This window comes from Peromyscus eremicus, chromosome 7 (assembly GCF_949786415.1).
Source record: "Peromyscus eremicus chromosome 7, PerEre_H2_v1, whole genome shotgun sequence".
Classification (NCBI taxonomy): Eukaryota; Metazoa; Chordata; class Mammalia; order Rodentia; family Cricetidae; genus Peromyscus; species Peromyscus eremicus.
In genome coordinates, this window is record NC_081422.1 from 16145753 (window position 1) to 16289931 (window position 144179).

The 144179-nt window shown below is 41.1% G+C and overlaps 4 protein-coding genes and 1 long non-coding RNA gene across 17 annotated transcripts in view; 1 reads left to right on the forward strand and 4 right to left on the reverse strand.

Moving 5' to 3' along the window:
- Positions 1-17464: 17464 nt before the first annotated feature.
- On the reverse strand, positions 17465-40343 carry LOC131914749 (zinc finger protein 26-like). The gene is made up of 5 exons (XM_059267376.1): positions 40140-40343; positions 24694-24779; positions 23188-23314; positions 20814-20902; positions 17465-20612 (listed from the first exon to the last, which is right to left on the reverse strand). The coding sequence occupies exons 2-5, from the start codon at positions 24694-24696 to the stop codon at positions 19131-19133; spliced, it is 1701 nt and encodes a 566-aa protein (XP_059123359.1). The 5' UTR covers positions 24697-24779; positions 40140-40343; the 3' UTR covers positions 17465-19130.
- Positions 40344-48906: 8563 nt separating this feature from the next.
- On the reverse strand, positions 48907-73129 carry LOC131914750 (zinc finger protein 26). 5 transcript variants are annotated; one of them, XM_059267377.1, is made up of 11 exons: positions 72943-73129; positions 72547-72624; positions 59370-59503; positions 58846-58937; positions 58157-58265; positions 56441-56521; positions 55136-55221; positions 54280-54406; positions 52686-52769; positions 52081-52163; positions 48907-51289 (listed from the first exon to the last, which is right to left on the reverse strand). In XM_059267377.1, the coding sequence occupies exons 3-11, from the start codon at positions 59392-59394 to the stop codon at positions 49013-49015; spliced, it is 2964 nt and encodes a 987-aa protein (XP_059123360.1). In that variant the 5' UTR covers positions 59395-59503; positions 72547-72624; positions 72943-73129; the 3' UTR covers positions 48907-49012. The 5 variants fall into 5 exon arrangements, with proteins under 5 accessions (XP_059123360.1, XP_059123362.1, XP_059123364.1 ...); XM_059267379.1 differs by lacking the exons at positions 72547-72624; positions 72943-73129 and adding an exon at positions 72655-72769; XM_059267381.1 differs by lacking the exons at positions 54280-54406; positions 55136-55221; positions 56441-56521; ... (3 more) ...; positions 72547-72624; positions 72943-73129 and adding an exon at positions 54132-54230.
- Positions 73130-92495: 19366 nt separating this feature from the next.
- LOC131914752 (zinc finger protein 426) lies at positions 92496-128153 on the reverse strand. Of its 6 annotated transcripts, XM_059267389.1 has the most exons (10): positions 127865-128152; positions 127538-127607; positions 123859-123976; positions 121695-121824; positions 103207-103330; positions 101348-101430; positions 99103-99229; positions 97103-97183; positions 95579-95661; positions 92496-94953 (listed from the first exon to the last, which is right to left on the reverse strand). In XM_059267389.1, exons 5-10 carry the CDS (start codon positions 103229-103231, stop codon positions 93694-93696), a joined length of 1659 nt encoding a protein of 552 aa, XP_059123372.1. In that variant the 5' UTR covers positions 103232-103330; positions 121695-121824; positions 123859-123976; positions 127538-127607; positions 127865-128152; the 3' UTR covers positions 92496-93693. The 6 variants fall into 6 exon arrangements, with proteins under 6 accessions (XP_059123372.1, XP_059123373.1, XP_059123368.1 ...); XM_059267390.1 differs by lacking the exon at positions 123859-123976 and having other exon boundaries at positions 92496-94950; positions 127865-128153; XM_059267385.1 differs by lacking the exon at positions 123859-123976.
- Positions 109312-118098, forward strand: LOC131914754 (uncharacterized). Of its 3 annotated transcripts, none has more exons than XR_009380186.1 (2): positions 109312-109421; positions 114901-118098. It is a non-coding gene; the product is annotated as an uncharacterized LOC131914754 (long non-coding RNA). The 3 variants fall into 3 exon arrangements; XR_009380184.1 differs by having other exon boundaries at positions 109313-109421; positions 113824-118098; XR_009380185.1 differs by having other exon boundaries at positions 109313-109421; positions 114649-118098.
- A 1622-nt stretch (positions 128154-129775) lies between the features above and the next one.
- LOC131914751 (zinc finger protein OZF-like) overlaps positions 129776-144179 on the reverse strand; it is a 32211-nt gene continuing 17807 nt past the window's right edge. Inside the window, exons 3-9 of one of the 2 annotated variants that reach the window (XM_059267383.1) lie at positions 144069-144179; positions 142617-142771; positions 141868-141956; positions 140698-140824; positions 136890-136970; positions 135643-135722; positions 129776-135225 (exon numbers count right to left, since the gene is read on the reverse strand). The exon at positions 144069-144179 is cut by the window's right edge and continues 50 nt beyond it. In XM_059267383.1, coding sequence (XP_059123366.1) covers positions 133813-135225; positions 135643-135722; positions 136890-136970; positions 140698-140824; positions 141868-141956; positions 142617-142641 — 1815 coding nt within the window. In that variant the 5' untranslated portion in view covers positions 142642-142771; positions 144069-144179 and the 3' untranslated portion in view covers positions 129776-133812. The remainder of the gene's footprint in view (positions 135226-135642; positions 135723-136889; positions 136971-140697; positions 140825-141867; positions 141957-142616; positions 142772-144068) is intronic. The other variant, XM_059267384.1, reaches the window with a different exon arrangement.

Consider the following 144179-nt stretch of genomic DNA (forward strand, 5'->3'; position numbering starts at 1 on the left):
AAAATGGGCAACAGAGCTAAACAGAGAATTCTCAAGAGAAGAAGCTCAAATGGCCAAAAGACATTTAAGGAAATGTTCAACATCCTTAGCCATCAGGGAAATGTAAATCAAAATGACTCTGAGATACCATCTTACACCTACCAGAATGACTAAAATAAAAAATACAGATGACAGCTTATGTTGGAGAGGATGTAAAGAAAGGGGAACACTCCTCCACTGCTGGTGGGAATGCAATCTTTTATAGCCACTCTGGAAATCAGTATGGCAGTATTTCAGAAAATTAGGAATCCACCTACCTCAAGACCCAGCAATACCACTCCTGGGCATATACCCGAAAGTTACTCAACCATACCACTAGGACATTTGCTCAACCATGTTCATAGCAGCATTATTTGTAATAGCCAGAACCTGGAAACAACCTAGATGCCCTTCAACCTAGATGCCCTTCAACAGAAGAATGGATAAAGAAAATGTGGTACATATACACAACAGAGTATTATGCAGCAGTAAAAAAACAATGTCATCATGAAATTTGTAGGTGAATGGATGGAACTAGAAAAATCATCCTGAGTGAGGTAACCCAGACCCAGAAAGACAAACATGGTATTTACTCACTCATAAGTGAATGTTAGAAGCAAATCAAAGGATAACTGGGCTATAATCCACAACCCCAGAGAAGCTAGGTAAAGAGAAGGACACTAAGAGGGACACACATGGATCACTCCAAGAAGGGAAAAGGGTTAAGATCTCCTGGGCAAACTGAGAGGGGGAATAGAGGGAATGAGATGGGAGGTGGGAACATGGGGGATAGACAAGGAGGAAGAGCAATGAAAGAGAGATCTTGACAGAGTGTACCATTAAGGGGGTAGGGAGAAATCTGCAGCTAGGGAAATCCCCAGGAACTCCTAAGCTTGTCCCCAGCTAAGACTCATAGCAATGGTGGGAGGATTCTTGAACTAACCTTCCCTTGCACTCAGATTGGTGTCTACCCTAATTGTCATCATAGAACCTACATCCAGGGACTTATGGAAGCAGATGCAGAGACCCACAGTCAAGCACTTGGCCAAGATCCTGAGAGCAAGGGGGGTCAGATGGGAAAAAACACAGAAATAGCTAAACCAAGCTAATGGGAGCTCATGGACTCTGGACTGACAGCTGGAGAGCCTGCTTGGGACCAAACTAGACCCTCTGAATATGGGTGAAAGTTGTGTGGCTTAATGTTGCAATGGGACCAGGACTTACCCTGGGTACACAAACTGGGTTTTTAGACCCCATTCCCTATGGTGCAATGCCTTACTCAGCCTTGATGCAGGAGGGAGAGCTAGGTCTAGCCTCAACATGGTATAACAGCCTGTGTTGACCACCCAAGGGAGGCCTTACTCTCTATGAGAAGGGGATGGGGGTATGGATGGGGGTAGATAGGGAAGCGGGAGAAGAGGAGGGAGGGGGGAACAGGTTGGTATGTAAAAGGAAAGAAAATCTTTTTTAATAAAAAAAGAAAGAAAACAAAAAGCAAATTATGTTCTTCAACATACAATGGCAAAGAATATACATTACCATTTCAAAATGGAGAAAAGAAGGCATAGTGAGAAAATACTGGACCAAAGCAAGACCAAAACCCAGAAGTGCAAACTCCAAATTCTGTATCGGTATGTCTGACATCAAAGCATTTAGATGGATAGATCTTTGGATCGCCTATTCCTTCCAGCTTTGTTGACTGCAACACACCCTGCCTGCAGCTCTCCTTAGTATACATACCATGGCTCTGGTATCTCTAGCATCTTTGGATTTCTAATGTGGTCCAGGCTTCACTTTCTTTTTTTTTTTTTTTAAATAGAATAGATTCTTCTCTCATACAATACATTTCTACCAGTTTCCCCTCCCTCCACTTCTCCCTGGCCCCATCCATTCCCCCTTTGTCTCCTTTTGGAAAAGAGCAAGCCTCTAAGAGACAATACCCAGACATGACAAAACAAAATACAATAAGACAAGGCAAAAGCCCTCATACTGAGGCTGGACAAGGCAACCCAACAGGAAGAAAAGAGTCCAAAGGAAAGGCAAAAGAGTCAGACACACTGGTTGCCACAGTTAGGAGTCCCACACAAACACCAAGCTAACAGCCACTACATATAGACAGAGGACCTGATGCAGACCCCTGCAGGCCCTAAGCTTGCCTCTTCAGTCTCTATGAGCCCACATGTGCACTGCTTGGTTGATTCACTGGGCCATGTCCCCCTGTTGTCCTCCATCCCCTCTGACTCCAACAATCTTTCTGCCCCTTCGTCTGAGGATTTTCCCAAGCTCCAAGGAGAGGGACCAGATGGATAACAATTTAGACACACTCTCTGTGTAATGTCTGGCTGTGGTCTCTGCATCCATTCTCATCTGCTGCTGGAGGAAGCTTCTCTGATAATGTCATTAATTTTTTTAAGACCAGTCATGTTTGGTTCTACCCTAGGTTTCTAGACTTTCTAATCTCCAGTTTGTAGCCATTCAAGCTGTATCAGGCATGGGCTCCCTCTCATGAACTGGGCCTCAAGTTAAATCAGACATTGGTTGGCCACTCCCACAAGTTCTGTACCACTATTGTCCTAGTATATTTTGCAGGCAGGACAGATTGTAGGTCAAAGATTTTGTGGCTGAGTTGGTGTCCACCTTTCTCAGAGTACCTTTCCACACCAAAGAGACTACATCATAGGGTTCACAAGGCTCCATGCAGGCACCAATTCAATCTTTCCACATTCAGTGAGCTGTGTGGATATTGTCCTCAGCAATGGGGACTCCACTGTCAGTTTGTGGAGAGCTATCCTCTGTACTGGCATCATCCGGGGTTGTTTGTGGATCTCCACAGGACCCATTTGGCCAACAACTCAACTAAATGCAACCAAGCCCCCACTGGGAAACTAATTTTGGGAGTTAATCTTGTATCCAGCCACCTCACTGTGTTTATCAACTATAGGAGCCCTCTGCTGTGGACTTTTTAGGGTTACTTATGTATACTATCATATCATCATATCATCTACAAATAAAGACACTTGGACTTATTCCTTTCCAATTTGTATCCCCTTGGTCTCCTTCAGTTGTCTTATTGCTCTACCTAAAACTTCAAGTACTATATTTAATAGATATGGAGAGAGTAGACAACCTTGTCTTGTGTAGTTGGAATTTTCTTTGGGCTACCAACTAGCTCCAAAATAAAGACACAGAGACATTAATTATGAATACTCGGCCTTAGCTTAGGCTTGTCTCACCAGCTCTTTTAACTTCATTTAATCTGTTTCTATTCATCTATGTTTTAGCCTCGGGGCTTTTTACCTTTCTTTCATTCTGTATGTCCTACTTTCCTGCTTTCTCCATGTCTAGATGGCTAGACCCTGGCATCTCCCTACAGCCTTTTTTTCTTTCTTCCTTGGGCCTAAATCCTAAAATGATAAAAAATTAGAACTTTTTTTTTATCATGAAGAGGTGTTGGATTCTGTCAAAGGCCTATTCTGCATCTGCAATGAGCATGTGTATGGTGATATTTTATTTGTACTGAAATGTGATTTTATTTGTATGTTAATAAATAAAGTTGCCTGGGGGTCAGAGCTAGTAGTAAGCCATAGAGGAGCTGGGCATTCATGGTGCACGCCTTTAATCCCAGCACTTGGTAGGCAGAGCTAGGTAGATCTCTGTGTGGTCAAGGATATAGCCAGCATTGGAGACACATGCCTTTAATCTCAATACCAACCATAGAAGACCTGGAGGCCTGTACAGACAGGCAATGACGAGGCGGTCATGTGGTTGGGTTTACAACCAATGAGAAGGCAGAACAGAAAGTCTATATAAAGGCAAACACACAGGAAGTAGGTCTCTCTTGGCTGAAGAGGATCACTGAAGCAGGAAGGGTAAGGCTCTTAGCTCTGACCTCTTGGGCCTTTATCTTTACATTGGCTCTGTGTTTCTTATTTAATAAGACGGTTACTTCTACACATGTGTTTTTTTTTTCTTTCAGTTTGTTTAAATGGTGGGTTAAATTTATTGATTTTTTTTTATATTGAATCATCCCTGCATCTCTGGAATGAAGTCTACCTGATTATGGTAGATGATCTTTTTGATGTGTTCATTGATTTGTTTTGCAGTAGACTATTGAATATTTTTGGATCTATGTTCATAAGGAAAATTGGTAATTCTCTTTCTTTGTTGAGTATTTATGTGGTTTAGCAATGAGAGTAACTGTGGCCTCATAAAAAGAATTGGGTAACATTTCTTATATTTCTATTTTATGGGGTAATTTGAGTAGTATTGGCATTAATTCTTCTTTATAAGTCTGTTAGAATTCTATGCTAAAACCATCTTGCCCTGGGCTTTTTTTTTGAGACTTAATGATGGCTTCTATTTCACTAGGGGTTATGAGTCTGTTTAAATTAGTTATCTGATCCTGATTTAACTTTGATAAGTAATGCCTATTGTCTTGTTGGGGTTTCTATTGCTGTGAAGAGACACCATGACCATGGTAATTCTTATAAAGGTAAACATTTAATTGGAGGTGGCTTACAACTTCAGAGATTTAATCCATTATTCTCATGGTAAGAAGCATGGGTGGATACAGGCCAACATGGTACTGGAGAAGGAGCTAAGAATTCCACATCTTGGTCAGCAGGCAGCAGAATTGGGACTGTGTACCACACTGGGCATAGCTTGAGCATTTAAGACATCAAAGCCTACTCCCACAGTGACACACTTCCTGCAACAAGACCACAACTACTCCAACAAGGCCACATCTCCTAATAGTGCCACTCCCTATGGGCCAAGCATTCAAACACATGAGTCTATGGGGGCCATATCTATTCAAACCACCACATTCCATTCCCTGGCCTCAATAGGCTTATAGACATAACAATGCAAAATGCACTTAGTCCAACTTCAAAAGTTCCCATAGTCTATCACAGTCTCCTTCTGCTACCTGCAGATCAAGATATAGAACTCTTAGCTCCTTCTCCAGCACCATGTCTGGAGACATGCACACTGTCATACTTCTCACCATGATGATAATTAACTAAACCTCTGAAACTGTAAGCTTGCCCCAATTAATTGTTTTCCTTTATAAGGAGCTGCCACAGTCATGGTGTCTCTTTGTAGCAACAGAAACCCTAGCTAAGATACCTACTGAGAAAATTATCCATTTCTTTTATATTTTCTAATTTTGTAGAGTACAAGTTTTTAAAGTATGTTCTTATGATTCCCTGGATTTCCTCAGTGTCTGTTGTTATGTCCCCCCTTTCATTTTTTATTTTGTTAATTTGAATATTCTCTTTTAGTTAGTTTAGATAAGAGTTTATCCACCTTGTTGATTTTCTCAAAGAACTAACTTTTTGTTTTATTGATTCTTTGTTTTTGTCTCTGTTTCTGTTTTATTGATATCAGCCCTTAGTTTGATTTGGGGGGGGGGTTGAGGCAGGGTTTCTCTGTGTAACTTTGGAGTTGGCCCTGGATCTCCCTCTGTAGACCAGGCTGGACTCAAACTCACAGAGATCCTCCTGCCTCTGCCTCCCAAGTGCTGGGATTAAAGGCATGTGCCACCACTGCCCAGCTTCAGTTTGATTATTTATTGCCATCTACTCCTCTTCAGTGTGCTTACCTTTTGTTCTAGAGCTTTCAGGCATCCTGTTAAGTTGCTAGTATGACATTTCTCAAATTTTTTATGTAAGCACTCTTAGTGTTATGAACATTCCTCTTAGCACCACTTTCATTGTGTCTCATAAGTTTGGGTATGCTGTGTACGCACTTTCACTCAATGATAGAAGTCTTTAATTTTTTTATTTCTATCTTGACCCATTTCTCATTAAGTAGATAGTTGTTCAGTTTCCATGAGTTTTTAAGCTTTCTGTTGTTTCTGTTGTTGATATCCAGCTTTAATCTGTGGTGGTCTGATAAGATTCAGGTAATTATTTTAGTTTTATAGTATCTGTTGAGTCTTGCTTTGTGACCAAGTATGTGGTCAGTTTTGGAGTTCCATGAGGCACTGAGGAGGTATATTCTTTTGTGTGTGAGTAAAATATTCTGTAAATATGTTAGATCTACTTGGTTTATTTTGTCTGTTAGCTCCAGTATTTCTGTTTACTATCTCTGTGTGAGGGTCAGTTGTGATTTAAGCTGTAGTGTGTTTCTTTTTATAAAAGTGGGTACCCTTATGTTTGGAGCACAGATGTTAAGAATTGAGATGTCAAGTTGATGGATTTTTCCTTCGATGAGTATGAATGTCCTTCCCCATCTCTTTTGGTTAGTTTTGGTTTGAAGTCTACTTTGTTAGATATTATAATGGCAATACCAACTTGGTTCTTAGGTCCATTTGCATGGAATATGAACTGAGATAATGTCTATCCTTGATGTTGAGACATGTTTCTTAGATGCAGCAGGATGGAACCTAGTTTCACATCCATTCTGTTAGTTTGTGTCTTTTTTTTTTGGTTTTTTTTTTTTGAGACAGGGTTTCTCTGTGTAGCTTTGTGCCTTTCCTGGAACTCACTCTGTAGACCAGGCTGGCCTCGAACTCACAGAGATTCACCTGCCTCTGCCTCCCGAGTGCTGGGATTAAAGGCATGCGCCACCACCACCCAGTTTGTGTCTTTTTTTTCTTTCTTTTTTTTTTATTTAATACAGAATGCCATTTATTGAAAGAAGGAGGAGGTCTTAAATACAGGCTTACAGCACAATGGGAGAACCCCGGAGGGCAGAAGTTTGCTACCAATGTTTTACAATCTTGCATCTAAACTGTTAACGCCCATTATTCAGGATACACAGACAAGGGTCTTCCCTTAAGCATTCAGGAGGGTGGAACCCAGCAGGGAATTAGCATAGGGAGGATATCAAGGTCAAAGTAAGCAAGCAAGGCAACAGTTACCCAAAATGGGGGCCAGGGACCTACAGGTCCCTCTTTTACTAAAAAATGAGCTTCTGACTTAGGTTGCATGGGACGTCAGCAGGTCACCTTACCCATCATGGAGCTGCCTGCCCAGGCCACACAGGTGCTCTGTCTTAGGTTGGTGAGCGCCCCCCAGGTATTACCTGTTTCTGAATACTCACTATCATACAGGCTCAATCATATGAGCTGCCTGTTTTTTCTTTATGGTTTTTAGTTGTTCTTTTGCAGAGCTGCCAGCTTAAGTCATGCTGGGATCAAGAAAAATGGGCCTTGGCAGTTTGTGTTCCTGGAGCTGTATCCATGCCAGTGGATGTCCACATGCTCTAGAAGAGAATTTGACATTGCTGCTGCCGTTGTTGTTATAGCAGTGGCAGCCACCACTGCTACTGTTTCTGGGATTACCACTTCAAAATTGCTTACTACAGCTAGCACAGTGGAGACTCTAACAGCAAAAGTAGCTACCACAGTTAATTAATCTTTCATTCTATTGGGCATGATAAATTTAATTCAATAGTTATATACATTTCGATTGGCTTTGAAAATTATAAATTTATAAACTCAAGTTCCATTGGCTTTTGGGATACCATCTTACAAGGACTCCAATTTGCAGTAAGGCTCGTTAAGGAAGGGAATGGCTCAGTTGCCTTTAGCCTACTGGCTATGGGTGAGTTAGGAATTCTGTTGGTCTTTTCTGTGTTGAACACACAGATTTCAAGCCTAGCACTACTTTGAGATCTTTGAAAGCAGTAAATTCTGCAGTTCACACATGATTGAGCCTGTATGATAATGAGTATTTAGTTTGTGTCTTTATATTGGGGAAATAAGTCCATTAATGATCAATGTTTGTTGATTCTTGTTATTTTGTTGGTGGTAGTGGTGGTGGTGGTGGTGAGTGTGGTGTGTGGGTGTATGTGTGCATACATAGTTCCCTTCTTTTTTGATTGGTGTGAGATTATTTATTTCCTATGTTTTCATGGGTGTAGTCAACCTCTTTAGGTTGAAGTTTTCCTTCTAGCACCTTCTCTGGGCTGGATTTGTAGACAGATATTATTTAAATTTGACTTTATCATGGAATGTCTTCTCTTCAACCATGGTGACTGAAAGTTTTGCTGGGTAGAGCAATCTAGGCTGTCATCTGTAATCTTGTAGTCAGAAGTTTTTCTGTGTCCTGCCCAGTCCACAGCCGCTCAGAACCAAATAAACACACAGAGGCTTATATTATTTACAAACTGTATGGCCATGGCTCAAGCATTTTGCCAGCTAGCTCTTATATCTTAAATTAGCCCAAAACTATTGATCTATGTATTGCCACATGTTCCGTGGCTTTACCTGAATCCCATTACATGTTGCTCCTTGGGCAGCTCACTGGCATCTCCTCTCCTTCTTCCTGTCTCTCTCTTTAAATTTCCCATCTGCCTCTAAGCTGTTTTGGCCAAACAGCTTTATTTATCCACCAATCAGAGCAACACATATTCACAGTATACAAAAGACATCTACAGCACTTCCTCTTTTCTTTTTTTCACAAAGGAAAGTTTTAACTTTAACATAGTTGCTGTGGGATATTCTGTATGTCAAGTGTGTTGCTGATTGGTCAATAAATAAATCACTGATTAGCCAGTGGCCAGGCAGGAAGTATAGGCAGGACAAGGAGGAGAATAAAGCTGGGAAGTGGAAGGCTGAGTCAGAGAGACACTGCCAGCCGCCACGATGACAAACAGCATGTGAAGATGCCAGTAAGCCACGAGCCATGTGGCAAGGTATAGATTTATAGAAATGGATTAATTTAAGCTGTAAGAACAGTTAGCAAGAAGCCTGCCACGGCCATACAGTTTGTAACCAATATAAGTCTCTGTGTTTACTTTGTCGGGTCTGAGCAGCCATGGGACTGGCAGGTGAGAGAGATTTGTCCTGACTGTGGGCCAGGCAGAAAAACTCTAGCTACACGTAGTAAAATTACATATAATAGAACAATTACCAAGCAAGTATTACAGTTGCAATATCTAGTCTATTTGCATTTGGCAAATTCAGAGAAAATAATCTATTATCTATCCTATTTTGGTGAGTCCAAAATGTACCTGATTCACTTTCTATCCTAACTTATATTCCTAACAGAGAACTATCATATAATGTCTTTCAAATCTATACACTTTACACTTCCTTAGTGAGTTTCTTTTCTGAAATTTCTTAACAAGGAAAACTGTAACTACAACTATCTAATCTTCATCTCCGTCAGAGACCCAAGAAGGAAATAATATTACCTAGTAAAACAGGAAGTGCAAACAAGCGACTTTCAAAAACAAATGTGAGTTGACAGAAACAGCCACCTGCCTGGACAGTCACCCAAGGTTTCTCTGCACGTTGGGGCATTATCTTCAGCTTATAGGCTTAGCATATCTGATAGACTCATTTGTGAAGTAGAGTGTACACAAGGCCTACAGTTCAACCTCACATTCAGTGTGAGTATTCCATGTACCAGATAAACTTGAATTCTGCCAGTGTCCTGTCATGATTCAGGATTTTAAACACTGGAAATTGCTGGTATTTTTGGAATTCAGCTGCCTATTCTTCTCAGCTTGTGGGTGGCTTCATCTCCTTTAATAAATGCCAGTCTACCATTGAGAGGTCAGACTCTGTCAGCCTAGTTACTCCTTCAAGAATAACTATTTCAGCTACTATTCCACTGCACACCAGAAGCCATCGGTCCATTGCCTGTTCAGCTGCCTTCAAAGAAAGGGGCACTGTACCTTTTCTGGATTGCAAAGCCACTTCAGCAATGGTGCCATGTTGTCCTGGCCTCAGAGGACACCTGTTGCTAAAGCTGCAACCACACTTGTCTTGGCAAGGATTGGTAGTTCTTTGTTTTGTGTCCCATTTGTCCATTTTGGATAGCATACTGTCAGCAGTTGATAGGAGGGCATTTTGTTGCCCAGTGGCTAACTTTTGCCACAATGGAAGTAAAACTCCATATGTGGTTTTCTTCAATACCCATATATTCTCTGAAGTAGATTGGTGCTGCCAGGAGCTGACATGTCTCATAGTCATAACAAAAAGAAAAAAATTCTAAGCTATTAAAACATTTTAAATGCCATATTCTATAGATTTCTGAAGGGTTTGAAGATGACCTGTCTATCTAAAATATATCTCTGCTTGACCTTGAAAACATATCTAATATGACTAGAAGTTCGATTGTAATGTCTAACTATTGACTTTTATTTCTCTATATCCTAATAGTTGATAATAATAACTTTCAAGGATTAGCAAATTGCATTATATTGTTAAATGAACTGTATAAGTACAATGTCCTGAACAAGATTAGGAATATATGTACAGCATTTTCTACCAATATCAATCTCAATATATATAAGTTGTATACAATACATAAAAATCCAATCCAATGTAAAATATTTAAAACTAGTAATTGTCTTTTAAAAGTAGATTCAATAATCTACCTTTTTATCTATGTCATACCTATATCCTCTCTTTTCTCTTTTCAGAGTAGATTCAATAATCTACCCTTTATTCTATCATTTCTATATATCTTTTTTTAGTAGACTCAACAATCTACCTCTTATCTATATCCTTTCTTTTTTTTCAAACAAGAACCTTAAATCTAATCTCCTTTGTTTAGCCCTTTTCCTGACCATTAACAACAACAACTTGTAACCAACCCTCCTAAACAATGACAACTATCCCAAACCTGAAACCCATTGAAAGACTAAAAACCACCCACCCAACCTGACCTCTTGGGAATGTGGGCATTGTGTTCTTAAAATTGCTTCCTGCTGTTTGTGGGCAAAGGCATCTTTAGGGGATCCTGAAAAGAAAATTTGGGGGTTAAATGTCAAGTTACGGGAGAGGTGGCTATATCATTTGTTGTCCAGTCTCTGCATAATGTCAAAGTGCAGGGATTATCTCAAGTCCTTGTTTGAGTAGTCTGTAAAGCTGGATCATCATAGCTAGCCATCTTGAAATTGTTCTGAGCAGTTTGTAGTTCAAAGCTGATCTTTTGGTGATGTTTGTCAGCTTAGTTAACACAGAAAAACTTCTGACTACAAATGGCACCAAAACATGAGACCTAAAACCTAAGAAAGCTTAAAAAAAAAAAAAGATTTTAAAATGGAGCTAAAAACAGCTCCCTAGTTGTTTCTCTCAAGCCAGCCGTGAGCTACAGTATGGCAGGTTTGCAGTGGCATGTGGCCTTGAGTGCAGCATGGCAGATTCCCACCGCAGTACACAGCGGGTGTCTCCAAGCCACACAGTGCACTGCATCCTGACAGATTTAGCTTTTGCTAGTACAGAAAGTTAAAAAAAAAAAAAAAGAGGTTTCTGGGCTACATGCTGCTGGATGGAAGCATAGACCCACTGCTTCCCACAGTCAGTGGTGAGCCTGGTTCCCAGAGCTGGCTATAAATGTAGTTCTGCTATGTTAGAAAGCTGAGATGGGCAGAGCCAGCAGCCAAAGCTGCCATTTCAGTCCTAGTAATGCTGCAGTTTAAAGCAATAGATTCACAATAAGGCAGATTCAGATGAAATAAGACTTTAAATGGTTTACAGTACAGTACAGTGTAAAAATGTACATAGCCTTGGAAGAGAGAGGAAAAGGATAATAGACAGTTATATAAAGAAATCGTTTTAAAAAACAAAGTCTTTAAAGAGACAGTAAAGGTAATATAAAAAAATAAGCCACATAAAGATGGATATTACACAGAGAATCTGGATTGTGTTGTCCTTGATATTTTTAACTGCAGAAAGACATTTGATTGTAAAGGCTGCTAAATTAAGCCTCTGTGTGTGTGTGTGTGTGTGTGTGTGTGTGTGTGTGTTATCTTGACTTCAAAATTTGGACCTAAGGATATGTTGCTTTGGAAAGGAGGCTTTGCATTTGTTCCCACAGGAAGCAAGATGCTATAGATTTATTCCAGATTAAGATACATCGGGTTTGACCAGCCAAGACCCCCTGTAAGGTCTCCATGGCCCAGATGATCCAACATCTAGAATGGTTTCAAGGCAACTGGCTCAGACGATGCAGCCTCACAGACTACTCCAGTCAGGACTTGACCATAATTCTTCATTTTCTCAGGATCCCCATAAGAATACAGCACCCACTATCAGCAGGAAGTAGCCTAGAAAATTACACCCACATTCCCAAAAACTGGATTATGAATGTTTGTTTTTGTTTAAGTTGTTGGTTACAAATTGTTATTGGTCATAGTCAATATCTTTCTAAAAGAAAAAGGGGGATAGGATAAAAGGGTGGAATGTTGAACCTACTTTTAAAGAGCAACTTGTTTAAAATGTTTTACATTGGTATAGATTTTAGTTTATTGATACAAATTTAGAGTTGTTTTTGTTATACTATCTGTATATTTCTACTCTTGTTTAAGGTATTATGTTAATGTAACTCATTTAAATTGTAATGGATAATTAAAAAATACAGATTAATAGTCTTCTATGATAGTCAAACTTATAGTCATGTTAAGTTCTAGGTATACATAGATATAATTCAGTTAGGTAGATAGTCTTCAAATACTTCAAAGGCCTACAGAATATGGCATTTAAAATGTTTTAAAAACATAGACTTTCTAGACAGTGAGACACACCTGCTCCTGGCAGCACCAATTTACTTCAAAGAGAGAAATGGGCATTGAAGATACTCCATATGGAGTTTATCTTCTTCTTGGCAAAAATAGCCATTTGGGCAAGAAACTGTTCTTGCCTGGACTGCTTGACAAAATGTTGCATCAATTGGACATGAAGGACCCATAGGAAGGTGACCACTGAACTTTGCAAGGCAAAATGGTCCTTCAGGTTCCTGCTTCACAGAAGAAACTGCCAGACATTCTACAGGACACAGAGAAAAATGACTGAGAGACTAGGCCTATGGGCTGAAGATAGATGCCCCAAAACTGCAGAGGAACTTTGGATGACTGTCCAGGCAGGCAGCTGTCTCTGTCATTCTAGATTTTTGGAAGTTGCTTACAATGCACTTCCTGTTTACTTAGGTAATATTATATCCTTCTGGGGTCTTTGATGTAGTTGAAGACTAGATAGTTATAATTTTCTTTGGTTATGATAAAAGATAAATTAGATATGAAACTTTAGACTCACAGATATAGAATAGAATATTTTCTTTAATTTTGCCAAATACAAATAGACTAGATATTGTAACTGTAATTCTTGCTTGATAATTGTTCTATTATATGTAATTTTACTATGTTAAAGTTTAAAACCTTCCTTTTTGAAAAAAAGAAAAGAAAGAAAAAGAGATGTGCTGAGGATGTCTTTTGTATGCTGTGAATATGTGTTGCTCTGATTGGTTGATAAATAAAGCCGTTTGGCCTATGGCAAGACAGCTTAGAGGCAGGTGGGAAATTCAAAGAGAGAGACAGAAAGGAGAAAGAGATGCCAGAGAGCTGCCCAAGGAGCAACATGTAATGGGACACATGTGGCGATGCATAGATCAATAGTTATGGGCTAATTTAAGATATAAGAGCTAGCTAGCAAAAGGCTTGAGCCATGGCCATGCAGTTATAATTAATATAAGCCTCTGTGTGTTTACTTGAGGATGTGTGTGGGAGAGATTTGTTCCAACCACCAGCAGGCCAGGACACAGGAAATCTTCCAACTACATAGTCTTATAGAGTCTGCAGCACACCTGTCCAGGCCCTTCTGCCTTATACAGTCTCCATTGAGAGGTCAGCTGTAATTCTAATAGCTCTGCTTTATATGTTACTTAGTCTTTTCCCCTTTTAATATTCTTTCTTTGTTCCTTTCATGGTGAACAATGATAAGAAGTGTAAGCCAAATAAACCCATTCCTCCCCAAGGTAACTTAGTCACAGTGATTATCATAGTAATAGTAACTCTAAGACAATAACCCTCAAAAAACTCATTGTTTCACCCAGTTAGACTTGGTAGAATTATTTTTTTAGTCTTTCATTGGTACCCCACCTAAAGTGAATAGACATTTATTTCTGTCTACCCAAGAAAAGTTAAACATAATTAGCATACAAACATGTACCTATAAAACCTAATATGATTTGGAGAGGGGTAGTTACATGGCTGTGATGGGTGATAAGACATGCAATTGAGGCTGGTGCATATAAAAGTGGAGTTTTCATGAGGTCAATACTGATAATGGCTATATTTCCTCATGTGCTATGGAATGGTATACCTTGCTGTAGAATATGAAATAAGTGGTTGTATGCTCCCTGTGATGGGTGATGAAATATGCAACCAAGGCTAAGCCATCTGAGAGTCAAGTATTCTTACGGGGAATCCTAGGGTAACCACTTTCTTCTATATGACATAGGAGGGCATGCCCTCTTGAAAAGAGTACAGGATGCCCTCTCCCCAAATGGCTAATCTATAAAAAAATATAATACTATCTCTGAATATAACACATATGGGACAGAACTGTAAGCAGGATGTAGTGGCAGCTGCATGATCTTTGCAGTAGACAACAGAGCTGTTTTGCAGAAAGAATTTGCCCTTCTAAAGTAGGAATTACAATGAGAAAAAACATGGGTGCTATCCTCTGCATTAGGCTGTGATCTGGCAGGAAGAGTAGAAAACATAGAGATGGAAGCATTGGCTTACTGATTTTTACAGCTAGAAAAAAAATGGAAAAGAAACAATATCCAAGTTTGAGCTATGTTAAAGCATCATTCTCAGAATCCTAAAACTTGAAACACATTGAGAAAAAAATCAACCCATGAGCGGGAATGAAACACAAGTGGCAGAAGATATACCTCAAAAATCCATGATTCAGCATGCAGACAGCACCCAGCACAGGGAACTGTTATCACAAAATATTCGGCATCTGAACTGCTTGAAGTGGAGAAAGATTTATTTAAATAAGAAATGAAGGAGCTGCTCATATCCTGGCCATTAAGGCTACGAGATATGGGAGCCAAGGAGGATCAGTCTGAATAACACGAGAAACTGAGTTACATAACTAAGCATCATCTTTGAGACAAAGGCTGCATAACCTAGAGGCAATGAGAAGGAAATCAGAGGATAGATTGGTCAATACAGGCCTTCAGGGGCACTTGGTTATTGCCTGTTGAAGTTCCCACAAATATCTAGGACTGTAAGACAGTAGGATTGGCATTGCTGGGGAGATTCGAATGTCAAAGATAGTGTGTGATACCTATTCACCAAGTTAGATAGGACCATGTTCATTGGAGAATAAAGGAAGACTTGATTCAGAAGGGACCTGGGATTGAAGCTTTAAAGGCTTTACTAGTCCCAAGTGAAATGTAATCTTTACAGGGTCTTGTGAGGAGGCTCTGGCAGAGCTAGATATTCACACCAGCATGTAGTTTATGAAGTGCTAACAAAATCAAAAGGGGAGGAGAGAAGGGCAAAACAGACAAAGAGGTCTGTCCAGGTTATTCAAAGGCAAAGGTGTAGCTAGAGTTTTCCTGCCTGGCCCACCTCAGGACAAATCTCTCTCACCTGCCAGACCCACAGCCGCTCAGATCCGACCAAGTAAACACAGAGACTTATATTGGTTACAAACTGTATGGCCGTGGCAGGCTTCTTACTAACTGTTCTTACAGCTTAAATTAATCCATTTCTATAAATCTATACCTTGCCACGTGGCTTGTGGCTTACCGGTACTTTACATCTTCCTTGTCCTGACGGCGGCTGGCAGTGTCTCTCTCACTCAGCTTTATTCTCCTTGTCCTGCCTATACTTCCTGCCTAGCCAATGGCCAATCAGTGTTTTATTTATTGACCAATAAGCAACACATTTGCCATACAGAACATCCCACAGCACAAAGGTAGCAAGATTTGTGTCAAGGAGTTCCTAGAGAGAAAAGGCAAATGCTGTGCTACTGAGTTAGAGTTATGACTGGCCCAACGTGGGTGCTGGGAACCAAACTCAGTTTCTGGAGTATTTTACAAACCAAGAGTTTACCACAGTTATAACTCATAAAGCAATGCTGGGAAAAAAATTAAGCATGTTCTAGGGGTGGGCAGTTATTCCCAGTGTATTGAGTACATTTTTCTCTGTAAGAATATATACTAGAGTTATAGATTGTTCACTCATCCAAGGCTCCCTTCAGGAAGCAGATACAACCAAGGAAAGGCAAGGGCCATGAGGCTGGCCTAGGACCTGCAAGCACAGGAAGCTGACTCCAGTGGCAAGCCCAGCAGGCTAGAGCATGGCCCTGCTGCCTCTTGGTTCTGGGCCTGACTTAACAGTTCATGCTTGTTCCACTAAGACTATCATATTCTAAAGCAATCCCAGTGAACCTAACGTATTGCTCTCTCAAGTAAACATGACAGAAGTGATGGGATCTTTCATGGTGCACTGGACATTGCAAATGTATTTGGTATTTCCTTAACCATCCAAGCTCAACTGGCACTTATTTAGAGTACACAGTAGTAGGCCTTCAGAGATCTTGCCATCTTAAAAAAAAAAAAAAAAAAAAAAAAAAAAAAAAAAAAAAAAAAGTTTCCTTACACATTGCCAAACCTTTTGGAAAAGCATCAAAAAGTACGGTAAAATTAGGTTAAGACTTTCAACAAAACACCATGTGCAAATGAAAAGAGCCACTCCAATAAAGCACAAGAGTGCTGAGTGAATAATCCCAGTGCCAAGGATGAGCTACTTTAGGAGTTGATGGCCAGTGAATCATTTGAATCCCCACAAGCCATTAAGATCTATGGCTGTTGGTTGTGTGCCAAAATTAGATAATTTCCTACTGCTGAAGACCAATACATGCTCTGACTGCAGAACATGGAGAAATCAGGCTACAATGGAGCTGGGATATCTTTTCCTGGTGTCTGGCTTTCATAGTATCAGCGATAGTACAGGCTGCTGGAAAACTTTAACAACAGTCCTAGAGATATGAACTCTGAGTATTTTACTACTAACACGTCAGGGGATGTGTGCACAAGGGAATCAATAGTGGCGTGACTACTGTGAGCATTATCAACTGCTTCATAATTGGATTTAAGGCTACTGCACACCGATGAGGGAAGCTTCATTTTTGCAGAGGGCAATGGTTACTATGGAGAATCCTAACTAGTCAAGCTGCCAAGAGTGACTGTTAGAGTGGCCTAGTGGACCAATGCTCAGCTGTAAACAGACGAAAATAACCCAGAATCTATACATCACCCCCAAAGTTCAGACAACATTGTATAAGGGCAGATGCAAAGAACGTAAGAGCTAGATGAAAGGTTGTGCATCTGTTTTCTCCCTTTCTTTTTAGAGGGAGGAAAGATACATAAAACTCAAGAAGCTAGTGAAACAAGATTCAGGAAGTTCAGAAAGCTACAAGATTCCCAAGGACACTTTATAAAGATTATAATAACAAACTACTACTACGTAGAGACTCTCCAATGGATACTGCCTGAAGAATGAGCAGGGAGGTTCAAGAATGCAGCGTTCATGAATCATCACCAATTCCAGGGGGGGCTCCACAGTGGCACAACTGCCTTTGAATCACCCATGCTCCTGAAAGTAACCCCGTCTAAGTCACTATTCTACTGCTATGAAGAGACATCATAACCAAGACAAGTCTTATAAAAAGTATTTAATTGGGGGCTGGCTTACATTTTCAGAGGTCAGTCCCTTATCATCATGGCAGGCAGTATGGCAGTATGATGACAGACATGGTGTTGGAGAAGTAGCTGAGACTTCTATATCTTGATCCATAGGCAGAGTGAAACTGGGTCTGGCACAGGCTTTTGAAATCTCGAAGCCTACCCCAACACATCCTCCAACAAGGCCACACCTTCAAATCCTTCTCAAATGATGCCACTCACTGGTGACTAAGCATTCAAATATATGCACCTATGGGGCCATTCTTATTCAAACCACCAGAAACCCCTAACCCTTGTTCCTGTAAGTAACCCCCAAAAGTTCAGTGGCTCATCAAGCTCTATTTGGATGGAATAGTTTCTTTGATCTGTGATCAGTGCCCTACCTGGGGTGAATAGCTGTTTATTTCAATTGCCCCCAAAAACTAATACAACACAAATGATTAGTACACATACACTGAGGTATTCAAAACATTGAAAGTACACCTATAAGGACACCTAAAATCCATGGCTGTGTGAGCACACAAGATTTCAGAACATATAGAAGCATTTGCCATAATCCATACACATAATTTGTCTTCTGTGTGAATCACATTTAGCAAAGGCAGTGAAATACATTTTTTTAGTTCTAGTATTTCTTTTCTTAAAGTTATTCTCTACTGTGAGATCACAGGTGAACATTAAATTACTTAGCAGGCACATAACTGCTACACATATCACATATCAATAGTGCTTTGCTCTATTGCAGTTGTTCACATACTAAGCAAAGCCTGAGATGATAATCAAGTTTCCATGTTACACTGTATAGTCTCCTACTTGACAGACTGTGAGTAGACTCCAGTTACTTTTCCAAGTTCACTACATTCATAGATCTTCTTGAGTGTGAGGCCCCCGTGTATTTTAGGATTCATTTTTAATTATGTGTATATCTGTGTATGAGGCACATGCAAATGCAAGTGCCCACAGAGGCCAGAGCCAGATCTCCCTAGAGCTGGAGTTACAGATGGTTATGAGTGGCCCAACGTGGGTGATGGGAACCAAACTCAAGAAGAGCAGTCCATCTGTTAAGCTATTTCTAGGACAACTGACTACCTGTGCTGAGCTTAATAATGTGAATACAAAAATGTGCACACTTCTTAATGCACTTTCCTCATTCTTTACATGAGTTTCACTCTGTGATTATTTATATTCCATATGATCAGAAGAATAAGTGAAGCCTTTTGCATATTCTTTCCATTTAGAGTGTATATCCACTGAAGTATGAACAGTAGAAGCTTTCTCAATTCCTAATAATCATGGGGTTTCTCTACAGTATGTGTTCTTAACTGTTTACTAATGGCCAAGTGCTCAGTAAAGGCTTTCCCACGGTTCTTATATACATAGTACAGGTCACAGTCAAAGAGTTTCTCTCCTATGTGACTTCTTAGATGTTAAAGATGTGAGGAAAGAAGTGAAGGCATTCTGACATTCTCTGAATTCATATGGCTTTTCCCCAATGTGAGTTAGTACAAGTGTAGTAAAGCCAGTGTGGCCACCAAAGGCTTTTCCACACTCTTTACATTGATATAATTTTAGTCCAGTGTTAATTCAGAAGTGCATCTTAAGGCTGCAAATTTCTAAAAAATTTTGTACATATCTGATATTCAAAAGGCGTCTCACCAGTATGAGTTTTCATATGTTAAGTGAGTTAAGAAAAGCTGGTGAATGCTCTCCCACATTGCTAATACAGATAGGGTTTCTCTCCAGCGTATGTTCTCTTATGTGTCTGTGAAGGTATGAGCACTCACTGAAGGCTTTCCCACAATCCTTACATTCATAGGGTTTCTCTCCAATGTGAGTTTTCATGTGTCTACAAAGGTAGGAGGAACGTGTAAATGCTTTACCACACACTGTACACTCAAATGGCTTCTCTCCGGTGTGAGTTCTCAGATGTGCAGTAAGATATGAGGAAGACGCAAAGGCCTTTCCACACTGATAGCATTCAAAGGGCTTCTCTCCTGTGTGACTTCGTACATGTTCAATAAGGCCTGCGGATGTACTGAAGGCTTTCCCACACTCCTTACACTCATATGGCTTCTCCCCAGTGTGAGTCAATACATGTGTGGTAAAGCTAGTCCGTCCACTGAAGGCTTTCCCACAGTCCTTACATTGAAATGGTTTTATTCCAGTGTGAATTTGGAAGTGCTTCTTAAGGCATGAGGAATTCCTAAATGATTTTGTACACACCTGACATTCAAAGGGTTTCTCATCAGTGTGAATTTTCATATGTTCAGTTAGTTGATAAAAGCTAGTAAATGCCTTCTCACATTCCTTACAATCATAAGGCTTCTCCCCAGTGTGTGTTAGGGAATGTTTATTAAGGCACGAGCGCACAGCAAAGGTTTTTCCACACTCCTTACAGTTATAGGGCTTCTCTCCAGTGTGAGTTCGCATGTGAATTCGAAGGTAGGAGGAACGTGTAAACGCTTTCTCACAGACTGTACACTCAAAGGGCTTCTCTCCAGTATGAGTTCTCAAATGCGCAGTAAGATAGGATGAAGAAGCAAAAGACTTTCCACATTGGTTACATTTAAAAGGTTTCTCTCCTGTGTGACTTCTCATGTGCTCAGTAAGTCCTGAGCATTTACCAAACACTTTCCCACACTCTGTGCACTCATATGACTTCTGCCTTTTATGACTTTGTACATGTGTAGTAAGGCCTGAGTGTGCCGTAGAGGCTTTTCCACATTCCTTATCTTCATAGCATTTCTCCAAAACAGAACAATTTGTGGACTGAGTAAAAGCTTTCTTACTTTGCTCCCATTCACGGAGATTTTCTTTACTGTGGGCTTTGCTGTGTGCCTTAAGTTGCAACTGATTAACAAGGGATTCGCCAAAATCACTGGATTCAAAGGAATTGTCCTGAATGCATGTCCTCTGGTAAGCAATGCTTGGCGTCCGAGCAAAGGCTTCTTCACATCGAATCAACACAGAAAGTTTCTCTTCAGCAGAGGTTTTCTTGACTAAAAGAAGTAAGTCTTTCCTATGCCAATTATATTCAGAAATCTTTTCTGTATTACAAATATTCATATATGTCTGAAGGCATGGGTGTTCACTGAAGAATTTTCCAACCCTCTTAGAATCAAAGAGCTTCCCTCCATTGTGGCTTCCTGCCTGTTGAAAAAGAGATGAATGAGTACTAAAAATTTTTTCAGACTTATGTAGGACATTCTTGGGGTAACCCTAAAGCACAAAGCTTCATGCTAGGAAACAGGTCCCTGTGGGCAAAGACTACTTCTCTCAAAGATATTTTGTTCATGCATAGAAATATCACAGAATTCCAAATATTCTCTGACTTTGGAAACAAAAAAATACCTTTGTTAATCTTGCCAGTTGTGTCTCATTTGATATATCTGACCAAAAACTGTCCAGCTGAAGTTCTGTCTCAAGTTCCATTTTCCTTTCTGAAATAAAACATTAAAAAAATACACATACAAACATTTATACAACAAAATGGGATGTTAAGTATTTATTCTGATATTAAACATGCTAAATTAACAAAGCAAAGATAGAATTAAACATATTGATTATATAATCAAATTCAACTATATAATGCTATAATTTGACAGTCATAAGGATCTAGGGTCAAAATACAATTAACAATTTTTTTCTTTTTACATTTATTTACTTAATGTGTATGTGCACAAGCATGTGTGCATACATGCATACATGGCATGGCACAAGGTTGGAGATTAGAAAAAAAATTACTAGAGATGCTGAAAATATCTCAAAACCTGAAGTCCAAGGACTTCAGTGTTCAGATTTAAGTTGGTCTTTTGGTTTTTACATTTATTTGTTTATTTTGTATGCATTTGTGTGTGTGCATGTGTACACATAAATATAGGCTTGCACCATGTGGGTTCAGGGAATCAAACTCAGGTAGTCAAATTTGGTAGCAAGTTTCCTTACCTGCTGAGGCATCTCATCAACTCTCTTTTAAAGTTTTTTCATCAGTGGCATTGAGAATGGATTTGCTCAAAATAAAATGTATTATATATGAAAAAAAATTTCCTGTGGCTGGAGAGAAGGCTTAGCAGTTAAGAGCGCAAAACCTAGGTTCAATTCCCAGCACGTACATGGCCGCTCAAAACTCTCTGTAACTCCAGTCCCAGGGCTCCACAGGCACTGCACACCTGGTGCACAGATATATATGTAAGCAAAACATTCATGCAAATAAAATAAAAATTTAAAAAAAAAACATTTTCTGAAAAAGCTTCCTAGTACTTCAAAACAATGCTGAACTTGTCGATAAGAAATCATTTTAACCCATGCTCAACCTGGAGACTGCCTTGTTCCACTGTAGTCAACAAATTTACTTCCTTCCTCCAACCAAGAGATCAGGCTGGGTTTGACAAGCTGAACTCCTATACATGGGAAATGATATATCAATGACAGAGGCTGACAAAAGAGATAACAAAGCTTCCCATGAAAGAGAAATTATATTTCTAATGAAACATGAGAATTATTATCTTTTTTGAGATAGGGTCTCAGGTGGCCCAGACAGGCCTTGAACTCACTATGTAGCCAAGGACAACCTTGAATACCTGATCCATGCCTCTATCTCCCAAGTACTGAAATTATAGACATGCAACACCATGTTTAGTTTTATGCAGTACTGGGAACTGAACCTTTTGTGTATGTTAGACAATTACTCTACAAATACTGCTACATCCCCAGCCCCTAGAACTGTTTTTATAAAGATTTATTTTTATTTTATGTATGTTAATATTTGCCTACATGTATGTATGTATACCATATGTATGCAGATTCCCAAGGAGGCCAGAAGAGGGTGTCAGATCTTCTGAGATTAGAGTTACAGATAGTTATGAGTTGCCATGTGGATGCCAGGAACTGAACCTGGGCCCTCTACAAAATAGCAAGTGCTCTTAAACACCTAGTCATCTCTCCAACTCCTAGAATTAGTTTTGAATAGTTCAAAATGCAAATACTCATTATTTGGGCTATATTTGACTCCTGATATCACATTCAGCCCTAAACATATAGTAAAGCCAGGCAACTGTGGCAAACACCTTTAATCCCAGCACTCAGGCTGTTCAAGGACAGTCTAGTCTACAGAGCCCCAGGACATCTGGGACTACACAGAGAAACCCTGTCTTGGAGAAAAAAATAGATATAAACATTACCAAGATTTCTTCAAATTGGATGTAACAGAAATGGAGAAAGATCTTCAATATCATGGGAAATGACTATACCAATAGTTGTTTAGTTTTTTGTTTGTTTTGATTGTGTTGAGACACTGTCTTGCTATGCAGCCCTGGCTGGCCTTGTACTTGTTATATAGGTCAGGTGGCCTTGAGTTTGTAGCAGTCCTCCTGCCTCAACCTCCTGCATGCTGGGGTTATAAGGTGCATCATCATGCTCAGCAAGTTGTTACCATTAAGAGTGAAACATTCACATGGGAAAATAGTGAAAACAGGAAGACAAATGAAGATTTTTCTGATGTAGTATATCAAAGATAGAGTATAAAGTTGTACATTTCTAAGGAAATGAGAGTGATGCTACTAACTCTAAAACCACATTTTTGACAACTGCCAATAACAGATTAAAATGTTCTAGAGTAATAACAACGTCTCTATTGTTTCCCATTATATTCACAGTTACATCATCAATCTTGAAAAAAACGTACTTTTCTTCCTTAAAAGGATACAGGAGATAATGACGGTCTTACCTACTGTGGTCACGTTCTGGTAGTTCTCCAGCATCACATCTCTGTAGAGGTTTCTCTGAAATCCATCCAATAAGTTCCACTCTTCTTTGGTAAAGTACACAGCCACATCTTCAAAGGTCACTGAGTCCTAAACCATCACACGCATGCCAATTTGAGCAAAGTGACATCACTTATGTTCACTGGAGAAATGCAAAGGTTACCCACATGACTATAAAGGAGTCTGTCTCCCATATTCTATGCCAGAGTTCAATGATACCAAGACATCTCTATTCACACTCATTCTGAGGACCTCATATAATCAATCATCTGATTTTTGGAACCACTTACTCACAAAGTTATACTTCTACAACTTACACAGGGAGCTCTTCACAGCCTGTTGATCTATACTGTAAATACTCATAAGCACAATACAAAGACTTGATAAATATGGGACAAGCGATGGCTTATCAGTTAAGAATACTTGTTGCTCTTACAGAGGACCTGGATTTGGTTCCTAGAATACACACTGTAGTTCACAACTATTTGTAACTCAAGAGGATTCACCTTTCTCTTCTGACTTCCATGGGCAGCAGGCATATATATGGTATACATGCATATATACAGGCAAAACACTCATACACATAAAATTAAAATCTATAAAGAAAATTTGTTAATGATGTATGAATGCATTCTTGGAGAAAGATATCTGCATCTTCCTTATCATCTGCTATAACACTAAGAAAAATAAATTAGGCTATCAGTACCAGGAAAGTTAAGACTAGCGTGGTTACTAAAACACTAAGGTAATCTCTTTAAGGGTAATCTCTCACCAATGTGAGACACACCCTCCCAGGAAAATCCAACCAGGGACTTAGTTTTGAGATGTTCTTTGATGTCATTGTTGTTCTGATGAGCTCTGGGGACAGTTTTACTCACAAGGAAATGTGTTCTCTGTTGATCTAATTATCACACCTTTTGGAAAGATACTAATAAAATCAATTTTATTTTTAGATAACCTCTATATTTTTCATTATTATAGTACCTCTTCAGAAACATCACTCCATCTTGTATGAATTTCATTTCTCAAGTAACTTTCCACGTCTCAATTTTCTACACTGGAATTCTTTAGTCTTCTGTGAATGTACAAAATAAAAACTATCCTAGTGCTTCATGTCATTAATCCCAGTGCTCAGGAGGCAGAGGCAGGTGGATCTCTGAGTTCGAGGCCAGCCTGGTCTACAGAGCGAATTCCAGGACAGCCAGGGCTACACAGAGAAATCCTGTCTTGAAAATATATATCCTAGATATCCTAGTGGTTCACATCTTTACAGCACTTGGAAGGGAGAGACAGAGATCTGCGAGTTCAAAGCCAATCTTGGCTATATAGCAAGTTCCAGACTAGCTAGGGTTACATACTGAAACCCTAGAATAAGCAAAAGGAAAGAAAATTTAAAAAGAAAGGAACATTAGGAGCTGACAGTGTAGCTCAATGACAACACACAGAAAGAGATCCTTTGTTAAACTTACCATTTGTATGTCTCGGGAAATACGTCCTCAGCAAATCCTGTTGATATCTTAGATGTTTGGGATTGTTTCTAAAATATTTTCCTGTTCTGAAATTTTACAAACAAAAAACAAATTTCAGTTTCAGGACAGAAAAGGTAAAGAAATTAAAAATCAGTGAGAGGTAAAAAAAATTGTAGTCCTATTTGCAGTTGTTTTCAAAATAAATATAAACACAGTGAGGGCAAAGAGATGGCTCAGTAGGTAAAGGTGCTCACTGTAAAACCTGATGCCGGAGTTTGGATACCCAAGACCCACATTATAGGAGACCAGACTTCTGAAAGCTGTCTTCTAACTTACCCTTATACGGTGGCATGCATGTACACATCTCCCCCCCCCCCCCCGCCTCTCTTCACACACACACACACACACACACACACACACACACACACACACTCACTCACGCTTCCAACTACACTGAACTTATCAGTGACCAGTTCTGCCCTCTCATTCTGTTCTTTCTATTGTTTTTTAATATATTTAGTCCTGGGAATGGAATTCAGGTCATTTGGATATCCTTACCCACTTATCCATCCCACTAGCCCTCCAATTATTTTATTCCCAAAATATCAGACTGGATTAAACTTTGAAGTCTGATAGAGAAAATGTAAGTCTTATAACACCATGCTCTGGCATTAGACTACTTGGTGATTTTAAAACAGCAGCGAGCCAGGCACGGTGGCTCACACTTGTAATCCAAGCACATTGGAGGCAGAAGCAAAAGGACTGTACCTGATGCCTGACTGGTCAATAGAGCAAGCTCCAGGGCCACATAAGAGACGCTCTCAATTTAAATAAACAAACAAACCAGGAGCCCTGGCCCCTCTAATGTATGCTGTAATCTTAGGTGTACAAAAAGCTGAGGTAAGATTACTTGACCTCTGGAGCTCAGGGTTACACAAGACACTGTCTCAAGGAAAAAGCATAGGGGCAAAAAGAAGGAGGAAAATATAATTTCACTTTTATTTAATTTTGAATCAATTAGCAACATAGCATGGGTTTACTCAATCTCTGACTCAAATTACATCAGGTGCTCTCAGGCTGATAGGGAGTGGCACTATTAGAAGGTGTGGCCTTGTTAAGTAAGGGAAATGTGTAACTAAGGGTGGGCTTTGAGTTTTTAGAAGCTCAAACCAGGCCCAGTGATGCTCCCTTCCTGCTGCCTCCTGATCTGGACTTAGAACAATCAGCTATCCCTCCAGCACCATGACTGCCTGCATGCATTCATGTAACCCACCATGACCATAATGAACTAAACCTCTGAAGTGTAAGTCAGCCCCAATCAAATGCTTTCCTTTCTAAGAGTTGCTGTGGTCATGGTGTCTCTTTACAGCAATAAAACACGAACTAGGACAGTGGGTATGGCAGCTGACCTGTAATCCCAATGGGTAGAAGCAACAGAGACAGAGAGTCCTCAAGAGCAAGCTCGTTAACTATACTAGCAGAAAAGGCAAGCTCCAGGTTCAGCAAGAGACCTTGCCTCAATATATAAGGTGCAGAGCAATTGAGGAAGATGCCCAACATCAACCTTGGGTCTCCACACACACACGCACACTTTTGCAACCATACACACATGTGCCCCCTCACATACAAATAGGTACATGTGCACATACATCACACATACATATACAATTATTAACTAAAGTAAGATTTTTGAGGCCATGTCTAGCTGTGTATACTTTTAATCCCAGCACTCTAGAGGCAGAAGCAAGCAGATCTCTGTGAGTTTGAGGCCAGCATGATCTACACAGAAAGTTACTGACTAGTCAGGGATAAATAGTGAGACCCTGGAAGGACTAGGGAGACCAGTCATAATGACAAGCACCTGTAACCCTAGCTACTAAGAACTGCACTAGGATCACTAGGAAGAAAATAGGAAGGAAGGAACAAAGGATAGGAATGACTGTTGCTATAGAGCTTGCAGAGGACCAGCTGATGAAGTCTTTGTGCTTTGTGATGATTTGAATAGGTATGGCCCCCATAGACTCATGTGTTTGAATGCTTGGTCCAATGGGCGGTGGCACTATTAGGAGGTGTGGCTTTGTTGGAGGAAATATGTCACTGTGGAGGTGAGCTTTGAGGTCTTATATGCTCAAACTATGCTCAGTGTGGTATAGTTTCCTTCTGCTGCGTGTGGATCAAGATGTAGAACTCTCAGCTCCTTCTCCAGCACATCTGCCTGCAAGCCACCATGTCGCACCATGATGATAATGAACTGTAAGCCAGCCCCAATTTTTAATGTTTTCCTTTATAGGAGTTGCTGTGGTCATAGGGGTCTCTTCACAGTAATAGAAACCCTAACTAAGATATGCTCGTATGAAGATTTCCATCATCTGACCTCTCAGGAGCTACTAGAGTTCTTGAGTGGACTAGTAACAAAAGACTTTGTTACTTGGGGGAAAAATGAGATTTTTCCATTTAATACTGCCTCTCAGACTCTCTGTAAAGGAAAACCAGGGCTTATTCCCAGAATCCCATGGAGGATTTTCAGATTGACCTATAAAGCACATGCCAGACACTAGGTTGCTGGTGACCAATGACCTTCCAGGGTGTTACTTATAGGTATGGCAAGCTGCAGAGGACAATGCAGCTGAGAACCCTCCCCCGGCTCAGAGCAGCAGGTCCTTGTCCTGGGAGAATTGGTTTCAGGCTCCATTGATTCAATGGAAGGAAGTCAGGTAAGTGTGGCAGGCTCTCTGCGAGGTGACTTCAACTGCAGCCCTGTCAGCACTCCTGAGACTCAGCTGTTGTATCTGCTGCAAGTGCTTCAGATTCTGTGTTAAAAAGTCTGGATGAGCTGGACAGTGATGGTGCACACCTTTAATCCCAGCACCTGGGAGGCAAAGGCAGGCAGATCTCTGAGCTTGAGGCCAGCCTGGTCTAGAGCGTGAGTTCTAGAATATCCAGACCAACACAGAGAAACTCTGCCTCAAAAAACCAAAACAAACAAACCAAAACTTCTGGATGAAATGCCCAAAGATTGCTGTGGCTCTGGCAGCCCAGATGTCTCTCTGTTCTGTGGTACATGGCAACTGCCTGGAGGGAATATTCAGACATTTAAGGACACTTAATTATATACATCTGCTTACCATTCTGACCAATATCTATCCTTAAAACTGAAGAAGCACACAGACCTTCATCTCCATACAGTGTGGAAATGAAATAATGAGTTCTTTTGGAGAAAGTGAATACAAAACATAAGATGAAATTTTCACTTTTAAGTAGTTTATGTAGCAAATAACTTGCTCCACACTGTGACATCAGGCTGGAGAGATGGCTCAGTGGTTGAGAGCACTGGCTGCTCTCCCACATGGACCTGGGTTCAATCCCCAGCACCCACATGGAGGCTCACACTTGTCTGTAACTCCAGTTCCAGGAGACCCAATGCCCTCACACAAACATACATGCGGGTCAAACATCAATGCACGTAAAATCTTTTAAAACTTTAAAAAAAAAATACTGTGACATCAAGAGAAGTATCAAATAATGTAGAATGCAGTGGAAAAACCAGTATGCTAACCAAGCAGCCTGAGACAAAAACTAAAACTTAACTGGGCACAGTTACACAAGCCTGTATGTCATTCCAGCACTGGGAAGTAGAAGCAGGAGGGTCAAGAGTTTGAGGCCAGCCTGGCTACACAGCAAGACCCTGTCTCCAAAAATGAGAAAGTGGCATCAAGATGGCTCAGCAGGTAAAGGTACTTGCTGCCAAGTCTGACAGTCTAAATTAAATCTCTAGAACCCATGAGAGAGAGAGAGAACTGAGTCCTGCAAACAGTCCTCTCACCTCCACATATGCACCATGGCACATGCACATGCATACAATAATAAATCAAGTGATATTTAAAAAGAAAAACTAAAACTTTATTCTCCTTGAAGTTATGTTTTTGTTCCATTTTATATGAAGAGGTGGCCTTTCATGTTTTCCCATTTCCACTGTAAGCTAGCGACATCTGCAGCATAATCTTTAACTCCAGGTTTGGCACATTGCTTGATGTCAACAGAATATACTTCAGGAGAAACATGACTGGTTCATGAACTCGGTGCTTGTTACTTGTCAGGGACAAGGATAGAATCTCTAGTTAGTGGAAAAATACAGACCCCCATAAGACAGGGAACTAGATCATATTACAGTCAGGTTGCCTAGCAACAGGACATTGAGGCAGAGCCCTTGACCCTTTCACCCTGTAAACATCCTATGCAAACATCCTTAGCTTGCCCCACCTTATGCAGATGACAGCTTCTTGCTCCCCCCACCCTGCAGAAACTATATAAACCCTCTTGGAGAAAAATAAAGTTGCACCTTGATCAGAATCCAGACTTGGTGTGTTTCCTTGTATCTCCTGTCCCTATCATTCCATCCTTAGGGTGGTCGAGAACCCGTTGAAGCCCTGCAGGTGGGGCAAACTGGCGCCCAACGTGGGGCTCGAACCCACGACCCTGAGATTAAGAGTCTCATGCTCTATATTGCTCAATTTGAAGAGGGAATTTCTGCCCTCCAGTCATCCCTTTCCTCCCTAGCTGAGGTAGTTTTACAGAACAGGAGAGGCCTGGATCTCCTCTTTCTACAACAGGGTGGCCTTTGTACTGGGCTCAAAGAGAAATGCTGCTTCTTTACAGACCACACCAAGATAGTCAGGGACAGTATGGAAGGTTAGAAAAGGACTAGAAAGAAAAAAAAAAAAAAGAGAGAGAGAAAGAGAGAGAGAGAGAAAAGGAGAATAAGAGCTTGGGTGGTTCTAGAATTGTTTTTCCAACTTCCCTTAGCTAACAACCCTTTTTCCCTCCCTCCTAGGACCTGTTGTAGGCCTGCTCCTGGTCCTTGCCTTTGGGCCATGGGCACTTTCCTGGCTCACTTGGTTCATCCGAAGCCAAATAACAGACCTGCCAGCCAGGCAGATCCAGGTTCATTACCACTGCTTTGATATGCAGGACTCCAGGGTTGAAATTTCCCCCGACAGAGATGCCCCACACAGACCCCTTCACTCGGGGGAGGCTGCACCTGTGTGTGGGAAAAAGGCTCACTCAAGGCATGATTGGAGTGCAGCTGGGACTGCACAGGCTGGGGACCATGGTACCCCAAAATCCCGAGAGCCTGGATTATATGCCCTGTTGCATAGCGGTTGTGCAGTAACAGCCTTGCGCTTACCCATTTCTGCTCCCTCAAAAAACTGCACGGTCCATTGATTCCTGCACTATGGGGACGCCTGTGGTGCTTGAGTCTGGAGAGACATTCCCTCTCGGACCTTTTTTCACAACCTTTAGAGGGATAGGGCCTCTGTAATCCTCCATGCAAAGCCTCTTTCAGAGTCCTCCTTTTAGACCATTCGAACCTGGTTTATGTTGGCCCTTAGATTTATTACTAAAAAGGGGGAGTTACTTTTCACTGATGGTGTAACCGACACCAGCAGTGTGCTCATTCTCTCCATTTCCTCTATTTGTTCTCCACCAAATAACAAAAGAACCACAGTTTCAGAACAACTGCAATGACTCATTACCTCCCATTGGCAATAGTTCATAAGATAAATCAGAAAGACATTAAAGTGATCTGGCAGTTCAAAAATGTAGGAAAAGGAAAGAACAGGTAGGAAGGGAGAAGAAAAGAAGGAGGGAAAGAGGGAGTGAGGGAGGAAGGTCAGTTCTTCACTATAGGACCATTAGTCAGCTTTGTTAATGCCTCTTAGAATCTTTGAACCATGTGATGAGGCCAATAGGCATGTCTAGGAATTCTAATACAAGAAACTGTCAGTACTGACCTGCTACTCACCACCTAAACAACAAATGAATGGCAAATTATGGAGGCTCTCATGGAAACAGAAGATATCAGACCCTGAGCCTATTACCTTCCATAAGGAAAAAACATCTAAACTTGACAAGAAATTGAGAGACAAACTTGGATCCTCTGATATATTACACCTCAAGTTAGGCAGGGGCTTATCTGCCCTGTCACTTGACATTGTCAAGTTGCTGAAGAAAACCACCCCTACCCTAGAACATTTAACTACCTAGAACACCAGTTGTCCCTTAAGATTAATTGAGTGACTAATGGGAATGCACAGACTATACAAACGGCACTGCCGACCATCATGTAATGGAGTATAACGGGACTCTGTTCTTTCCATTCCAGAGAGATATTCAGTGGTTAAAAGCACTCACTGCTGGTTGTAGGCCAGCAGGCAAGGATATCCACAACGAAGGACAGGACCCAAAACAATAAAACATTTGACCAAAGGTCAAGCACTCACCGTACTGCTTGGTGTTCTGTCAAGAGAATGTCTCAACTTTGGATTTATGAGTTACTGGACAATTACTTTAAAACTCTCCTTCAAGCCCTGTGAGATGGCATATGCCTATAATCTCAGCACTTGAGAGACAGGGGTAAGCAAATCACTATGAGTTTGAAGTCAAGCTGATCTATATAGTAAGTTCCAGGCCAGCCAGGGCTATATAGTGAGACTCTGTCTTGAAACAATAAAATTAAACAAAACAAACATATACTCTTCAGGGGGTGGGGAGAGATATTCAGTGGTTAAAAGCACTCACTGCTGGTTGTAGGCCAGCAGGCAAGACTCCTGCATGCAGGCCTGACTACCAGCAACCCCCATCGGACCCTGTAATCTACAAGACCCACTCCATTCCCAAACCCACCCATTCCCCAACACCTCAGCTGCTCCCTGAGACACAGACTCTGCCAGTTCCAATTGGACCAAGAGGTGAGTAACTATTGTCACAGTCGATCACCCCAAACTCTAGGCCCTAGGCCCAGGAGAACAACCCAAGCTCCCTTACCCCCACCCATTGCAGTCTCAGTTGCAGGCCAGCAGGCAAGGCTCCTGTGGGTAAGCCTGACTACCACCACCCCACATTGGACCCTGGAATCTACAAGCCCCAACCTGTTCCCCAAACCCACCCTCCCCTGGAGATCTCAGCAGCTCCCTGAGATACAAACACTGCCAGTGCCATATGGACCAAAAGCGACTCCCTAAGACACAGACACCATTTGCACAGACTGGAAGAAGAAACGGGTAGATGTCAGTGCACGAATACATTCAATAACATAAAGAGCAATATGGCACCACCAGAACCTAGCGGTTCTACTACAACAAGACCTGAACATCCCAACCTAGAAGAAGCAGAAGAAAACGACCCTAAAAATGACTTTATGGAGATAAGAGAGGCTTTTAAAGAGGAAATGAAAAATTCCCTTAAAGAAATGGAAGAAAAGACAAACAAAAAAAAATGGTAGAAATCAATAAATCCCTTAAAGAAAGTCAAGAAAACACAATCAAACAGGTGAAGGAAACAGTTCAAGACCTGAAAACTGAAATAGAGGCAATAATGAAGACACAAACTGAAGGAATGCTGGAATGGGAAAATCTGAGTAAACGAACAGGAACTACAGATTTAAATAATACCTATCCACAAATCCATACCCTACAGAAATCACTAGAAGAAAAAATCCAACCTAAGGAAGTTGGATGCACCCACAAAACACAGGCAATAGATAAGGACATAGCAGTAAATCCCAAAGAAGGGAAATACATACACACTACCACCAAAAAATAACAGGAGTTAGTAATCACTGGTTATTAATATCCCTTAACATCAATGGACTCACCTATAAAAAGACACAGGCTAACAGAATGGAGATGAAAACAGTATCCATCCTTCTGTTGCATATAGGAAACACACCTCAACTTCAAAGACAGACACTATCTCAGAGTAAAGGGTTGGGAAAAGACTTTTCAACAAATGGACTTAAGAAGCAAGCTGGTGTAGCTATCCTAATATCTAACAAAATAGACTTCAACCTAAAATTAATCAAAAGAGATGGAGATGGACATTTCATATTCATCACAGGAAAAATCCATCAAGATCAAGTCTTAATTCTGAACATCTATGCGCCAAATACAAGGGCACTCACATATATAAAAGAAACATTACTAAAGCTTGAATCACACATCAAACCCGACACACTAATTGTGGGAGACTTCAACACCCCACACTCACCAATAAACAGATCTGCCAGACAAAAACTTAACAGAGAAATAAGGGAACTAACAGAGATTATGACTCAAATGGACTTAATAGACATCTACAGAACTTTCCACCCAGACACAAAAGAATATACCTTCTTTTCAGCACCCATGAATCCTTTAAAATTGACCACATTCTTGGTCACAGACCAATCTCAACAAATACAAAAAAAAAAAAAAATTGGAATAACCTCCTGTATTTTATCAGACCACCATGGCTTAAAGTTAGATTTCAACAACAACAAAAATTACAGAATGCCTAAAAGATCATGGAAACTGAATAATGCTCAATTGAATCACCATTGGATCAAGGAAGAAATAAGAAAGAAATTAAAGATTTCCTAGAATTCAATGAAAATGAATGCACAACATACCCAAACTTATAGGACACTATGAAAGCAGTGCTAAGAGGTAAGTTCATAGCTCTAAATGCCTACAAAAGGAAGTTGAAGAAATCTCACACTAGTGACTTAACAGCACACCTGAAAGCTCTAGAACAAAAAGAAGCAAAACTCACTCAGGAGGAGTAGATGCCAGAAAATAACCAAAGGACTGAAATCAATAAAACAGAAACAAAAGAATACAAAAAATCAATCAAAAAAAGAGTTGGTTCTTCAAGAAAATTAAAAAGATAGACAAACCCTTATCCAAACTAACAAAAAGACAGAGAGAATATCCAAATTAACAAAATCAGAAGCAAAATGGGAGACACAACAATAGACAAGGAAGAAATCCAGAGAATCATCAGGTCATACTTCAAAACCTGTACTCCACAAAATCGGAAAATCTAAAAGAAATGGAGCCGGGCGGTGGTAGCGCATGCCTTTAATCCCAGCACTCGGGAGGCAGAGGCAGATGGATCTCTGTGAGTTCGAGGCCAGCCTGGTCTACAAAGAGAGTTCCAGGAAAGGCTCAAAGCTACACAGAGAAACCCTGTCTTGGGAAAAAAAAAAAAAAAAAAAACAACTAAAAGAAATGGACAATTTTCTGGATAAGTACCACACACTAAAATTAAATCAAGATCAGATAAACAATTTAAATAGACCTATAATACCTATGAAAATAGAAGCATTCATTAAAAATCTCACAAACACAAAAAGCCCAGGGCCTGATGGTTTCAGTGCAGAATTCTACCAGAATTTCAAAGAAGTGCTAATACCAATACTCCTCAAACTGTCCGACACAATAGAAACAGAAGGAACATTGCCAAACTTTTTCTATGAGGCTACAGTTACCTTGATACCCAAACCACTAAAAGATATAAAAAAGAAAGAATTACAAACCAAGCTCCCTCATGAACATTAGTGCAAAAAATACTCAATAAAATACTGGCAAACATAATCCAAGAACACATCAAAAAAATCATCCACCATGATGAAGTAGGCTTCATCCCAGAGATGCAGGGATGGCTCAACATATGAAAATCTGTCAATGTAATACATCATATAAACAAACTGAAAGAAAAAAAATATATGATCATCTCATTAGATGCTGAAAAAGCCTTTGACAAAATCCAACACCCCTTCATGATAAAGGTCTTGGAGAGATCAGGAATACAAGAAACGTACCTAAACATAATAAAGGTAATTTTCAGCAAGTCAAAAGCCATCAAATTAAATGGAGAGAAACTCAAAGCGATTCCACTAAAATCAGGAACAAGACAAGGCTGTCCACTCTCCCCATATCTATTCAATATAGTACTTGAAGTTCTAGCTCGAGTAATAAGACCACAAAAGGAGATCAAGGAGATACAAATTGGAAAGGAAGAAGTCAAACTTTCTCTATTTGCAGATGATACGATAATATATATAAGTGACCCCAAAAATTCTACCAGGAAACTCCTACAGCTGATAAACTCCTTCAGTAATGTGGCAGGATACAAGATTAACTAAAAAAAAAAAAAAAAAAAAAAAAAAAAAGTAGCCCTCCTATATACAAATGATAAACAGGATGAGAAAGAAACATCACCCTTTACAATAGCCACAAATAATATAAAATATCTTGGGGTAACAAAGAAGTGAAAGACCTGTATGACAAGAACTTCAAGTCCTTGAAAAAAGAAATTGAAGAAGATATCAGAAAATGGAAAGATCTCCCATGCTCATGGATAGGTAGGATTAACATAGTAAAAATGGCAATCTTACCAAAAGCAATCTACAGATTCAATGCAATCCCCATCAAAATCCCAACACAATTCTTCACAGACCTCGCAAGAACAATACTCAACTTCATATTTAAAAAAAACAAAAACAAAACAAAACCTAGGATAGCTAAAACAACCCATTACAATAAAGCAACTTCTGGGAGGCACCACCATCCCTAACTTCAAGCTCTACTATAGAGCTATAGTAATAAAAACAGCTTGGTATTGGCATAAAAACCAACACGTGGACCAATGGAATCAAACTGAAGACCCTGACATTAATCCACACACCTATGAACACCTGATTTTTGACAAAGAAGTCAAAACTGTACACTGGAAAAAAGAAAACATCTTTAACAAATGGTGCTGGCATAACTGGATGTCAACATGTAGAAGATTGCAAAAAGATCCATATCTATCACTATACACAAAACTCAAGTCTAAGTAGATCAAAGACTTCAACATAAATCTAGCTAGCTACATTGAACCTGATAGAAGAGAGATTAGGAAGTAGTCTAGAATTCATTAGCACAGGAGACCACTTCCTAAATATAACACCAGTAACACAGACACTGAGAGCAACAATTAATAAATGGGACCTCCTGAAACTAAGAAGCTTCTGTAAGGCAAAGGACATGGTAAATAAGACCAAACAACAGCCTACAGAATGGGAAAGGATCTTCACCAACCCCACATCTGACAGAAGGCTGATCTCCTAAATATACAAAAAACTCAAGAAACTAGATATCAAAATATCAAACAATCCAATTAAAAAATGGACTACAGAGGTAAACAGAGAATTCTCAAAAGAAGAATCTCAAATGGCTAAAAGACATTTAAGGAATTGCTCAACATCCTTAGTCATCAGGGAAATGCAAATCAAAACAACTTTGATACTCTATCTTACACCTGTCAGAATTGATAAGATCAAAAACACTGATGACAGCTTATGTTGGAGAGAATGCGGAGTAAGGGGAACACTCCTCCACTGTTGGAGTACAATCTTGTACAGCCACTTTGGAAATCAGTATGGTGACTTCTCAGAAAATTGGGAATCGATCTACCTCAAGACCCAGCCATACCACTCTTGGGCATATACCCAAGGAATGCTCAATCATACCACAAGGACACCTGCTCAACTATGTTCATAGCATCATTATTCTTAATAGCCAGAACCTGGAAACAACCCAAATGCCCTGGAGTATTACTCAGCAGTAAAAAACAATGACATCATGAAATTTGCAGGCAAATGGATGGAACTAGATAATATTATCATGAGTAAGGTAACCCAGACTCAGAAAGACAAACATGGTATGTACTCACTCATACCATCTAGTGGATACTACATGTAAAGCAAAGGATAACCAGACTACAACCCACAGCTCCAGAAAAGCTAGGAAACAAGGAAGACCCTAAGAGGGATGATGCATGGATCATATTGGGAAGGGGAAACAGATGAGATCTCCATGAGTAAACTGGGGATGATGGGGGCAACAGAGGGGAGGGAATGGGGGGTGAGAACATGAGGGAACAAGATGGTCGAGCTGAGGAAGGGATGGAGTGGGAGAGCAATGAAAGATATCTTGATAGAGGGAGACATTATGGGGTAAGGGAGAAACCTGGTGCTGGGGAAATTCCCAGGAATCCGTAAGGATGACCCTAGATTAGACTACTAGCAATAGGGCAGAAGGTGCTTGATCTGACTTACCTCATTAATCAGATTGGCGAATATCCTGTCATCATAGAGCCTTCATCCAATAACTGATGGAAGCAGATGCAGAGATCCACAGCCAAGTACCAGGCTGAACTCCAGGAGTCCAGTCAAAGAGAGGGAAAAGGGATTCTATGAGCAAGGGGGCGGGAGGTCAAGATTTTGATGGGAAAATCTATAGAGACAACTGTATAAAGCTCACAGGGACTCACAAATTTTAGACAGACAGCTGTGGAGCCTATATGGGACTGGACTAGGCCCTCTACATAAGCAAGACAGTTGTGTAGCTTGGTCTGTTTAAGGGGTCCCTGGCAGTGGGATTAGGATCTATCCCTGTGCATGAGCTGGCTTTCTGGAGCCCAATACCTACGGTAGGATGCCTTGCTCACCCTTGATGCAGAGGGAAGGGGCTTAGTCCTGCCTCAACTGAATGTACCAGGCTTTGTTGACTCCCCATGGAAGGCCTTACACTTATGGAGGAAGGGATGGGGGGATGAGTGGGGGGATGCTGGGCAGAGGGGGAGGAGGGATGAGAGGGGGATCTGTGGTTGGTACGTAAAACAAATTAAAAAATTTAAAAAAAAAAAAAAAGAGCACTCAATGCTCTTATAAAGCATCCAGCTTCAGTTCTGCAAGTGGGTCACAGCTGACTGTAATATTGGTCCAGGGGTGCCGGGCGGTGGTGGTACACACCTTTAATCCCAGCACTCGGGAGGCAGAGACAGGTGGATCTCTGTGAGTTCGAGGCCAGCCTGGTCTACAAAGTGAGTTCCAGGAAAGACACAAAGCTACACAGAGAAACCCTGTCTCGAAAAAAACCAAAAAAAAAAAAAATATTGGTCCAGGGGCTTTAAGGCTCTCTTGTTTCCTTCTCTAGCACACACACACACACACACACACACACACACACACACACACACCCTCTTGGAACGTTCTTGACAGATAACAAAAATATAAAGGAAAATCCATGTCTATTTATACAAAACAAGTCCTTGTCAGAATATTTCTTGTTTCTGTTACTCACAGTGAGCTTAACGCTCAGCTAAGGATTCTAATTACTTAATTTCCTATCCGTGGAAAATTTACATTCTTGCTCTGTTGTTTTCTCCTGATTTACATCAATTGAATACCTTTTATTGGCTCTGCCAGTTACCTGATTGAAGAATATTTTTTTGCTTTTTTCCCCCCACACACAGAAAATGACTCAAGTATCAAACAGAGTAATCCCTGGTTCATTTGTCTCTCTTCATAAACATAAGCTGCAATTCCTGAAGACTTTTATCATCTCATCTCTTTTCTTATTTATATATTTTTAAGTTTTTTAAAATTTATATTATTTTATGTGTATGACTGTTTTGCCTGACTGTATGTATGTGCACATGTGTGGCCTGGTGCCTCAGGAGTTCAGAGGAGGGTGTTAGAGCCCCTAAACTGGAGTTAAGGATGACTGTAACCCACCATGTGGATTCTGGGAACCAAACCCAGATTCCCTGCAAGAGCAACAACTGCTCCTAATACCAAGCCACCTCCCTAGCCCCTCCTACTTATATTTTTGTTGTCAATTTAAACATTCCTTTTTCTTGTGTTCACTACTTACATCCTAAAGCAGAAAATAATACTGTCCTCTACTTCTATAATCCTAATTAAATTGTAATAATAAATGCATCCTCTTAGTTAGATGGTTTAGTAAGAAACAAAGAAGAAAGTATACTTGGGGTAGGGGGCTGAAGAAATGTCTCAGTGGTTAAAAGCAATGGCTGCTCTTCCAGAGGACCTGAATTCAGTTCCTAGCACCCACATACCGGCTCACAGCCATCTTCAACTCCAGGTCCAGGGAATCCAATACCCTCTTCTGGACGAAGAATAGTTCTAGGTTGGGAGTGGAGAAATGACTCAATAGTTAAGAGCACTGGAGGAGACGGCTCAGTGGTTAAGAGCACTGGCTGCTCTTCCAGAGGACCCAGGTTAGACTCCCAGCACCCACAGAGCAACTCACAAACCATCTGCAACTCTAGTTCCAGGGGATAGGATGTCCTTTAATGGTCTCCAAGGGCACTGCACTTACATGGTGCACAGACAGACATTCTGGTCAAAAAATAAACACCCATACACACAAAATAATATATATATTTTTTAAAGAGCATTGGCTGCTCTTGTAGAGGACCCAGTTCAATTCCTAGCACCCACACTGGTGACTGGTGGCTCACAGCTCTCTGTAACTCTGGTTCCCAAGGATTCAGCTTCCTCTGGCCAGTACTGCACATCTATGGTACACACACATACATACATACATACATACATACATACATGCATACATACATGCAGGCAAAACAGACATAAATATAACATAAAAGTGTCTTCAAAGAAAAAAATAGCTCCAGGTAGAAATTTGTCTCCATGCTTTAAGCAACCAGATACAGGAAAAACAAAAAATAGAGGAACCAATTAAATACAACAGGAGGACTGGGGCTACAGCCTTGAAAGCTTGAGAGCATTAGGTTCACTTGCCAGTACCACAAAAACAAATAAGCAAAAAAGGAGAACAAACTCAAAGTGGGTGATTCTTCTGAATGAATGAATGAATGAATGAATGACTCATTCAAAAGACAAAAGGACAAGACAAAAGCAATTGCTCTCAATTCAGAGAGCAAGACATAAGCAATTACAAGATATGAACCTTGAATGTGCAGAAGAGACTTAATAAGAAACAAGTATACTTTGGGGCCTGGAAAGATAGCGGAGTGGTTAAGAGCACTGGCCACTCTTCCAGTGTTAAGTCTCAAACCTTGGGACAAATGGCTGAGGTACCTGTTTAACATATCAAAGTGCACCTGGCTGCCAGGTTCTCCCAGCATCCCTCAGTCCCTACCAGTTACAGGTATGGCTGGCATACCCTGCCCTCTACCCTGAACTCTCCAGCCCCGGGGATGAGCTGCCCTTTCCCTGAGGCTCTTCTCTAAATAAGCCAGACATTTTGGTTACCCTAATCTTTTGTACCTTTGGCCTCCTGTCTGCTGTACCTGGTTCCCTGTCTGTCCCCTACCTTCTCCTCCCCCTCTCCCAGTATGGCCCAGCTCAGTCTGGTCATGTCCACTCTGGACTCCCCCAGCTGTGTGTGCCTCTAGCTTGCTCTCCCACATATCTATATTAAACTTTCTACTCCACCACACCTAGGAGCAGTCATGTCCTTTCCTTTCATTTCTTTTTGTCATTCACAGAGGACCTGTGGAGAATTTTAGTTTTACTCAGGCTACTTATTAGTAACATTGTTTGCTGAAACAAGATTTTTTAATGGTGCCCAGGCTAGCCTCAAACTCCTGAACTTCCAACCCCCGCCTTCTCGGTGCTGGAACAAGTGTGTCTAACCACATCCAGCAATAATGCATTTTTCTTACTTTAAGAGATACACTGCTGGGGCTGTAGTCTGCTCAGCGGAGTGTGCGCACTGCTCTTGCAGAGGAACCTGGGTTCGATTGGGTTCCCAGCATCCACAACCGCCTTAAGCCGAAAAGACGCTCACCTCAACCACGTGAACACTTCCGACCCTCCAACTCCTGAAGAGGACTTAAGATCAAAACCAAATAGGAGTAAATTCTTTTCCTTTCGGGAGAAAACGGGTCGGGTCGCGCTCTCCCGCGCAGTCCGAGAAAACGCCGAGGGGCCCGACCCTTGTCACCTAAGCTGCCTGCCGGACACCACCTCCGGGAAGCAAAGGAACTACAAATCCCAGAGTCCGCCCCGGAAAAGACTGAAGGCAACAACCGACCGTGTTTCCGCTTCCGGCCTAGGGCTGCAGGACCGTTTCGGGGTCCAGCTCTGGCTCCGGTTCCGTAATTTGTAAGCCGGTCAAAGACATTAAAATTTCCACTCACGAAGGTGCAGTTGGCCCTCGATTAACTGATTGCAGGAAAGAGAGGCAGAAACAGACCCACAAAGTTGAGGTCACAGTTACAAGGGTGGACCGGACTGTGGGTGGGATCATCCACTAGCGGGACTCGAGTGGCAGGTCCCGTGTCAGACAGCAGAAAGGTTAGAAGAGAGTGTGCTCGCAGGTCGTCCACACACAGCTCTTGAGTTGATTAGCTGTAGTGTTAAGCCTAGGGATCCATAAAATGAACTAAATCCTGTTTAATCATTCTGCCTTTTACATCATGAGTTCTCTTTTATATGGACACTGTCTTCATTCCAACAGTTGAGACCTGGAGTTTTCTGTCCTATCGGGATAGACCCAGTGCACAGGAGTCCAGACCAAGACTGATATGAAAAGACACAGGAGGTCGCTGGAGACATGAGTACTTTCCGGCTTTTTTTAGACAACCCGAGTTTAGTTAACACGTTTGACTCAGTTATTGGCTCCTGCAAATATTAGCCTTATCAATAGACTACATTGGCAGCCAGGGTTCTGTCACAATATATAGGAGCTATGCTATTGAGATTGCTTCTGTCGAGCTGTGCTCCAGAACTCAAACTGTTATGTTGTCCAAGCAGACCATCTATGTGAAGAAGGCCACTCCAGTTGTGCTCTTCTGAACTCATGGAATTGTCCTTTGACAAAGCTGAGGAGAGTGGATCCCTCTACTGTAGACCTCATGGCAGGACTAGAGAAAACATTCCTCACACCCTGTAGTACCTCAGGCTCTGGCCTTCACCAACCCAGTGTATCATATTAAATATTAATCAAGGGACTAGAAAGATAGCTAAACAATATCTCTTACTGCTCTTGCAGAGGACCTTGGTTCCATCCCCAGCACCTATCAGGCAGCTCACAACTGCCTGTAACTCCAGCTCCAGGGTATCTTATGTGCTCTTCTGGCATCCTTGGGGACCTACATATGTGTGATGCACATAAATTCATGCAGGTACACACATGTACATCTAAAAAATAAATCTTTTTAAATGAATTATTAGGAAAAATAATTGTATAATTAGTTCTCAAAATAAAATATAAATGGCCAATAAACACATGAAAAAATGTTCAAAATCCTTGGCTATCAGGGATAAAAAAAAAAAAAAAAACTTCACTAAGATTCCCTCTGCCCCCTTTCAGAATGGTTTCTCCAAGAAAACAAAAAACAAGACGTGGTGTGGGTGAGGTGGGCCACAATCCTTATACACTGTTGGTGAGAACAGAAGTAAGTATGGAGGTTGCCCAAACAACCGAAAGCAGAACTATGATGTGATTCAGCTGTACCATTCCTGGGTATATACCAAACGAAGCAAGTCAGCACATAATACAAATGTCTGCACACCCATGTTAACAGTAACACTATTGAAAGTAGCCAAGTTAAAAAATCAGCTTAGGTGTTTATTAATAAACAGACTGAGATGGCTCAGGAGCTAGGATTGCTTTTCCACGGGACCAGAGTGGTTCCCAGCACCACTGTTGGGTGGCTCAGAACCTGTAACTACAGCTCAAGGAATTCCAATACCTTCTTCTAGCCCCCTTGGGTACCCCAACACAGGGGGAACACATATGTACAATGATAAAATAGGGGGAGGACACTTGATACACAGAATGGAGCTTTATTTGGTCATAAAGAAAAAATAATTAGGTAATTTGGAGGGAAAGTGATGGAACTAAAATGCATACTAAATAAGCCAGACCCAGAGTGACAAATACTGTATTTTCTCTCATCCACAGAATTTAAAAAAAATAAAAATAAAAACATGAAAATAGAGAAAATGAGGCTTTAGGGGAAGGAACCCAACAGAAAGAAGACAACACAAGGTAAAGGTATGTGTGAATATGAGCAAAATGTACTTTATACACATCTGAATGTTAATGTAGCTCTGAAAATAGTGTTCTTGACTAGCATGCATGAAGTTTCAGGTTCAATCGTCAACACCACACACTCCTTAGGAACCACAGCACACTGGGGGCAGAGATAGGATTGAAAGTTCAAGGTCATCTTTTACCACATGTCAAGTTTGAGGACAGTCTGAAATACATGAGACCCTATTTCAAATACATATGCGCGCGCGCACACGCACACACATACACACACACATACACACACACACACACACACACACACACACACACACAAAACAAACATGAAAGGAACCTAAACACTTTTCCTAAAACACGTCAAGTGGCCAACAAGTGTGTAAACGGATGCTTGAGAGGCTGGAGTGTAGTTCAGCAGTTCTGAGCACTTACTATTCTTACAAAGGACACAGGTTTAATTATCAGCACCCAAATTAATCAGCTCACAACATCCTGTAACTCCAGCTTTCAGAAGATCTAACACCTTCATCTGACTGCACATACAAGTGAGAACACATACATACATGTTAAGTTATGAGGGTTCTGTATCATGTGTCAAAATTCCTAACAGAGGCAATATTTAAGGGAGGAAAGGTTTGAAGTCATGGATTCAGAGGGCAAAATCTATTGTGACAGGAAAAGCATGGTAGCTGGAATGGTTATGTAGCAGCAGGAGTTTGTGGTGGAGACTTCACATCTTGACAGATCAAAAAGAGAGGTGGACCAAAATGGTTGGCAGGTACAACCTTCAAATACCCATCCCTACCCACAGCCTTCTAGAACAGTGGCACCAGCTGGGAGAGACCGTATGTACGAACACAGAATTGAAGGGGATATTTCACTTTCAAAGCATACTAGTTTCAAACAAAATTGAAAATTATACTAATCTGGCTTCAATTATACTATATTGGCTACTCTTCTAGAGGACCTGGGTTCAATTCCCAACAGCCACATGGAGGCTCATAACCATCTATAACTCCAGTCACAGAGGACCTGATGCCTTCTTCTGACCTTTTTGGGCAACAGGCATGTACCTGGTGCATATACATATACATAGGCAGTATATATACATATAAACAAACAAAACATAAGCAGTTATGGTGCATACCTTTAATCTTAGCACTTGAGAGGCAGAGGCAGGTGGATCTCCAATTTAGAGGCCAGCCTGGTCTACAAAGTGAGTTCCAGGATAACCCTCTACATTATCTCACACTTGGAATCTAAAGAATAAACTGAAGTCACAGAAGTAAACTACAACAGTGGCTGCCAGTGGTTAAGGTTTAAGAGAAATAAGAAGACAACCATTTAAGAATGCAGACTTTCTGAGTAGCACCAAGACAGCATATTCAGCACTGTGACAACAAGGAACAATAATTTACTGTCACTGAAAACTGGCTAAGACATTAGGTGTTGGTAAAGTGGGCTGTTTTAGTTCCTGACAAACAATGACTCTGTAAAGCCTAAGATGGACTTTCCTGGTTACACTCCAAGAGAGAAGTCCCTACCACATCAATCACCATTCTCTAAGATATATATAAGCATCTGTTCTGAGGGCCTATGGAACTCTGTGTTTTCTAGTTTGCTAAGACATTAGGTGTTTTCATATCAAATATAAAACATAACTCAGTGGGCCAGCAAGTTGGCTCAGCAGGTAAAAATGCTTACCTCCAAGTTCAATTCCCAGGACCCACAAGGTGAGGAGAAAGCCAGTTCCTGAGTTGTCCTCTGATCTCCACACACATGATGTTGTCCACCCATACCCCAAATACATAAATGCAATTTTTAAAAAAAACTATGTCAGGTGAGGAATATATTCAATAGTTTGGATCTAGATTCAGTAAACAAAATTAGTGCCACTATTAATATAATGCAGTATTATATTAATACTTAATGTATCTTTAAGGCAGAATTGTAAGCTAGAGGTGTCTGGACTATATAATGAGACCCTCTCTCAAGAACTAAATAAACTCAACCTGCCTAAGAATTATTTTAAAAGTAAAGTTTGTAAGTCTAATGTGAAATTTCTCATAATGTACACTGTGAAATTAAACACAAAGCATTCCCTGACTCTTAGATTGAATGTTATGTATAGATTTATTAGATCCACTTGGTCTCAAGTCTACTTCAAGTACAGTTTCCTTAGTGATTTTAAGACCCAATGTTAATATGACTTCAGCATTGAAGAGAGAACTAAAACAGTCTTACATTCTCATCATAACACTATTTCTCTCTACATATATACTAATATTTGCTTTCCACACTTGGGTGTCCTATTTCAGGGATCATATCTTTACAACCATATCACCCTTACAATAAAGAGATAGACCTTTTTCGGTCTATTTATGCTCTAACAAATAAAATGAGTCACTTATTGGAAGCACAGAGAAGTCTTTCTATACATTATCAGCCAAGCACAGTGGGCCATTACTGAAGCCATAACACTTGAGAGGTTAATGCAGGAGGATCATTAGTTTGAGGTCAGTTTGCACTACACAGTGAATTCAAGGCCAAGCCTAAACTACACAGCAAGACCCTGTCACAAAAACAAATAATGAAAAATTATTATTTAAGACAATTTCAATCTCCTGGTCATTTTTACAAAGTAACTTTTAAAAGGACCACACAAACTGTGATCAAGAATGAGTTGCAAAGATGATTTATGCAAATAAATAAATGTGATACACTGAATAACAAAGTGAGAAAAAAACTATTGCAGAAAATGTAAAGAATCATGTAACAACACAGAATATCAACTGATGGTGACAACAGTCAATAAATTAGATAGAAATGTACTTAATTATAATGGAAGCATATGAAAAACAAATACAGTTATCACTCAGTGTTACAAAGCTCAAACTTGTCAAGGACAGGCATAACTACCTTTCTATCTTTTATTCAGCAAATACTGGGGAAAGCCTAGCTGAATCAATTAGGATAAGAAAAGAAAAAAGTCACCCAAGGAAAGAAACTTGTTTCAGGTGATAGGGTGTCAATACAGAAAATTACTCTGTGAACGAAATTTTAAGAAACTCATAAAAGTTCAATAATTTTCAAATCAACACAAAGTGTCTACACACTACAAATTTAAAAAGCAAAAGTATTATACACCCTATAAAACTGCATAAAACGATAGAGAATAAAATTAAATGGAAAATCTAAACCACTATGAACAAGAATATAAACACTGGCAAGGTATCCCATGCACACTGAGAGAATCGCCACTGTTAGAATGTCCTTCCTACCCAAAGTGCTTTGTAGATTTATTGCCATCACATTAACAATTCCAACAGCATTTCTCACAGGCTTATGAAAAAATTCCCAAGTCATAAAGAACCAAAACCTTTCTAATTAGGCCAAAGACTTAAATAAAAACAAAAATTTTAGGTTTAACAACGTATTACAGGGTTGGAGATGAAGCTCAGTTAGTAGAGAGTTTACTTCGCATGTGTGAAGTCCCAAGTTTGATACCCAAGCACTGAACCAAAAACAAAACAAAACAAAAACAATGTATGTGGTGGTGCATACCTGTAATCCTACCACTGGGGAGGTAGAGGCAAGAAGATCAAAAGTCCAAGGTCATTCTTGACCATTTAGTTAATTTCAAAGCCTAAGTTCCATGAGACCTTGTCTCAAGGAATAATTTAAAAAAAAAAAAATACATAGGCAGTAATCAAACAGTACAATATTGATACAAACAACATAACAAAATAGTTTAGATAAAACTTATAGTCATTGCTAGGCATAGTGGCACATAACTTTAATCCCAGCACTCTGAAAGGCAGAGAGACAGGTGGCTCTTCATGAGTTTGAGGCTAACCTGGTCTACTTAGCAGGCCAACCAGAGCTACAGAGAGAGACTATCTCAAAATCAAAACAACAACAAAAACCTTATATAAGCCCGGTGGTGGTGGTGCTCGCCTTTAATCCCAGTACTTAGGAGACAGAAGCAGGCAGATCTCTGAGTTTGAGGACAGTCTGGAATACAGAGTGAGTTCCAGGACAGCCAGGGCTACACAGAGAAACCGTCTCAACATAAAACCAAAAAAAAGTCAAAACAAAACCAAAACTCTTATACAGTCAAAATAATTTCAACAATGAGTTTAGAACTATAGCTTGAGGGTAGAGCACATGCCTAGCATTCATGAGGTCACAAGTTCAATTCCAAGCACCAAAACACAAATGTTGATAACCAAATTTTCAACAAAATTATCATAACATTAAAAAGGATTTCGAAAGAAATAAAAGAAACTGAAAAAAATGGATAGGCAAGCAAAATAAGTGCACCACTAACTATGGTGTGTGTGTGTGTGTGTGTGTGTGTGTGTGTGTAGTGATAAAAACTCAGAGGTCAAGGAAAAAAGGAAGTAAAATTAAATAATAGTAAAAGAAATACAGTTAAGTTGGGTAGGCTGGTTCATACCCAAAAATCACAGCACTCAGGAGGCCTAGGGAAGAAATACTGCTGCAAGTTTAAGTCTAGCCTGGTCTACACAGTAAGTTCCATGCTATTTTAGATTACATAGGAAGACCACCTCCAACAAACAAAACCCTGAAAATAAAATCTAAAACTGTGACACAATAAAACTCTAAAAAGAATGCTTCCTGACACACCAGCATAGAATTTTGGAGCAGACATGAAGAATTAGGGCAACATCAAACTGAAGATTTTGCAAAGCAGAGCAGAAAACAAATCTGAAAAGGCATGTACACAGATGGAAAAATGTCTGCAAACCACATATACTACAGTGGGGTCTGTGTCTAAAATATAGTAACTCAGGTAACTTCACAGCAAAATACATTGATCTTGAAATTAATAACTGAAATTAATATTTTAGCAAAGACAAATGACTTATAAAGAATCAAATACCATCTCATATTTTAAAATGGCACATAGAAAAAGTAAAAGATAATCAATTGATAGTCATTACAGAATAGTACAGACATACTGAATTAAAAGCACATTTATCGCCGGGCGGTGGTGGTGCACGCCTTTAATCTCAGCCCTCGGGAGGCAGAGCCAGGCGGATCTCTGTGAGTTCGAGGCCAGCCTGGTCTACAGAGTGAGATCCAGGAAAGGCGCAAAGCTACACAGAGAAACCCTGTCTCGAAAAACCAAAAACCAAAAACCAAAAACCAAAAACCAAAAACCAAAAACCAAAAACCAAAAACCAAAAACCAAAAACCAAAAACCAAAAAAAAAAAAAAAAAAAAAAGTACATTTATCGTTACTATAACAAACCCATTTTGGGGATTGTGTCTGAGGGCATAAGATCATTAATTTAAAGAGACAGCCACACTCACATTCATGCAGCAATACTCCCAATAGCCAAGGTATAGAATAAGTATCCATAAACATACCAAAGGATAATTAAATGTCTTAAAATGAAATAACTGACCATAACACAGCTCTACCTTGAGGACATCATATAAACTAACAGAAGCCATATAGAGAGCTAGGCATGATGGCACATGCCTGAAACTTCAGCACTAAAGTCTGAGGCAGAAAGGTAAGTTTGGGGTCAGTTTGAGCTACAAAGTAAGATCCTATCACAAAAAAATAAAAAACCTAGGTAGTTAATAAAGATGCTACATGACTTAACAAATAGAGTCTAAAGAAAAGCTGAACTCTAATCAGAGAATGAGATAATGGCTACCAGAGACTGGGAACTCAAACAAAGGGGTTGTATTGGTCAGATCCAACCTACTTGAACACTACGTAAAAACACAGTGATTTCAGTGCTAGTAAAGTATATACTTAAGACAGTGGACAGAGCCAGGTATGGTGGCTTGTACCTGTAATCTCAGCACTCAGGAGACTGAGCCAAGAATGCCATGAAGTCAAGACCAGTCTAAGCTACATGATTTTCATACTAGTCTAGGTCACAAAGTAAGACTGACTCGAAAAAAAGACAAAAGGGAGGGAAGCAGACAGTGCAGAGGGTGTGCATGGCACAACAAATAAAATAACAAGTAGTGAGTAGATGAGAGTTTGTGTTCATTAGTTCACAATGTCAACATGGGACATATACGAGACACTAGGTATAAACAATAGTTTTCAATCATACAAATAGGAATATTTTAAAAAGGAAAACCTATAATGGAATTTAGAAATTTATAATTGAAGTCATAAAAATACACAAATATAGAAATATTCAAAGTTCATCTAGAAGCACCCAGGAAATCTATGTGTTGCCATCCAAATGAAGCAAATCCCCTATTACACATATGTAGTTTGTGTTCAGTCTGTAAACAGCACATAAAGTCAAATGTAAAAAGTTATTTCCCAAACTTCAGAAAGATTTTTTTCTCAACTGTGAGATCACAAGTGAACAAAGAAACTTAAAATCTATGCCATTTCTATATGTCTTGCATCAACACACATGGAAACACTAAAGGTTTTCATTTCCTATACTACAAACCTTGACTGAGTTCACATATCGTGAGATTTTGATCTCTCCCATGATCCTTAAACTCAGAGCATCCTCAGAATGAGTTTTTACAGCAAATAGTGAAAACTGAATGCTTTCATACATTGCTTATTATATTAATAAAACTTGTATAGACCAAATTCTGATTGCAAAAGATTGATCAAGGGCCTCCAGAACAATTTTCTGAATTCCTTACATTCAAAGATTTTCCCCCCAATGGGGATTTTCATGTTTATTAGCATCAGCAGAAGTAGTGAAGGCTTCCCCGCATTCCTTATATTCATATGGTTTCTCTCCTGCATGTTTCCGTAAATGTTTATTAAGGCCTGAGTGCTCTGTAAAGGCTTTTCCACAGTACTGGCATACATAGGGTTTCTCTCCAGTGTGAATTCGCATGTGAACTCGAAGGTACGAGGACCATAAAAATGACTTTCCACATATTATACACTGAAAAGGCTTCTCTCCAGTGTGAGTTCGCATATGAACGGGAAGATAAGAAGAACATGTAAATGTTTTTCCACATACAGTACACTGAAACGGCTTTTCTCCAGTGTGAATTTTCAAATGCACATTAAGATAAGAGGAAGAAGCAAAGGCTTTCCCACAGTGGTCACATTCAAAGGGTTTCTCTCCTTTGTGACTTCTTATATGTGCAATAAGGCCTGAGGAAGTGCTAAAGGCTTTTCCACATTCTTGGCATGCATAGGACTTTTCGCCAGTGTGATTTCGTAAATGTATAGTAAGGCCTGAACGAGCAGTGAAGTCTTTCCCACAGTAAGTGCATTTATAGGGTTTTACTCCAGTGTGAATTCGAAAGTGGGTCTCAAGGGATGAAGAGTTTCTAAAGGATTTTGTGCACACCTTACACTGAAAAGGTCTCTCAGAACTGTGAGTTTTCATGTGTACAGTAAGTTGAGCAAAACTAATAAAGCCTTTCCCACATTCCTTACATTCATAGGGCCTCTCACCAGTATGTGTTCTTATGTGTTTAGTAAGGCATGAGCGCTCAGGGAAAGTTTTCCCACATTCTTTACATTCATATGGTTTCTCTCCGGTGTGAGTTCGCATATGAATACGAAGATAAGAAGATCGTGTAAATGTTTTGTCACACTGATTACACTCAAAGGGTTTCTCTCCTGTGTGAGTTCTTAAATGTCCAACAAGAGATGAGGAATGAGCCAAGGCTTTCCCACACTGGTAACATTCAAAGGGCTTCTCTCCTGTATGAATTCTTATATGTTCAACAAGACCAGAGGATGTACTGAAGGCTTTCCCACACTCCTTACACTCATAGGGTTTCTCACCATTGTGAATTAGTACATGCTTAGTAAGGCCTGAACGTGCTGTGAAGTCTTTCCCACAGTAATTACATTTGTATGGTTTTATTCCAGTGTGAATTCGAAAGTGGGTCTTAAGGCATGAGGAATTTCTGAAGGTCCTTGCACATACCTTACACCGAAAGGGCTTCTCACCAGTGTGAGTTTTTATATGTTCAGTTAGTTGAGCAAAGCTGGTGAAGGCTTTCTCACATTCTGTACATGGATAGGGCCTCTCCCCAGTATGTTTTCGTAAGTGTATCGTAAGCCAAGAACGGCCACTGAACGCTTTCCCACATACTTTACATTCATAGGGTTTTTCTCCTGTGTGAGTTCGTATGTGACCTAACAGGTAAGAAGAACGTGTAAATGCCTTCCCACATATGTTACACTCAAAGGGCTTCTCTCCAGTATGAGTTCTCAAATGCGTAGTAAGGTAAGAAGAAGATGCAAAGGCATTCCCACACTGGTCACATTGATATGGTTTCTCTCCTGTATGACTTCTCATATGTTCTGTAAGGCGTGAGGGTTGAATAAAGGTTTTCCCACATTCCTTGCACTCATAAGACTTCTCTCGCGTGTGTTGTCGTAGATGCACAATTAAGCTTGAGCGCTCAGTGAAGGCTTTCCCACATTCCTTACAGTCGTAGGGTTTCTCCAAGGTGTGGCTTTGCATATGGATATTAAGGTAGACAGGATGTGTAAAGATTTTTTCACACTTCTTACATTCATAGTATTTTTTTTCAGTGGGAATTACAACATGATCGTCATGGCTTATAGGATGAGTAAAAGCTTGCTCACACTGCTCTGATTTGTGAAGATTCTTTTCACTATGAGAAGAACTATGTGCCTGCAGTTCTAACTGATTAACGAAAGTTTTCCCACATTCACAGCACTCAAAGGATTTTTCCACAGTGCACATTTTCTGGGAAACATCTGGAGTCACAGTGAAGGGTTTTACACACTGGTTCAACTGAAGAATGTTCTCTTCGGTAGAATTTTCTTTAAGTGGTGGCACAAAGTCTTTTCCATACAAATTACACTCTGAAGTGTTCTCTGTATTTGAAGTACTTATGTGAGTCTCAGGGCATGAATCTTCACTGAAAACTGTTCCAACTTGTATAGAGTCACCAAGCACCCCTCTATTGTGTTCTCTTCCCTATTGATAAAGGGTAAAAAGATGATTAAAGGATTTTTCAGGCTTGTATAGGAATGTATACTTGTAGGAATTCTGATGCACTAATTTATGCTGAACATGTTGGTTTACTACTGTAATCCCAACACTCTGGAGGCTAAAGCAAAAGTCACAAGTGAAGGCTATTTTAAGTGCTAATGAGCCCCTCTCTGATAAAAGGAGTAAACAGAAAAGGAGGGAAAAAGAAGAGTTCCCTTGCCTGTGATAGCTATTTCTGTCAAATATCTTTCATTTATATCTATTTTTATTAAAGAATTCCTAATCTTCCCTGAAATTGGACAATAAGAAATACCCTTGTTCCCCCAAGGAGTTATATCAACCATGCTCCAGGAATGGCCCTATATACACCAAGGAAGTTTGGTTAGCACAAATTCAAATTGATAGACTATTATATTCTTAAAAATGGATGTAGAGTTGGGGTGGAGAAGTGAAGGTGAATCTTGGAGGACTTAGGAGAAGTGGGAGTTGATTATTATCAAAATACATTATATGAGATAGTCTCAAAATTAAAAAAAAAAAAAGAAAGAAAGAAAGAAAGAAAAAGAAATATTCTGGGGCTGGAGAGCTGGCTCAGAGGTTAAAAAGGACCCAGGTTAGTTTCCCAGCTCACAATTGTCTATAACTCCAGTTCCAGGGAATCAGATGCCCTAGTCTGTTCTCCAAAAGCACCAGAAATGCACATGATACACAGACTTATGTGCAGGCAAAGCACCCATAAACATAAAAGAAAAGCAAATTTCATTTGTGAGCCTTACCAGTTGCATTCCATTTGACACATCTGACCAAAATATATCCTGCTGAAGTGCTGTCCCTTTTGTCTTAAGGTGCATTTCCCATTCTAAAGTGAAACCAGAAAACATATATAACATATATAACATTTGCACAACAAATGGAAAGTTCAATTTTTAAAAACAGGCACAAACCCATCTCATGTGGCCGGGTGTGGTGGTACACACCTTTAAGGAGGAAAGGCAAGCAGATTTCTGAGTTCAAGGTCAGCCTGTTCTATAAGTTGAGTTCCAGGCAAGAACTTCATTTATATTTTTTTCATATTGAAACACATTAAACAATAAGGCAAAGAGAGATTAAAGCATCTAAATCTAAAATATGGCAAACATAGGATATGGTGTCAAAGCTGTAATAATTAAATTTTTTTACTAAAATTAAATGGGATGGTAAATAAAATAGAGAAAAGGAAAAAAAGATACATCACAGATGCTATACATTAGCTTTTTCTATTAAAATTAAATTGTGTTCCAAGGACTTCAGATTCAAGGTGGTCCTTCTAACAGTTCCCTTAACACACTTCCAAGCATAATGAACTTGACAATGACAAGAAATGTTTTCAACAAATACTAACCTTGGAGAATTCCTTGCTCCATTATTGTCAACTCTACTTTCCGCTCCAACCAAGAGATCAGGCTAGGTTTGAACAACTGACCTCCTAAACAGAGACAAATACATCAATGGAAAAGTCTCATAAACTCCCCAATGATAGAAAAACACATTTCTCAAGAAATATTTAAAATTATTAACAGCTCAGAATATAAATATTTATGCTATTGGTGACTAGAAGTTTTCTGTTGACCCACCAAACCCACATTCATAACTAAATGCACATTTAAAAAACACTAGTGAGGACCAAGTCTGTTGATGTAATCTCATCACTCACAAGGCTGAGGCAAGAGGATCAAGACTTTCAGGCCAATGATGGCTACAAGGCTAAATAGTGAGACCTGTCTCAAGCCAAAAAATGGCTGAAGTAGAGTGTGGTGATGTTTTGTGATATTTTGTTTGTGACCTAACAAATAAAGCTTGCCTGAAGATCAGAGTGTAGAGCTAAGCCACTAGTTAGCCATAGAGGCCAGGCAGTGGTGACACACAACTTTAATCCTAGCATTTGGGAGGCAGAGGCAGACGAATCTCTTGTGTTCAAGGCCTCCCTGAGCTATACAAGATTGATCCAGTCTAAAAGAGAAACAGCCAGGCAGTGGTGGCACACACCTTTGATCCTAGCCCTTGGAATCTCACACCTTTAATTATAGCACTAGAGAGGCGGAGACAAGAAGTGATATGGCTGGGCAAAGAGAGGAATATAAGGCAGGAGGAGATAGGAGCTCAGCTCCCTTTCAGGCTGAGAACTCAGTAGAGGTAAGAAATGGCTGTGGCTTCCTCTTCTGTCTCTCTGATCTTTCAGCATTTACCCCTATATCTGATTCCGGGTTTTTATTAAGACAATTAGGATTTGTACTATAGTAGAGCACTTGCCTAGACTGTATAAGGTCCTAAATTTAATCCCACTACTGCCCATAAACAAATAAATACTATTAATGGCATGTAATGGTCCTATGCTTCCATTATTAATGAAAATTCTATGCTTTAAAAAAAATGTAAAATAAAATGCACTAAATTATTTCTTTCAATAAGATCTAGTATAAGTAATGAAAGTTTTATAAAGTTACTACCACCCCTACTCCCCAGAGATACAGATCAAACCCAAGGCCACATGTCTAAACAAGCACTCTACCACAAAGAAACATACCCAGCCATGGGTCTTCATTCTTATACGGAAAAAATGATAGCACTAGTCCTTCAGAAACAGATTCACAAAAATTGTTAAAATAAAAACAACAGCCAGATGTGATAGAGCACATCTGTAATCTCAGCTCTCAGATGACTGAGGTAGAATGCTGAGAGCTTGAAGTCAGCTAGAGTTATAGAGAAAGACCCTGCCATAGAACAAAAATCAGAAAGAGAAAGAATCTCAAAATAACACTATTAGTATAGTAATAGTGATGCTACTAACCATGATTTAGTTGAGAACTACCATGGTGGGATAATTATATTAAGGAAAGGATTTAATCTGCTATTTCCCACTGTTTTCTGAGCTGATAACACATTCTAGAACACTATTTGTTATCTTATGAATCTAGAACAAATGATGGCAGTCTCACCTACTGTGGCCAGGTTCTGGTAGTTCTCCAGCATCACATCTCTGTAGAGATTTCTCTGAATAGGATCCAGTGAAGTCCACTCTTCCTGGGTAAAGTCCACAGCCACATCTTCAAAGGTCACTGCATCCTGAACCATCACATAAACACCAGCTTGAGCAAAGTAAACATCATCTATGCTCACTGGAGAATGACGAAGTAAAATCCATGCCTATAAAGGAGTATGAGGTCCCCATAATCTATCTCAAGTCTCAGTATTTCTAGAGCATCTCTCTATCTACACTCACTCTATACACCTTTTATACTCATGGATTTTGGCACCTCTTACAAATAAACTTACACTGCCACAACTACACAGGGAACTCTATTCATCTTACCCCCTATGCCGTGACACGCTCCCAAGCATTTCCAACTTGTTATGTGATTATAAATGAATTTACTTCTTTAAAAATGGAGATTTTCATCTTTATCATTTGTCAGAACACATAAAATAATAAATATTTAAACACTAACAGAAGTCAAGACGCATGACTACTAAAATACTGAAATATTTTCAGGGTAATCCCTCACCTAAATATGTGCCTTTGGGGAAAATTCAACCAAGCAATCAGTCATGGCATGGGTTTTTGGTTTGCTGATTTGTTTTGCTGTGAGGGCAAGTCTACCTATGAGAAAATGTCTTCCTGGCCAATTTCACATTAACTTTAGATCCTCTAATACTCCTCTTCAGAGTACATGATAAGAGACCATTCCTTCTACCAAGAAACCCACTTCTCTTCATGTCCTGACTTCTTACAAAGAAAATTATCAATCCTGGCTAAGTGCATAAAATAGGAAATAAACTTTTTGTTGAACTTACCACCTGCTGAGTCTCCATGAAGGTATGTCTTGTCAAAAAATCCTGCTCTAGTGCTAAATCTTTGGTTTGTAGTTGTTTTTCCAATTCTGGAATTGAACCCACAAAATAAGATTAGATTTAAATAACAGAACAGTATAACAAGTTAAAAGTATCTCCATGGTTTTCTAAATAAACCTGGTAAGCAAACTAAAGATTTAGAGGAAATTTTGCTAAATATAATTCTGTTAAAACTAATACATGGTAATAAAACAAAAACTTGTCACCAAAGAGAAAAAGGAAGAAATATCATGAAAGTACAGCACAGTATGATGATGCACACCTACAATCCCAGCACACACGAATCTAAGGCTGGAGAATCAACTATTTAAAACTACACCATGAGAGAGAGAGAGAGAGAGAGAGAGAGAGAGAGAGAGAGAGAGAGAGAGAGAGAGAGAGAGAGAGAAAGCAAGCATGCATTTGAGGCAAATCCCAGGAGACTGTTTTACCAACACACACACACACACACACACACACAGAGAGAGAGAGAGAGAGAGAGAGAGAGAGAGAGAGAGAGAGAGAGAGAGAGAGAGAGAGATGAAAAAAGAAAAGTAACAATGAGCTTGGCACTCCAGGAGGCAGTCAGAGGCAAGTGAATCTCTTGCCTCGAGTTCAAGGCTGGCCTAGCATACAAAGGAAGTTCCAGGCCAGTCAGGGACAAACAGTAACTTAAAAAACCAACCAAACAAAAGAAGATAATGAACTTGAAACATAAAATGCTATCTCATTAGACCTAACTCCTCAGAGGTCTGCTAGTACTTATCCCTGTTTGGGGAAGAGGAATATGGTCAGTGTCTCCTGTAAGTGTATACAAGGTTTCACTTGAATCTTGAATTAAGGACAGTGGTTAAATCAGAATGATAATAACTAAGTTGCATTCATACATTATGGTGTTGAAGTAATTAATTTTAAGCCATACTTTATTTTTGAAGATAATTTTGATCTATTTTGTCCAATATGAAAATGAAATTTTTAAGGAGGAATAATTAAGCTTGAAATTTTTAATTAAGGTTTTTTCCTATGAAGGTAGTTGATTTTAGAATTTGAATTGCTAATGTACCTCTGTACATTTTACTTAGATAAATATCTGATAGTCTTATCCTCTGTTTAAATCTTATTTATTTAGCGTACACATTAAAAATAACTTCTGGAAAAAAAAATGCTATCTCATTAGATCATGGGATTTTGGGGGAGACAAAAAGTAACAACAGGAAAACTGATGATGATATATGCCACTGGTCACTGTTGTTCTTCACAAACATTCACCTTGAAGAACTCCTCTCTGTGTGCTCACCAATTCTTCTTTCAAACAAGTCAAAGCACTGGGTTTGGTAAGTGTCTGACATCCTATACATAGAAAAAGTTGCATTAACAGGATATGACAAACTTTTCTTTGATTCAGTCTATAATACATTTGGGTCTCAGGTAGCCCAGGCTAGCCCCTCAAACTTGCAAGCCTACTAGGATTACAGGCATGCACAATCAAACCCAGCTTTTGGTCTACAATTCTAATAAAAGCAGTAATTATTTCAAATGGACCAAAAAAGACAAAAGCCTTATCCCATGATCCCAAGGATTTCTGACCACTGAAATACAAATCAATTTCATATGTGTATTTCTGAAGCTCTAGCAATTTAATCAAACAGACAAAAATTAATCAGAGTAATATTTGCTAGGCAATAAAGGAGACAATTAACTTATTATAGTTCATCTAATTCAGATAAAGTCGTAAGACAAGGGGATTTAGCTCAGTGGTAGAGCGCTTGCCTAGCAAGCACAAGGCCCTGGGTTCAGTCCTCAGCTCCAGAAAAGAAAAAAAAAAGTCGTAAGACAAATAGAACACTAACTAGAAAGTACTATTCAATAAATCAAAGATGGCAACAAGAACATACATTTCAACAGAACTAGATGATACACATTTTAAAAACCACCAGAGTGGGCCATCAAGATAGTTCATTGGGTAAAAGTTTCCCATGTAACACTGACAATCTTAGTTCAATATGCAGAACCCACATCTTCACTGACAACATTACACTTTGGAAGATGAAACCTCAACTGAAGAACTGACTCCATCAGATTAGCCTATGGACATGTTTTCGGAACCTTTGATTGCTAGTTGATACAAAAGGGCCAGGTCTGTGTAAGAAAAGTAGATGAGCAAGTCAAAAGGAGTAAGGCAGGGTTCCTCCATGGTTTTTGTTTCAGGGTCTGCCTACAGGTTCCTGCCTTGGCTTCTCTTGATGGACTATAACCTTAAGCCAAATAAACCTTTTCCTCCCCCAGTTGCTTATTTACTCTGTTTTATCACAGCAACAGGAGGCAAACTAGGACACCAAATATTAAAAAGTCAGATGCAAAGGCAGACATCTGTAATCCCAGCCCCGGCACTCCTAGAATGAGATGAGAAGCAGAAAAAGGAGAACTGGCCACAGTGCAGCGGCAGAAATGAGAATGAACCTTCCTCCCACAAGATGGGAGCAGAGAACTGACTCCCTGTGTGTTGTCCTCTGATTTCCACATGGGTGTTGTTGGCACATGTGCACCTGCACTCACACACACAAAACAATAAAAATAAATAAATCTTGTTTTTGTTTTTCTAGACAGTTTCTCTGAGCAGCCCTGGGTTGTCCTGGAACTCACTCTGTAGACCAGGCTAGCCTCAAACTCAGAGATCCACCTGCCTCTGCCACCCGAGAGTTGGGATTAAAGGTACACAATCATCACCACCTTAAATCTTAAAAAAAATTCTACAGTGTGCTAGGCATGCAGCTCAGTAATGAAGCACACACATAGCAGTTATGAGACACTGGAGTTTACTATAAATCCCCATTAAACTAATATCGTATGTTTAAATATTTTTGAAGAGAAACTGTTGTCACTGTTATCTCATTGGATTTGGCAAAGATCCTAAACATACTAAGTACATAATATGTGCCTGCTCCACATGAAGCATCTGTCATATGAGAATAACTACCAACTTACCTACAGAGGCCAGGTTTTTATAGTCCTCCACTGTCACATCACTGGGTATGATGTTCTGAGTTGGATCCTTTGTAGTACACTCCTCTTGAGTGAAATCCACAGCACCATCCTGAAAGGTCACCAAATCCTAAACCAGCCATATATGCTTGCTTCAACCAAGTTAATATCCCCACCAATCATCCCAGGAGACTAAGGATAGGGAACTCAATGCCTATAGAGGGAGCTGCAAGTTCTCCCATTGCCTACCCTGGGGTTTGAGGGCCCTAGACTAGGCTTCTCTGTATTCACACTCACACTCTGTCCATCTACTCTAATCATAGAACTTTAATGACACATTTCAAACATTTTCACCTCACCACACTGACCTTTCTGTCTTCCCTCTTTTTTAATAACATTCTTGGACATACTGTATAAATGGGGTAAATATGAAAAACAAAGTCTTTGAGAAAATGATATTTTCACTTTCTTACTATTTTTCAGAACACTGTACAAAACAAACGGGCAGTTGGCACCACAGGGTCAAGACTATAACAACACATTACAGCAGTGTGAAAAAGCTCCTCTCCCATGGTAATCAGTCCTTGTCAGGGGCTTTATTCCCTTTGATAATCCCTGGAGACAAGTTGGTCTGCATGGAAAGATGTATACCTCTATATGTAATGATGTCAGTTTGTGGAACTTCTTCATACCTTATTAGAGCTTTTCAGGCAATCAACCAGTATGCTTTCTCCCTCTGTTTCTTTCCCTTGACTGCAGACTTGGTCCCCAGAAAGCAGACTTCCTGGAAAAAGATACAACAATCCAGAGCTGCCAAAAAGCCCACATTCACTGTGAGAGGGGAGTTCATCTGTTTGCAATTAATGCATAACTCATTTCACTCAGATAATTTGCAAATATAACTCTGGTAACCTACAATGCCACAGCAATTCTTACAGCAAGGAGACACAATGGTGAACTGTCTTGCCTACCAAGAGAAGAACATTAGTTTTGCTTTAACACCAAGGAAATGTAAGTTCTAAGAAACGTAACTCTGAATTTGCCTGATGACAAAAATCAGTAATGAATTATGCAGTACCCGTTCCCAAGCACATACTAGAGGGCTCATATACAAAACAGCCCTCTTTAGCCTACCTCAGCCCTCCAGAACAGAATGGCTCTACACTGTGTAGGAGGGACCTACAACAGATTCAAACACAGCAGCAACAGGACTTACCACAGGACAAATTGGTAATGTCCATCCTTTGACTAATGGTAAAATGTATAAACAAATTCTTCTGTGACTCCAAGGACACGTCAGGGAAACTTATGTATCAAAGTGGAAAATGACGATATTCATTTCTCTTTAATCTGCATGAATCAAAAAGCAACACTTGGCAGTCATCAAACATCATATATTAGCTCTCTGCAGGTAAGATAATGAAACCACTAAAAATGTATACCTTATAATATGGGTTCATCAATGATACCACTCTTGGGCATATACCCAAGGAATGCTCAATCACACCACAAGAACACTTGCTCAACTATATTCATATCAGCATTATTCATAATACCCAGCACCTGGAAACAACCTAGATGCCCCTCAACCGAAGAATGGATAAAGAAAATGTGATACATTTACACAATGGAGTACTACTCAGCAGTGAAAAACAATGACATCATCAAATTTCCAGGCAAATGGATGGAACTAGAAAATATCATCCTGAGTGAGGTAACCCAGACTTTGAAAGACACACACAGTATGTACTCACTCATAAGTGGATACTAGATGTAAAGCAAAAGATAACCAGACTACAATCCACAGCTCTAGTCAGTGCAGGTGCTGCTAATGAACCCATATCATTTTTTCTTTATTTAGAAATTTTTTATTCATTTTATATAGCAACCACAGATTCCCCTCCTCCCTCCTCCTACTCCCCCCACAAGGCTTCCCCCACAACCCACCCCCACCCCCTCCTCTGAAAAGGTAAGGCTTCCCATGGGAAGTCAGCAAAGCCTGGTACATTCAGTTGAGTCAGGTCCAAGCCCCTCCCTCATGCATCAAGGCTGTGCAAAGTGTCCCACCATAGGTAATGGACTCCAAAAAGCCAGCTCATGTACTAAGGATAGATCCTGATCCCACTGCCAGGGGCCCCTTAAACAGACCAAGCTATAAAACTATCTCCCTTATGTAGGGAGCCTAGTCAAGTCCCATACAGCTCCACAGCTGTCTGTCTAAAGTTCGCGAGTTCCTACGAGCTTGGCTCACTTGTCTCTGTAGAAGAATCAGTAAAAAAAATTATGTTTTAAAAAAAAAAAGTATGTGGAGCTGGTAAGATGACTCAGTGGGCAGAAGTACTCGAACGTGAGCCTGATGACCTAAGTTTAGTCCTTGGGCCTTCCCTCTCACAGATGTAGGAAAGAATGACTCCCATAAGTTGTCCCCAGACAAACAGATTCTCAAAAGTTGTCCCCCGACCTCCACACTCACGGTATGGCACACATGTGCACAGATACACACACAAAATTAAATAAACATAATATATATGTGTGTATATATATAATTACATATATACACACATATATATATACCATAGAACCATATGAGGTTCTCCCTTTGACTGTCCCCCTCCCCCGACTTTGGTCATCTATATGGACAGAGATGCATATAGTTTTTTTTTTTTTCATTTCCTAATGGAGAAAAATCTAAAGCAGTGGTTTAATAATTTATAATGAATTGGAAGATGTGAGAATTTGTTGCTCAGAGCATTGAGTACTAAAATGATTGCTTCAAGTTTTGCCAGGTATATATCATTTGTTGGGTCTTTACCCTTTACTAGAGACATCCTGACTAAGGGATGAAAAGTAACAAAATCCCACAGAGTTCTATCACACATGATACTCAGCAGTGCCATCCATGTCTCATGGTTCTCTCAGTTAATTCCTGAGGTAGCCACAGTTCTCAATAAGAGCTGCTCTCCAGTACCCTGGCATCTACTAAGGGAACGAAAAGAGGAAGCACAAGGTCCAGATATGCCTCTAAAACTAGGTCCCTTTTGATTTCAACATGTACATAAACTCTGTAAATGTAGATCATGTTCCCTCTGTGGAGCAGTTTGAGTAAGAATGTCCCTGAGAGAATCAGATGGTCGAATACTTGGTCCCAAATTGGTAGCACTGTTTGAGGAGGTTTAGGACAGAAAGGAGGACTCTGAGATTTCAAAAGCCGCACACACCATTCCCAGTTCAATCTCTCTGCTTTCTGCTTGTGGTTTAAGATGTGCGTTCTCAGTTTGCTGCTCCAGTCACCAAGTCTGCCTGCTGCCACACTTGCCCACCATGACAGCGACGGATCTTTATCCCTCGGGAACTGTAAGCCCAAATAAACCCTTCCTTTTCTATACTGCCTTGGTTACTTTTCTATTGCTGTGACAGAAAACTATGATCAAAGCAACTTATACAAGAAAACATTTAATTTGGGATTCACGGTTGTAGACGGTTAGTGTCCATAGTAAGGGAACAAGGAAGCAGGCAGGCAGGCAGGCAGGCAGGCACTAGGCCTAGAGCTGAGAACTTACATCCTTATCTACAAGTAGGAGACCGAGAAAGCTAACTAGGAATGGTGTAGGCTTTTGAAACCTCAAAGCCTGCCTGCAGTAACACATCTCCAACAAGGTCACTGCCCCACCTAAGTACCTGCCTTGACTTCCCTCAATGATGGGCTGCTACTTGGAAGTTTAGGATTAAATAAACCCTTTCCTCCCCAAGTTGCTCTTGGTCATGGTGTTTTAGCATAGTAATAGATACCTAACTAAGACAAAATGGGAATGGTTCTGCTCACTAACCCCCTAGGGACCCAGTAGGAAAATATGTCCTGTGATTAAAGTCAACGGGAAACTACAACACCCCAGTCAATCAGGCAGGGGAACAAAGGGTCATCTTCAGAGATGAAGGTATGGGTCACTCCTCCAAAAAAAAAAAAAAAAAAAACACCAAGCCTGCTGAGCACGGAGGCAGGTAGAGGATCGTTTTAAATACCAGCTAAGGCTACCTGACCAGCTACAGAAGAGGACAGTAACTGGCATGAGTGTTTCTGCCCTGCTTTGTTAAAAACAGCTTTACATATATTAAGGCAGTGTTTGCATCTTCTTTCCTCTATTTCTTTATCATGTAATGTAACATCAATTGAGATAGTATCAGTGGTTAAGTACTGTAAATCTATATTATCATATTTAAAAGACCAAGCATTCCTCCAGGGACCTTGCCACTTATTCAAAATTATATAATGCATTTGTGATTGTATGTGGATGAGTTATATCATGCAAGGTGAAATTATGAACTCGTTTTTATTTTTATTTGGAAATTAAGCATAACATAAGGAGATGTGATTGTGTTGGAGTGGACTTGTGATGCCCTAATTTTGGTTGTCAACTTGACTACATATGAATCAACTAAAATTCGAGAAACTGAGCACTCTTGTCATGGCTTTTCTAAATCAGACTATCTGAAGGAAGACCCACCCTAAACCTAGGCCACAGCTTCTGATAGATATGGAAGAAGGAAAATGCTTTTTCCTAATTGTCCTCACTCTCCCTGGCAAGTTCATCTACCCTAATGCTGTAGTCAGTACCAAATCTAGTTCTTCAGGATCCCAATGTAGACCGAAAACCAGTAATTATCCAAGAATTCTCCTGGGCTCTAGCACCAGATTGGGACTGACTGCAGAGACATGTAGTCTTGTAGACTGGCTGAACTACCAGATTCTCGGCTTTTCTGTCATGACACAGCCACTGGTAGACTACTCAGACTGCATCCTATATGGCAGTGTGTGAGTCTGTGTGTGTGTGGAGTGGGGGAGGGTGTTCATTCTATTTAGTACTATTCCTTTAAGTAACTAAAACATACATGAGAACCCAGAAAAGGACTGAAATATGTTAAGACTTATATATCACGAAAAGTAACCATTAAATATCCCTGGTAAAGGATGTTATCAATACTACATCATACCTGTGTTTTTGAAGAAAGGAGGACACAGTTAGGATGTTTCAAAGGCTATACATGTTTGTTTTTGTTTTTGTTTTTTTTTAAAAAAAAAAAAGGTACTGAGGGACTCCAGAGCAGCCTGGAAGAGGTGAACTGAACCCTTTTTGAGTTTCAACTACAATGTTTCTGAGACGCTATTGAAACAGGAAATAAATACAATGTTAGCCAATATCTAAGAGCAAAATATCATCTAGCTGTTGATTTCATAGAATTATTTATTTTAATACTAAATGTTGGATATGGGGACCTCAATGAACAGCATTAAAGCTATCACAATTCATTATGGGAATCGTTTCTTTTCAGACTTAGAACAGACAACAAGGATGATTGATCAAACTGGTAAACCCTATGCTATATTTTATATAACAGAACTTAATTCTTGAAAGCCCTATATAGCCTTTGAATCATATTAATTTTTTCAGTGCTGGGACAAAAACCAGGGACTCATGGATGTTAGGCAAACACTGAACCACAGAACTGACCTCATTAGCAACTATTCTGATTAAGGTCCAAAGTTCCATATGCAAGGTCAAATTTAAATAATAGGAACAAATTTTAATTCATTATTTCAATAATGAATTTAATATTTTAATTCATTGTTTTCTGTATTATATAGCATATGTGGGGAGTATTTTAGGGCAATGAGTACTGACACTATAAAAAGCGGAAACAGGGGCCTACTTAAAACCTTCTCCCATTTGTGTTAACTATGTAGCCATTTGTTCATCTTATTACAGAAAAACACAACATACAGTACCATCCTCCTAAAGTCTACTATTAAACCTAAAGTCCAGTGGTGCACATCTGTAAACTTAGGAGTGTGAGGTAGGATCTTAAGAGTTCAAGGTCATTGGCCTGGAAAGATGGCTTAGTGGTTAGGAGCACTTACTGCTCTTGCAGAAGGACCCAGGTTTGGTTCCCAGCACACACATGGTAGATTACAACTGTCTGTCAATTTCTAGGATACTGATTTAACACCCTCTTCAGGTCTCTAAGGGCAACACATATACATGCAGATAAAAACACTCACAAAATATTTTTTTAAGAGTTCAAGGCCAGCCTAGTCTATACAAGACCCTGTCTCAAGAGAAAGAAAAGAAAAAAAAAAATTAAATCAATCCTGATTCTCAATTCACAACCCCGGCAAGAAAGCCTGAAAGTCAAAATGCCCATGGACCTTAATAAAGACCTAGTCTCAAAAGATCCTGATTCTCAATTCACAACCCCAGCAAGAAAGCCTGAAAGTCAAAATGCCCATGGGCCTTAATAAAGACCTAGTCTCAAAAGTCCCTCACTCTATACTTTGCTGTTGAACAGATTTCCATGCGCCCTTAAAAGCAACTCACCTACTTCAAGGATCTCTGACTAATATATAAAATACTTTAGTCATCTTACATATCTTGTTGTACCTCACTTGACCAGATTATCAGATGAAATTCTCCTGTCTCAGATAGGACTAGAATTCACAGCTTTCAGAATCCAGAGAGCCTACTCAACACAACAGAGAAAAATACAACCTGGTGCCAAGACCCTGCATGGATCCCACAAAATACAACAAAATGTATCTATGATGCCCTTGGCTTCCCCAATGTTCCTTCTATAAGGTTAATGGCAGGTGACTCTATGGCTTCCTGGATTACATCTGAGCCATGCTGCTATGCACTGCTATGCCTGTACTCAGCTAACTGACTCTGAAACTCCCCTCCCTAAATAGAAAGAACCTAGAGAGTCTCTTGTGTGGTATTTTATTCTGACAAAGCTTGTTTGGAGTCAGAAGGTAGAGCTAACCACTAGTTAACCATAGAGGTCTGAAGGTTTGTACAGAGAGGAAACAGAAAGTGATAAGGCGAGGCAGAGACAGGACCTCAACACAGAAGAGGTAAGAGTGACTGTGGCTGCTGCCCTGCTTCTCTCATCTTTCAGGTTTTACCCCAGTATTTGACTCCTGGTTTTTACTGATAAGATTAATTAGATTCACGCATCAAGAGTCTATGAATGTGTTCAACTTTTTGACAGTGCAACACAACAACACTGTCACTACGAAGTTTACACTTGGGACTCACACACTGAGTTACAAAAATTAAGATCTCATGTTTTAAGTTTATAATTTTGTGTTGGGGTGAATTATAGTTACCTCCAAGGCACAGGTTGGACACATGTAAAGGCACAGTCAGAGCTACTACCACTCCCCAGTTCTGGTTATAGCAAAACTGGCTACATTCTTTGGGTCTTGATTAAGCTGACTGACTTGTCAGTGGCAAAGCAGAAGGGTTAAATAGATATGGGATAAACAGAGGGAGCAACTCTGAGGAAACTGCTCAATGAATCAGAGACTGGAGGGCTCAGGGCCTAGGCAAGCAAGAGAAGCATCTGCTTCACCAGAGAGGTAACACCACATCATTAGCACTGGCACGCTGGGGTCTGCTATCCCTACACTGCTACCTTCCCTTACATATACTTCTCTACAACCCCAGCCCTACATTGAGGTCTACAAACGAAGCAACAGAAACAAGTAGATGCTGCAGCATTTGTCAAGGACATTCTTGTTTTCTTTGTGGTGCTGGGGATGGAGCCCAAGACCTTCTCACACTACGCAAATGCTCTACCAATAGGTTAGATGTCTAGCCCTGTATGGGACCATGCAGACCACCAGGACCTTGTCAGGTAGAAAAACCAAATGAAAAAGAAAAGATGGCAAGAATAGCCAGTGCGGAGGTCTCAGACGCCTGCAGTCTGAGGAAACAAGATCATCTGAGGAGTTGGCGAGCAAGCAGAGAACAACCCAAGAACACAAGAGAAGGAGCCGTCCGGCCACCAATCCAGGTCTCTAGCCCCTAGACCCTAGGGGCACATTACATGCCCCACCCCTCCAGCCACTAAAGCCCCAGGGACCAGGCAGCTGCCTTTCCCTGCTCGCTCACCAAGAAAACCAGCCCCTGCGACCCCAACAACCACCGGAGTCATAAGCCCACCCTGCACCAACAGGGAACAGCCATTGGAACCAGAGACTGGACAACAGCCTCTTTCCCTGCCCCCTCGCTAAGAAAACCATCCCATATGACACCAACAACCACCAGAGCCATAAGCCCACCCTACACCAATTGGGAACAGCTGCTCCCTGAAACAGAACCCACTAACACCAATTGGACTAAGCTGCTCCCAGAGAAACAGAGCCCATCAGCACCAATTTGACCAAGAACTCCAAGTGGACCAAGACTACCAATTGGAACAAGAGAGGCACCCTCAGACACAGACACCTCCTGCACCAAGCGGAGGAAGAGATGAGTAAACGCCAGTGCAAAAATACAGGCAACAACATAAAGACCTATTTGACACCATCAGAACCTAGTGATTCCACACCTGCAAGACCTGAGCATACCAATGCAGAAGAAGCAGAAGAATTCAATCCTAAAAATGAGTTTAAGAAGATGAGAGGCCCTTAAAGAGGAAATGAAAAATTCCCTTAAAGAAGAAAGAAAAAACTCCCTTAAAGAAAAAATGAAAAATTCCCTTAAAGAAATGAAAGAAAAAACAAACAAAAAATTGGAAGAAATCAAAGAAAGCCAAGAAAAAGGAATTGAAAAGATGAAGGAAACAATTCAAGATTTAAAAACTGCAATCGAGACAATAAAGAAGACACAAACAGAGGGAATACTGGAAATAGAAAATCTGACTAAACAAACAGAACTATAGATGCAAGCATAACCAAGAGAATGCAAGAGATGGAACAGAGAATCTCAGAAATGAAAAGGGAGAGATAACAACAATGAGGAAACCCAGAGAATCATCAGGTCATACTTCAAAAACCTCTACTCCACAAAATTGGAAAATCTGAAAGAAATGGACAATTTTCTGGATAGATACCACATACCAAAGTTAAATCATGACCAGATAAACTATTTAAATAGACCAATAACACCTAAGGAAATAGAAATGGTCATTAAAATTTCCCAACCAAAAAAAGCCCAAAACCAGATGGTTTCAGCGCAGAATTCTAACAGATTTTCAAAAAAGAGCTAATTCCAATACTATTCAAATTGTTCCACACAATAGAAACAGAAGGAACATTACCAAACTCTTTTTATGAGGCTACAGTTACCCTGCTACACAAACCACACAAAGATGCAACAAAGAAAGAGAATTACAGACCAATCTCCCTCATGAACTTTGATGCAAAAATACTCAATAAAATATTGGCAAACCAAATCCAAGAACACAGCAAAAAAATTTTCCACCATGACCAAGTAGGCTTCATCCCAGGGATGCAAAGATGGTTCAACATAAGAAAATATGTCAATGTAAACACCATATAAACAAACTGAAAGAAAAAAAACACACACATGATCATCTCACTAGATGCTGAAAAAGCCTTTGACAAAATCCAACACCTCTTCATGATAAAGGCTCTAGAGAGATCAGGAATACAGGGAACATACCTAAATATAATAAAGGCAATTTACAGCAAGCCAACAGTCACCATCAAATTAAACGGAGAGAAACTCAAAGCGATTCCACTAAAATCAGGAACAAGACAAGGCTGTGTACTCTCCCCATATTTTTTTTTTTTTTTGGTTTTTCGAGACAGGGTTTCTCTGTGTAGCTTTGCACCTTTCCTGGGACTCACTTGGTAGTCCAGGCTGGCCTCGAACTCACAGAGATCCGCCTAGCTCTGCCTCCCAAGTGCTGGGATTAAAGGCGTGCGCCACCACCGCCTGGCTGCTCTCCCCGTATTTATTCAATATAGTACTTGAAGTTCTAGCTAGAGAAATAAGACAATTAAAGGAGATCAAAGGAATAGAAATCGGAATGTAAAGGAAGAAGTCAAGCTTTCACTATTTGCAGACAATATGATAGTATACATAAGTGACCTCAAAAATTCTACCAGGGAAATCCTACAGCTGATAAACACCTTCAGTAATGTGGTAGGACACAAGATTAACTCAAAAAAATCAGTAGCTCTTCTATACACAAATGATAAAGGGCTGAGAAATAAATCAGAGAAACATCACCCTTTACAATAGCCACAAATAATATAAAATACCTTGGGATAACACTAACTAAACAAGTGAAAGACTTGTACAATAAGAACTTTAAGTCTCTGAAGAAAGAAAATGAAGAAGATATCAGAAAGTGGAAAGATCTCCCATATTCATGGATAGGCAGGATTAACATAGTAAAAATGGCAATCTTACCAAAAGCAATCTACAGATTCAATGCAATCCCCATCAAAATCCCAACACAATTCTTCACAGACTTGTTAAGAACAATAGTCAACTTCATGTGGAAAAACAAAAGACCCACGATAGCTAAAAGAATCCTGTATAATAAAGCAACCTCTGGAGGCATCACCATCCCTGACCTCAAGCTCTACTATAGAGCTATAGTAATAAAAATAGCTTGGTACTGGCATAAAAAACAACATGTAGACCAATGGAATCGAACTGAAGACCTTGACATTAATCCACACACATATGAACATCTGATTTTTGACAAAGAAGTCAAAACTGTACCATGGAAAAAAGAAAGTATCTTCAACAAATGGTGCTGGCATAACTGGATGTCAACATGTAGAAGATTGCAAATAGATCCATATCTGTCACCATGCACAAAACTCAAGTCCAAGTGGATCAAAGACCTCAACATAAATCCAGTTACATTGAACTTGATAGAAGAGAAAATAGGAAATAGTCTTGAATGCATTGGCACAGAGACCACTTCCTAAATATAACACCAATAGCACAGACACTGAGAGCAACAATTAATAAATGGGACCTCTTGAAACTGAAAAGCTCGCTCGCGCTCGCGCGCGCTCTCTCTCTCTCTCTCTCACACACACACACACACACACACACACACGCGCGCGCGCAAGCAAGCACGCGCACACACACACACACACACACACTCTCTCAAATAATAAACAGGCCTAGGTGTGGAGGACCAGGAAGCAAGACAGATGGATCACTGTGATTCCAAGGCCAGTCTGGTATTGACTCTTAGGCCAACCAACCACTGTTACACAGAAAGACCCTGTCTCAATATTAGTAACAATCATAAGCTTAAGGATATTTGAGCCAACTGACCAAAGGTGAGTTTTGGAGCAACATGGAAATCTGCTTTTTCACACTGACTTTTTTCTTTCTTTCTTTCTTTTTTTTTTTTTTTTTTTTTTTTTGGTTTTTCAAGACAGGGTTTCTCTGTGTAGGTTTGCACCTTCCTGAAACTTACTCTGTAGCCCCAGGCTGGCCTTGAACTCACAAAGATCCGCCTGCCTCTGCCTCCCCAGTGCTGGGATCAAAGGCATGCACGACCACTGCCCGGCTTTACACTGATATTTTTTAACCCAGAAGTTACTTATCAAAATTAAAATTATTTTAAATGTACAGAAAATTGCAAAATAACATGCCTTTTTCACTAGAGATACTTGATGTATGTAAGATAGTATAAAAATGTTTGTTCAATCACATTTGTCCCATTTTTAAAGTAAGCATGTTGAAGGGTACGTCATGAAACTAATGGCTATATATCTAGGGAATTCCCAATGGAGCTCTCTTCCACTGGTATATATTTTTTAATATGTCTCATGTGGGTGTCTCTTCTATTCGGTGATTGGGTAGAACAGCAATCTGTATCATGAGCGTTCAAGTTGGCTTATTATAACTGTCAGTTAATGGAACGTGAATCCAGCCATTTAATTCCACCAAATTGAAGTTGTTGAATTTCTTGAAAGCTGTGAAAATCATTTCCTACTCTGACTGAGATTTTACTTGAAGTGTAGCCTTCAACAGATTTGTAGTCTGCATAAATATATATATATATGTCTTCACTGTTATTTTTCTGAACTAGATGTTCACTAAACCAGGCTGATAGTCATGAGATTGCCGGTGAGTTTCTCGACTCATCTTGTGAATGGTCACTCCAAACCTGGCTTGCACAGTGACAGTGACCAATGGCTTAGGACCCAATTCCCTTACTGTCCTTCCCACTGCTTAGGATCAGACCAGGACCAGGAGGTGTCTTGTTCAGTATTTTGGTTTTTGTTTTGTTTTGTTTTCCGAGACTTTCTCTGCCTAGCTCTGGCTGTCCTGGAACGCACTTTGTAGACCAGGCTGACCTCGAACTTTAGAGATCTGCTTGCCTCTGCCTCCAAAGTGCTGGGAATGAAGGCGTGCACCACCACGCCTGGCCAGTGTGGTCGTTTTTAAATTATTCTGGGCTGACACGATTCTGGCTCTCAGGCTTACAACAGGCCCGCCCACTCCCACTGTGACTTGGTGAATCTAGACTTCCTCAGATGTACATTAACATTTTTGTTTAATCATACTTGGACAATTTTTCTTGTTGGGAACATCTCATCCTGTTGTCACAGCTAGCCCAGATCTCACAGGCTCAAGCTATCCTGTTCCTCAGTCTCAGCAGGTAGGACTAACCCATCAGCTCTCATCAGCTAAGTTACTGCTGTGACTTTAATAGGATAAATCCAAAGGAGGAAGACCTCAAAGTTCCAATAGTTTAACATATGGTTGTCTTACAATGGTTGAGCTTGGTACAAGGATAGAAAGAGATCACATAAAGCAAGAAACCAACAAATATTGTCTTCTCTAATAAAATCTAGATTTAAAAACAAAAAGGCCAGGCACGGTGGTTCATGCATGCTTGTAATCCAAGCACCAGGGAAGCTGAAGCTTGACTGTACTGGGTCACACAGTGAGTGTCAGGCTAGCCTTGACTACAGACCTTGTCTCAAAAATGAACAAATAAAATAATCATCATAATGGAGCTAAGAGATGGCTCAGAAATTAAGAACACTGGCTGCTCTTTCAAAGGACCAGGATTCAATTCCCAGCACCAACAGAGCAGCTCATAACAATCTGTAACTCCAGTTACAGGGAATCTGATATCCTCTTCTGGCCTCCATGGAAATTCCACTCACAGGGTGCACAGATCTACACTCAGACAAAATACCCATACATATTTTAAAAAAGGGCTACCAAGTGAGTTCCAGGAGAGGCGCAAAGCTACACAGAGAAACCCTGTCTCGAAAAACCAAAATAATAATAATAATAATAATAATAATAATAATAATAATAGTAATAATAATAAGAAATAAAAAAAATTGAGGCTGGAGAGATGCAGAATGGTAAGTGCTGCTCTTTCAGAGGAACAGCTGTTTCAGGCCCGACAACAGGTGGCTCACAGCTACCTGTAAGTCCAGCTTCAGGTGATCATTAATTCACCCTCTTCTGGCCTCTACAGAAAGGCATACGCACACCCAAAGACAGATACATATACATACACATATACATACACATATACATATACATATACATACATACACACACACACACCTCTTTTTAAAGATTTTTTTTTTAATGTTTTACCTGCATGTACATGGGGAGGCTAGTGCCCCTCCAGGCCAAAAGAGGATGTCCAATCCTCTGGAACTGGAATTACAGATGGTTGTGAACCACCTCATGGATGTTGGGAACTGAACCCAGGCCACCTACAAGAGCAACAAGTGCTCTAAAACAGAGCCATCTCTCCAGCCCCAATAAACTTTGTTTTTAAAGAAAAACCTATACGAGGGACTATTTAACAAAAAGATGAGAATAGGCAAGAGAGCATAAGATCAAAATACACAATGTGCATGTATGAACATATAATGAAACCCATTGTTTTCCTGCAATTTAACACAACATAATGATTTTAAGTTTTCCTGAAACATGCCCCTCCACAGAGAAAATAATTAAGTTCAAATATAGTATTTTAGAAAAATAAAGCTCCATCCATTCCTTAACAGTGTTCCACTTATTTATTCAATTATGTGTATGTGTTTATGTGTACCACATGAGTGCAAGCGCCTGGTCTCTCCATCCCCTCATAGCTGGAGTTACAGTGTTATGAGCCACTAACAAGAGTGCTGGGAACCAAATTTAGGTCCTCCGGAAGTGCCATGTGAGCTCTTAACCACTAAGCCATCTCTCCAGCCCCTAATTCCAGTTTTTTATAAGCCAAGTTCCCTGTTTTTCACTTGTGAACACTTTTTTGTTGGGATAAAGAGAAGCGGTAAGGGATGATTTGCGGTCTGCACAACACACGAATATGCACACCCTGCGCATTTACATTTTTCTCTGACTAAATGTAACATGCCAAAATGATGCATGATAGGGTAAAAAAAAAAAAAAAAAAAAAAAAAAAAAAAAAAAAAAAAAAACCTAACTAATGGAATGTATCTGTTTCCCAGAAGGAAGGATGCTAAAATCTAATCGTTAATGGTGAGACGGGCTAGAAAGACAGGGGTAAGAGGACATGAAAAAGAAGCCCCTCATCCTGAGACTTTTCCTGTCCATCAGGTTCTACCCACTGCTCACCAGCAAGCGCCAGGATGGCCAGGTCCGTGGGGCGATGGGTCGCCAAGCCGGACTCCAACGGCGGAAATCCTTTTCCCTCTGGAAAAGCAAAATTTTTTGTAAGATTACCTTAAAGGCGTTCGAGGCAGCAAGGGCTATATTCGAAGGCACAGGGAGAGGAAGGCACATTTAAGCGAAATGGCCCCCGGCCGGGACCCGAGGACCGTTGGGTCCGAGCCTCTGAGAGGCGACGGGGCGAATCGCGCGGCTGGGGACGAGCGGGGTCCCCACGAAGGCCACCCCCGGGCCTCGCTCCCCACCTCCGCCACCGCCCATCCCCTCACCCGACCTCACAGAGCCCGTCCAAGCCAGCCCGCCACCAGGGAGAAAAGAGAACGGGGCCGCGCGAAGCCACACCGGAAGAGACGGAGACGAGCTGCGGTTCACTTCCGCTTGCCGAGTCGGAACCTTTCCGGAATAGAAATTTCGGTTCCCTGGACCTGGGTGCAGATTGATTCCGAAGCGGGGGTTAAAAGCCGGGTCAAAGGACGAGACTGAAGTTAGAGCAAGATTTCTGGCGAGGACGGCCTTTCCCGATGACCAATCCCACAGCGCGGTCAAACACAGCCCGAGAAGTACGGGGTCTCAGGAGGCTCACAAACCTTTCCTCCTGCCTCCTCTTGGTTCCTGTTCTTCCCTTGTTGACAAACTGCCAGATCTGTGAACCGGCCTGTCGCCTGCACTCAACCACAGCAGTCTTTAGGCTTTTATTTGTATTGTCTGGACAGCGTGCTAAATTCTAACCGTTGATGGTGAGACGGGCCAGAGGGACAGGGGAAATGAAGAAGACATGAAAAAGGAAAGAAACTCCTCCCCCTGAGACTTCCTGATGAAAATTTTAAAATGTGAACACAGGTGATAAACAGACAAAAATTGCTTACAAAGAAAAGTTGTGTTTTCCTAAAGACATCTCAAACCAATATGTTAAAAACAAATTTAAAAACAAAATATCAGAGCCAGACATGACACATGGTGCAATCTCAGCACCCCGAGGCAGAAGCAGACACTCTCCCTGAGTTCGAGGTCAGCGTGATCTACTTAGCAAGTCCAGGCTAGTCGGGCTACACAATGAGAACCCGTCTGAAATAAAAATGAAAAAAATATGGCAACAAAGAAATTGTACTTACTTAGGACCAAAATGTCTATAATGTTGAATTTTACCATATTAGCACTCCTTAACCCTAAATCTGAACAAGGCATTTAAAACCACCGTACAATTTCATTTGCAAATAGAAATTCATTAAGAAGACTTAGTAAACCAGCTCATATATTGTACTAAATTTTTAAATGTTCTTTAAATTTTAAGCTTTGCTTAATATTTAAACCTTATTATAAATCACATCCTTTGCAAAATATTACTTAGAAAGCCACAAGATCATTCATATATGCACTGATACATCTATGTGCATGAAGACACACCTATATGAAACACCCTGTAGAAGTCCACACCTATGTCTTGGGATTGTGTACTGTCTTTTTCCTATATAACTTTCTGTCCAAATGTCAGTTGTGAGGGACACATCTAAACTGCCACTTTCAGCAGCCTGTGGAGTTTCCATATTTTTTTTAATTTTATTAAAATACTACATTATTACTTCTACTCCCTCTCTTCTCTCCAAACCTTCCAATGTCCTTCTAATTTTTTTGAGATGGTGTCTCACTATGCAGTCCTGGTTGGCCTGGAATTTTCTATGTAAACCAGTCTGGTCCAAAACACCCCTAGAATTTCCTACACCAAAGGTATTCAGTCATATCCCAGTCCTTTTCTTTCATTTGTTGTTGTTGTTGTTGTTTTGGTTTCGTGGTTTTCTTTTTTTGTTTGTTTTTTGTTGTTGTTTTGTTTGTTTTTTGCCTTCTGGGATCATGGAAATGGGAGGCCCACAGAACTGTGTTGCTAAATGATGAGGTCAATGCATTTTTATATCAGAATAAGAAGGCAACACCAAACCTCCACAGTAGGCTTTGTTTTGTTTTGCTTTAATTTTGACACATTGTTTTACATGATATATTTCCCAATTTTTAGGGGAAAAGATTTAAAAGTTTTCACAGCCATGTGTTTTTAACACTAGCTACAGATCAGTGGGAACTGACGCTTTGAAATGGCTGACTTGGAAAGTTCACGTGAGTGTGCAGCAGCCCAGGGAAAACTTGGAAAAGTACAGATTCCAACAGTAGAGTGCCAGGGACTAGACAGGCGGCTGCCAGCAGGCAGCTACAACAGCTGGGAGCAGAGAGAAGTCAGACTTCTTAGGTAGGAGGCTGGAGATGGGGGCTCTGTTGGGTCTTAATGCCTGTTCTTCCTGCCTGGCATCTCCTATCCTGTTTTTCTCTGAGATAAAGTGTGCTTTCCCTTCTCAACACTCCTGTGCTCCATGTCTATTGTATGCTTCTGTTTCTGGCCCATTGAGTACAGTTACACTTAACATAGAGAGGGTAAGGGAAAGGAGCAGGCTGATGCCAGCCCTTTCTAAGTTCTGTCAGCTCTAGCACCATAGTTTCATAATTTATTTACTTTTATTTCATGTGCATAGGTATTCTGCCTGCATGTATGTCTGTGTGAGGGTGTCAGATCTTAGAATTACAGACAGTTGTGTGCTGCCATGTGGGTGCTGGGAATTGAAACCGGGTCTTCTGCAAGAGCAGTCAGTGTGCTCTTAACCACTGAGCCATCTCTCCAGCCTCAACACCGCAGTTTTTAAAGATTGATATTTTTAATGTATATAAGTGTCTGTGTGTACTTTATGTGTACCATTTGCATGCCTGATGTCCTAGGAGGCCAGAAGAGGGTATTAGATTTCCTGGAGCTAGAGCTATGAATGTTTCTGAACAAGCAGGTGGGTGCTGGGAACTAAACCCAGGTCCTCTGCAAGAGCGGCAAGTACTCTTAACCACTGAGCAAGGTCTCTGACCCCTAACAGCATAACATCTCCTTGCCCTTCAAGGCCAACTAGGTTTCAGGTAACTATGGGTCATCTCTCCAAATGTCTATTAACTATGGAGAGTCACCTGTTTTCTTGCTCAGAGAGGCCATGGGGGCCCCACCTAGTGAACTCTAACCAGTATCCAGTCTACAAGGAGCTCAATACAGAGGAAAATGTTCTCCATACTTCTAAGCAGAGCCATGATCAAGCAAGACTTTTGAGTTATTCTCTCATAGATGGAACAACTTGTAAAAGAAAGGCTAGAGAGAGGTTCCTCTCAGGCTCAAATGATCCCTAAGGACTAGATTTTCAACTGGCCCTAACAGTAAAAAGGACATGATTAATTTTGGCCACCTGCATGGTTTTAAATACCCAGCAGGAAAGTGTAAACAAAGACTAAAATTATCATTATATTTTCTCATGGCCTAAGGCAGTAGTTCTCAGCCTTTCTAACATGTCAACCCTTCTAATACAGTTCCTCATGTTTTGGAGACCCTAACCATGAAATTATTTTCATCGCTACTTCATAACTGTAATTTTGCTACCATCATGAATCACAATGTAAATATCTGTGTTTTCTGATGCTCTTATGCAACCCAGAAAGGGCACGACCCACAGGTTGAGAACCTATGGTCTAAGGGCTCATACTCCCTAGACATTAACCTTAAACCTATATGGGATGTCACTATCACTGGTGATTTTCTTCTTGATAAAAAAAAAAAATGCTGCCCACATACAAGACTTTATACATGTCACTGCAGCCAAGAAAAGGCAAGACCACTTTTTAACCTAAAAATTAAACGATAGCTTTCTCATCTCTCCCTCTGTAGAAGCCATCTGGGAGGGAACTCATACTGCTTCTCACCACTCCACAGTTATTAAAGGGCCTGAAAGCAGATCCTGAGTTCAGCACTCTGGAAAACAGCCTTAGGAGCCAAAGAAAACTGAGGAGAAGTCCAACAGATGGGTGCCCTGTGGGCCCATCAAAATACTTTAATGGACTTTGATTTAGGAACTTAAAAAAACCTCCTTTAGGTCTTCTCCAGAGTCCCTGCCTAGGACCTGTAACACGATCCCTCTTGCCTTCACTCCTCCTTCACATCTTTTTCCAAGGACCAGTCAAGAACCTCCTTATCTTCATACACCTGGCTGTTAGACAAACAAAACTACAGGTGCACTTTAGATAGGCCTACTGGGGGTTACCCTGCCACACCTGGAGACCCCATCCAGCTGGAAAAAGCCAGGTAAGTCTTTGTGTCTGCTCCATAACAGCAGTTAGGGCTACCTCTTCATGGGAGGGGGAATTGATTTTTTTTAACATTGTATGACAAAGAGGTGGGAATTTTAAGAAATGTATTTCTTCTATAAAAGTTACTCAGCCCAAGAGCATACATTTCCTCAAACTCCCCCTTCCTCTTTGCACTGATAAGCCAATTATATCATGGTATGAAATTCCAGCTCCCAGAAATAGGATGAGATGTAGTCATCCCATATTAGAGTTTAAAAACAGGCCATTTTGGCCAAGTGTGCACACTAGTGTAGTCTGAACTCTGACACACCATTTTTGCAAAAAGAAACAATCTCTAAATTACTTTCGCTTCATTCATGTGTTCCTTTGTGTAACACTGACATTATTCTCTTCTCAACGTTACGATGTTACCGTAAGTTCAGATCACTCACACTATAATTATAAAATGGCACCATTGTTCTAACTTGCTTTCCTCTCTTATTCTTTTAACTTTTATATTTATGTATGTAGAGTGTGCATGCCACAACATGTTTGCATGCTTGTGGAAATCAGAAGGCACTTGCAGGAGTCAGTTCTCTCCTACCCAGTGTCTTTGCCCACTTAGCCATCTTGTTGGCCCCCTCTTCCCTGTCCTCCTCTTCTTTCCTTTTTAAAAGAACATTTACTTTTTTCATTTGTATTTATGTATGTGGGACTGTATTACACATACACATACCCACATGTATGTATACATGGGTGCCGGTGCCTGGGGAGGCCAGAAGAGAGCATTAGATCCCCCTAGAACCAGTTACAGGCAACTGTGAGCCACCAAACATGGGTGCTGGGAACCAAACCTAGGTCCTCTGCAAGAGCAGTAAGTGCTCTTGGATAATGAGCCACCTTCTCAGGAAACATTGTGAAAGAAGGAACAGAGAGATTGTAAGAACCAGAGAACCAGGGAGTTTGCTTTGAGACTGTGCCTCCTGGTAATGTCAGAAGCTACATCCATAAAATCTTACCAACACAACTGCCCAAATGTGAGCTGAACAGAGATGACACCAACGGGCATGCCAAAGTGGACAGGGAAGAGCCCACTAGGCCTCAACCCTATACAAAAAAACTTACAGGCAACTGAGGAGAGCTGGGAGTGGGAGAGGTGGTCCTCCCCAGGGAAGATCACACCAATTGGTTGTTCAGTGCAAAACAGTGAGCTCTGATACATATATACATACATACAACTAACGGTTTGAACAAGTTATATTTAGGAATATATATGTATATACATATGTGCATGGAATAACAGTGAAAAAAGAGGCCATGACTTTGAGGGAGAATGAGGAGGGTGTATATGGGAGGGTTTGGAGGGAGAAATGCTCTAATTATATTATAATTTCAAAAAATTTTAAATGCAAAAAAGGCTGTCTTTCTAGTCCCTATTTATGGTGTTATATAAATATGAACACTGGAGAGTTATCCTGCCTGCCATACCCAATGACCCCATGCAGCTTGAGGAAGCCAGATAGGTCATTGTCTCCTCTCCACAACAGCATTTAGAGCCACCTCTTCATAAGGGGAATATTTTTTAATTGTATAATAAAGAGTGGGGAATTGTGCGTACGGACTGTACAGAGAGCTCCAGAGTGGCAGCTTCTGTGAGTTGTCACCAGTGTTGGGTGGCTTTCTCCGGTCATCCTGGCCCTTGTAAGTAGCCCCTCACCCACACTCTTGTAACCTCAGTGGTAACTCGTTGGTTCACCAAACTGGACAGTGGTACAATTGTTACTTTGCTCTGTATGGGTTCCCTTTCTGGGGTGAATGGAAGTGTCTGTTACATCTCCCCAGGAAAAGTCTCATACACCGGTCATCTGTGTTGCCTCCTTGAGCAGATGTTGTTGAGTTCTCTTGTGACCTGAATCTCCCTTTGGTTTCAGTCCTTGGTTTATTGGTTCATTCTGAGCTGGTTGACAAGATGCCCGTTCACTTGTTTCAGAGCATTGGCTTGCTACAATTAAGTCCCTTTCTACTGCCACTACTACAGTATCTGTGTCTTTCTTCTGTTTCCGTGTCCTGCTTGTTGCAGCTGTAGCACCCTTTAAAATTTTAATCACATTTTTATTAATTTATTATAAATGTATATATGTTGCACATGTGTGTTTCCACACACACATGAAAGTTAGAAGTCCATTTGTGGAAGTTAGTCCTCGCCTTCCACCATATGGGTTTCTTGGATGGAACTCAAGTCATCAGCCTTGGTAGCAAGTGCCTCTGCCATTGAGCCATCTCACTGGCTCAGCTGTGTGACACTATTCCTGGGAAGATGTAAACATGTATCTACTTACCCAGATAGGGAACCAACAACAGGCCAAAGCAGAGATATCACCAAAGTCCAACTTGGTGAACCCATGAGTTTTATTGGGGTTATTTACAGGAATGTGGGTGAGGGGTTACTTACAGGAGTAGAAATGACTCACAGACAACTGCATCGTTAAAAGCCCACCCCAGCGTGGATGATGGCTCATGAAGCTGGAAACCTGGAGCACACTGCACAACTTGTAGGCAGCTCAGTAGGGTAGAGCAGTGGTTCTCAACCTCCCTAAAACTGCAGCCCTTTAATACAGTTCCTCCCGTGTGGTGACCCAACCATACAATTATTTTCACTGCTACTTCATAACTGTAATTTTGCTAGTTATGAATCGTAAATATCTAATATGCAGGATGGTCTTAGGTAACCTCTGTGAAAGGGTCGTTTGACCCCAAAAGGGGTCGCAAACCACAGGTTGAAGACCACTGGAGTAGAGGGTATCTATTTTAGGCAGCTTGGCTGGCCTTTGCTTCTTTGCAAGCAGCTCAACTTGTCTGAGAGTGTGTCTCAGCAATCCTTTGCTGTGGGATGTCTTTCTTAGTGCTGTAAATATGTGTTGCTCTGATTAGTTGATAAATAAAGCTGTTTGGCCAATGGCAAGGCAGAATATGGTTAGGTGGGACATTTGAACTGAAGAGGCGGGAAAAGAAAGGAAAGTGAGAGGAGACACCAGCCTGCTGCCCAAGGAGCAACAAGATGCCAGCAGACCGGTATGCCATGGCCACGTGGCAACATATAGATTAATAGAAATGAGTTCAGTTAAGATATAAGAGCTAGCTAACAAGAAGGCTGACCCATAGGCCATACAGTTTGTAAATAATATAAGCCTCTGTGTGTTTACTTGGGACCAAGTGGCTGTGGGATGGGCAGGACCAGAGAAACATCCAACTACAGTCCTTATTGTTATATATGCTTACAGAGGGAGGGGCCTAATGAGTCTGGTCAGTTTCAAGGACTTCCTGAAGCCTTTGAATTATTTCCTTCCTGAGTTTAACAGTTTTCCCTCCAGGATAAAAATCATTTTACCTCCCTTTAGAACATCTCTGTGTCTTAATAGCTTTTAACCTCCAAGATGGAAGGTTTCATCCAAGAGGAAATTGTCGCACAACACTGGCTGGCCCAAAGATATTTTATTTAGTTTTTTTTTTAATTAAAAAAAAAATTATGGGGCTGGAGAGATGGCTCAGAGGTTAAGAGCACTAGCTCTTCTTCCAGAGGTCCTGAGTTCAATTCCCAGCAACCACATGGTGGCTCACAATCATCTATAATGAGATCTGGTGCCCTCTTCTGGCTTGCAGGCGTACACGCAGGCAGAACATTATATACATAATTAATAAATAAATCTTAAAAAAAAAAAAAAGAAAAAATTATTTTCTATGTATATGGGTATTTTGCCTGTGTGTACGTCTCTGTAGCAGGTGTGTGCCTGGTGCCTGTGGAAGCCAGAAGGTGCTGGATCTCCTAGAACTGGAGTTATAAAAGGTTGTGAAAAGTGCTGTGGGTGCTGTGAGTTAAACCAGAGTCCTCTGGGAGAGTAGCCAGAGTGTTTAACAGCCGAGCCATCTCTTCAGCCCTTTACTTGGCTCTTTTGGGGCAGGATGTTATGGTGCAGCTCTACCTGGCCAGAAACTTGCTCTTTAGACAAGGCTGGCTTAAACACGTGTCATCAAGGGCGGCAGCGAGTGTCCCTACTTGCTGAGCCACTCACTGACTCCAGGGTGGCCCCTTGTCCCTTTAATTTAGAAATTATGTGAGTACCTAATCATAAAGTGACAGAAATACTCTCTCCAGCCAACACGGCAGCCATGTGAGGGAGAAGTCCCCGGGTGTGAGAGAAACACCTCAGAGGAAAGCTCAGGAGACCATACCTCATGCCTGGGTTTGAGGAAACCTTGTTCGCTCAGCTAGGAAGACACACTTAAAAGGTAGTCACCTAGTGTCTTCCCCCCACATAATCCTAAAAACATGCAGCACACACTGGAGATAGTGAGAGGAACTGACCTTGGGATGAAACTCTCAGGCATGTAAGTCTGACCCAACTACAAGTCCCAAAGGCAAGCCTACAATGCTGAAACTTTCAGGAAAGGAGGAGAAAAGAAAAAAAACTGAAATGGGAAAGAGAAATTCAAAGAAAGAAGGGTTGGAGAATGGCTCAGAGGTTAGGAAAGGACATATACTGTTCTTGAAGATGACTTAAGTTCGGTTCCCAGCGCCTGCCTCTGGCCGCTTACATCTGCCTGTAACTGTAGACCTAGGGAATCCAGTGCCCTCTTCTGGCTGCTGAGGCACTTGCACCCATGTGGCACACACATACACAAAATAAAAATAAAACCAATCACTTTTATTAAATAATTATTCTTATTTTTATGTGTCTAAATGTTTTGCTTGTATGTACATATGTGCAGCACATGTATGCCTAGTATACACAGAGGCCAGAAGAGGGCGTCAGAGCCAATGGAACTGGAGTTACAGATGTTTTTGAACTACCATGTATGTGCTGGAAACAACCTGGGTCCTTTGCAAGAACAGCCAGTGCTCTTAACTGCTGAGCCAACTCTCTAGCCCAAGATTTGAGGCTTTTGATTCACATGATTTTGTGGGGGCCTTGGACGGAAGGAGCAGTGAACTCTTTTCACCTTTTCACGGGTGACCTCCACACAGTGATAAGAAACGGAAGCTCAGGCTGTCTCACCAGGTAAAGGTGCTTGTCACTAATCCTGATGACCTTAATACAATCCCTAAGACTCGTATGGTGGAAGGAGAACCAACTCCCAAAATCTGTTCTCTGACCTCCATGCCTGGACAGTGGCACTCAAGCCAGCCCCCACCCTACAAATTAATAAATGTAATAAAAATTTTAATTAAAAAAGAAGTAATGCTAGAGAGATGGCTTGGCAGTTAGGAGCACTGGGTGCTCTTCCAGAGGACCTGAGTTCAATTCCTAATACCTACATGTGACTCCCAACTATCTGTAACTCCAGCTCCCAACACTGTCTTCTGCCCTCTGAAGGTATATGCATACAAGTGGTGCACAGACACACATTCAGGCCAAACACCCATATACATCCAATTTTCAAAACAATAGGGAAGAAGCTCAAAGCAAGATAATAATGGCAATCCAAGCATCTGTTTGAAATATTTTTAATTTTACTTAAACAAAAAAATGTGTGTGTGTGTGTGTGTGTGTGTGTGCGCCCTGGCCCTATAGAAGAGCTTTACACTTTCATATTATGTTTGCTCCTGGAATGAAAGTGGCCAAGAAGTTTTCCTTTCCTGTGTGCGTGCTGTGACTTAGCCTGTCTGCCATCACCTTTCATTTTTAGCAACCAGATATCATGAGATTAGTTTTGAATGTCTTGTGTGAGTTGTGATTATAAGCTAGCCTTGGACACTGTCCTGATGGTCTAAAATAAGACCTGTGAGTCCTTGGAGGATTTGCTCACAGATGCTGAAGTTGGAACATTTGTGAGTCATGGTTGAAATTTATGTGTCATTCACAAGTAATACCCTATTCTCACAGGCTAGAGGTTGCCCACCCCAGCAGCTGATTTCAGGTAGTAAATATGCAAAAATGTAGTTGATCTTTGCTTAATGCATTTTACTAGAAACCTTGCTAAACACTTTTTCACTTTTATTGCATTTCTGTTTTGTGTGTGCATGCACTCATGTGCCTTGGTGTGCTATGGGGGTCAGAGGACAACTTACTGGCATCAATTCTCTCCTTTCACTAGATGGGGCTCAGGAATCTCAGTCAGATCATTAAGCATGACAGCAAACTGCCGAGCCTATTAATCTATCTTACTTTCCCCCTTACTAAACATACTTAAAAGTCTTAGTTTTTATGTATTCTTTTTGTGGGGGAGTGTTGAGACAAGGTCTCTATTATGTAGCTCTGACTGTCCTGGAACTCACTATGGAAACAGCTGACCTCAAATCCTCAGAAATCCACCTTCCTCTGCCTCCCAAGTTTGTTTGTTTGGCTGGTTGGTTGTTTTTGACATAAGGTCTCTGTGTAGAACAGGATGCCCTTGAGGCCTTGGAACACACTGAGATCTGCCTGCCTTTACCTCCCTAGTGCTGTAACTAAAGCACAGGCCTCCCAGTGGTTGGGCCTACCATAGTTTCCACGTGATGTCACCCACATAGGGGAATGGGTGTCAGAGCTCAGGTTTGACTTATGCTCTGTAGGACCTTAGACCCGGCGCACTATGTTTATCTCTGGTTACTAGTCTACAGGAATTACTGAGCTGGTAAAAGCTCATGTATAAGCCCCTGAAAACACATAAGAACTGTGCTGGTTTATACAAGGGAACCCATGTTTAAAGCCAGGCCTCACATGACTGCAGAAAAGCTACCACAGATGGTTCCTGAGGAATCAGCAATGTTGAACTAGGTCAGACACAAAAATTATAGTTTTCTCCTCTGAGGACTGGGCTGCAATCTGTTAATCATGTAGAGGAAGAAACTCCCAAGGTTGAGGTTAGAGCCAGGCCTGTGGGCAGTACCCATACCCCCAGGGGGCGGGGAGCTGTGGCAGGACCAGGCACCATCTCTGCACACTATAAGGACAAATAAATAGACCTGAAGGACAAGGCTGGGCATAAGAACTCATCCCAAAAGATACCCAGAAAAGTACTCAGGTCTGGAACTCTACATAGCCAAGGATGACTTAAGCATCTGTTCCTCCTGCCTCCATCTCCTGAGGGCTGGTATTACAGACATGAGCCACCACGCCCCATTTTGTGCAGTGCTGGGAATGGAACCCAGGGCTTATACATGTTAAGAAAGCACTCTACCAAGTGAGCTACATCCTCAGCTTCAAGAAAGTTTTCCTGACTCCCATCAGTATTCTTAGAGCCTCTGCCTTTCATACTGCTAAGCCTGCCCATGCATAGAGTGTTCTCTGTTCCACAGGCCTTTATGATCCTTTACTCTGTTTTATCTGTGTGAACATAGTAATGAATTATTATAGTCCCTGATTACTTTGCATTTTCAGTTACTTGTATTTGCAGTGTATCCTAGTTCACTTTTTATTGATGGGATAAACACTAACAATAAACAGTGATTAAAAGCTAATTTGGGCATGAAAGCTTTTTTGGCTTAGACATATCAATCATAGTCCATTATTGAGGGAAGTCAAGCAAAACCAAAGTCCAACAGTGTAAATAGCTTAGTTTCCAACATTTGGAACCAGTCTTGACCAAAGAGCCAGGCCGGCTCCACTGTTTCGGCCTGCCATCCACAGCACACCCAACTTGTGGGCTGGATCTGGCCTGAGCCTACCAACCTGGCACAGTCCTGTCCCCTCCAGTTGCTGGACTGGGGTCTCTACTGTAACCGAGGCTGTACCTTCACCAAGGGCCTTTCTTCAGAGACTCCGACTCTCTGCCATGTGATGCAAGCCTCGGTTACTCTCCATGACCGCGCCCATCCCGCAGCTCTTTTGTCACCCAGACCACTACCTCATGGGAAACTCTTACACGTTACCGAGTTCAGCTGCCAGCTTGGCTCCCTCTGGACCACAGCTTCTGAGTGCTGACCCTGAGGGATTACTCCCAGATTCCACCTCCACGATGCTAGTGTCCTTAATCGAAGCTGATGGGTTGTTGTTTTGTTTTGTTTGTTTGTTTTTGTTTTGTTTTTCGAGACAGGGTTTCTCTGTAGCTTTGGAGCTTGAACTAGCTCTGTAGACCAGGCTGGCCTCGAACTCACAGAGATCCACCTGCCTCTGCCTCCCGAGTGCTGGGATTACAGGCCTGCGCCACCACCGCCCGGCCCGAAGCTGATGTTTGAGCTCCAGCTAATCAGCATCAATTGTCCCAGTAAAGGTTTCGCTCCAGTGGCGCTGGTCTCTTGTTAATCAGTGCAGATGGTCTTCAACGCCAGCTGACCAGAAATCACAGAGTCTCAATTCAAACTATCTTATGAGCAATAGATAGAGCCCTTTGCTTTCCTATGAAACTTCATAAACCAGGCCCCCACCATCAGCACCTCTATCAACATTCCTAGCTCCCAAGCTCCCATAACAACTCAGGAAGCTCAGAGAGTTTAGTGGCTTTTTTAGCCCAAACCTCCAAAATCCTCCCACTATCCTCTCAAAACACAACATGTTTAGGTCCATCACAGCAACACCCCCATAATCCTGGTACCAACTTCTGTTTTAGTGGTTTCCTGTTGCTGTGAGAAACACAGTGACCCAAAAACAACTTGGGGTGGAAAGTGTTTATTTTATATCTTAGTCACAGCTCATCATTGAGAGAAGTCAGGGCAGGAACACAAAAGCAGGAGCCTAGAGTCAGGAACTGAAGCAAGAGACCATAGAGAATATACTGGCTTGCTCTGCTGGTTTTTTTTGTTTTTTGTTTTGTTTTTTTTTTTTTTTTTTTTTTTTTGGTTTTTCGAGACAGAGTTTCTCTGTGTAGCTTTGCGCCTTTCATGGATCTCGCTTTGGAGACCAAGCTGGCCTCGAACTCACAAAGATCTGCCTGTCTCTGCCTCCTGAGTGCTGGGATTAAAGGCGTGCGCCACCACCGCCCAGCAAATGAAGTCTCAAGTTTGTGTTGATCTTTCTTTTTCTTTCTTTCTTTTTTTTTTTTTTTCCCCCAGAGCTGAGGACCGAACCCAGGGCCTTGTGCTTGCTAGGCAAGCACTCTACCACTGAGCTAAATCCCCAACCTTGGCTGCTTTTTTATACCTTCCAGGATCAGCTACCCAAAGGTGGAACCACCTACAGTGATGTGGGCCTTCCCACATCAGTCTTTAATCAAGAAAATGCTCCCTACAGACTAGCCTACAGGCCAATCTGATGGGGACAATCCCTCAATCAAGACTTCCTCTTCCCAGATGACTTTAGTTTGTATCACATTGACAAAGGTTGGTTTTCTTCTATGTATTTTTATGTTATGGTGTAGTCTCATCATATGGCCTGAGATCATCTGTGCATTGCAAAAGTACTGATATGACCAGGTATCCCCCAAGAGTTTATTCATAACAAATATAGTACCACTAAGAACACTAAAAGATGGGCTGGGGGACAATTCAGTGGATAGGAGCTATTGCCACAAAAGCATGAGACCTGAGTTTGGATCTCTAGCATCTATATAAAAGCTGGGAATGGTCATGTGCACCTGTAACCCCAGAAATGGTAGGGGAAGGAAATCAGGAGGCTTGGTGGGGTTTGCTGGCTTAGCCTAAAATCAGCAAGCTCCAGGTTCAGTGAGAGGCCCCGTCTCAAGGGGATAAGGAAGAATATTAATAGAGTAAGACAGTCAATGTCCTCCTCTGGCCTCTGAATGTGGTCAAGGGTATGTGTAGCCACACACACATTTGCACATATGCACAAAATGAACACACACACACACACACACACACACACACACACACATACACATTAAAAGGAAAAATGGTAAGATATCTAGGAAAAGCTTAAATAAAATCTAAACCTCAGGGCTGTCTGCCAAGCCTGAGGACCTGAGTTTGAACCCTGAAACCTACACGGTAGAAGGAGAGGGCCAACCTCCAATCTCCCCCTCCCCGCCCCCACAAGTTGTCCTCCGACCTCCATACAAGTTCTATGCCATGTTCATGTCCCCAACAAATAAATAAATGTAAAATCAAAAAATCTGTACCTCATATCATATACAACAGTAAACTACAAATGGATCAGAAATCTAAATGTAAAAAATAAAACTACACTATGCTGTGTTCAAGTGATTCCTTGTCAGAATAAGGAAAGAATGTGACCACAAGGTGGCAGTAGTACACAAGCATAATTTGGGCAATAAATAAACAGTTGGAGCAGATGGTGCAAGTCCTTTTGCAGCCTTAGACAAAGCAGACTCCCTCCAATCGTGTGCATGAGTGGGTAAAATAGAACTCCCAGTAAAGGCAGTCAGGGAGGTGGCTTACATGACTATCTAGAGGATGCTACTACTTGGTAATTTATCCAGCAGGTTCTGGGTCAGATCTGAAAGCACTAAGTGATTGGGCTCTTCACAGCCACAAGGGTTATGCTATCCACGGCTAGCAGGTCTGGGGCTAGCAGGTCTGGGGCACGGTCACAGGGAAGATAAAAAGCATGATGACAAAGATGCTTGCTCCGAGTTTGAAATAATCACTATTGCCAGTAATCGTCCCATCAACACTGAAGTGCAAATACAGCTTTGGCTTCCAGCTCTCGGTATTTTGGATTTATAGGAAAAAAGTATCACTGCATCATATGATAATGAGGTTTAATAATGGTGGGGGGACCACAATACAGCTCTCCAGACCTGCTATGCCATTTTATTACCAGTAACGCACATTTCCTTACCTTTCACCTTTTCAGTTTGTATTGTGTGGGGGTGGGCACATGTGTGAAGGTCAGAGGACAACTGCTAGAGCCGGTCCTTTCCTGCCACGGGAGCTCCAGGGGTCAAGCTTGGGTCATCATCCTCAGCAGCAAGTGCTTTACCCATTGAGCCATCTTGCCAGACCCTCTTTTCTTTTTCAAATTTCGCCCCCCTTCCCATCTGCTGTTGATAATGGCCATCGTCAGTGTGGTAAAACGGCATCTGGTTTGCACTTTGCAGGCAATCTATACTTCTGCAGTGCGAAACACGCACGATACAGTACAGCCCCCGTTACTTCTGCAGTCCGAAACACGCATGATACAGTACAGCCCCCCGTTACTTCTGCAGTCAGAAACACGCATGATACAGTACAGCCCCTGTTACTTCTGCAGTCCGAAACACGCACGATACAGTACAGCCCTCGTTACTACTGCAGTCCAAAACACGCACGATACAGTACAGCCCCCGTTACTTCTGCAGTCCGAAACACATAAGACACAGTACAGCCCCTGTTACTTCTGCAGTTCGAAACCCATAAGACACAGTACAGCCTCGTTGTGGTTTGGGTTCTTTTTCCTGTTTAGTGACTTAATCATCTTTTGCTGTGCTTGCTGCTCATTTGCACACCGTTCATTTGCACACCGTTCATTTGCATACCTGGTGAAGTTATTCAAGTCCTTTTATATATTTGAGTTTTATTGTTACTCTTGAATTCAGAGGTTTTGTATGCGGGCATGTGTGTGTCTCAGGCTGGCCTCCAACTTCTTATTTGACTTTTAAAAATTAATTTTAAGAATTGGTATTCAAAGCAGCAAGATGGAACTCGCTCCGTGGACCTGCCGGCCTCTGCCTCCCAAGTGCCAGTGTTAAAGGCCTATGCTGCCATACTTGACCGGTTGTACCTTCATGTTGATCTAATAGATTGCAGTATTTTAGACATTTTCTTTTGTATGGTCTTTGGTGACAAGGGTAATGTTAATTGATTCTAATTGTTTTTCTGTATCTGGGACCTTTGAATTCTAGTGCTGCTGTAATAGTTTGGTTTCTCCTCTCTGAATAGTACTGGGGTGACCCTAGAGAGAAGGCAGCTCACTAAGAAGACCTCCAAATAAAACTAGAAGAGCTGTCCATCCAACCACATGAGTGAATCACAGCTTAGAAACACAGGACAGCCAGGGCTACACAGAGAAACCATACTCAATTACTGACTCCAAACATGACAGAACGGTTGAAATGCTAGACGAAGAACTCAAAAGTCTAAGTTTTTTACAGTTTTTTTTTAAACTTTTTTTCCTCATGGGTCAGTGTGTGTGCATTTGCCAGGGTGTATTCTTGAGGCCAGAGGACAACGTGTGGAGGTCAGGCCTCTCCTTCCACCATGTGCATTCCGGAGATTGGACTCAGGTCCTCTGGATTGGCACTGAGCGTCTTTACTTGCTGAGTTCTCTCACAAGTCCTGAAAAGTCATTAAAATAATCAGTGACCAGCCAGGTGGTGGTGGCGCACACCTTTAATCTCAGCACTCAGGAAGTAGAGGCAGGCAGATCTCTGTGAGATGAACAAGTTCCAGGACAGCTAGGGCTACCAAAAAAAAAATCAATTACCTCAAAGAAGACTAAAAAATAGCTGATAAATTAAGTAAGAAGTCAGTTCAGGAATTGGACAAGAACGTTAGCAATGTGGATGAAAAATTCATCAAGGAAGCTGAGCATGGTGAGGAATGCCTTTAATCCCAGCACTTGGGAGGCAGTCGCAGGTAGAGTATAGAGTGAGTTCTAGGACAGCCAGGGCTACCTAGAAAAACCTGTCTTGAAAAACAAATTTAAAAATCAGCAAGGAATTTGAGAGTTTGAAGAAAAGAGAAATACTAGAAACGAAATCTCAGTAAATCAAACAACAAAACAGCAGAAAGCATCACTAATATATCAAAAGAATATCAGTTATTGAAGATAAAACCGAGGAAAAGCCATATCCAGATATTAGGAAAGGAAAAAAGTCAATACAATTTTTCAAGAACTCTTGGAGATGATAAAGAGAGAGAGAGAGAGAGACAGAGAGAGAGACAGAGACAGAGAGAGAGACAGAGACAGAGAGACAGAGAGAGACAGAGAGAGAACATGCTGAGAAACCATGGGGAAGACAGAGCTGAGATAAAAACTAATAGCACAGAAAACATACCCAGTAAAATATTGGAAAAATTCCATATCTAGGAAAAGACGTGAACAGCCACACATGAGACTTACATACCCCTGATAATACGAGCAGGAAGAGCCTTTCCTCAGGCCAAGCAAGATGACTCAGCCTTAGACAAGCTTTCGACCAAGGATAGTGACCTGAGTTCAATCTCTGAGACACACATGGTAGGACGAGAGAGCTGACTTAGACAGGTCGTCCTCTGACTGCCGTATGCACACCATGGCATGTACATGTCCACAAACATCAGCCAATCAATCACTGTAATAAAAGCAATAGGTTTGGGGAAATAGCTCAGTGGTTAAGACAGATTGATGCTTTTGCAGAGAATCTAAATTTAGTTCCTAGTAACCATTATCTAGCAGCTCACAAGCACCTGGCACTCCCTCACAGGCAACTAAACTCGTGTGTACATGCCCACAGAGAGACACATAAAAATCATTCTTAAAAATTAGTTGGGCATAATGGTGCATACTTTTTAATCCCAGTACTCCGCAAGCAGAGACAGGCAGATCCATAGTAAGTTCCAGGATAGCCAGGGCTACATACAGAGACCTTATCTCAAAATAAATGAAAAAAAAAAACATATCAAAAGGAACTGTGATTTGACACATTTATTATACTCCTTAAATTCATGAGTCTTCCCACAACTTGAATATTTTCATGTAGTTGAACTGAAACAAGTGAAAGGCTTTTCCACATTGCTTAGATGCTGTTCTCAACTGTTTCACATGTGAATATTAAGGCTGGGGGATATCTTTCTGTACGCTGTGAATATGTTGTTCCCATTGGTTAATAAATAAGCTGCTTTGGCCTATGGCAAGAAAGCTTACAGCCAGGTGGGAAATCCAAGCAGAGATACAGAGAGACAAAGGGTGGAGTTGGGGGAGACGCTGCCAGCTGCCACTAGGAGAAGTAAGATGTCAAAGTACCAGTAAGCCACGAAGCCACGTGGCAAGAGAGAGATTAATGGAAATAGGTTAAATTATAAGAGCTAGCTAGTTTAATCCCAGCACTTGGGAAGCAGAGGCAGGTGGATCTCTGTGAGTTCAAGGCCAGCCTGGGCTACAAAGTGAGTTCCAGGAAAAGGCTCCAAAGCTACACAGAGAATCCCTGTCTCAACCCCCCCCCCCCACACACACACCACACCAAAAAAACGTAAGAGCTAGCTATCAAAAAGCTTGAGCCATAGGCCATACAGTTTGTAATTAATACAAGCCTCTGAGTAATTATTTCATAAGCAGCTATGGGACCACAGGTGGGAGAGATTCGTCTGGACCTCGGGGCCAGGCAGGACCAGAGAAACATCTGGCTATACTCCATTCCATATATGTTATATACATACATATATATGTGTGTGTGTGTGTGTGTGTGTGTGTGTGTGTGTGTGTGTGTGTGTTATAAAGTTCATTGGCGGGCTACAGAGGTGGCTTAACAGTTATGCAGTTCCCCTTAACCACAAATTATACAGTCAAGTTTCCCATATTTAGAGAAAATGCAGGGGTCAAAACATTTGGAATACAATGAATAGGCCATGCGCTGTGAAAACAACCTTTATGAGCATCTCCCCTGACAGGTATGTGTCTTTTGTTTTTGAGACAGTGTCTTAGTAACTGTTCTATTGCTGTGACACCATGACCAAGGAAATTCTTATTTAAAAAAGAAGCAGCAGCAGCATTTACTGGAGGCTTGCTTACAGTTTTAGAGGGCCATGATCATTTATTATGTTGGGAAGCAGACAGGTATGATGCTGGAGCAGTAACTGAGAGCTTTACACTCTAATCTGCAGGCAGCAGGCTGAGATATATTGGGCCTGGCATAGGCTTTTGAAACCTCAAAGCCCACCTCCAGTGACACACCTCCTCCAACAAGGCCATATCTCCTAATCCTTCCCAAAGTTACACTAATTGGGGACCAAGCATTCAAACATGGGCCTTTCTCATTCAAACCACCATAAACAGGATCTCAGTTAGCCCTGGCCAGCCTCAAACTTAACCATGGCAAGGGTAACCTTGAACTCCTAGTCCTCCTGCTTCCACCTCCTGAGTGCTGGGATGACAGGTGTGCACTACAACACTTGGTTTTATTTTTGTTTTGAGATGGGGTGTCATGGCACCCAAGATGGCCTCAAACTCAGTATGTAGGCAATATTGGCCTTGACTTCCTGATCATTCTGGCCTCATCCCCCCAAGTGTTAGGATTATATTAGTGTGCCGTTATTTTCATGCTATTTGTCTTTTTAAGATTTATCCAGCAGGGCAATGGTGTCGCACGCCTTTAATCCCAGCACTCAGTAGGCAGAAGCAGGCAGATCTCTGAGAGTTCAAGGCCAGCCTGGCCTATAGATCCAGTTCCAGGATAGCCAGGGCTACACAGAGAAACTCTGTCTCAAAAAAGAAAAAAAAGATTTATTAATTATTTTGTGTGCATGAGTGTTTTACCTACGTGTATTTATGTGCAACACATGACTGTATTTTGCCCTCAGGAGCCAAAAAAGGGCATCAGATGAGCTGGAACTGGAATTACAGACATGATTATAAGCCACCATGTGGACACTGGGACTCAAATACTAGGTCCTTTAGAAGACTAACAAATGCTCTTAACCGCTAAGCCATCATTTTGCCCCCACCCCTTGATTTGATTTGTAAAGATGTGATATGGAAGAAAAATGTTTGAAAACACAGCAGACAGACACGACCTTGCTGTGTCACACAGGTCTTACACTCAATCCCACTCCCACCTCTCAAAAACTGTAGGGTTATACAAATAAGGGCCACTCAATCAGACCTGCATGTAACTAAAACTTTTGGGTAGTCCAAAGGTTCATTCATATTGAATATATTTGTTAGAGCTAATGCAACAAAGTAACAGACCAGGTAGCTTAAACATGGTTATTTATTTCTTACAATTGTGAGGCTGGAAATCAAAGATCAGCATAACTCAGGTAGTTTCCTCTGGAGGTCATAGTAGAAACACATGTGGTGGCCATCTGTCTCATTTGCAGAAGGTCATTTGAAGACTTCCCATGGTCTTCTCTCTGCATCCTGCTGCACCTTAACCTTCTGAGGACATCAGACACTCTGACCTAACAGGACTCATTGCAACTTCCTTTTCTTTTTATTATCTTTACTTTATGTGTATAAGTGTTTTGCCTGCACATGTGCACTCTATGTATGCTGAGTGTTCACAGAGGCCAGAAGAGGGTGCCAGATGCCCTGAAACTACAGTTATGGATGGTTGTGAGTTGCCATGTGAATGCTGGGAATAGAACCTGTGTCCTCTGCAAGAGTAGCAGGTGCTGGTAACTGTTTGAGCCATCTCTACAGTCTCTCATTTCAGTTTTTAAAATCTATTACTCTTGGAGACTGGCAAGAGGGCATGTGTGCCACAGCATTCATGTGGAGATCGCAGGGCAGCTGTTAAGTGCCAATTCTCTCCTTCCACTGTGGGGAACCAGGGATAGAAAACAAGTTGTCAGTACTGTATGGAGAAGGCTTTTATCTACTGAGCCGTCTCAACAGCCCTCATTTCAATTCTTTGAAATTGTATTTATTACTGTGGCATATGTGGGGAAGTGGGTAAACATACGGGGTCAGAGGACAACTTTAGGGCATTGGTTCTTCTACCTTGTTGAGGCAAGGCAGGGTCTCTCTTGTTCTTTCTGCCATGCTGCATACTCCAAGCTAGCCGCCCTGCAAGCTTCCAGGTGATTCTCCTGCCTCTGCCTCCCATCTTGTAGGACTGCTGGGAACACAGATGCATGCCACTATATCTGTCTACTTTACATGGATGTGGATCAAATTCAAGCTGTCAGACACTCACAAGTGCTTTGATCCACTGAGCCATCTTGCCAGCATTCATTTTAATTTTTCTGACATGGAGTATTTGTGTTGCCCAGTATAGTTTTAAATTTATCCCCCATCTTCAGCCTCCTGAGCAGCTACCACACAGCACTGCTCCAAGCTATGTATATAATTTTAATATTTTCTCTCCAGTGTGAGTACCATCATGTCTTCAAAGTAAACTAGAGCAAATAACGGCTTTCTCACATAGCTTACATCACTAGGCTTCTCGCTAGTGACTTCTTTCATGCCTTCGAAGTGAACGAGGATGACTGTAGGCTTTTCCACACTGCTGACACTTATATGGTTTTTCTTCAGTGTGAGTGTGACTTATTTCATGAATTCTGAAGGAACTGGGACAGATGAAGGCTTTCCCGCACTCCTTACATTCATAGGGCTTCTCTCCAGTGTGGGTTCTTTCATGGATCTGAAATGAAGTGGAATGACTGAAGGCTTTCCCACACCGTTTACACTCATAGGGTTTTTCTCCAGTGTGGATTCGCATGTGAATTTTAAGGTGGGTGGAATAGTTAAAGGCCTTCCCACATTCCTTACATGTGTATGATTTTTTGGCATTGTGAGTTCTCATGTGATTATTAAGACATGAAGGATATCCAAATGCTTTCCCACAAATCTTGCACTCACATGTCTTCTCTTCAGCATGCATTTTCAAATGTCCATTAAGATTTGAAGAGATAGCAAAGGCTTTCCCACATTTGACACACACAAAAGGCTTTTCTCCTGTGTGAGTTCTTATATGTTGAATAAGTCGTGAGGATGTAAGGAAGGCTTTCCCACATTCCTTACATTCATAGGGCTTATCGCCATTGTGAGATCTTACATGTATACTAAGGCCTGAGTACTGAGTGAAAGCTTTCCCACACTGATTACATACATAGGGTTTCTCCCCAGTGTGAGTTCTTCCATGTATCTGAAATGAATTGGAATAATTGAAGGCTTTCCCACATTCCTTACATTCATAGGGCTTCTCACCAGTGTGAGTTCGCATGTGAATATTTAGATATGCAGGGTATCTATAGCCTTTCCCACATTCCTTACATCTGTAAGGTTTCTTTGCATTGAGAGTTTCTATAAGCACAGAAAGTCTTGAGTTTATAAAACTTCTCCCATATTCATTCCAATCATAAATTCTGTCTCCACTGTGAGTTCTTCTATGTGTCTGAAGGTGTGACTGATTAATAAAAGACTTCCCACAGTCACTGCATTCAAAAGATTTCTCTTGTGTGGTAATTTTCTGATTAACCTTAACTGGGGTCATACAGATTTCTTCACTCTGATTGAACTCAGAAAGTTTCTCACCAGCACAGTTTTTCTTCTGAAGCATTACAAGGTCTTTTCTATACTGACTACAGTCATAATTATCCTGTGTAGTTTGAGTTTCCATATGTGTCTTAAGGGATGAGAGTTCACTGAAGAAGTCTCCAGATTTCGTCCAGTTACAGCGCTCCCTTCCATTCTGGCTTCCTGTCTGCTGATAAAAGGGAAGAACAACATTTCTTTTTTGCAGCCAATTGGTAAGGTTATAACCATTTGATAACAAAACATTATGATTATTTTTCACTACATGCATACAGTTCATACTCGTGAATTGCTCTCGAGTGGTGTGATTAAACACTTCTTCCAGAATGCTGTTATCCAGTCTAATCTTTAAAAGATTTCTGTACCTAGCCGGGCGGTGGTGGCACACGCCTTTAATCCCAGCACTCAGGAGGCAGAGCCAGGCGGATATCTGTGAGTTCGAGGCCAGCCTGGGCTACCAAGTGAGTCCCAGGAAAGGCGCAAAGCTACACAGAGAAACCCTGTCTCGAAAAACCAAAAAAAAAAAAAAGATTTCTGTACCATTCCAAGAAAAAGATGTAATTTGTGTGAATTCCGAAGCAGTGAGTTTCATTACACATCACGGGCACAATTTAATACTATTTCTTCAGACACTTGCTCTTGTGTATTATCTGCTTCTCTCAAACCTCCTTTAATGGGATTCCTAGTTTTCTCCTTCGAAGGGCTTCAAGCATGCCAACTAGGTACTGTACAAGAGACACAACTCTAGCCGCTAACTTTCTTTGAGAATAAAAATAAGACAAATTTTTTATTCTTACCATTTGCATCCCATTGGATATGTTATCCCTCAAAAATTCCTGTTGGGGTGCTGAACATTTGGTTTCAAGCTGCACTTTCCATTCTGAAGTAAAACAGAAAAATAAATGTTAAGAGAAAGAAATGGAAAACGGGAGTTAAAAATAAGGCTTGGGCTGGAGAGATGGCTCCATGGTTAAGAGCCCTGACTGCTCTTCTAGAAGACCAGGTTTAATTACCAGCACCAACATGGCAGCTAAAAACTGTCTCGAACATCAATATCTGACACTCTTACACAGACATCCATGCAGGCAAAACACCAATACAAATAAAATAAAAATAAATTATCTTTAAAAAATAAGGCTCATTTATTTTTATTTTGAATTTTAAAAGGTAGAAAAAAGTAGAAACAGATGAGGTTATTTTTCTGTTCTATTTTAAGACTAAGCAGCCCAGCCTTGAACTCACTACACAGCTCATACTATGCTGACTTCATAACCATTCTGCCTCAGATTCCTGAATAGAAGGATCACAGCAATGGGCCATCATGCCAGGCAAAAACAATAACACTGGATCAAACTTTTAGATCATATTAAAAGTTAATTATATAAAAATTAAAACCAATGGTAAACAGAAAGAAATTATAAGGGAAAGAGAGTAGAAAATTTCAGGGAAATTTAAGTAGAAAAATCTCTCAAAGCAATAAGTAAACTAAAAGAATATTTGAAGTTGAAGATTTTCCTTCTTGCCTCAGAGTTCTGAGACAAATTTTATCTTGAAGAACTTCATTATAGGAGCTGAGCTGGTTAAAAAGGAGTAAAGTCTTATTTTACAGGTGTGAGGACCTGAGTTCAGATGCCCAGAACTCAAATAATGATAGCATGTGTCTGCAATTCCAGTATATCTATGACAAGATGGGGACGGAGACAGGAAAATCCCCTGAACCTTGCTGGCCTGGCACATGCAGTGGCAAACAGAGACACTGTCAAAACGCAGTGGAAGGTGAGGGCCAACACCAAAGGTTGCCTTCTGACTCCAAAATACACACCGTGGCAACCCATACATGCACACATCACACATACATATACAAGGGTTTTAAGGTTTTTTTTAAACATTCATTCATCCATTCATTCACATACTGAGTGTATGTGTGCACACATACACATGTGTCACAGCATGCAGTAGAGGTCAGGGGACTTTGGGAGTTGGTTCTCTCTTTCCACCATGTGGGTCCCAGGGATTGAACTCAAGTTGTGAGGCTTAGCCGTACATGCCTTTACCTACTGAGCTGTCTCTCCAGTCCAACACAAGAGTTGTTTTTATTTTAAGTTTATTTCAGTTGCAAACATACTGAACTTACATTAAATAGAATTTCCAAGCCCAGTGATGGTGGTACACACTTTTAATCCCAGCACTCAGGAGACAGAGGCAGGCAGATCTCTGTGAGTTCGAGGCCAGCCTTATCTACAGAGTGAGTTCCAGGATAGCCAGGGCTACACAGAGAAGCCCTATCTCAGAAGAAAAAAAGAATTTCCAAGAATACTGACCTGGGAAAACTATCTTCTGACCTGTACTAAACTCTTCTTGTTCCAACCAAGAGACCAGACTGGGTTTGATGAGCGAATATCCTGTGCACAAGGTAAGACACATTGGTGAGAAGGCACAGACAGAAAATGGCATAACTTCCCAGGGTTCACGAATCCGAATTTTTGCTTTTTTTCTCCAGTGTTTGGAGACAAGCACTGGCTTCAAGCTCACAGAAATAGTCCTCTTTCGGCTTCCCACATGCTTGAATTCCAGAAGTGTGCCATCAACCCTGACTAGGAATTAGAGTGGTAATGATAACATATATTATTTTTAAGGGACTAATAATACAAGTACCACCTGTCTATGCCTCAAAAGTTCAATTTGCTCTGGAGCCTAAGACCCCAATTAATTTAGTCACATACACATTTACAAAGCACCAGAGTTTTCTTTCTGTAGTACAAGGGACTGCACCCAGGGCCCTGCAAGTGATAGGTAGGTGCTTGACCACTGAGTCATATCTAACCCAGAATTTGACTTTTATTCAAACAGGAAGTAAGAACTGCAACAGCCAGGCAGTGGTGGTGCATGCCTTTAATCCCAGGAGGCAGCGTCAGGTAGATCTCTAAGTTCAAGGCCAGCCTGGTCTACAGAGTGAGTTCTAGGACAGCCAGAGCTACACAGTAAAACCCTGTCTCAAAAACCAAAAGCAAGAGAGAGAGAGAGAGAGAGAGAGAGAGAGAGAGAGAGACAGACAGAGAGAGACAGAGAGAGACAGAGAGACAGAGAGAGACAGAGACAGAGAGAGAGACAGAGACAGAGAGAGATAGAACTGCAACAAAGAGATCTTTGTTCCTCTAGGGAAATTAACTACAAGTGGTTCATATATAGTATTGTTCATCACAGTCATCAAGATAATCAAACTTTCTAATTTACTTATTGTTTTGCATGCGTGTATAAGTGCTCATGTCTGTGGGTGTGCTTCTGTGTATGTGGTGGTCAGTATCACAGCTGGCTTTTACATGAGAGCTGGGGATCTAGCGCAGTCCTCTTGCTTGAGCAGGAACCACCTTACTAACAGAGTCATCTCCCCAGCCCCTTCCTTAATTAAATATATGCATTTGCGGGTATGGATGTGTGGTGTATGTGTACATGGTATATGCACATCTGTGTGCATGCCTGTGCCCACATGCGAAGGACAAAGGGGGTGTTGGGTGCCATTTTCTGTCACTCTGTCTCACTTGTTTATGGCAGTCTCTCCTGGAACCTTGGGTTATGTTTTTCCAGCTAGGCTGGGAGCCAGTAAGCCTCAGTGATCCTCATATCCAACCTCCCCCCATTCTATACTAGGGTTTCAGGTGTGTGCAAGACCACAAGCCGCTTGTTATATAAGTACTGGATCCCCACTCCAGGTCCTCAAGAAGGTCTCTTAACCACTGAGCCATCTCTTAAACTCCAAGAGAACTTATTAACACACAAATGATATAAGATTTTATACTGACGTCTCTAATTTAGCCTATCAACATGGAAAGGGAAAATATATACTCTCTTTTTGGAGTGAGGGGCAGGGTTCAAGATAGAGTTTCTTTGTGTAGCATGGATGCCCTGGGAATTCGCTCTGTAGACCAGGATGGCCTCAAACTCAAAGACCTGCTGGCCTCTGTCTCCTTAGGGCTGGGACTAAAGGCATGAGCCACCAACACCCAGCAAAAATATATACAGACTTGGACTTTTTGAGAACTACCCCAGTATATTAAGACATATTTAGGGTGGTATATACTTTTAATCTCAGCATTCAGAATACGGAGGCAAGGGTATTATCTGTGAGTTTGAGGTTAGCCTGTTTTACAGCTCATGTTCCAGGCCATCAAGGGCTACAATGAGACCCCCTGTTTCAAAATACAGCAAAGCAAAAACCAAAAAACTATGTATTTAGGGATTGAGCTGTGTCTTACTCAGAACTACCATCACCATTCCTGAAACACAGTCCATGAGAGGCTACAGGGAGCAACAGCAGACCTACCTACTGACACCAGGTTCTGGTAGTTCTCCAGCATCACATCTCTGTAGAGGCTTCTCTGGGCTAGGTTCAGTGAGGACCACTCCTCTTGGGTAAAGTCCACAGTCACATCCTCAAAGCTTACTAACTCCTGAAATATTGAAGACATGCTGGGTTTAGCCAAATAAGATCTTTGTTAATGAACATGGGAGGATGAGGAAGCAGGACCCATCCTCTATAGAAGATTTCCTGGCCCCATTATAAAATCCTCTGTAAACTCTTGTGTGTGTGTGTGTGTGTGTGTGTGTGTGTGTGTGTGTGTGTGTGTGTTGTATATACATGTATACTGATAGGTATACTTGCCTGTACAAGTTCATGTGAAGGCCAAAGGTTGATGTTGGGATGACTTCCTCAATGAATTCTTCACCTTATATTCTGAGACAGGGTTTTTCACTGAACCTGGAAATTGCTGTTTCAGCTAGACCGGCTGACCAGAGAGTCCTGAAATCTGCCTGTCTCCACTCACATGACATTATAGACATATACAGCCATGCCAAGTTTCACATGGGTGCTGGGGATCAAAACTCAGGTCCCTGTATTTGTACAACAAGCCCTTCACCCACTCAGCCATCTCCTCAGGACCCTACCCACCTTTTTGCCTTGCTAGATGGAACTCGGAACCCTGACTGGGCATGCTAGGCAAGAACTCTACCACTGAGCTCCACCCTCAGCCCTATTCCCACTCTCTTAATTTCCTCAAGTTACATGCCACTGCTGAACTGGAACTGGTACTAGCAGTACACAAGAAAATATCATATTTCTCTATATTAAGCACAGTAGCCAGCACTTCCTAAAGATGTGAGGAATGTGCATACATGAATAAATGTCTGTAGAAAAATAAATTGTCATCTATCCTATCATCTACCAGAGAACTTAACAAAGGAAGAAACAATCAGTTGACCAGGGACCAGCAAGATGGCTCAGTGGGTAAAGTCACTTGCCACCATGCCTGATGACCTGAATGTGATCCTCAGACACACATGATGCAAGGAGAGAACTGACTTTTGCAAGTTGTCCTCTGAATCCACACACTGTGGCATGTGCTCATATAAACATTTATATCTACAAATTCATGTGCACATATACACACACACACACACACACACACACACACACACAAATGTAATAATAAAAGAAACATGAGGAAGCTGGGCGATGGTGGCATGTACCTTTAATCTCAGCACTCAGGAGGCATAGACAGGTGGATCTCTGTGAGTTTGAGGCCATCCTGGTCTACAGAGTGAGTTCCAGGATAACCAGGGCTACATAAAGAAACCTTGTCTAGAAAAACCAAAAATAAAAACAAACAAACAAAATGAGGGCTGGAGAGATGGCTCAGAGGTTAAGAACACTAGCTGATCTTCCAGAGGTCCAGAGTTCAATTCCCAGCAACCACATGGTGGCTCACAACCACCTCTAATGAGATCTGGTGCCCTCTTCTGGCCTGCAAGGACACATGCAGGCAGAACACTGCATACATAATAAATCTAAAAAATAAAAATAAAAATGAAAGAAAGAAAGAAAGAAAGAAAGAAAGAAAGAAAGAAAGAAAGAAAGAAAGAAAGAAAGAAAGAAAGAAAGAAAGAAGAAAAGAAAGAAACATGAGTTGACACCATGAAGGTAAAACCAGGTTATTACTGAAAAATCAAGATTAACTGTAAGTTTCCAACTCACTTAACAGGAAAGTTTTTTGTCACAGTCACTGTCAACTTGACACAAACCTAGACATATCTGGGAATAGGGAGTCTCAACTGAGGAACTGCCTTCATCAGAGTGGCCTGTGGGGCATTTTCTTGATTGGTGATTGATGAAGGAAGGCCCAGCCTACTGTGGGTGGTACCATTCCTGGGCAGGTGGGCCTGGGATGTATTAGAAAGGTAGCTGAGCAAGCCAGGGGCATGAGCCAGGAAACAGATTCCACCATTGGTCTCTGCTTCAGTTCCTGCCTCAAGTTCCAGCCTTGGCTTCCCTCAGTGCTGGATGATGATCTGAGAATTGTAAACTGAAATGAACCCTTGCTCTCCCCACCTCCTTATGTTTATCAGGGCAACAGAAGGCAAACTATGGCAGGCTCTAACTCCCAGGAAACCAGAACAGGGAACAAGATCCTTAGGTGAGGCTCTATTTGCTCTAGAGACAAGTTTGTCCAGAGGAAACTGTCCCCAGGTAGAACATTTTGAAAGTGTGTATATGTGTGTATTTTTTTTACCTGATAATTTGTCAGGCAGTCAATCAACATCCTTTCTGCTGATACCTTTTCTTGTTGAAGGCAGACTGAGTCCCCTGAAAGATCTTAAGGAAAAGGAAGCAGGTATGAACACTCAGTTGTCCAGAATCTCATTCAAAGGCACAGAAGTCATTCCACCCTACTACAAAAGCCTTATGTAATCAATCTAACTACATACTGATGTCTCCCTCCTATTTTCCATCTTTCTTGTTCTGTGTCTCTCAATATATCCCTCTCTCCTCCCTCTCTCTCACTCATTCCTCACCTCTCTCTCTCTCTCTCTCTCTCTCTCTCTCTCTCTCTCTCTCTCTCTCTCACACACACACACACACACACACACACACACACACACACGTGCTCTTCCCCACCCCTACATGCCACAGAATGCTAGAACAGTCCTGTCCCATCTACAACCTGAAAGAAGGATGACAAGGAATGCTGCTTATTAGGGTTAACTATTAACAACAGCCTCATTTCACAAGTAAAGCAGCTTTATGCCCTGAAAACACTACTTTATCAGGGCTGGAGCTGGAGCTCAGTCAGTACAGTACTTGCCTAGCATGCATGGAGACCCATGTTCCATCTTAGCATAAAAATGGGTATGATGGTGCATACCTGTCAGCCCAGTTCAAGAGGTGGAAGCAAAAGGATCAGAAATTCAAGGCCATCATTAGTTACCTAGCAAATTCAAGGCCACCATGAGCTGCATGGGGCCCTATCTCAAAAAAGAAAAGTGTTGGGGGTGGAGAGATGGTTCAGTGACTAAGAGCACAGATGTGTCTTCTAGCAGACCCAGGTTCAATTCCCAGGACCCACATGGCACCTCACAACTGTCCAGTTCCATCTGACACCATCTTCTGGCCTCCATGGGCACTACACACACATGATGCATTGACACACATACATATAAAAACAAATAATATCTAAAACAAAAAAATGGTACTTTGTCATGATTATAAAACTTATAATGAAGACTTCACCTTTTCCCTTGTAACACACCCCAGAGACGTTACAAATATCCCTGTGGGCCAGCAAGTGGTACTTCCTTCCAAACCTGTCAACCTGAGTTCAATTCCAGAGATCCACAAGGTAGGAGAGAGTACTGACTCCTAAAAGTTGTCCACACATACACATACATATACAAACACACACAAACACACAAAGAAAGAAACAAACAAAGATTCCTTTTTTTAAAAAAAGTAATGCAGTGAATGATTGAGGAAAACACCCAATGTGGACCTCTGATCTCCACATGCACACACCAATGTGCACATACACATTAACATGTATACACACACACACACACACACACACACACACACACAGAAAAAAAAACCCAAATATAACAAAATCCTTAGAGCACATTTCAAATACTAGCTCCTTGGTTGGAAACACTCCAATCATATAAATACCCACTCTTCATTGGCACAGGACCAAGGCAGACCAACTCAGAATTTGCACAGCTGTTACCTATGGAGTATCTTCTCAAAGAACTACCTTTTTGTTTTTAAATTTTACATGTACTAGTTTTCTGATTGCATATATGTCTATGCATCACGTGTGTACCTAATGTCTGCAGAGGTCAGAAGAAGGCATTTGGTCCCCTGGAACTGGAGTTACAGATAGTTGTGAGCCACCATTTGGGTGCTGGGAGCTGGGGTCTTCTGCAAGAGCAACAAGTGTTTTTTAACAGTTGAGTCATCTCTGCAGTCCTGAGAACTATCTTTTTAAAGTATATAAAGAATCAGCAACATAAATTATTCTGACCCAGACTACAGTGCTAGGAATCCCTAGGGGGAACCTTAGGAATTCTTCTAAGACACAGAATCATCAGACCTTACCATGGGATGAATCAGCTGCTGCCATTCTGTAACATGGAAGTGTGTCTGAATACTCCTTTGACTGGGGTTATCATCACTTTAGTGCAGCTGCTGAGTTTCAGTGGACAGAAGCACTCTCCATTACCTGTTGTACACAACCATTAGGATTCCTGTAGTATCAATCATTAATTAACATGTCTCTGAAACATGAATTCTAGTGATACTAACTGCCATTTACTGAGGAATGCTATGTAGCACACTGTGCAAGGTGTGTGTATGTGTGTGTGCGTATGTGTATGTGTGCATGTATGTGTTCAATTATCATTATAACCAGCCTTCACAGTAAATACAACTGCCCTAAAAAGACCTACATTCAAAGCCAAGTATGGTAGTGCATGACTGCAATGCTAGTGCTGTGGAACAATCTTTTTGTACATTGTGAAAATTTGTTGCTCTCATTGGTTTAATAAAGAGCTAATGGTCAACAGCTAGGCAGGTAGAGTTTAGCAAGACTTGTGGACAAAAAGAGAGTATGAGGATGAAGACGGGCAGAGTCACCAGCGAGATGCAGAGGAAGCAGGAGATGAACACGCCATGCTGAAAAAAGGTACCACCATGCAGTAGAACATAGATAAGAAATATGGGTTTAGTTGAAAGAGCTATTTAGTAACAAGCCTCAGCTACCAGCCAAGCATTTATAATTAATAATAAGTCGCTGTGTGGTTATTTGGGAGTGGGCTGGAGGGACAGAAAACTCCACCTACATGCCAGTCCTTGGGAGGCTGAGTCAGGGGAATGCTGCAAGTTCAAAGCTAGCCCAGGATACAAAACAAAATCTTGCCTCAAAAAAAAAAAAAAAAAAAAAAAGGGAGCTGGCAAAATGGCTAAGCAGGTAAAGCCACTTGCCTCCAAACATGTAAGCTTGACAACTTAAGTTGGATCTCCAGGATCCATGTAAAGGTGGAAGGAAAGAACCAACTCTACAAACTGTCTTCTGATCTCCACTCGTGAAGTGATATGTGCACCCTTCTCCCCACATCATGCATTACATACACACAGAGAGAAAACAATCATAAATTTTAAAACAGAACAAAACAGGAAAAGATCTATATCCAGAGAACATTAGCAATTGCTCATTTACCATCCAGTTAAAAAATGATGATGCAGGACTTGAAGGCAGGTAAGAGTTTTTTCATTAGTATGCAAATTTGCTCTTATCTTTTTTTTTTTTTAAACACTGCATGATCTTCTTCATATGTGCAGCCTTGACCTTAAAAGTCTAATTTGAGTGTAGAATGGTGACTACAGTTGTCCAGGAATGGTGAAACAGAAGGGATAAGCAGCAACTATCCAAACACAGTTAAAAGACAAAAATTTATACTCGTCCCATTAAAAAGTCCATAATAAAATAAGAATATCAAGGCAACACAAAGAAGTATCTTCTAGATACCGAAATAGCTACAAATATGATCCCCATTACAGATCATAAATTCTACCATACCCCACAATGATTACACATACATGCACTTGTACCAGCTGACCAACTATCTCTGGGTAATGAGATAGTAGGTAATTTTTATCTTCTTCATGATTCCTTTACATGTCTGTAAATCCTCTATAATAATTGTATATGATCTCAGTAATATTACTGTGCTGGTATATTTTATGTCAGCTTGACTCTCAAAACAACACTTCAATCAAATAAATACATATGTGTGTGTGTGTATATACATATATATATATATATATATATATATATATATATATATATATATATTCTAAGTACCAAGAATTATGATGCATGTATGGTAAGCAAAGTATTCCTTATCTGAATTTTTCTTTTATTTTTATTTTGCAATACAATTCAGTTCTACATATCAGCCACAGATTCCCTTGTTCTCCCCCCAGCCCGCCCCCCCATTCCCATCTCCTCCAGGGCAAAGCCTTCCCCACAGACTGAGATCAACCTGGTAGACTCAGTCCAGGTAGGTCCAGTCCCCTCCTCCCAGGCCGAGCCAAGCGATCCTGCATAGGCCCCAGGTTTCAAACAGCCGACTCATGCAATGAGCACAGGACCCAGTCCCACTGCCTGGATGCCTACCAAACAGATCAAGCCAATCAACTGCCTTACCCACTCAGAGGGCCTGATCCAGTTGGTGACCCCTCAGCCATTGGTTCATAGTTCATGTGTTTCTGTTCGTTTGGCTATTTGTCCCTGTGCTTTATTCAACCTTGGTCTCAACAATTCTCGCTCATATAAACCCTCCTCATTCTCGCTAATTGGACTCCCAGAGATCCACCTGGGGCCTAGTCATGGATCTCTGCATCCAGATCCCTCAGTAGTTGGATGAGGTTTCTAGCTCGACAATTAGGGTGTTTGGCCATCCCATCACCAGAGTAGGTCAGTTCGGGCTATCTCTCGACCATTGCCAGCAGTCTGTTGTGGGGGTATCTTTGTGGATTTCTGTGGGCCTCTCTAGCACTTTGCTTCTTCCTATTCTCATGTGGTCTTCATTTACCATGGTCTCCTATTCCTTGTTCTCCCTCTCTGTTGTTGATCCAGCTGGGATCTCCCGCTCCCCCAAGCTCTCTTTCCCTCGACCCTCGCCCTTCACTACCCCCACTCATGTCCAGGCTGTTCATGTAGATCTCATTCCATTTCTCTGTCATTGGGCGATCCCCGTGTCTTTCTTGGGGTCCTGTTTTCCAGGTAGCCTCTTATCTTTAATGAGTGGTAAAGTTATTTGTACAACAAGCAGATGGTTATTTTCTTATTTATTTGTATGTCTTCTGTTTATGTGCACATGTAGAGGCCAGAAGGTGTCTGATGCCCTTTCCTATCTTTCTTCATCCATTCATTTAAAGTGTTGTCTTTCTCTGAACCTGGGGCTCACATTTTCTCAGCTATGCTGAAAGCCAGCAAGCTCCAGCGATCCTCCTGTCTCCATCCTTTCTTAGGACTGGAGTTACAGGTGTTAACTGGATACCTGGTTTGACACATGAGGCTCAGATCCACAGCAAATGTTCTTAAACACTGAGCCATCTTTATGGTCCCAAAATAATTCTTTTGTTTTCAGGTAGATTTTTGTTAGTAGTATTTGATTCTGTTTTGCAGGTGTGGAAATCAGGATCTCATGCAGGGCAGACAAGAGTTCTACCACTGACCTATATCCCAGTCTTAAATGTTAAGGTATTTGGGCAGGGGGAATCTCAGAATACAATTTAAGCAGTAAGCAACCACAGCAAGGTCATGGTAGGAAATACAGAACTCAAAAGACATGCCTTCTCCCCCAGTACAGGGAAGGCTAGAGCAAAATCAGACCTATTCAACACCTATTTTATAGGTCTTTTCAGAGAACCATCTTTTCAGTTTTTTGTTTGAGGGTTTCTGATTAGTTGCCCGAAACAAGATCTCACTATATAGCCTAGGCTAGCTTCAAACTCACAGCAATCTTCTCATTCAGTTTCTCAAATCTTAAGATTATAGGAAAGTACAACAGCATTCCTTCCTTAGGTAATAAAAGGTAGGAATAGTGTTTCATATGTTTAATTTTTTTCACCCCTGGCTAACCTAAAACTTGTTCTATAGACCAGGCTGGTGTTGAACTCAGGAATCCACCTGTCTCTGCCTCCCAAGTTGTTTTTAAAAAACAAAACAAAACAAAAGATCTCATGTCCTAGGCTGGCCTCAAACTCACCACATAGCCAAGGTTAGCCTTGAACTTTTTTTTTTTTTTTTTTTTTTTTTGGTTTTTCAAGACAGGGTTTCTCTGTGTAGCTTTGCACCTTTCCTGGAACTCACTTGGTAGCCCAGGCTGGCCTCGAACTCACTTAGCCTTGAACTTTTAATCCTCTTACCTCCATCTCTCAAGTGCTAAAATCAACACAGATGTGTGCCACCATGCCCAGTGTATGTGGTAATGCTGATCAAACCCAGAGTTTTGTGCATGCTAGGCAAGTATTCTACCCACTGAGTTTTATCCCCAGCCCTCCTTTTGGTCATCATTAAGCATTATGTATTTAAAAAATAATTCTGGGGATTGGAGAGATGGCTCACCTGTTAAATCCTAGGCTCATAACCAAAAATAAAAAAAACATTTTGTTAAAATTTAATGACAAAAAAAATTAATAGCAATTGGCCAGGTGGTGGTGGCACGCCTTCAATCCCAGCACTAAGGAGGCAGAGGCAGGTGGATATCTGGTCTGCAATAGTAAGTTTCAGGATAGCCTGAGCTACATAGTGGTGAGAGACCCTGTCCAAAAAAAAAAAAGTGTGACCTGTACCTCCAACAAAACAATGGCCTTTACCTCCAAGCCTGTCTCTGAGATCCTAACATGAACTTCAGATTTAAACAGAGGGCAAGAGACATGCATAGCTAAGCAGTCCTGGTTAGTGTGTGGTACCCCTCATGATTCCCCAGGCTCCAGTTCTTCCTGCAACATGATCTGACCTCTTTCCTGGGGACAACCCCTCCCCAGCCCCACTCCTCACACACACACCGGCTCCCAGCCTTTTTCTTCTCCCAACATAAGAATTTTTTTTTTTTTTTTTTTAGTTTTTGAGACAGGGTTTTTCTGTGTAGTTTTGGTGCCTGTTCTGGATCTCGCTCTATAGACCAGGCTGGCCTCAAACTCACAGAGATCCACCTGCCTCTGCCTCCTAAGTGCTAGGATTAAAGATGTACGCCACCACCACCCAGCTATGAATTCTTTAATAAGTTTTTTTCAAATGTATTTTGAGTATTTTGTTTGCATGTATGTATGTACACTATGTGCATACCTGGTGCCCAAGGAAGTCAGAAAATTCAAGTATTGGATTCTTCTGGAACTGGAGTTACAGATGGTTATAAACTACCATGTGGGTGCTGGGAACCAAACACTGGTCCTCTGCAAGAGCAGTAAGTGCTCTTAACTGCTGAGCCAGCTCTCTAGCACCCACCACCACCACCACAAACTATTAGTAGTTTTGGTGTAAAAGTGTAATTATTAATAATTATTATTGTGTGTTGTGGGAATCAGTATATGCCAGAGACGGCATAGGAAAAGCCCTGAGGTGTTGCCAGTGGATTCTGTGCTGCAGGTACCCGAGATGAGGACATGGATCCCTCCAGTGGACTCTGTGCTGCAGGTACCCGAGAATGAGGACATCAATCCTTCCGGGCCTGCCCCATCATATATTCTACTAAGCCTGCCTTCTGTGAGCCAGAAGAAAACCACCCTTGTGTCCCGAGGGCAGACTTTATGGCGTATGCATGTCATGTTCTCACCCATCCAACTGTTACTGGTTCTTGTAATCCTCCTAATCTACTTGTTCTTTATGATTTTCTCTCTCTCCTGCAGTGGTTTCCATGAAATTAGAAATGATATTGAGATTGTGACAGTGGCAGGAGTTAAAGCTGTTATGCAGGTCATGAGAAAAACCTGAAGCCTGAGGAAGCTCTTCAGGCATGGAACAATTATACAGAATGCAAAGTTCAGAATTATAGCGTATGGGATGCGATACAGAGTCAGGCTGAATTAAATTTAGTGCTTGTGCAAAATTCAACCTTAGATGACCCGAGAACTCTGCCTCTGCATGCTAAGCACAGTCCCAAAGAAGAAATCATTTAAAACCCAGAAGGCTGGTGGCAGAAAACTGTAGATGGAGTGACATATAGATGGGATAAAAGACAAGAGTTGTCCAGAAGTAGTTAAAAGACACTTGACGAATTACAGAGTGACAAAGAAGGACTCAAGCTGAGAGGAAGCTGGCAGTCTGGCACCTTAAACCACTGCTTGTACTTCTGTGCTTTCTGAGCAACCACAAGTAGATGGCCTCTGGGGTGATTGCCTCAGATGTTCTGATAATTATCAACCTGCAAAAGAATAAGCTGGAACGCTTTGGTTTTCTGCCTGAGAACTTCTATGTGCAATCAAGGGGCATGGGGTACACTTTGCTGATTTCCAAAAAGAACTTTTGAAACTATTGTGAAAAACCCAATCACCTGTTGAATTTTCTCATCCTCATTTCCTTGTATTATTACAATAAAAGACTGGGGTTGAGTGGGATCGGGAGAAGGGGGAGAAGACGCACATCTCCAGATCTGACAAGACTCATCAGCTTGCACCAACCCATGTGTCCGAGTCCTTTCTTGCACTTGCCAGACATCCCTGCTCTTCAAGACCCTCGAAACTGCTGAGGCTGGTCCCCGGCAACTGGCACATAACAACGTGGGGCTCGAAGGGAAGACCCTAGGGTAAGTATTGTGCTTCCGGTCTGGTAAGGATCCTGTTCGGGGGAAACCGCGGACCCCTCAGTCAAAGAACAAGGCTGAGAAAGGTGAACAGGGATTTAATAAAAATGGGACAGGTAGAATCTACTGAAGATCATATGTACAAGAAAATACTAAGAAGACTGTTATTAAAAAAGGGAATTCAGTTTGAAAAGGGCAGTTTAGAAGAATTTATCATTTTTATTAGAAAAACTGGCCCTTGGTTACCTGAAAAAGGAACTCTAGTTTCTAAACTGTGGAAAAAGGTAGGAAATGATATAAGATACTGGCTGGCTGAGCACAAAGAGGAGACTGATGATTCTGATATGCCAGAAAATGCTTTACTTTACTGGTTCATTGTTAAACAAGCAATGACTTATGCTGAGTTGCCTGAACTACCCACATCAGAGCGAACTTCAGCAGCAGAGGGAGAGTTAGCTCCTCTTACTGAGGAAAAAAAAAATCGCCTTTGTATGCTTCCTCAGGGAAGACCCCACCAGTGAAAGGAAAATAAGGCTTGTATTGTTGAGGTTTCAAACTCTGACTCAGAATCTGACTCCTTAGATGATGATGATGATGAGCCATTAGATCCTGAGGATGCTTTTGAGGAAGAAGCGGCCAAGTATCTTAATCCTGATTGGCCTCCTTTGAGACAGCCCCTCAAAATAAAAACCACTAATAAAAAAGGCCTTACAAAGGCTGGGCCACGATCTTGCTCATGGCTCGCTGACAGAAGCTCGGGCACGAGGAGAGAAGCTGCTGCTCGCTTGCTTTCCCTGTGACAGTCGTGGCTAGGGAGTGCCAATGGGAGGCTAAAGAACTGAAGGAAGGTTGCTCAAAATATGAGCCATCAGCACCATATGTCCTCTCCTTAGGAGATAATGTCTCGGGACGCCACATGCTATCTACAGATTGGACTGTTTTGGCCAGGTCATGCTTAACAGGGGGACAATTCCTCCTGTGGAGGTCTGCTTATGATGATGAGATAAGGGCCTTGCTTGCCACCAAAGATATTAAACCTGAAGAGGTGGAAGACTTGGGCTTTTCCTTATATAAGGGACAAGGAAAATGGGCCCCAGTAGACCAACAGATTAAAATTCCTTTGCCCCCGTTGAAGAAAATTGCTTCTGCTGCCATTCAAGTATGGCGCTCACTGCCCTCCAATGATTCCCGACCCCAGCCGTGGTCTGCTGTTAAGCAAGGAGCTGATGAACCATATGCAGATTTTGTGGCTAGACTCATTGATGTTGTGGAGAAATCAGTGGCCGGTGCAGGTGCCATTGATAAAATACTGAAACAGCGTATGAAAATGCTAACAGAACTTGTCCAGCTCTACTAAACATAAAAGAAAGTGATGGTAGATGATCTGCTCTGATTTTCTCTCCCTCTCTGGTACAAGGAATGACTCTTGCAGTTACAATCCAGGGAAGGGTACCTGGGATGCCACCCCAACTAAAACAAAAAGGGGGACACCCCGGACCACCTGGAGCTTGCTTCAAGCATGGAACAACTGGATATATTAGTAGAACCTGTCCTCAAGGACAGGGGACTCAGTTTGTTACCACCAGTATGGTACAAGTTCCTGCTACACCTTGCCCACACTGTCCGAAGGGGTATCATTGGCAAAGAGATTGTAAATCTAAATTTCGTAAGAATGGGCAGCCACTGGGAATAGCTCCTGCACCTTACCAGGGAAACCAGAAATGGGCCCTGTCCCAGGCCCCCCAAATAATGGAGTCAACAACCCATTTCTCACATAAGGACCATCGACTCTTTGTACAGGGCCTCCCCAGGGAGCGCAGGATTGGACCTCGGTTTCTCCACCACAGTCATATTAACCCCTGACTCAAGGACTGTTAAAATCCCTACAGAAATTTTTCGACCTCTCCCTAACAGGACTGTAGGATTCATTTTTTGGAGAAGTTCAACCTCAATGCAGGGAATAAGTTACCAGGGGTTATTGACTCTGATTATACCAGGGAACTACATATCATTATTTAACCAGATTCAAAAACTACTATGATTCACAAAGGCCAACGAATTGCACAATTGCTCTTACTTTCTTTTTTTTTTTTTTTTTAAAGATTTATTTACTTGTTATGTATACAGAAGAGGGCGCCAGATCTCATTACAAATGGTTGTGAGCTACCATGTGGTTGCTGGGAATTGAACTCAGGACCTCTGGAAAAGCAGTCAGTGCTCTTAACCTCTGAGCCATCTCTCCAGCCCAGCTCTTACTTTCTTATCTTAAAAAAGGTACAGATATTACTCAGCAGCCTAGGGACAATGCAAGTTTCGGCTCCAGTGATTATATCTTTTGGGTGAAAAACATTAAACAGGAAAGGCCATTAAAGACCCTAGAGGTCACAGGGGAAATGATGAGTGGTCTTTTGGACACTGGTGCAGATGTATCTTATATCTCATCAAAAGACTGGCCTTCATCACGGCCAGTTCAGACTACTGCTGCCTCCCTTACAGGGGTAGGACAGGCATCCAATGTGGCTCAGAGTGCCACCATCCTGCAGTGAAGGATGGTGAAACAGCTGGCACCTTCCAGCCATATGTGGTACCCTCTTTGCCATTTACATTATGGGGAAGAGATATCCTGGATCAAATGGGTACCTATCTGATTTCTGCATCAGACCCTGTTCTCAGACAGATGCAAAAAATGGGATTTCAAGAAAAAAAAAAAAAGGCTGAGGAAAAACCTGCAAGGGCATACTGAACCAGTCCCTGTTAATCAAAAACTGGATACATATGGAACGGGGTTTCAGCCTTTTCAGTAGGGGCTGCTGCTTTAACAGCAGGTAAGATTTCTTGGAAATCTGACAACCCTGTCTGGGTCGATCAATGGCCCCTTTATGGACACAAGATCCAGACAACACAAGATTTGGTAGAGGAACAACTGCAAAGAGGACAGCTAGAAGGAAGTACTAGCCCATGGAGTACTCCTATCTTTGTTATAAAAGGAAATCAGGAAAATGGAGATGACTGCAGGATTTAAGAAAGGTAAATGCCACTATGGAGGACGTGGGAGCCTTACAACATGGACTCTCCTCTCCTCATGTTATACCTAAAATTTTTTCCATCGTTATCATAGATTTACAAGATTGTTCTTTCACTATCCCCCTACATCCAAATGATAAAAAAGATTTGCTTTTGGCCTTCCTCCAATTAACTTTACAAAGACTTTATCAGAGATATCAATGGAAGGTTTTACCTCAGGGAATAAAGAATTCCCCTACATTGTGCCAAAAATTTGACCACATCTTAAAGAAGGTCAGGAACTCCTTTCCTGTGATAATATGTCATTATACGGATGATATCCTGCTTGCCAGCTCTGATCCACAGGTCTTGGAGCAGTCATTAACAGAATTAGTTACTCAATTACAGGTTTATGGCTTAAACATAGCTCCTGATAAAATACAAAAGAATCCTCCTTATAGTTGTTTAGACAGAATTATTACAAAAGATGTTATAATACATAGACCCTTAAAATTAGATATTAAGCCCTTAAAAACCCTTAATGATTTTCAAAAATTACTAGGGGAAATAAATTGGGTAAGGCCATATTTAAAATTAACTACCAGACAATTAAAATCTCTATTTGATATCCTTAAAGGGGATTCTAATCCAAAATCAAAGAGACATGACCCCAGAGGGATTGGAGGCTTTACATTTAGTAGAACAAGCCCTTAATAATCAACTAATACACAGATATGACCCTGATTTACCATGTGGTCTAATAATTCTAAGGACCAGATTTACCCCCACAGGAGTTATTTGGCAAAAACAGGGTCCTCTTAAATGGTTACATTTACCTGTATCCAGACCAAAAGTATTATCTGCTTATTATGACCTCTGTTCCCAGTTAATAATTAAAGACCAAAAAAAGGTTTTAAAAATTTTGGGAAAAGATGCAGATTTTTTGCTCCCTTTACTGCTGAACAGGTTGATTGGTTAATGGCAAATTCTGAAAAGTTTGCTGTAGCATTAATAGCTTTTGCTGGGACACTTCTATATTTGTCATCACACCCTGTGCTACAGTTTTTACAGTTGCAATCTCTGATTTTTCCATCTAAATATTCTTATGAGCCCTTGAATAATGCTCATCTTATATTTACTGATTGATCATCTAATGGCAAGGCTGCAGTTGTTATTGATAAAACTAAATTTACATCAGCTCGAAAAGCAGAGATTTTTGCTATGATTAAGGCATTTGAATCATGTAAAGAAGCTTTAAACTTATATACTGATTCACATTATATTTTTAATCTTTTTCCTAATATTAAAACTACAGTAATTAATATGAATAAATCCACAATTAATGCATTGTTGCTCCAGCTTCAAAGCTTGGTACAGGCTAGAACTAGTTCTTACTTTATAGGGCATCTGCCGGCACAGACGCTGTTGCCAGGACTGCCTGTGGAAGGAAACCGACGAGTGGATGTGCTTACTCACTTGGTGGTGGACCCTATTGAAGAGGCCATTGCATTCCATCAATTGCATCATCAAAATTCACAAGCCCTGAGATACCAATTTTCTTTGACCAGAGAACAAGCTAGACAAATTGTTAAAACTTGTCCTCACTGTCCCACTCACCAAACTTCACTCCCTTCTGGGGTAAACCCATGAGGACTGTCACCTAGAATATTATGACAGATGGATGTGACACATGTGCCTTCTTTTGGAAAGCTTTCTTATGTACGTGTCTGTATGGTCACTTGCTCTGGACTTTTTACCACAGCCAGGACAGAAGAGGCCTATAAGGATGTTGTGCAGCATCTCTTTGCAGCTTTTGCACTTATGGGGATGCCTAAACATATAAAGACTGATAATGGTCCAGCCTGCACTTGAAAGGCTTTTCAAGATTTTTGCCTCAAATTTTACATTAAACAAACCACTGGGATTCCTTTTAACCCTCAAGGACAAGCCATAATGGAGAGATTAAATCAGTCGTTAAAAATGCAAATACAAAAATTACAGGAGAGAGACTTTAAGTATCTTTCTCCTCCTCATTTGCTGCATCATGCACTTTTTGTGCTTAATTACCTTAATAAAGATTCTGAGGGATGTTCTAATATAAAAAAAAATTGAGAATCCAACATCTTCCTAAACCTTTGATGAAATAAAAAGATGTACTTTCTTCGACTAAAAAGGTTCAGGCATTTTACTATCCTCTGAAAAAGGATACTCTTGTATGTTTTCATAGAGTGCCGAGTCACCAATTTGGATACCAAACTGTGTCACTAGACCCTATGCTGCTGATCCCATCGACCCTTCGGAAAAAGCCCTGGCCAAATCGCAAGCAGCATCAGAGCCTACTTCCTAATATGGTCCAGCAGCTGGATAAAGTTTTGACTTTCGCCTCTGCTCGTCTGAATGGACAGGGAAGCACTTCTCCTGTCCCGTTGCCTACTCCTGACCAGTTATGACCTACTCTTGACTTTTTGAATTAATTCAGCAGGCTAAGGAGAACGTGGAAAAGTTGGGGATACCGGTGACTCATCTCAGCATCCTTTGGGCTGTTTTCTCACTGCTGATATTGCAGGTATTTGCTGCTGTGGATCTTTCTCCTACAGCTCATTATTGGACTTATTTTCCTGATCCTCCTCTTTTTCATCATGCTACTTGGAAGGATGGTCCTATTAAGGTTACTATTAATAATACTCATTTACTTGGAGGAGAGAATAATACATACTTAAAAGAAGAGATGCTTAAAGAGGTAACAACTACTCTGGTTTAGCTGACGTCCTTCCTATCTGTTTTACTGTCGCTTTAAATCACCCAGGATGTTTTCAGTTACAGGAACGGCAGTTAATTTCTGATTTTCCTTCTCTGTTAGAGCGTTCTGATCAGGCTCACAATAGAGATGTTTGGTTTTTGAAGCTTTTTCTTCCTCCTCGAGGGGGCTCAGCCTTTGAGCAGACTCCCTCTGTCCTTCCTTCTCGCTTACCTCCTTGCTTGGATGCTGGGGAATTGGAGAGTGCTTGGACAAAGGTTCCTGATGATGGTTATCCGCTTTGGTGGTTTTGTGGTTTTGCACAGAAGACTGTTTCTCCGAAACCTTTCAATACTTCCTCTTTCTTGCTGAAGGACTGGTCTGTTAGCAGTCCGGGTTTTGACTACAAGTCACAGCTTGATTCAGTTGCGCCACACAAAGGGAGACTCTCATCCTCCATTTTCGCCTGCCAATGCCTGGTATCCTCCTAGCTGGATTTCACTGTTTTTCAACCTTTTTATCTTTCTCAATCATTTCCTGTTCAACTTAATTTATTTAGACTTTTTACGACAACACATAAGGTTACTTTGCTGAGGCCACACTCCAATGTTAAACAAACTTCTGCTCCTGTACAGGCCTGTGTGGGTGCTCCATATAGCATTCTCTCTACAGGGACGGATGGCGATGACATTTATCATGTTTCTTGTATTGTGTTTTATCTAACTGTCTTTCTTCCACTCCTAAGGGTATTTTCCTTATTTTGCATCAGCCTCCTTTTTTGCTTCTGCCGGTTGCTGTTAATGTGACATGGTTTGCTACTCCTGGCTTAGAAGCATTACATCAAGCTACTGTTGCTCTTGTTGGGCCTAAGGACTTTGTGGCTGCTCTTATTTTGGGTATCACACTTACAGGTATAGTTCTTTCTTTTCCTATGTCTACCACTTCTCTTATGAAGGAGGTGCATCCCACACATCATATTGATCAGCTCTCTAGGAATGTTAATGTGACATTGATGATTCAGGAATTAATGATTCTGAAAAGACAGAGGTCTTGAGGATAAACTTAATGCTTTGGAAGAACAGTACTGTTTACTGAAAATGAGATACAAAATATCAAGATGAGATTGGCAGTACAATGCCACTCTATGTTTAAATGGATGTGTCACTCTTCTTCAGTATAATGCGTCCCAGCATAACTGGGATACTATCCAAAAACATATTCAGGGTGTTTGGAATCATTCCTCCTTTTCTATGGATATTACTCATTTACATCACCAAACTGCTGAAATTAGTAAGTCACCTGTAGGTTCCTCCTCTCTTGAGGTTGCTGCTGCTTTTACATCCTCGGTGCAGTCTTATACTGGCAGTTTGAATTAAAATACATTCATCTATAATGTTGCCATCCTGGAGGTCTTTTTCTAATTGTTTTAATGCTTTTTCCAGTCCTCATAGGACTAGTTTGTTCCACTACCTCTTCTCTAATGGTGGATGTTCGCACCCTCCACCTAAAACAAAAAGGGGGAGATGCCAGAGACGGCACAGGAAAAGCCCGAAGTGTTGCTAGTGGATTCTGTGCTGGAGGTACCCGAGAATGAGGATATCAATCCCTCCAGTGTAATCTGTGCTGGAGGTACCCGAGAATGAGGATATCGATCCCTCCAGTGGATTCTGTGCTGCAGGTACCCGAGAATAAGGACATCGATCCCTCCAGTGGATTCTGTGCTGCAGGTACCCAAGAATGAGGACATCGATCCCTCCAGTGGATTCTGTGCTGGAGGTACCCGAGAATGAGGACATCGATCCCTCCAGTGGATTCTGTGCTGCAGGTACCCGAGAATGAGGACATCGATCCCTCCAGTGGATTCTGTGCTGGAGGTACCCGAGATGAGGACATCGATCCCTCCAGGCCTGCCCCGCCAGACGTTCTACTAAGCCTGCCTTCTGTGAGCCAGAAGAAAACCACCCTTGTGTCCCGAGGGCAGACTTTATGGCGTATGCATGTCATGTTCTCACCCATCCAACTGTTACTGGTTCTTGTAATCTTCCTAATCTACTTGTTCTTTATGATTTTCTCTCTCTCCTGCAGTGGTTTCCATGAAATTAGAAATGATATTGAGATTGTGACAGTGGCAGGAGTTAAAGCTGTTATGCAGGTCATAGGAAAAACCTGAAGCCTGAGGAAGCTCTTCAGGCATGGAACAATTATACAGAATGCAATTGTTCAGAATTATAGCGTATGGGATGCGATACAGAGTCAGGCTGAATTAAATTTAGTGCTTGTGCAAAATTCAACCTTAGATGACCCGAGAACTCTGCCTCTGCATGCTAAGCACAGTCCCAAAGAAGAAATCATTTAAAACCCAGAAGGCTGGTGGCAGAAAACTGTAGATGGAGTGACATATAGATGGGATAAAAGACAAGAGTTGTCCAGAACTAGTTAAAAGACACTTGACGAATTACAGAGTGACGAAGAAGGACTCAAGCTGAGAGGAAGCTGGCAGTCTGGCACCTTAAACCACTGCTTGTACTTCTGTGCTTTCTGAGCAACCACAAGTAGATGGCCTCTGGGGTGATTGCCTCAGATGTTCTGATAATTATCAACCTGCAAAAGAATAAGCTGGTACGCTTTGGTTCTCTGCCTGAAAACTTCTATGTGCGATCAAGGGGTATGGGGTACACTTTGCTGATTTCCAAAAAGAATTTTTGAAACTATTGTGAAAAACCCAATCACCTGTTGAATTTTCTCATCCCCTATTTCCTCTATTTATTTATTTATTTATTATTACAATAAAAGACTGGGGTTGAGTGGGATTGGGAGAAGGCAGAGAAGACGCACATCTCCAGATCTGACAAGACTCGTCAGCTTGCACCAACCCATGTATTCAAGCCCTTTTCTTGTGCCTGCCAGACATCCCTGCTCTTCAAGACCCTTGAAACTGCTGAGGCTGGTCCCCAATAGGTGTATGACTGAACATGTGCAGAAGTAGAAGGCAACGTTCAGAAATAGGCTCTCGGGCTGGAGAGATGGCTCAGTGGTTAAGAGCACCGACTGCTCTTCTGGAGGTCCTGAGTTCAATTCCCAGCAACCACATGGTGGCTCACAACCACTTGTAATGAGGTCTGGTGCCCTCTTCTGGCCTGCAGGGACACATGCAGGCATACTGTATACATAATAAATAAATGTTAAAAAAAAAAAAATAGGCTCTCTTACTGTGAGCTCTAGGGATTGAAGTTGGGCTGTCAGACTTGGGAGTAGGCACCTTCAGCTGCCTAGTCATCTCACTGGTCCTTTATATATTGTGTGTGTGCTGTGTGCAGGTACATGTGCCATGGTATACAGAAGATGGCAAGCAAACAAATCTGGGAAGCTGGTTCTCTCTTTCAACTGTGGGGTTCAGGAATTAAATTCGGATCAAGCTCACACAGCAATTTTTACCCACAAGCTTTACCCACTGAGTCATCTGACCACCCTTTTTTAAAGTTTTTATTATTGCTATATGTATGTGTGGGTGTGCTGATGGTCCATGGCACCCATGTAGAGATCAGAGGACAAGTTTTGGGAGTTGGTTCTCTTCTTCCACCATGTGGATCCCAAGGATTGAGCTCAGGACGTCAGGCTTGGCACCAAGCACCTTTACCACTGAGCCATCTTACTGGTCTTTTTTCTCTTTTTGATCATCCCAAGTGCCAGATTACAGATGTGCACCTTTATTCCTGCTAACTCAATTGTGTGTGTGTGTGTTGTATGTGTATGCATGTGCGAAAGAGCATGCCACATGTGTCCAAGTGCCTGTAGAGGCCAAGAAGTTGTCAGGTACTTTGAAACTAGAATTACTGATGGTAGAATAGCAAATGCTCTTAACTACAGAGACATCATTCGAACACCACAACTCAGTATTTTAAGCAGCAACTGGGAATGCTGACACTTGTCATCTGGGTTATGCAGATATAAAAGATGAGCAGAACAGACTGACTTAGCTCCCACAGGTTTATAAATCTAACTGGAGACAAAGCACATCTATATTCCTAATTTGAGGGATGGGGCAAGAGGCCCAGTTCAAGGTCATTCCTGGCTATACAGTGAAGTTAAAGACAACCTTGAAAAACAAACAAAAAACAAAGTAAAACAAAATCCATACAATTAGAAAGAGTTCATTAGACATATGACAAGATTTGGAACACAGTTCACTAGCCAGACGCTCTGTTTTGCCATCAGCACCCAAGAAAACAGATCAGACACCTCTATCTAAAATCAAGATAATGTTTTCAATCTTGCATGAGAGCCCAGGGTGGCCTTGAACTTTCTACCCTCCTCTTAGTTTCTGCAGTGCTAGAATTATACTCCTGCAGCATTTGATCAAAGTTAAGTGTTGAGAACATTGGTTATTAAAACATAATTTTGCAACACCCTTGTCTGCTCTCTATAAGAAATATAGAGATTTCTTATAGATTTCTAGCAGGATGCAGCTAGAATGGCACAATCTCTACTTCCTCTGTGGGCAGTCAAAAATCCTATCATTCATTCAATAAGCACTAGAGACCTAAACAAATATTTATTATTGTGTGTGCATGTGTAGGCATGTACATGTGGAGGTCAGAGGACAACTTTCAGGAGCTGGTTCTCTCCTTCCACTGTGGGTTCCAGGGATCAAACTCAGGTTCCAAGTCTTGCATGACAAATGTTTTTGCACACTGAGTCACCCACTGGCCCTGGACTAAACAATCTTACCAAAAGCAACTTAAGGGATGATGGATTTATCTGGCTTACAATTAGAGTTTATAGTCTATCACCTAGGAGGAGTCTAGGGATGAATTCAAACAGCTTTTCACATCACATTGACAATCAAGAGCAGAGAAATGAATGGATCCTTGGTTGCTTGCTCTTCTGTCTTATACATACATTTCAGAGCTCCAAACCAGGGAATGATGGCACCTTCAACAGGCTGAGACTCCCTATAGGAATTAACAATCAAGACAATGCCCCCATAGACATGCTTACAGGCCAATCTGATTTACACAATTCCTAACTTAGATTCTTTACAGGTGATTCCAGGTGGACAAGTTGGCAATTAAAAGCTAACCATCATATCACAAAGGGAAAAAAATGACTACTCCAACAGGATGAGTTAAATAAAGCAGGGATAGAAGGGCAGAATAGAAGAGGGAGTATGGGAAAAAGCAACATTAAAAGCCTTTTGAAGACACTGCATAGAAGCCTATCTTCCTAAAATTTATACTTGTATAAAAAGAGTTTAAATAGAATTACCCTGTAGCCAGGCAACAATGTCCCCAATAAAAAGTCAGTGCCAAGAATGGACTACCTCTTTTGGTGGTGTTGCACAGACCTCCAAACATTATAAACTATTGCCATTGCTTTTGGTTACCCTTCAAAACTCGAGAATAAGACCCTATTGCTGAAGACACCACATACTTGAGCCACAGAACATGAAAAAATCAAACTGCTATTAACCTGGAAGCTTCATCCCTACTGACTAGCTTTTAGTGCTGAGTGCTATGCATGCTACTGGGGAGTGGAGGGGGACAATGGTCAATTTTTTTTTAATATACAATTTATTTTTATGTACATTGGTGTTTTGCCTGTATGTCTGTCTGAGAGTATCATGTCAAATGTGCTGGAACTGGAGTTACAGATAGGTGTAACCTGTCATGTAGGTGCTGGGAATTGAACCTGGGTCATGTCAAAAGCCCTGGAACTGGAGTTACAGATAGGTGTAACCTGCCATGTGAGTGCTTGGAATTGAACCTGGGTCCTCTGGAAGAGGAGTGCTTTTAACTGCTGAGCCATCTCTTCAGTCCTGGAATCACCAATCTTATCCAGCTGTGAACTCTGCAAGCTACAATAATGTCCACTCTGGCAAGATATACCCAGTGATGCAACCACTAGCGGCACAAATGCTACGGGAGTAACCAAACACATTCTGATTGGACTTCAGACCCTTCACATAAAATGGAACCCAGACCTGGCATTATCAGAACAAAGAACCTGTGGCTAGTTGGTCATAGACCATAGGAAGAAACCTACCACTATTATTCTGCTAAATAGACATAGTATTAAACAAACTCATGACTTATCACTATACCCATAGACTATCTGTCAGCCAGATAGTCTAGCCAAAATGGTGAGCTATAGTTTTAACCCTATCTCAAGAATTAAGATAGGCGAAGACACAGACATTAACTTTTTAGTTCCACGTGAGTATCTAAACACATAAAAATACACATGCATACATACACAAAATACTCAAATAATTAAATGATTTTAAAACATATTTATTAAAAAAGAAAGTCTCTCTTATAGATAAGGGGACCATTATACTGTTCGTTTCACTCAGCAACCTGCAGATGATGGAGAGAGGTACCTAGTGAGAAAAAAACTCACGTGACCACTGCACACTGGGTACGGTTTCATTATGGAAAACATGGGAAGATAAGCAATGAGAAATATATATATATGCTGCTTACTGGGAACCCCAGTTGAAACCAAAGATGCTGTTAAAAAGGGGGAAATGTACTCACAAAATGTGGTAATATGAGTAAGGTATGGTGATACAGACTTGGAATTCCAGCACTTAGGAGGTGGAGATAGGAAGTCCGTGAGTTTAGGGTCATCTTCAGCTACACAGAGAGTTCAAGGCCAGCCCGAGTCCTGTTTCAAAATAAAACCAAATATGATACTATAGTTAACAAAGGAGAATATGCTTAACAACTGTTCCCCAGTTTACATGTGAGAATGGGATAGCTGGCTGAGCACAACATTAATGCTAAGGACAACAATCTAAAGTTTGAACAAGTGTGCTAGTTCCTGCACTTGTCCTTTATGAAGGACATTAAGGCTAAGGTACATTCATAATGCAGCAGCATCCTCCCTGTAACACACAAACTCTCATTGCTATTCACATGTCAAACCCAAGCTATTCCTTGTAAAGTCTAGGAGTCTCAGAGACCTCCACCTAGGTACAAGGACTGGGAACAGGAGCCACTGTTCCTACAGCTGTAATTTATCAGAGGGCCCAGATTTGATACAACACCGGCAACACTGGCTTGGGCTTTAATATCCATGCCAGATTTATGGGATATCCACGACATGGAGTATTATGGGCAGCTGGGTATGGAGAGTCAAGGACTCTATTTGTGATATCCTGTTCTCAGATAGCCCAGAAGTCATGTCATTTGCTGTCTTGATGTACAGCTCAAAGCTGAGAAGGGCAATTTCTTCTATCAGAAGAGTATGGCAACAAAAGGCTATCGGGGACAGATACACCACAAGGCATAAAAAATATTGATGAAACCTCTACAGTGAAGAAGCATCAAAGGACACTAACATGATTAGCTGTTAGTTTCAATTTGTAAATAAAATTTTAAAATAAGGATGTATCCCACCAGAACTAAAACGGCATGGCCAGCAACACGGCTCAGTAGAAAAAGGTGCTCACCATCAATTCCAAGGCCCCACAGGGTAGAAGAAGAGAACCAACTCTCCCAAGTTGCCCCCTGATCTCAACAACCCCCCAAATAAGTGTAATTAAAAAATAAAGGAAAGGATGAGTGAGTAAAAAATGTTGCTTTTTTTTGTGTCATTTTAATATTGTGCCAGGGCCAGTGAAATGATTCAGTGGATAAAGGTACTTGCTGCCAAGCCTGAAAAGCTGAGTTCTATCCCTGGAACTCAGAGGTTTGTAACAGACAATCAATTTCCATAAATACTGTGGCACTCCTACATGAGTGCAAGCACCCCACACATAGACACACACAAACACAAACACACACATACACACACACACACACACACACAAAATAAATGTAAAAATGAAGTGTGCCAAATGAAATTCCTAGAAGACACTATCAATGTCCTGCTTGTGGTCCTAGAGAAAAGTGTATACAGTTAAGATGTTGTCTGAGGCCAGGCGGCGGTGGCGCATGCCTTTAAACCCAGCACTCGGGAGGCAGAGCCAGGTGGATCTCTGTGAGTTCAAGGCCAGCCTGGTCTACAGAGCGAGATCCAGGCCAGGCATCAAAACTACATAGAGAAACCCTGTCTTGTAAAAACAAAACAAAAAAAAAAAAAAAAAGATGTTGCTTGAATGGACTGTGTGTGATGACAAAGTTGCTGTGGTACCTCAAAGGCAGACTGGAAAAGTATGCTGTGTTCAAGCTAGAAGAGTGAGGCACAGTACAGCTAACAAGCGGTTGAAATAGGCACAGAGGAGCTGATGAGATGGTTCTGTGAGTACACTGATTGCCATTGAAGCCTGCTGACCTGAGCTCAACCGCCAGAACCCACCCACATCAGTAATAGGACAGGGAGAGAACCAACTCTACAAAATTGTCCCCTGACCTCTACGCACATACCCACACACCCACATCACACACAGTAATAAATTAAATAAAAAGAAACAAGCACTAAAAGGAATACATTAGCTAATATATAAGTAAAAAATATTTACAAGTTGTTGCTTGAAGAGAATGAGTAGCAATATTGAGTACTGTATATGGATGGGGCTTTGACTATGGAGCCACAACACTGAGGTCGCGGTAAAACACTGCAAGGGACCATCTGTGTCTATCTGATCCATGAAAATTAATTATATACATTTTGGATTTTGAATTAGATCAGAATAGAGAACTATTTTATTACTTACACATGACAAAATTTATCACATATATGCTTTATATTACTCACATTAAAATGCAGACATATAGAAATACATAGATCTCAGTAGTCGTAAGGCAGGAGCAAGAGGAAACATCAGTTACATAGTGAGTTCCAGGCCATCCAGGGATACACAGCAGGAATCTATCTGAAAAACCATAAATGAAAATGTAAAGAATGATGTACTCACATAATCTACTAAATTACATTGTATTTTAAGCTCTTGAATGGGGCTCATTTTGAAATCATTAACTCAAGGTGGACACACCTATACTCACAATGCTGGGGAGCCTGAGGTAGGAGGACAGAGGCCAAGGCTGACCTACACAACACAGCAAGACCAATAAATAAATAAATAAATAAATATTTTTGGAAAACCTAAAACCTGAAGTTCAAAAGTCCCTTTATTTTGCTCATTTGAGTTCACAGCCAGCAAAAACGTTGCTTGGGGAAAGAGAGGAAGGGGAGGAAGATACACAAAGGAGAAAGAACCATTCACCAGAGCAAGAGTACAAAGCAAAAATTAAATAACACTTGTAAATATCATCCCCAAACAATATAAATGCAAACATAGACTCTCACTATGTAATGCTGGTGGCCTCCAACTTGTGCTTTCCTGTCTCCGTTTCCCAAGTCCTAGTATTAGAGGTATATATCACTCAATGATTTTTTTTAGCCTCAGTTGCCCAAGCACTAGATGACAGGTCACCCGTGCAAAGACAGCTTCTGAGAATACAGGTGAGTGCCCTTATTCACTTGAAATGGCCAAGTGACTTCCCTTTTCACAACAAATGCCTTGTAGTTACAACTAAAAATCTGCTTATTTTCCCAGAATAAGTTTCAAATGAAGTTAAAAAATTGATTCAGAAATTGCTATATAGGTAAAAAACCTGGGAAAAGGCAAAAAAGATTAATGTATGTCAAAATAAAGTGTACATATGTCCTCTGACCCCAAACACTCGTCCTTGAAAGCTTACTCTGACAATACACCTCCATAAATACAAGGAAGGGGGGATAAAAAGGCTGACAAATTGGCTAAAGGCACTTGCAACATAAGCCTGTCTACCTGAGTTGGGTCACTAGAACCCACACAGGAGGAAAGAATCAACTCCACAAAGTTGTCCTCTGACCACAACCATGTCACCATCATTAAGGTATGAGCATGTACACATTAAAAAAAAAAAAGGGCCGGGCGGTGGTGGTGCATGCCTTTAATCCCAGCACTCGGGAGGCAGAGGCAGGCGGATCTCTGTGAGTTCGAGGCCAGCCTGGGCTACCAAGTGAGTTCCAGGAAAGGCGCAAAGCTACACAGAGAAACCCTGTCTCGAAAAACCAAAAAAAAAAAAAAAAAAAAGGGGGGGGGGACGGGGACATGTATTCACTGCAGGTGACTAATGGATGTTTAAAAACATTAGGTGGGATGAGAGCTGGGGCTCAAGACATTCTTCCTGTCAAACTATCAGCCTGCAAATTTTTTTATTTAAAAGGACAAACCTCTGTAAAACAAAGCGTTGGGGCTGTGGCTGGGTGCAGAGTGCTCGCCTAGCATACCCAAGTCCCTGGCTCTAATGGCCAGCACCGCAAAGAAGCAAAGTGCTGTGACAGGCCGGGCCTTTAGGGAGCACCAAAATTAGGACCACAATGACTGGATGCCTCCCTGATAAAATATAATCCAAATATGTGATATCTACCAATTATCTTCCACATAAGCTTTTGAAATCTCTGGAGCTGGCAGTGGAAGCTGTGGCACCCAAATTTACTGGAAGCAAGATGTGCCTGTTAAGCTAGCACTTGGGAGATGGTGGTAGGAGTCCAAATTCAAGGCCAACCTAAGCCAAGAATAAGCTTAAGACTTGTCTGAACTACATGACACCCTGCCTCAAAAAAGGGAAAGTTGTGCCTAGTTGTTTAACCATGTATCGCAGCTTGTCTACTACATGTATACAGCCAATAAACAAGTACAAGTACATCTTTTGGTTTTATTTTTTGACACAAGGTCTTGGTATTGTCCAGGGGGACCTCAACTTGCAGTGATACTCTTGCCTCTCCCATTCAGCTGTTGGGATTGCAGGTGTCGGCCACCAAGCCCAGCACAATACGGAAATCTTGAATGGATCATACACCTCCACACACCCAGAAGCTCGTTGGGTTTTGTTTGTATGTTTGTTTGTTTTTATGGTTTTTCGAGACAGGGTTTCTCTGTGTAGCTTTGCGCCTTTCCTGGAACTTGCTCTGTAGACCAGGCTGGCCTCGAACTCACAGAGATCCGCCTGGCTCTGCCTCCCGAGTGCTGGGATTAAAGGCGTGCGCCACCAACACCAGGCTTTTTATTTCTTTTAAACAATGTGAAGAACTCTGAATGTTTATAGGTCAGATATCACATTGCATCATTTTTAATTTTCAGTTCTTTTTTTTTTGTGGTGCTGGGAAAAGTGTAAAGCTAGGGCTTTACACATGCTAGGCAAGCATTCTACTACTGAGCTAAATATCCAACTGGTTTTTAATATGTTTCTTTTTTTTTTTTTAAGAGACAAGATCTTATGTGATCCAGGTTGGCCTACAATTACTATATAGCCAAGGATGACCTTGAACTCCTAATCCTCCTGCTTCTATGGATTAAGTGCTGGGATTCCAGGAGTATGGGCTACTACACTCAAGTTTATATGGTACTAGAGATTGAACCTAGGGATGTGTACATAATGGGCAAACACTCTACCAACTGAGCTGCATACCCAACTCTATTCTCTAACTTTCTTGATCGAAATCTAGTAATTTTGTTTTGTTTTTCAAGACAGGGTTTCTCTGTGTAGCCCTAGCTGTCCTCGAACTCAGAGATCCACCTGCCTCTTAAAGGCATGCGCCACCACAACCCTGCCATGCTCCCCTTTATTTTCAGTTTACATCTTAGCAAATAAATCACCATACAATATATTTATCTATTAGAGGAAAGAGCAAACAAACTTCTGCAAAAAGATGAATGTATCACAACAGATTCTGGACCATCTAATATGCAAGTACATTTAAGGTATTTTTTAAAAAGAGAAATAGGGAAGGAATGTTGTGGGAGAGAGAACACTAATTTATCAATCTTAACAGTTAATTCTACGATTTTTAATAAAGCTTCCCACATTTCCTCTGTGAGATCCGTATTTTTAAGCAGTTTAGTGATGCACAGGCCTAAGAACTAAGAGAAAATATTTGTAGCATGCACAAGGTCCTGGATTTGATCATTAGCACAAGAGCACAAAAGGGATGGAGGAACAAACACAGGCCTAGGAACTGTACAGAACAGCCTAGTATTATTGTTTGTTGTGTTTTTGCTTGTTTTTTTTAATACAGTGTTTGACCATGTAGCACTGGTTAGCCTGGAACTCATTATGTACACCAGGCTAGCCTGGAATTCATAGAAATCCTCTTGCCTCCTGAGTGCTGAGATCTGAGGCATGCACAGCCACACTCGGCCGAGTTTTCTTAAGTGGACTTGAGTTCTACCATCGTTTATACTCTCACCAGAAAGACGTACACTCTAAGTAACTAAGCATGTCTTTGTATCTGAAGCTAAGTCAACACACACACACACACACACACACACACACACACACACACACACACCCACCCCAACAATATGAGTTTTCACCGAGACATTCGTTTCCAATTTTTTGAAGGAATGCGGCCTTTTCCAAAAGGCACGGTTCACTAAAGTGCTCACCAAAGGCGCTGAAATCACAAGGTTTATGATGCTGGTCACTCCAACTACTCCAGCGAAAACTCGTTCCCTTCTGAGGAGAAAACAAAAACAAAAACAAAACCACCAGCTTTTTTCCATAAAAGTTGCTTGGGCGGCTTTTGAAGAGCGGGAGATGCAGGCACCGCCAGGACGCGCCCTCCGGGCACTTTCCACCCGGTGACTGACAGCCTGAGAGCCTCAGCCGTGGCCACGTCCGGAGGAGCCGCGGCGCAGAGCGGAGCCCAGCACCCTCGTCCTGTATCCGCCCACCAACCTCCAGGCAGTCCCCGGACGGACCGCGGAACTCACAAAGGCCACAGCCCCCAGGGAACGCCTCCCTGCAGACAGGGACCGGAAGAGACGGTCGCGGTCCTTACGTCACTTCCGCTCGCGCTTCGTTTACTGCGGGGTCGGGGCTCGGATGCTACTTCACTGCATTCCCTTTGTCAGAATTCTGGTTTCTTCGCAGAATGAGGGCGGAGGCGCCGGGTTAACTTCACAGCGGGAGCTGGAGGCCAATTTTGGCCTCGAAGACAAGACAGAATTGGAATTCAGGCTGTGGGCCGGGCCAGGGGTGGGAGCGGAAGTCATCGGTGGCGCCCAGGCCCTGTCACGTAAGCCCTTCCAGCACAAGGTTGCCTGTGGGTACCCCGCCCACAGGAAGCTCATCAGAAACTTTTTCTGCCTGCCTCCGTCGCGTTAAAACCCTTGCTTTCCAGAGCTCCCTAATTCAGTAGGGAACAGAGGCAGGCTCGCTTCCGCAATTATCTGGACCTCTCAAGGTGTTGGGATTGCTTTTGGCAGTTGCAACAATAAAGGGTGCTTCAACAGATCGACCCTCAGCCCACTCCACCAAGCTCAGGGGCCACTGGAGGAATTTGAGATGCTGGAGGTTTTTGATTGGAAATCCTGAAATAATTACTGAGTGGGTCTTAGCATTCTCCTAACCCTAGCTGCATCTTTCCCAGCAATTGTTTTCCCAGTTCTCGGTTCTGTTGAATGCCCTGTGTCCCGAAACAAAAAGTGAACGCAAATCTTGTTTGTTGTCATTTCAGGTCACAGGAAAAATGAATGCGCAGTCATTCAAGCAGTTCTGTTGGATACTGACGCTCCTTTGATACACGAAGGCCGTAACAACCCCACAGTTCAGTAGCTGAGAACTGTAATGTTATTAGAAGCCTTTTGAGGAACTTCCAGAACTGAATTCTCTTGACTTCTGTTGGTCAAACTGAGTCAAGACCAGCTCACATAAAAGGGAAAAGGAGATGCTACTCCACCTTCTGATGAACTTCAAAGAATTTATGGCTGTGATCAAGAGACCCATTTTGACCCCCTCTGTCATAAATTTGTTCAGTCAGGGGCTTGTGTTGCCATAGAAACAATATGCCAATAAGATTTCTCAATAAGAAATCATTGCACACTTAAAACTGAAGGAAAAGCTCTTTATTAAGCACACTGCCAAATGGGGCTAACGCCCAAATAAAAGCTGGCCTCAAATAGAAAATTTTGCTAACTTATATACACCTTGGGGTTATGCATTTTACACACAGTCATCCTTAAGTCTTTTAGGTCCCAGCTTACACTTTTAACATTTATAAACAGAGACAGGAGACTGCAAGTCTAGCCACCTGGACAGAGAGATGATTTACAAAGCAAAAACATTGCCAAAATTATTTAAGTACACCAGTGTTGCTCTTTTCAAACAGATGTGACCCAGGGTCATGTTGCCCTTTCAACAGAATTATGCTCTTCTCAAGAAAAGAACTGGGAATTTACAGCAGGCCAGGACTTAACATCCATTGTGACCCTACACTGCCCCCTGGAGCTGCCTGTTAAAGGCATGTTAAAGGCATGTTCTTTGGGGATGAGACTAATGGCTGACCACTCAGGCCTGTGAACAAACATTTACATCATGAATCATGAATTTGCTTATCTCTACCAGGCTTGAGTAGCACACTACTAAGTTTGGGGTATTGGGGTGGGGGAGGGGGGGCAGCACTTCCTTGGCTAAATTCTACTTTGTTTGATTTAGTATCTCCTCAGCAAATATATTAAATCCTCTATAACATCAGTTGTTCCTTTGATTTTCTTCTATGTCAGTATAATGGCGCATTCCCTTCTAGGTCTCTGCAATTGTGATGCTCACTCAGGAAGTGAATGATGGGAATCTGTATGCAAACTGTCTAGTCTACTCGGGTAGAAAGAAACAATACTAACAGATTTTATTTTAAAACTGGATTTAATGTTTTAGAATAGCAACTAAAATAAAAGTAAATGGAGTACATAGATTTCAAGCACTGGGTAAAATTTCAATGAAAATATCATTACAAAGAGAAGGTACATGCAACAAATACAGAAGAAGAAAAAAACCAAGTTGCTAAAAATCCAATTTGTTACTCATTGCATTATACATAATGGTCTAAAACAATTGTTAATCAGTATTTTTCAAGTATTCAGAGTTTTAAAACTCCAACTAAAGTATGTATAAAAGACACACCTACAGCTGGGTTATAAGTCAGTGGTTAAAGTGTGTAAAGCCCTAAGTCTAAATCCTAGCACCCCCCACAAAAAAATTTTTAACTAAGGATACAAAAAGAAAGCTTATATATAGAGAGAGAAAGAGAGAGAGCCATGTAAATACCTACCAGAGTGAATGGAATAAAAACTATATCAGAAAGTTTAAATATTTCAAAATGATTTTTCCCTCCCGAATCATTTACCAGGCCCCCAACTCCACCTTTGGGTGCATTTGTGTTTGTTTGTTTTTCTGTTTTATTTTGGTTTTTATCTTTTTAAGACAGTGTCTCACAAAGTAGCCCAGGCTCAGGCTACCCTTAAATCTGTGACCCTCCCAACTTGGCTTCCAATCTCTAAGTGGGTGGTAACACACTCTGCTTTTGAGACAGATACTCTCTGAAAGAATACTGGATACTTTCAAGATCAACTCAATGGAAATACAAGAAGAAATCATTGCAGAATGCAAGACAGACCCAAAGTAAATTTAATTATACAACCAGGAAATATTAGGAATACAAGAAAAAAATAAATTTTTGCTTTATATTTGAAAATGAAAGCATGCCTAGAAAAATATACTCAAAAAATTTAAATGATATTGTAAATATTAGGTGTCCTATAAACATAAAAGATATCGAACAGTTTAAGATAAGGTACCCAAAACAGTATCAACTATTCTAGATCAGGATAACTGAACAGGTTAAGAATTTAGAAAAGTGAGGAATACACTTAATTGTAGTATATGACACTATTCTAATCTACAGCTAAAAACCAGTCAATTCATTTTAAAAATTTGTTTTGGTGATGCTGAGGATTGAAACCAGGGTCTTGTACATTGATTGCTAAACAGGCACTCTACCTATCCCCTACTCCATTTCTTCTTGCACAAGGAAAACTTACATGTCAATGTTACTCAAGATTATCTTGATAATCTTTATGTGAGTAAACGTAATCAACACTAAGTAGTAAAAATGATCCATTTGGCTCAAGATTGTAGCTCAGTGGCAGAGTGCCTGCCTAATCCTGGGTTTGTTTGATCCTCAGCAATCACACAAAACAAAAATTATCCTTAATGTCCAAGTTGAATATATCTAGGAATTTAAGGTTAACATGAGACAACTAATATATAATCATCATTAATAAATGACTGCTTTTATTTTAGAGTCCTTTTACTCATTCCAGTATTTATTAGGTATTATGGACCAAGGAAATCCTAGGTACTTTTAGTCTTACCAGCAAATGAGTACAGTCATCACAGAAGATACAGGGAAAGCAATGAATGAATCCAAGAGGAATTTTACTTCACCAATAAAGAAATACTATAAAATCATTATGTAAAATCCAGATATTAAAAAAAAACTAAAAAGCAAATCAGTATGATGGAGAGCATACCTCATTATAATTCTAAAGAAAAATATGCTTTTACTACTTTCACTAGTGTGCTGGACATCATACTCATTTCTGTAAAAACAACAACTAAAATAGAAAAAAAAAATCATCATTATCTACAGGTATGACTACCTGTCTGGGAAAGCAAAAGAATCTATACATACATGTACTGAACTGATGACCCTCTCAAATTCAGGTTAAATCTAACCCACAGCATGATTGTCCAGGTAGGGTCTTTAGAATTTCATTTGTTAGGCAAGGACAATGAGTGGAAACCTCACCCAACAAGGCTATGATTTTATCAGAAGAGGAAGAAAACCTCATTTTCAGGCTTTGTCATGTGAAAGAGACTGCATGCCAGTAAAAGTCTGCAGCAGAAGTCAAACATGCTGTTATTTTTTTTTAATGTGTGTATATATGCAGGCTGGTGTGTGTTACATATTTGCACATGGCATGTAGAAGCCATAATGTCAGGTGTCCCCAATCACTTTCCACTCTATTTATCAAAGCAGGGTATCTTGCTGAACTCAGAGCTCATGGATTCAAGTAACCTAGCTACTCAAATCACCTGAGGATTCCCATCTTGCTTCCCAAGCATTGGGATGACAGGAGGGCCTCCATGCCCACCTGGCAGTTAGATGGGTTCTGAGGATCCAAATTCTGGTCCTCATGTTTGCATGGCAAGAGCTTTCCCCTCGGAACCATTTCACTCGCTCCCGTGCTGTTTCCTTGTATGAGAAAGTAATCTGCTGTATATTATCTGTCCAGGGCTGCAGATAAAAACTAGTTCTGCATATGCTAGGCAAGGACTATTACCACTGAGCTAAACCCACAGCCCTAAATTCTATCCAAAAAGTGGTAAGCTAATGAGAATAGAGTACAATAACATGTAAATATGAAAATGTCATAATGGAACCCAATACTATGCTAACTTAAAATTTCGTTTCTTTTAAAATGAATTTTAAAACAACTTGGTTTATGTTGTTTTTTTTTGTTGTTGTTGTTATATTTATGGTGTACATAAGTGTGTGTGCAAGCTGTGGCATGCATGTAAAGTAGAGGACAACTTGTAGCAGTCCATCCTGTCCCTTTACTATGTAGGTCCCTGGAACTGACCTCAGTTCCTGATTTGATTTAAATCAGGTAAAGCACCTTTAGCTTCTGAGCCATTTTGCCAGTGCTGGCTATGGTGTTTTGTGGTACTGGGGCACTGCAGTAAAAGAACACTTAAACAGATGCAAGTAACTTTGAAACTGAGTGACAGGTAGACACTATTCTGGTGAGGGCTCCCTTAAGAAGGAAGAACATGTTACTAGAACATGAAGAAAAACCAACCAGTGATATGTAATGGTCATGAACCTTGTATTTTATGTGGAAGTTAGAACTTGAGGGTGATAAAATAAGAAATTTATGTAAGAGCTGTAATTAAAGTGTTCAAAAGGAGCAACTTGGTTCCTCTTGAGTGCTTTTTAGTAAAATATGAAAGGGGAAACTACTGAAGCTAAGAAGGAATTGTTCAACAAAAGAGAACTGTACCTTGAAAAACTCTCAGCCAATCCACATTACAATAACTGAGAAGTTTGTATTAAAAAGACTAAAAGCCAGCTAGGGATGTAGCTTAGTGGCAGAATACCTACCTAGCATTTACAACACTCAGTCCAATGCTCAGATCAATCTCAACCAAACTGAGGAACGGACATTGGATATATGAACAAAGTTACTGCCAATCCAATCCAAAATAGATCCCAAAAGGTGGGATAGAATGCACTTTTTGAATTTTATAAAGGAACACAGGGATAACATCAGTCAATAGAATAGCTACTAAGAACAGATAGGGACTATTTCTTGGTATGCTTATCGGAATCAATGGGGTCAGAATAGTTGCCTGGATTATGTCTTTCCACAATCCACAGGTGTCCTGTATTATCTTGGCTTGTAGTGAATTTTTACATTAACAAGACACACTGGCAGCCACTAAACAAAAGGATCAAATCTGTTTCATTATTTTATAGCATTTAGAAATGTTATCATCACTAAGAGTAAAGCATCAGAATGAGGCCATCTTGTATACTGGCCTCATTTATGACCCACAAATGTTCAGATTCTGATATCGATGAAAAGGTTCCAGGGATGTAGCTCAGTGATTGAGTGCTTGCCTAGCATGTGTGATGTTCAAGGCCAATCGTCAGCACTGCCCAAAAGAAAGTTTGAGGGGGCAACTAAATAATCCTAGTTCACAAAATTAGGATGGTGTCTAAGGCCAGTGTGAGTCATTATAACCCACACAAAGCAGATAAGACTAATTTGATGATCTTTGGTGTCACTGTCAATATTTAAAGGTGGCAACAGATGGGCTAAATAGCAACACTCATACCCTCACATTGATAGGGCTTCTCTTCAGTGTGAACTCTGCTATGTTTCCTTAGACGTGAGTAAACAGCGAATGCTTTCCCACACTGCTTACATATATAGGGCTTCTCTCCAGTATGGGTTCGCATGTGAATGTTAAGAGATGTGGAATATATAAATGCTTTCCCACATATATTACACACAAAGGGCTTTTCGCCACTGTGAATTTTCAGATGTTTTGTGCGATGGGAGGAAGTTATAAAGGTTTTCCCACAATGAACACATTCAAAAGGCTTCTCTCCTGTGTGAGTTCTCACATGATGAATCAGGCCAGAGGTCCTGGTAAAGGCCTTCCCACATTCCTTACATTCAAAGGGCTTCTCTCCACTATGAATTCGTACATGTGTGGCAAGGCCTGAGTACTGAGTGAAGGCTTTCCCACACTCCTTACATTCATAAGGTTTGATTCCAGTGTGTGTTCTTATATGTTCAGTAAGCTGAGTAGATCTAGAAAAGGTTTTTCCACATTCCTTACATTCGTAAGGCTTTTCCCCAGTGTGAACTCTTATGTGTTCAGTAAGGCCTGACCATCGAAGGAAGGCTTTCCCACATTCCATACATTTGTATGATTTTATTCCAGTGTGAATTCTAACGTGATCATTAAGGTATGACATATTTTTAAAGGCCTTTCCACACTCCTTGCATACAAAGGGCTTTTCTTCATTATGAGTTTTAACATGTGCAGAAAGTCGAGAAAAATTAGCAAAGGACTTCCCACATATCTTACATACTTTGGATTTTTCTTCAGTATGAATTGAGACATACTGAGTTAGGTGTGAGGAAACCGTGAAGGCTTTCCAACATTCCTTGCAGTCACAGAATTTATCTCCAGTGCACATTCCCATGGGATTATTAAGGCATGCAAAGTACTGAAAGTCCTTTCCACATTCCTCAAACTTGTAGGGGTTTCTTGCATTGAGAATTGGAAGATGCATAGCAAAGCTTGTGGGATGAATAAAACCATTCCCATATTTATTCCAGTCATAGGGTTCTCCTCCATTGTGAGGCCTCAAATCTGTCTGAAAGTATGACGGATTGAAAAAGGCTGTCTCACAGTCTGTGCATTCAAAGGGTTTCTCATTTGTGCTAGTGCTCGGGTACACGATGTTTGGAGTCAGACTGAAGATTTTCCCACACTGATTAAGATCAGAAACGTTCTGTCCAGTAGAGGTTTCCTTGAGGAAAGAAAGAATGTCTTTCCCATACCAGTTACACTCAGAACTGTATCCTTGGCTCTGCATGCTCACCTCTGTGTTAAGGCATAATTGTTCACCCAACACTTCTCCACATGGCTTAGAGTCACATAGGTCCCCCTCATTATGGTTTTCTGACTGTTGAGGAAGGGATGAATCACCCACCTGAAGACAAAAACATTTTTATGTTCAATATGAATTTTACAGTTTCTTTTCCATGCAATTATTTCCTGACCTCTATTTTTTCCAAACTGAATGACAGATCCCTTTGCCAAAAGTTTGAGGACTGGTTAATTATATGCATTTTTTTAAAAAAGATATGTGTATTTTCATGAAATTGCTTAAAACCTCCATGTCTAATTGCATATACAGAAATACATACTAGTGGAAACAATGAGACATAATCTTTACGGTATATTTGGGGAATCTTCCAATTCATGATATTCCAAATAGTTCTCCAGAGGTATCAATTCCTCTTGGGTGCAGACTAGTCATCTCAAATATCATTTCAAATAGTTTTCTACAAAAGAACACCCTCTTCTTTTTTTGAGTATGAAACAGAAAATCCTTTGCTAATCTTACCATTTCTATTGCACTGGAACTTTGCATCTTAAAATAATTCGGAAGCTCTGTATCATCAATTCTAGGTTGCAATTCCAATTCTGAAGTTAAATAGAGAGAGAAATGTAAGAAGTTCAAAAAATAAGTGGTACATACAAGGAATTAAAGGTGGTAAAGGTCATTTGTCCTTCTTTTCAAATTAAGCACATTAAGAAAATACAAGTGAGGGCTGGAAAGATTGCTCAGACATTAATGGCTAAGGCTCAAAACCAAAAAGATGAGAAAATAAAGTGAGACCGACATAACAGTGCACAATTGTGATCTTAAGGCATAAGATGATCAAGCCAGAGACTCTTTTTAAGTTCAAGAGCAGCCTGGGCTATATTATGACACTCTGTTTCAAAATCAGTACCAGAAAAACAAGGAAAAGGGAGGGGCAAGGGAGATGGCTAGTTGGTAAACCATGAAGCCCAGAGTTTGAACCCCATGACCCACTTTGAAATGCCAGGCACAGTGGTACATGCTAATAATCCCAGTAACTAGAGAGGCAGAGACAGGCAGATTACCTGATTCTCACTGCTCAACCAGCCTTGCCTGGTCAGTAAACCCCAGATCTCAATGAGAGACCTGGTCTCAAAATAAAAGGTGGAGACCACCTTGTCACCAAACGTGACAATCTGAGCTCGAGCCTTGGAACTGACATGGTGGAAATAGAAAACTGACTCTGAGGTTATTCTCTAACCTCCACACGTCTGCTGGGATTTGTACATATACACTCTCTCCTACACGTGAAAGAAAATAACTGCACAGATTTAAGGATTTTGTTATGTTAAAAATTTAGCAACAGGACTGCTTAATGGGTAGAATGGTTGTCTCACAGGCCCAGGACCTGGGCTCAATTCCCAGCACCTCAAAAACAAGAGCAACAAAAAAGTTGTAATTAAAAAAAAATAGTAATAAAAAAAAAGTAGAGTCAACATTTTATGTATTATAAACTGATCCTGTAGCAATTACAGCAACAGGAAAGTCAGAAAGGTCTGGAAAAACAGTTCACATTGAAGTACTAAACTTAGGAAATGGAACACATAGTGTTATCAGATCACAGGTATGCATGAATAGATAGAAACAATAGATTATGTAAAATGGAAGATATCTCAAACTCTGAGAAAAATGGCTCCAATCTCTGAGGCCAATACATTGTAAGAAAATTGATTATAGTTGCAAAACAATATTGAACTCATCAAACAGATTTCTACATGCATACTCACGTTGAGGAACTGCGCTTTCCACTGTCTCCAACTCTTCTTGTTTTAACCAGGGGGTCGGACTAGGAATGAAGAACTGACATCCTGCATATGCAGAAACATGATTGGAAGAGGTTCAAACAAGAGATGGCAAACTTTTATATGACTAGAGAAATCATACTTCAAATGAAAGCAAAGCAATTCTTTCAAAATGAGTAAAAGTGAAAACACAGGGGCGGGAGGGATGTAGCTTAGTGGTCGAGTACCTGTTTAACATGCCTAAGGCTCTAAGTGCAATTTCTAGCAACATAAAAGACAATGTTCCTATTTCTGTGCCCCAAAAAGGACCCCCTGAAAACCAAATCCAAGTTAATGTACATTTTCAAGAGGAGCTATACCTCCAGGGTGGAGCATTTCCCTAGCATGTGCACTGCCCTGGGGTTTCATCTCTGGCAACTCACTCATTCTGTCTCTGTCTCTGTCTCTCTCTCTCCAAAAACAAGTCTACTTACTATGCAAGGCACAGTGGTGTGTGAAACTTGAAATCCCATAACTTGGGAGGATGAGGAAAGAATTCCAAGTTTGAGGCCAGCCTGGACTATTCACAGAAGATTTTATTGCCAAAAATAGGTGAGAGTCACAACAAGGATAAAGGAAAGAGAGGAAAAGGAGTAAAGAAGGAAGTGGAGAAGACAAAGGAAAATGAAAGAGTAAAGGAAAAGGAAGACAGATGTGGTGGCCACATCTGTAATCGCAGCACTTGTGAGGCAGAAGCAGGAGGATCTCTGTGAGTTTTAGATCAAGGCCAGCCTGATCTACATAGGGAACTCCAAGGACAGCCAGAACTATGTGTTTCAAAAAAAAAAAAAAAACAAAGGGGGGGGGAATAGAAAGAGACAGAGAGAGAGACAGAGATAGAAAGGGAGGAAGAGAGAAAGGAAAACAAACAAAAACAATAAAATGAAGAATTCTCAAAAAAGAAAAAATAGCTAAGAAATATCTTTTTTAAATGTCCATTGTTAGGAAGGATTTGGGAGGAGCTAGGGATGGGGAGAATATGATCAATATGCATTACATGAAAAAAATTTTTTCTTTAAATGTTCAGAATCCTTAGCACTGAAGTAATGCAAATCCAAACAACTTTAGATTTCATTTTATCCCACTCAGAATGACAAAGATCAACACATAACCAGTAACAAATGCTAAACCCCCATCTACTGTTAGTGATTGCAAATTAATATAGCCACTGTGGAAATCAGTGTAGAGAACTCTCAAAAAGCTAAAAATAAATCTACCATATGACCCAGCTACACCACCTCTTGGCATATGTCCAAGGACTTGAAACCCTACTCCACAGATACTTGCTCAGCCATGTTCATTGCTGCTGTATTCTAGGAAGTGGAAACAACCTAAATGTCCTTCAACCGACACATGGTAATGAAAATGTGGTACATATAACTTATAGAGAAGAAAAAAATGAAATCATGAACTTTGCAGGTAAATGGACAGAACTACAAAGATCATAACGAGTGAAGTACACAAGACCCAGACGTCACGTGTTCTCTGTCACCTGAGGCTCCTAGCTCCAAATCTTCAGATGTGACTATACAACCTGGAGTAGCTGTGGAAACCAGGGAAGTAGAAAGGACCATTGCTGGAGTCAGGAGAGTGGGGTAGTAATAGAGAGGAGAATAGCACAGTATGATTGATCTGAAATGGGAAATAGGAAAAATGGGGGAGGGGCTTTAATTAGGAAGAAGGAGGGAGAAAATACAGAAGGAGAGAGGAGGGTAAAATAATAGTAAAGATGTCTGAAAAAGTTGTAAGATCATACTATCGACTATCTACCTAAAAATACCCATAGTACATATAAGTCGGTGTGTCCAAATATAGATACATAGTTTAAATGAAATTTTCCCACCTGAGCTGACAATGCTCCCTCCAAGAGTCAAAGACCATCTAACAAAAACTCAACCCGGACATGAGAAGACCTCTTCTGAGTTGTTGAACAGGGTTGTCCAAGAGACTCCAAAAACACTACAGGTTATTGCTGCTGCCCTTGGTTGCCCCCTAGAGGTAGAAGGTTAAGTCCCAATCCTGAAGATGCCATGCACTTCAGACACAAGGCCCATGGACCCCTGAGCTAGAACTGACCTGAATGCTTCAAGGACTAGCTTTCATGGTACCACACAAGCTTCCAAAATAGGGAAGCAAACGAGTCCAATCTGCTATGATACCTCTGAACCACAACAACAACCAGCATGGCATGATAGCCATAAGGATACACAAGTGACACACACACCCTGGAGTAAACCAACAGCTTTCTAATTGGCCTGAAGACTCAATTAGGGGGAAATCATGCCTGGTACTAGAAACCATGGAATTTGGAGAAGTTCCTATAGCCATGACTTGACTAAGCCAGCATAATCCAACTACATTCTAAATACTTGTCTTTATACCCACAGATAAGTACAGTCCTCACCCCTCATCACAGACGGAGACCATTACAAAAAAAAACCATAACCAATCAAAATGCTGAACTGTGGAGCTCAATCACAATGGATACAGCTACAAAACAACTTCTACATGTTCAGGGAACATTTTAGAAGAGGAAGTGGAAAGAATATAAAAGCCAGCCGATCAGACAGAGAGTTTGCTGTGAGATTGTATCTCTTAGAAATGTCAGAGGCTATGCCCATAAAGTATCAAATGCCTAAATATGAGCCAGACAAGGACACCAATAGACATGCTCAGGTGGGAGGGGGAGCTCATGGAAGCTCATGAGGTCTCCACCATACATAAAGAACTACAGATAACAACGGTATGCTGGGAAAGACTACACCAACTGGTTATTCAAACAGTCAACCCTGAAAGCATGTACACACAGGTAAAACTATGCAGACTTCATAGACTGTTTTTATCTATTTAGGGATACACACACACACACACACACACACACACACACACACACACACACCAATTAATGAAAAGAGACTATGAATTGAAAGAGAGTAGGTAGTATACTGGAAGGAGGAAAAGGAATGGCAAAACTACATACTATATTAATCTCAAAAAATAAAAAGAAGTATATTTTTTAAGGAAAAGGAGAGAAGAAAGGGAAAAGCAAAGAACTGCCACCATAGATTATTATGTATTGTGACAGAAATTTTATTTGTTGAAGCTGGGAACATGGCTTGTGATTAAGAGTGTTTGCTGCACAACCACAAGAACCTGAGTTCTGATCTCAGCAACCACACAAGCTGAGCATGGTCTTGAATATGCTTGTAACTACAGTGTGGAGGGAGTGGACAGGATTGCTAGGGCTTATTGGCTGAAAGACACAAGAGCGAAGTTCAGGGAGAAAGCCTGCCTCAGAAGAATAAGGTAGCAATAGAAGAAAATACTAATGTCCTACTCTGGTTTCTGCATGAACGAACACATGAACGAACGAACACACACACACACACACACACACACACACACACACACACACACACACAAATTAGAAAAGCCATATTTTGGTTTGCTTTTCGTTTTGTTTTGAGACAGGATTTTATTGTATAGTCCTGGATAGCCTGGCCTGGAATTTGTTACATAGACCAGGCTGACCTTGAACTCAGAAATCCACCTGCTTCTGCTTCTGCCTCCCAAGTGCTGGGATTAAAGGTGTGAGCCCCTTGACCACACCCCCATACAAAAGCTGTTTCATTTTAAAAATTGCAGTTTTCATTCCACTATATTCAAAATTAACACGATCAATCTCCAACACATTAAGAAGCATGTAATATGTATCTGTTTCATAAAAGGTAATGAGGAATGCCGGCTGCCTTACCTACTGAGGTCAAGTTTTCATAGTTCTCTAGCATCACCTCTCTGTATAGGTTTCTCTGAGTCAGGTCCAGTAACGTCCACTCATCTGGGGTGAACTCCACAGCCACATCATCGAAGGTCACTGAATCCTAAACCATTACATACATGTTGGTTTGAGCCAATTAACGGTCTTGCTAGTACTCAATGGAAAATTAGGAAGGTGGACCTAATACCTATACATGGTTCTCAGATCAGCTTCAATCCAGCTGCAGGATTCAATGGCCCCAGGAACTCTTCTCTCTAAACTCACTCTCTGCTGACCTTCTACTGTCACATGACTTTAGCAGCACTTCATAAGCATGATTTCTACCAGCACAGCCAGGCTAGAAGCTCTCCTGGTCCTACTGTCTCATCGCAGCATATTCCTAAGCAAACTGTAGATATCTAATAAGTAGACCTTCTGAGAAAAGGGTGCTCTCACTTGCCTTATCATCTGTCAGAGCACTCAACAAAACAAAAAGCATGCAGTTATCACATGAGGCTCAAGATTAGTTAGTGGAGGCCTATGTCTGTAATCCTCAACACTGGAGAAGAAGGTTGAGACCAGCCAGAACTATATAGTAAGTTCAAGGTTAGGTTATATAGCCAGACCCTATGTTAAAAAAAAAAAAAAAAAAAAAGGATTACCTAGTGTAGCTGGGGATATAGCTCAGTGGTGAAACATGTGCCTAGCATGGGTAAAAAGGTCCTGGTTCAATCCCCAGCCAAGCAAACACATTAAGTAGCAATTACAGAAATGTGAGAATGATTTGCAAGGTAACATATTACCAATATAAGGCTCTACTCCCCAGGGAAATTCAGCCAGACACTCTTCACCTCCTAAGGAGAATGCATTTCCTTTAAGAAGTCCTGGAGGCTGAGTCTGTCTAGATTCTAGACTCTAGAAGAAAACGCATCTAGATCATGGACAAAAAAGTTTTGAAATATATTTTATTTTTATGTGTATTTGTGCTTTTGCCATGGGTGTCAGGGTCCCCTGAAACTGGAGTTACAGACAGGTGTGAACTGCCATGTGGGTGCTGGGAATTGAACTTGGGTCCTCTGGAAGAGCAATCAGTGCTCTTAACCCTTGAGCCATCTCTCCAGCCCCCAAAAGAGTTTTATTTGGTAGAATGATATCCTTTCTTTTTACCTGGTAACAATTTGCCTGGTTGTCAGTCACTGTCTCTTCCTCCTCTGTGTTTTCTTCATAGATGTAGACAGGCTCTCTAGGAAGAAGACCTGACAGGAAAGAAAGACGGCATCAAATCCCAGAGCCATGAAGTCACTCTACTCTAGTGTGACATTCCCTGCCATCTGTACACTCATCAAACCACATAAATACATGTTCCTACCAAGAAATACACAGCACTTCCGTCTCCCCCGGAGCCAGGGGGGCAGGCTAGGAACTGTGCTGCCTGCTGAGAAAGGGAGTGTTCTCACTTTATAGATAAAGAAACTTAAAGTGTGAAAAAACGCTGACTCTAGGGCTGGTGAGATGGCGCCATTAGGTTAATTTGAGTGCTCAGACCTGATGCCCAGAGTTTGATCCCAGGATTCCACAATGGAAGGAGAAAATTGGCTCCCTAAAAAAGTCCTCTGACTTCCACATGTACCCTCACTCACACAAATACATACACACAATAATAATAATAGTTAAATAAAATAAAAAGTAGAAAGAAAAACATGACTCTAAATTGCACCTGGTAACAGAACTCAGGACAATTATACAGCACCTCTTCTGAAAGCATACACACTGGGCCTAAATCACAGAGCACTATTATGTGACCCATTTCAGCTCTTTGTAATCGAACACACAAGATACTGAAGCCCTGCCCACTGGAATTTGCTGCGCAGGAGAGACCTAAAACAGTCTAAAAAAGAGCTTCAACAAGGACTTACCATGGGACAAATCAATGGCTGCCATCCCGTGATGCTGATGGTGAAATGTGCCTGAACACTCCCTTCCCTGATGCCAAGATCACTTCGGGACAGCTTATGAATCTAAGTGGACAGAGGCAATCTCCATTCCTCTTAATACAGGGTTATATGGAGTCCTGTTCACATCAATCATTAATCAACAACATCGAACGTCAGTCAGCAAACATCACACAGTAGTGCTCACTCTCTGCAGATAATATATGCAAAACCCACCAGCAAACATCTACTCACTAGCCATACGCATACCAATTAACATTTGCTAATTTTGTCAGAAGCTTTGCTAGCACCTTTACATATATAAACTCACATGTTATCATAACCATCCTACACAGTAGACATCAGTAGATATCGTTACCCACACTAAAACACCCATATCCAGGCAGCACTAGTAATCAGTCTAATATTACCCTGCTTGGAAATGAACTGAGACTTGATGAAACTGAGTTTGTCCAGAAAGCTTGATTTTCTATGACTGCTACTGCTCCCCAACATGACAAAACATGGACCCACCACAGCACTATTCAGGATTCACTAGTTCCATATGTAAATGACTACTTCATATGTACACATTATGACTTAATTTTAAAAAACTAAAATGAAAATATTTTTAAAAATCAATATGACTGTTGTTTGACAACTCTTAAGTATGTTTGGCACAAGGCCAAATGCCACACACTTAGTACTAGCACTTAAGAGGCCAAGGCAAGAAGATTGTAAGTTAGAACCTCAACCACATAAAGATACCCAGTCTTAAGAAACAAACAAACAAAAAATAAAAGATGATGGCACATGCCCTTAATCCCAGCACTCGGGAGGCAGAGGCAAGCAGATCTCTGTGAGTTCGAGGTCTACAAAAAGAGTTCCTGGACAGCCAGGGCTCCACAGAGAAACTGAGTCTCGAAAAACAAACAAAAAAAATTTGGAATAGCTTGTCTATTTGAATCTATTTTATTTTTTTTCTTTTCTCTCTCTTTTTAAGGACAGTATCTCATATAAGAGCTGGCCTTGAACTCACCACGTAACTGAGGATGACTCTGAACCTCTGATCCTTCTACTTCTATCTCACAACTACGAGGATCACAGATGTGTTCCACCATGCCTGGTTTATGTGGTGCTGGGATAGAACTCAGGGCCTTGTGTACGCTAGTCAAGCACTCTACCATGGGGCTACATCCCCAGCCCTGTGTGTGACTGTGAGCTGTACCCAGGGCCTCACTGTAAGCTAAACACACACTCTACCACTAATATACACCCCCAGGTTCTGAATCTTTTAAAACTACTAATCTCATTTATTATAAACATAAATCAAATATGTCTAGAAAAAAACACAAGCATCTGAATTTTTTATTATGTACTAAAATAGTATTTTCAATATATGGGTTAAAATAAAAACATTATTACAAATAATCTTACCTCTTCTATTTCATTTACTGTAGGTACTGGAAGTTTATTTCAGGTCTGGCTTATTCTTTAATTCTTTCAGCAAATAATTAGGAAGTCCTATTCCTGTGGTAGGCATGAGCA

Coding starts and splice junctions, on each gene's coding strand:
- LOC131914749 (XM_059267376.1), bottom strand. Junction 20,903..23,187: donor CCAGAACGTGACCACAGTAG/GTAAGACCGTCA, acceptor GTTTTATTTCAG/AAAGGAAAATGGAACTTGAG. Junction 20,613..20,813: donor AACTGGCAAGATTAACAAAG/GTATTTTTTTGT, acceptor CTTTTTCAACAG/GCAGGAAGCCACAATGGAGG.
- LOC131914750 (XM_059267377.1), bottom strand. CDS start 59,394: ATGGACATTACCAATTTGTCCTGTG. Junction 58,938..59,369: donor CATTACCAATTTGTCCTGTG/GTAAGTCCTGTT, acceptor ATCTTTTTCCAG/GAAGTCTGCTTTCTGGGGAC. Junction 52,770..54,279: donor CCAGAACCTGGCCACAGTAG/GTGAGACTGCCA, acceptor GTCTCTGTTTAG/GAGGTCAGTTGTTCAAACCT.
- LOC131914752 (XM_059267385.1), bottom strand. CDS start 103,231: ATGGCAGCAGCTGATTCATCCCATG. Junction 97,184..99,102: donor CCAGAACCTGGTGTCAGTAG/GTAGGTCTGCTG, acceptor CCTTGTGCACAG/GATATTCGCTCATCAAACCC. Junction 94,954..95,578: donor TATCCAATGGGATGCAAATG/GTAAGAATAAAA, acceptor CCCTTTTATCAG/CAGACAGGAAGCCAGAATGG.